The sequence below is a fragment of the Fringilla coelebs genome (genome assembly GCF_963513975.1).
Source record: "Fringilla coelebs genome assembly, chromosome: 4".
In the NCBI taxonomy this organism is placed as follows: domain Eukaryota; kingdom Metazoa; phylum Chordata; class Aves; order Passeriformes; family Fringillidae; genus Fringilla; species Fringilla coelebs.
In genome coordinates, this window is record NC_140032.1 from 48,792,751 (window position 1) to 48,915,406 (window position 122,656).

General features: G+C 38.3%; 4 protein-coding genes across 4 annotated transcripts; all 4 read left to right on the forward strand.

Annotated features, from left to right (window-relative positions):
- Nucleotides 1-39,833: 39,833 nt before the first annotated feature.
- On the forward strand, nucleotides 39,834-46,195 carry LOC311153277 (radial spoke head protein 4 homolog A-like; the record flags this gene model as incomplete). Its single annotated transcript, XM_084204971.1, has 6 exons — nucleotides 39,834-40,066; nucleotides 40,518-40,752; nucleotides 42,362-43,111; nucleotides 44,302-44,437; nucleotides 45,269-45,386; nucleotides 45,976-46,195. The coding sequence occupies 6 exons, from the start codon at nucleotides 39,834-39,836 to the stop codon at nucleotides 46,193-46,195; spliced, it is 1,692 nt and encodes a 563-aa protein (XP_084061097.1).
- Nucleotides 46,196-47,389: 1,194 nt separating this feature from the next.
- On the forward strand, nucleotides 47,390-83,793 carry CENPE (centromere protein E; the record flags this gene model as incomplete). Its single annotated transcript, XM_084204017.1, has 45 exons — nucleotides 47,390-47,445; nucleotides 47,636-47,724; nucleotides 48,565-48,654; nucleotides 48,733-48,851; nucleotides 49,956-50,075; nucleotides 50,973-51,054; nucleotides 51,242-51,309; nucleotides 51,391-51,462; nucleotides 52,965-53,016; nucleotides 53,836-53,923; nucleotides 54,101-54,227; nucleotides 54,880-54,999; nucleotides 56,053-56,211; nucleotides 56,561-56,705; nucleotides 57,599-57,693; nucleotides 58,008-58,064; nucleotides 58,145-58,312; nucleotides 60,301-60,375; nucleotides 60,625-60,723; nucleotides 61,088-61,222; nucleotides 61,819-61,996; nucleotides 62,460-62,614; nucleotides 64,084-64,398; nucleotides 65,204-65,515; nucleotides 65,664-65,822; nucleotides 66,292-66,501; nucleotides 67,061-67,354; nucleotides 67,468-67,626; nucleotides 68,409-68,639; nucleotides 69,166-69,375; nucleotides 70,230-70,517; nucleotides 70,631-70,789; nucleotides 71,572-71,802; nucleotides 74,124-74,324; nucleotides 74,401-74,547; nucleotides 75,739-75,951; nucleotides 77,130-77,336; nucleotides 77,840-78,049; nucleotides 79,127-79,348; nucleotides 79,963-80,166; nucleotides 80,747-80,859; nucleotides 81,377-81,474; nucleotides 82,042-82,201; nucleotides 82,618-82,880; nucleotides 83,696-83,793. The coding sequence occupies 45 exons, from the start codon at nucleotides 47,390-47,392 to the stop codon at nucleotides 83,791-83,793; spliced, it is 7,053 nt and encodes a 2,350-aa protein (XP_084060143.1).
- Nucleotides 83,794-86,503: 2,710 nt separating this feature from the next.
- BDH2 (3-hydroxybutyrate dehydrogenase 2) lies at nucleotides 86,504-97,957 on the forward strand. The gene is made up of 10 exons (XM_084204726.1): nucleotides 86,504-86,537; nucleotides 87,942-88,022; nucleotides 89,526-89,604; nucleotides 91,523-91,619; nucleotides 92,144-92,252; nucleotides 93,418-93,478; nucleotides 94,143-94,256; nucleotides 94,781-94,839; nucleotides 95,546-95,638; nucleotides 96,881-97,957. Exons 2-10 carry the CDS (start codon nucleotides 87,951-87,953, stop codon nucleotides 96,932-96,934), a joined length of 738 nt encoding a protein of 245 aa, XP_084060852.1. The 5' UTR covers nucleotides 86,504-86,537; nucleotides 87,942-87,950; the 3' UTR covers nucleotides 96,935-97,957.
- Nucleotides 97,958-102,615: 4,658 nt separating this feature from the next.
- LOC311152892 (sodium/hydrogen exchanger 9B2-like) lies at nucleotides 102,616-117,160 on the forward strand (the record flags this gene model as incomplete). Its single annotated transcript, XM_084204328.1, has 11 exons — nucleotides 102,616-102,705; nucleotides 103,849-104,032; nucleotides 105,370-105,540; nucleotides 108,218-108,360; nucleotides 110,104-110,231; nucleotides 111,133-111,308; nucleotides 111,832-111,938; nucleotides 113,075-113,224; nucleotides 115,554-115,662; nucleotides 115,844-115,980; nucleotides 116,921-117,160. 11 exons carry the CDS (start codon nucleotides 102,616-102,618, stop codon nucleotides 117,158-117,160), a joined length of 1,635 nt encoding a protein of 544 aa, XP_084060454.1.
- Nucleotides 117,161-122,656: the final 5,496 nt, after the last annotated feature.

The following is a 122,656-nucleotide window of genomic DNA, read 5'->3' on the forward strand; positions in this document are numbered from 1 at the left end:
ACATTTTCTGAGCAACTCAGGGACTGAAATGGATGAATCATGGGCACAAAGGAAAAAAAGCTAACAAAAGTATCACTGAAAATTATTCTTGGACAGGTATCTTACAAAATGCATACACCCCATCATTACAAGAACAAGAAGTACAGGAATCGCTCACTTCCCTTGTGTACCAAGAGTTATTCGTTGACACCTTGTATGTCTGGGACATACTACTCTTTCTAACAAGCATCACAGAAAGTAATATTCAGCTATTCCCTTGCTATGGCTGGTGTTCACTATTGAGGCTGGGGCATCATTTCACAGCTGAACAAAACCCAAAGAAGTTATCGTTAGAGAATATTATGTAGCAGAAAACCTTACAATTGCAATGCAACTGAAAGAAAGGGAAAAAACCACAGTGATCAATTCACAAACCAGCTTAGAGAAGAAGAAAATATCTCCAAGGAATCAGAGACTTAGATTTTGTCATGCTTAAAGAGAGCTTCAACTCAACTACTAGCTAAAAGTGTGTGACTGTGTAGGCATTTGGGCACGTAGCTGGCTTCCCTGAGACACAATCAAGTAGCTCAATTGCTCACCAGATTATCATTGTCCTTCTTCCCCTTGCAACCAAAATGTTTTCATCTTGGTAAATTTGGGGCAGAATTTAAGAACAAATTCTAAAAGCCTTTCCCCTTAGGAACTGGTGAAACTTAATTAATCTTTCATAAAAATGACCCACCTCAGGCATATGCAGAAGTCACAGAGGCTTCCAACCAGAAACTTCAGTGGTACCCATTAAAAGTTTTAGCAAAACTTTCATTTTAGCAAGTAAAGTACTTTCCCATAATATTTGATTAAAGTAGCACAGGGAACATCAGGCCTCATAGGTCTGCATTACTTTCACAGACATCTGTAAGTTTAAGCATGCAAGATGACAGACCAAGAAATCTGACACCACAACGCCTGTAGGTGAGATGGAGTGCTACAAACCACTCTTATTACCAACTTGTTAACCCTCTGCTCTTCATCAGTCCCCCTGCAAAATTATTACTCTGTGGGAAAGAGTACATAGTCAGGCTCCATAGGAACAAGAAGTACTACAGTGTCATCTTCAATGCATTAAAGATGACCACCGCTGGGTTTCCTTTAGACACTTTTAAAAAGTGTCCAAATTTTTCATCTGATAGCTCTTCTAGAAAAAAAAAGTTATTTCTTACAACATGTTTTACAATATTTTCCCTACCATCTTTTAAAGAATTAGAATTAACAGAAAAGACTTATTTTTTCTGTCATATGACATTTCTCAGAAAAGCACAGATCTTCCTTGGCTTTTGCATTTGGTCTACTACATTACACCTTGTATTTATACAGACATTCACAGGGGTTTTCTTAAAAAAATGAAATTTCATTTTCAATAATGTATTCTTTTCTCCTTCATTCATGAACAACTTTTAGTTTTCTTCTTGTTTTTTAATTCCACTTTTCTCCTCATATGTTTGTAAAGATCCTTGCTCTCTCTAGTTTCTTTGTCCAATACTCAATTACTGTGTTTATGTTTGCGTGCCTGTACCAAGTAAAAGAAAGGTAGAGAAAAATGGAGCAGGAAATATTTTGCGCACTGATCTGGGGCTTGACCTTCTGCTAGGGCACAAATCATAGCAGTCTCCAAAATGCACAGGAATAGGTGACAAACACCATTGCAGTAACATAAAGCAGTGCTCCCTAAACAGTGAACCAAACACTGATGCTCTCCCCATCCTTATGCACTTAAACTTTGTAGCGCATTCAGTTTTGCAGTGCTGTCAGTACAAAGTCTCAGACAAATCTGCTGTTGTACAGAATCTTTTGGGGGAAATGAAGCTAACTCTTACCCTTAAATGTTTAAGAACTTTTGTGGAATAGAACAAGTCAGAATGCCCTGCAAACATATTATGCCAATTATTTAATTTTATTTCTAAAAAAACCCTAGGTTTCATTTCAATCTCTATATAAAATGCACACACGTGTAATTGGTGGTTTTCTAAAAGTAAAGAATGATGCTTCTGCAAATTCAGAAATAAACTATGCACACTGATGAGGGAGTTTTATAGTCAAACATGTCACAGATTATTAGATTTGCCATTAAGCTATTCTCATTATTTTGCCACAGGTGAAGAAGACAGTAGTTAGGTTTACTCACTGAGATGTCTTTTATTTTTAATGTGATAGATTTTAAACTCTCATTGATTGTTGCTGAAGTATCATTCAGAAGTCAGCACTGAACTTGGAAGTGCATTCTGCTGCTCAATTACTGCCACTGGAAAACTTCCCATCTTTAGATATTTACCTTAACATCAGCTCAACACAACTTGTAGCAACAGAAAGCTTTGCATGAATCCCTAATCTCATTAATTCATTGGCTAATGCTCCAGGAAACACCACCATTGTAAAAAGCAATAACAAAACCAGCAGTGTCCAGGTCAGTTATCCTATTGCGATAAAGAAACTTAGACTAAGTAAACTGTTGGACCACACTGAGCAATGCAGAGGCACAACCGTATCAAGCAGAGTATGAAGCAAAAGAGCACACACCCTGAAAATCCTAAAAGAAAATGGGAACACCCTTGAGACTAAGAACTCTAGCTGAACAGTCCTTTCCCATCAGTGTATTCCCATTTTTACTAGCAGTATTTGCTTTTCACCTAGCCAGTAGAGTGCCTGTCTTCAAAGACTCCATAGATTAAAAAGAGACTGAACTTATCCTCACTATAAGCTGGACAGTAAAATAAGGCATTTGGCACCCAAAGGCTGATTCAGATGATCTCAGCAGGTCTCTCATATGGTTCTCCTCAATGGTGGGAACTTACTTCTTTAAAAAAACCTCCACTGTCCACATTACTTGAAGTCTACCCTATACTCACATCTGAGTATCATAAAAAGACACAGAGAAAGCTTACACAGTACCTGAGCTATGTACAAAGGGATATCTGTACAGCAACATCCATTAAATCCATATAGGAAGAATGCAACTTCTTCCTATGGGAACTGAAATATTCCAAATTGGGAAAGCACAAATAAGGTTTGTTGTCTATTTTTCACACCTAAGAGAGAAAGAGCAGATGCTTTAAGTTTGCTAATCATTCAATTTTTAAGAGGATTTGTGTGTCACTCATCAAGCTGGCCTAGACACATGAGAAAAAAGATGGTCAGGAAAAAGAAGAAAAGAGATGTTGAAGAAAACAGTGTGTGAGAGACAGGAAGGACTGGCATGTACAGAAGGCAATATTTTCTAAGGGCCATCACTCTGTTGTTTTCCATTCATGCTATAAGTTGTACCTATTTTAACTTATTTAGGTAACTGCATTATGACTGTCAAAGAATTACACTAATAAAATGTGGGGTTTCTTTAATGGTTTTTTCATTATGCACTTTTGTTTCATGTGAACCAAAATACACAAGAAAAGTGCTTTGAGTGTAACAAGAAAATTCTTCCTTTCAAGTCAATTCAAGGTGTGTATATGTGAAGGAGAGCAGGAATTGAGTCTGAGTAGAAAGACCAATTAAAGACATAATAATACTGTAAAGAAGATAGAAGGACAGGTCCCCAGTAGATGCAGGAGCCAATTCTAGCTACTAATTCCACTGCTAAGCCAAATCATTGCTGCAAAACAAGTAGCTGATTTCATAGGCAGTAACAAAGACTTCAAGACAGCTTTGGTCAGACACGCTATAAAGGGAAAGAAATTGCACAGGTAAGGAATCTTACCCCTAACAAGGATCTGTCTGTATTTGCTCCTTTAGAAGCCAGGAAAACTATTCTTGTTGAAACACACACTTCTGCTGAGTCAGGTGTTAAAGCACACCTTAATGTTACTCAGTAAGGACACAAAAAATGAAGTGCTACATATCACAAACTTAAACTGTCCTTTATGTCCGGTCTTCAGGCTTTCCTATGGCAATATACAGCTTTGTGCTTAGTTATATATGCAACAAATGCACTTGGTATATCTTTCCACATGAAAGTCATTGAACAACTGCATTGAGAAACAGGCAAATACACACAAACATAAGAAGCACTAGAGAAATCCTAGAAAAATCAGCTACCTGCAGATTCCCAGATGACATTCCAATACTGAGAAAATATCAGAAGCAGTTTTGAAGCAGAAATGAAAAGTCAGAATTTCTGATCTGATGTCAATGTTTTCTATGAATTAACTGGCTGCCTCTCTGTAATAGAAAAGTAATTTGTTTATAATAAATATTTTAAAAGAAAGCTATTCATGTCTCATGGTTACTGAGGGGGGAAGTGAGAATATAAATAATCTTTCTAGCAACTGCAACAAATTCAACGTAGTCTATAGAGGCTTTTTTAATTTTTTTTTTTTAAGGTTCACATGACGGTTTTATGACCTTCTCCTTGCCTGGATGAATACACAGTCCAGTTTGCAAAAGGAGATTAATTTTTTTTTTCCCAAACAGCCTGTAAACAAGAATCTATTTACTCTTCCATATGTTCTTCTTATCTAGCTTCCAGCTATAAGAACAAATGAAGAGTATTTGTGAAATCATTCATTTAAAAATGACAACTTCTTATACTTCCAAAATCAGAGAAAAACAACCATTACCTAGTCCACAAAAATCTGAACACCAGAAACTCCTAAACACAGGCAAAATACTAAATTGTTTTGCATTTTTTCTCTCCCTGCATTCACTTTTTTTGCTTAAATTGAAAGTGGATCTTGAGCCAGCAAAAATGAAGATGATTCTTTCTCCACTGACTTTCTGTCAAAACCACTAACCAACCAAAACATATTCGGAAGTTTAATTTTGTAAAGTTTACTTTGCTATTCCATTTATACCAAGAAGACTTACATGGCATTATCTGGGAAAAAAAAAATGGAGCAGCTGACTGGCATAATGTATATGACACATTCAGTAGCAATAATGATTCTTTTACAAAACAAGTTTATCATATTTCAAGTACTATCTCTCATGCTTTTAGAATTTTACTCCATTTTCCCCCCATATGTCAGAGATTCCATATCACTGTTTTAAAAGTTCAGATTTTCTATCAGTTTCAACTTCTTGTTGATTCAAACATTCTGGTAATGGTAAACAGACTGGTAGCATAATGAGGAGTTCAAAGTATCACTGTGATAGTACGAAAAGATGTAAGGCTGATGTGAGAGCAGTATCTTGGCAGTTTTGACTCTGAATGTAGAGCAAATGCATGAAACAGGACCCATAGTAAATAACTGCAGTCACAACAGAGCAGGAATTCTGTAAAATCATAGCTATGCTGAAGAGGGAGAAAATACCTTGACTTAAAAGAAAGCACGAGCTGAATCCTACTGAATGAACAGCATCCAAGATAAGAGAGGCTGCGAGGACACAAAGGAATTTCTATTCAATTCTCAGCTTGAGGAACAATTTCAGCAAACAATTCACCATATTTTTGTGAAAAAGTATTTCCCTGTCTCCCCAGAGAATGTGTGGGCGTGTGTCTAACCAAGTGTCCGTACCACCATACAGTAGGACAGTAATGACTCCTGATGCCCATTTCCAGACTTGTTATACAGAATACTCCTGTGTGATGATTAAAGGTGATGCAAATGAATAAGATGCAGTGCAAGAGATCCTATAAGATCCAGATAACATTTTTTCCAAAGAAACTGAAAGAGAAGTTCTCAAATACTGCCACAGGAGTAACTGACAAACTTTTCTATAAAGTAATTTTGTCACCAAATAAAAATACTTGAGAAGAGTTACAAGCAACCTCCACAACAGTAGTAGCTACAGGACAAGAAATAAAAATGGTAACTCCCAACCAAGAAATAACTTGTGCCATTCACACCATATGGTTACCTTGCAATTAAGCATCCATATTGCCAAAAAAAAAAAGGGGGGGGGGGGGGGGCAGGGGGCAGTTCTGTCTCTAGGTATTATAGTTGCTGGCAGGAAGATTTGTGAAGGTATCTTCCAAAACAGCAGTACTAGAGAACTGACCAAAAAAAAAAAAAAACAACACCAACCCATAATCAATTGAGCAGGATTTATTCACCAAAGAGAAGACTGAATCATTGCTGAAAGATTAGTTCCATTAATGAGGAGGCAAGGGAACACAGATAAGAATAAAAACCATGGAGCAGCAAACAAGGTTAAGATAGTTCAAATAGCTCTGTTGCCCAAGGTCCAATAAATAATTACCAAGTCACTGTTCCTGTCAAACTGGGATAGCCACTGTCTGAATCTTCTCATAGTTACATTCAAAGTCACATTAAGTACCAAGGATTTTCTTTCTCCAGATTTTTCTCCAGGTAAGAAACACATCTTTCAAACAGGAGAGACAGAACAAGTGATCTTTCATACCTAAATCTGGTGTTTGCCATAGTCATTCAATTGAGTGCACTTTTTTCCTGCATAGTTATTAAAAATGTCCCCTCTATATATTTGTTGTATCATCTTTAAACATGGATTTCTACTTCAAAGGTTACTTCCCTCTTGTTCACTTTGGTAGGCTTTTATGCACTAACCACTGAAAAAGAAGACTATGAAGTAAAAAAGAATTCTGGTAAGTCAGTTCACTGCATGAGTAGTAACTAGAGCTGATACTGTCCTCAGACTCACTGGCTACATATTTATTCTTCATAACCTACTTGCTTTTGAAAACCAAAAGCTGGACTATTTTTTAAAACCAGTTAATCATCTGCTGGAAAACCCTGTTGGTGTGCCAGCCCTATACATAACCCCATATACGTAAAGTGAGACAGAGTGAAATTTTCCAGAGTAGAAATTCATTTTCATTTAGTTGAAATGTGCATCTCTGAGTTAAGTCTGCAGTTTGAAAACATAGCTGTTTAGTCTGACTGCCCGTTCTTGTAAAAAGCCTGTGCTTGGAGAAATTGCTTCAGCCAAAGGACAGAGATAAGGGGGGGCAGACACAGAGACTGCTATGAGAGCAGGTCAACCTGGCAGGTTTTCTGATATAGAAGAATTAGCAGCAAATGTCATGCAAAATCGGTAAAAATTAGTATGTATGAACCTATTGTGAAATTGCATGCCTATGTATTTGAGAGGGGGATGAAAAAGGATCTGGAGTTCCCAGAGGTAGGCATGTCTTTTAAGGAGAGCAATCTCCACATGCATGCATCCAGCGCTGTAATAAACATACCAGCTTTACAACTTTCACAAAATTGTGGAGTTTGTTTGCTTCTGCAAATCAAAAGCCCTGTCTGGTTTGTTCCCAGATGTCTCTATTCAGCATGTAGACTCCATAGGGCTTATACCCCTCAAGAACATAGTATGAAGAAAAGACAGCAGGTTTGGAGCACAGGCAAGACTACAGTGAAATCAAGAACTACCAACCAGGAGCTGGCAGGGCAGAAATGGGTAAAAGAGATGAGGAAATGGGACTGGAATGAAGATCACTGGTGAATGGCACCATATGAGTGCAAAGGTACATCACAAATAACATAAGGAAACTGCAGGAGGAGTTGACCAGGACAGCCAGAGTAGCTGAGCACTGCCAGGACATGCAGGGCAAAAGTTCCTTGAGCTCTTGCTCATCACAAATGGCAAGATGCCATTTGTGTTGCCAAGCACCGGGGCTTTGCAGTGCCTTGAGTTACTGCAGCAATCTGCCTCTGACACCACGAACCAGGCATGGAACTCAGGTGGGGTTGCTCCCTTCCAGCACTGCAGCCCCTGTCAGCACTGTGCTGATACTGCAGCGGCAGACAGAACATCGTAACATCACAACATACACATCTTCATACACCACTTGGCTTCACAAATACCACCTGATCTACCTTTCCTTGGAAAACTGTTTGTAAGCTGGTGACACTCCTGTCTTCCTTTGAAGAAACCTATTTTGATGTATTCAAGCACTGAATTCAGCCTGTGCCCTTGTCTCAGGTTATGTTTTTCTTTACAAAATCTCAGTAGCTACTTTACTAGGTTTGTTCCATGTCATAGCACAATCTGCCTACATTTTTCTTGTCTGCTTCACAGCTTAGTTTCTTAGAGAGCTAAACAAAAGTTGTCTTCCCTCCTATGACCTGATAGAACTATTTACATTGCAGACAGACTATCTACATTACATGCTCAAGGAATTGATGTTGGTATATTCCTATTCTGAATGAATACAGACACTTTTAGCAGAGACAGATATTCAGCAATTTGTCTGCAAAAAGATTCTAAGACAGAAAAACAGTAAAGAAATTACTTTCTATATCCCCTGAATAATGCACAGGGGAAAAAAATGCTACAAAGCATCTCCATGAAAATAATTTCCATAATTTTAAAGTCACTTTTCAGGAAAAACACATTTTCATTGACAAAAAGAGTATCAAGTCCTGTCTTGCCCTTGTTCTAGAAATCCCTTGCACCAAAAAATGGAACAAATGCATTACCTCGACAAAAATTTATCCAGGATACACCATCTTTCAGCAGTAAAAAGGCAGAATTTAGTTGCAATGCTTTTATAATTTAAATGGTGAAGAAATCAGAACCTCCACTAGGTTGGTAAAAGAGATAAAGCTTGAAATATTTAAGTCAATGTGAAGTCAAAAAATGAAGTCTGCCTGTAGGCTCATCATAGCACAGCACAAGGGCTAAAGGGTTGTCAAAAAATCTGCTTAGACAGAAACTGCACTGACAAAATTATTTTGCGCTTTCACCAGTTGTTGCATCAAGTCTTTCAGACACCAGAGCAGAGGGTAATTGCAAAAGTGAAAACAGCAGAAACCCCCTCTCAATGGACTACAGAAAAGATCAAAATATGATAAAATTTCACATGGAATAATTGAATATAGCAAAAAATAATGAACTGAAAATAAAAATGCACCTAATGTGAGGTGCCCCATAGTAGCATACTCCAAAGAATGGGATTAGTTCTTGTCTGCATTCTGCAATATTAAAAAGTCCTTCCGCAAGTGATGCTCATCAAAACAGAAGCTATCTTCAATAAACACAAAGACTCCTCCTGATTATAAAAATATCATTGCTTCACCCTCAGAAATAACAAAGAAGTAGCTCTGCAAACACAGCTGTTTCAGAATTCTGTGAGCGTCCAAGAATTCTGGCCTCCAAGAAATGCATATATCTAAAGTTTGCAAGATACTTGGTACAAGAACATAAACATACTGCAACTTCTTATTTTTACACCAGAGAATAATGCACTATTCTCCAGCAAATTTCCACTTATAACCAAATCATCATAATGAAAATTCTCTTCTCACACACAGCAATGGATGGACTTCATGATCTTAGGGAACTCCTCCAACTTAAATTTTTCTATGATTCTATATAAATTTTAAATCAAAACCTCCTGATCGTTCTATTCCATTGATTCTAAAGAGATGAAAAGGGTTCTATTTTACTATTCCCAACACAATTATGTAATATAGTCTAAAATCAATAAGCACTTTGAAAAGAGACACTATCATCTCACTCTCTTATCCCCAGAAGCCTCTTCTGTGTAGACACAGTTTTATATTAGCATTAAAGTGGGGAAGGAAAACTTAACTTAAATACACTGTTGTTAATAAAGAATAAAACTACTGTCTCCTGAATATGAGCTCCTTTCCTTATCAAGGGAGTTTTTAAGATTTCCACTAAATTAGATTAGTTGAATTAAGATATTACCGTTCTCTCTTCTTCCTGATTAACTGTGGTAAGATTTTAATTACTTTGTTTGAACAGCCATCATTTTCTTTTCATACACTGCCTTTGAAAATCATTCAGCACAGTTGCCTATGAACAATTTAAACCTAACCTCCAGTCTATTATTTTTAAGTTTACCATTTTAAAAAAACTCACCTTTAATCCTTATGATTCATTTACTGTCAAGTTGAGTTATATTACTCAAAAATATAATTTCTAGCTTTGATGAATTAGTGTCTAAAGGCTGAATTGGTGCATTTATATTCAAAACCAGTTCAGGAAAAATTTTCTTATCCAACCACAATAAACCTGTTGCTATTACACTATCCCAAATGTATAGCCTGCCTCTTAGATTTATGAAGTTCTTCTCTATTCCCACTTTCTTACTTGCTCCATCTTTCTTAGTTTTTACAGATGCAAATAGAACAAAAAGCTGAAAATGAGAAGTGAACTCACTACAATTTCTTATGAAGGACTCCTTGCCGATGTTCATAAGTGGCTGCTGGGAAGTTACTGTGATACCCAGGTAGGTTTCAACCAGTACACCATGTTCTATGCTGGTGAAGTAACCTGAAGATTAAAATTAAAATGGAAGGTGGAAGTGCAAGAAAAATCAAAGAAAGGGGAAAAGGCTTTTTTTATTAATGTCATAGCATATGTTACTGTTGAGACAGCCACCATACAGGCAGCATCTTCATACCATTTCAGAAAGCTAAAACCCATACAGAGTAACACCAGACCACTGCAGAAGGCTGCAAGCATCTGCCCTTCTGGTTCTTCAGCCCAGCCTTTTATACCCCTCATGTCCATGCACTGCACCTGTGTGCCTCTGTTCCCTTCGGTGATGGGTCAGTGCCCCTGGGCACTCCATGGCTCGTTGCTGTCAGTGCTGCTCACCTGCTTCTCACAGCTGCAGCCCATTGGGGATGAGGCTGGCCACAGCCCCACCCCCACCAACTGTGTGAACCTACATATTAAGGTAATTATTAATAAATATTAATAATTATTAATACATAGTAATACAATTCTACTCAATGGATTTGAGAAGTGAGCAGGCTCTGTATTTATTTTAAAAGTCTGTAGGTCACATGCCTTCTGTTTGGATCCACATACAGGCACTAATTCAAGCTTCTGTTTATAAAGACAGTTTATCTCCTTTCCTTGTATTTATACTCATTTAAAAGAGTTATTTTCACAGATTAAATCTATTGCCAATGGGAAGCAATGCTGCCTGTACTACTAGCAACTCTCCTGTTGCCCAGTTAGGCAGCAACAATAAATCACATAACACAATTCTACTCATAATTACTAAGCTTTAGCAGGGAAAGTTAATAGACAAGGTAAAATCTGTGCTGCTTTGAGTACAGCTGCTTTGAGTACAGCTAAGCTGCTGTACTTTCTATCAGTCCAACATCTGTCCTTATTCAGTGAAAAAGCTAGAAGAACAATATAGAAACTAGAAGAACAACAATAGCTCAGGGTAAAATTTGACATAAACCAGCAAGTAGTCCTTAAGACACAATGCTTTATTTTAAACAGGACTTCAAATTTCAGTACTAGTGACCAGATTCTTGGCTTCCAAGGATTTGACTAACAGGGCTGCAAACAATGGAACAATCATCAGCTTTTGTGTTCTAGCACCTGCTCCTTGTAGACCAGGTGACAAACAAAGGGTCTACTCCTTCACAAGTATGTTGGACAAGGGTCAATTAGAACAAGATGACCCTGGATATCATCACCTGCGCTGCCAAACTAAGAATTAATTACAATTCTTCATCTGTTTTGAACTCAAGAAAAGTAGAATGCTCATAGGTCTCTCATTTAGTGACTTTAACCCGAGCCCTTTTTTTCATTGTAATGGGTGAAAATGAGAAATGGGATTCCCTTTGGCTTCATCTGGAGTGCTGCAAGTAAACCCTCCTTAGATATTTTGTAAATCTGCAGTATGACCAGTCCTGTACTCTCCTGTAAATTAGCAGTAATTAAGCAATTACACTGATACTAGAGGCTGACATGTCACTGAGGCTGTAACTCAGTGCCTGCTATCACGAAGACATTATTCAATAGTTACAGATTCAGGCAGAGAATATTATGCCAGTGACTCACATCCTGCAGATTTATGCCTAATGACAAAGATCATACAGTTTTAAAGACTTTATTTAAAGACTCATCACAAAATATCCACTTATTTGCCATAAGACGTAGAAATTCATTTAGCAATAGTAATTTTGTCCTTTTTTCCTCCCCACAGAAAAATTTGCATTCAAACACTCCATCACATCTTGAATTGGAATGGATAGTTGTTCTTCATGCACAATAAAAGAACTATGGTATTTTAAATGTATGGCTGAGCTGTCAGCCCTCTCTCCAGCCTTCCTGAAAGAAAAGCACCTTGATAGACAAGCACAAAACTTTCCCTGAACACAATATCACTCAAACTACCTCAAAGAAAAAACTGTATGCATACAATATCAATAACCATGAGAAGAAAAGGAAATTTAACCTTTCCTGAGACAGCAGAAACAAAAAAGTTTCTTGAGCATCATTCCTTGCTCCACTCCCCAAACCCAAGTTGAGGGACTTCTAACCTTAATGAAAAAAAATGCACAGTTCCCTTGCTTTCTTCAAAAGAGGTCAAGTGCATTCTTTCAAGTTTTCATGCTGGGACATATACTTGCTAAAGCTTTTTCTTCAGGAGTAAAGAAGAATTAATGGACAAACAGATTCAGGAAGAGGCCAACAGAGAAGCAGCTGGCTGTAATCTATGCCCTTGCACATGATGACATGCTGGTACATTCAGTTAAGGATTTAGATCGAGGCTGTCTTTATCTAAAACAAAGGCAAAATTCCTACTACAGAATGCTTATTGTGAGGAATTGTAGCATTTATTTCATTTTAATTTTATGTTCTTCTAAATCACCTGCCATTTATAAAAGGCCTCAAATTGTCAGCATTATATTACAACAATAATAAAGTGATTTATTGCTGACCTGTTATCTTTGAAGTTCCAGAAAGTCAAGAAGACCTGAAAAATTGATTTTATGACATCCATTTCCCTTATGTGAGAACAGATCCGACTTGTCTGATTTATTGATTCTTTTTTCCAGCAAACTAATCATCTAACTTATCCATTCATATATCAGTTCATGACTGTTTCACATTACTACCCACATAAGAGGAAAAAGTCTATTAAGAAATAATAAGAAAAATAATTTAAAATGTGCATTGCACAAACCACAAAACTGTTTAGTTGAAGTGGAAACTGAGTAAGAATAGAATAAATTAAAGAAGAAAAAAAACCCCAGGAATTTATTTATATAAGCAAAACCCAGAAAATCAGATTTGAACTCTAAATCAAAATGAAAAATCTGAATTATATCTATGTTGATATAAAGTTTAACTACAGAATCTTAGATATTTAAATGGTAACTCAATACCACACAATTTCAACCACAGCTTGTTGCTGTTGAGATTGAGCAGTTCATTTTACACAGCAGCATAAGGAAAACTACATGAGTTGAGTTTACAAGGGTTTTTCCAAGTGAGTAGTGACAATTTGTCAATCTTTTTGATAAGTAACTCTTCATAGGTTACATTTAGTGCATTTGAGAAAAGTCTACATGACTAAAGTTCATATGGTTTAAAAATCTAGAGTTATAGGAGCAACAGGTCTAGACTAAAATTTTTTTTTCAATTTTCATTCATGCATTCATCTGATAAATTTTCCAAATGTTCATTACTTAGCTCAAAGAAATTCCTCCTTACTCTCATAAACTCTGTTTCAAAGCTTCACTTGTGACAATCATTACTTTGCTAGCTTTGCATGTACGGCAAGGTACCCTGCACAATCATATTTTCCAGGATTTTAGTTGCCTTGTTACCCAGATGGACCTTTTCAACAGCAGAATGTTACAGTTTGCCCAAATTTTTAATTACTCTGAAACTGTTAATTGAATCATTGAATGCCCAGGCATTTCACAGAGCCAGGCTCCATTTTCACCATCATATTCTATCAATCTTTTTAATAATCTCTTCTATCTGGATTACTTTTTTCCATTTTGCCATTTCCTCTGTCATCGTACTTTACCCTCACATCACTGTGATTTTTCACCCTATCATCAGTACTGGTAATACCACTGTCATTTAAAACATTACAGGAATAAAAGTTACTCCTCACTCCCCCACTGAGACTGCTGCTTATTTTCCATTGTTAATTACCCTATGATATTTCAAAAAAAATTTAATGAGGATGACAGTCATGATTAGGCCTTACCATATAAAGGAGTTGTCTAGAACTTTATCACAACTTAATTTTACACTTTATAACCAACTGAAAGGGATAATTAGCTCATCATGCAGGGAAACATTGGTCAGCAGTGTTCAAGGAAAGTAAACAGCAGGAAAGCAAGCTTCAGCTGTCATCGCAAACCATGAAACCTGACATTATACATTATGCTTTTCACTCTTTTAGTGCAGATTCCTTTTGTAAGCTATTACCCTTTTCCTACATTAATGAATTTCTGCATTAATTGTCAGATAGCAATATCATGCTGTTTGTGTCTTAAAACTTAAGTTCATATAGAGACACACATCTCAAAGGAATATTAAGTTTGCTGATGACACTAAATTGGGAGGGACTGCTGACTGTCTCAAGGGAGGAGAGACCCTTCAGAGAGACCTTGACAAATTATAGAGATGGACAAATCAGCAAGTGTAGGAAGCTTAAAAAGGGGCAAATGTCAGATTCTGCATGTGGGACAGGGCAACCCTGGTGGTGTCTATAGGCTGAGGAATGAAAGGCTGGGGAGCAGTGCCACAGAAAGGGACCTGGCAGGCCTGGCTGATGGCAAGCTGAACATGAGCCATTGTTCCCTGCCAGCCAGGAGGACAAAGCATGTCCGGGGGGGAATCAGGCCCAGCATCAACAGTGGGGCAAGAGAGGGGGAGACTGTCCCTCTCTGCTCTGCACTGGAGCCTCACCTTAAGCACTGTGTGCAGTTTTGGGCTCCACAACATAAAAAAATATACTAAACTATTAGAGAGCCTACAAAGAAGGGCCACTAGGAGGGTGAAGAGTCTGAAGGGGAAGCCATATGAGGAGCAGCTGAGGTCACTTGACTTGTTCAGCCTGGAGAAAACTGAGGGGAAACAGGGGCAGACTGTCTTTTCAGTCTTGTGACCAGTGACAGGACCCGAGGGAATTGCCTGAAGCTGTGTCTGGGGAGTTTTAGGTCGCATATCAGGAAAAAGTCCTTTACCCAGGGAGTGGTTGGGCACTGAACAGGCTTCCCAGAAAAGTAGGCACAGCATAGCCTGTCCAAGTTCAAGATGCATTTGGACAATGTTCTCAAGCACATGGTGTGACTCTTGAGGTGTCCTGTGCAGAGCCAGGGGCTGGACTCAATGATCCTCATGGGTCCCTTCCAACACTGCATATTCTGTGTTTCTGTGGTGAGTTGCACTGGAGCCATTGTCCACTTTCTTTTCGAAAGCAATGTCCATGCTAATTTTATATGCAAAACTACATTCTGACTTTTCTGTAAGAAAAAAAATCAGTTGAAGAGAAAAGCGTGTCCAGTAAGTAATATGTAATTAGCCCAAACACAGCCAATGTCTCTGCTAAAAGGTTGTGGTAATATACATCAGATATTGCTTCATTGCTTTTCATTAAAACATTACTTCCACTGTAGTGTTTACCTATATTCAATATGTAGAAATAAACATAGGCCAAGTTACTAGAACATATAATTGACAGAATGATTGCTTCAATCATTAGTTTAGTTCACAGACCCCATAGCTCCAGGCCAGAAGTTCCTTCTCATTACACGTCTGTGCTCATAACAATTCAGAAAACATTTACCCCTACTACACTTCCACAGGAAATATTAGTTTACACTACATTAACAAAATTTGTAGCAAGTGAGTTTATTACCATAGATTCAGACAGGAATTAGAAAACTATCTATCTTGCAACATTTCCCATAAAATAATATTCTGCAATGCAGAAGAGAAGGGCTCTTCACCTTTAGTTACTAGTCCATGGGATTAAGTTGCTACCTGCTTTTTCTGTTGGCCTGTCCACACAGCATAATCTACAGACAGAAAATAAAATATTCGTCTTCTGTCAAACAAAGTCACACAAAGCACCTGTCAGCATTCAGCTATACAGTTAGTGTGCAGCAACATAGGCTTCAGAAGCTTTTCTGGTAACCATTTAGACAGTCTTTGAGGTACTGTGATGGACATGTTGGCAATCCAGAAATTGATGCATTTGTGCTTTCTCTTTACATACAGCTTTACTTGTATTGACATCAATTACCCATTCCAGGAAATGCAGGCTAAGACCACTGCAATGAATCTATCATCTGTCAGGTATTTTTTCACTCTGGCAAGCAACTGACAACACTTCATATAAATCCAGGTTTATCGTATAAAGTGCGCTGGTCACTGAAGAAAAACCCTGAACTGCAATTTAAATTTTTCCTATACTCTTGGACTCTTGACTACTCATCTTCAGTTGCTGCTTCATGCCATGGGTGGTTTTCAACAGTTTTTCACCTAGTATTTTGTGAGGAACAGAGGGAGTTGGCAACACTAAGTGCTGAAGAAGCAGCAAGCCTAAGGCCAGACCCTGTGCTTTGTCTGTAAGATGATATGAAAGATCTTCAGCAACAGGATTTGAAAAGTGACCATCAGTCTACTACACAAAGGCAGGGATGGACAGGGTTTCATTCCAAGAAATAGGGCTTGTGGAAAACAATCTATCCTTTTATCTTGCCAACAAATAATCAGAGATGAAAGGGAAGTGACAAAAAAAGCATTAATTCTTCTTTTGCTTACTTAATCTCCTTCAGTCTACTGATCAGCTTCTGTATATTCTTTATGAAGAACTTGGATCTACTCCAGGTTAAAAGAGACTAAAGGCATATGAAGTGAATACAAACCAGGTAATTTCATTCAGAACTAACCAAAGGAAGAGACAAAAAGCCTTAAAAGTACTGACCATTACAAAAAAACAGCTTCAGTTTTCAATGATTTAGTGGATTTGATATCAAGGCAGCCTGTGATGGACCCAGAAGCTAATGGGACTTTGAGAAAGAAAAGTGAATCCATTGTCTAGGTGGGACACAAGTCCAGGTTTTAGACTTCTAATGACTTCTTTTTTGCCTTTGAACAAGTAATTTCAGATTTTACCCAGGAGTCACTGCAATATTTAAAAGCAAGAATTCAAACAGAAACTTGAAATGCTTTAGAGTGTCACTATAGGACACGAAAGAACACAAGTGCACACCGCTGTTCTCAAGGTGAAGAGAAAAAGGGAAGTTTATTTTCTGACTTCAACATTTATAGTTTTCCAAAAGTGACAGTGGATTGGAGGGTGACAGTGCCACCTCTCCAATGACACTGGACAAACTAACAGTCCATCAAATTTCTCCTCTCCATAAAAGAATGCAAAACAATGAGTTATTTACAGAAGTGTGTGAGAAAGTTCTCCACAAAAAAGTCAACATCAGAAGGCTTAGAATCTTAAAAAGTCAAGGCAACATTAGAGGACTAAAGAAAGCTGAGACTTCCCAGCCAGTGTCCAAAATAAAAGCATTTTATCTGCTATCTGTGAACAGAGGAGGACTGAATATGACTACTGTGTAATTCAAATTTCAGCTTAAGGTTTTTCCAGTACCACATGGCCTGGAGCATTGTTACTCTTATCTTTTGGTTAGGTATGAGAAATTAATGACTGAAGTAAAAGACTCTGAATCTTATTCCATGTTCCCCAACAGTACTAAGACAGATCCTCATCTTTAATTATTATAAGGAATATATATGTCTATATCCCTGTATATTTTTATAAAAGGAATTATTTCTTAAGGAAAAAAAGGCAACAAAGTAAGCATTTCAGGGAAGAAGAGAAGTGGCAGGTGCTACATATAAAATAATGAAGTTTTCCCTTCAAAGATCTAAATTCTACATTCATATATATGCAATTTGGGAAATGACAGCATTCAACAGAACACATCAATTTAGGTAATGACCTCTTAAAATAATGTTACAGATGTAAGATTGCTGCAGCTATTTGGAAGAATAGCCATCCAAAGACCAAAGTGTGCCTTTAGGACTCAGGAGATCTTCCTATAATTCCCTCTTTAGTCAGAGCTCTCTCTAAACAGATTCGTAAAATTATTTAGTAAATCTGAATTAATGGAATGAAGGCATTTAAAAACATCTCAGCTTCAGTGTCTCATTTTTTCAGCACTCTGTCATCTTAGCATTCTCCTATTTCACCAGTGCTGGGAGGGAATAAACATATCAGAGAGTGAAAAGTGTTCATATCATTGTGAACACATTATTTTATGTATAATAATAGGAATAGGCATTACATGTAATTTGGAATCTTATACATGTTCCAATGCAGAGGAAATAGCAAGTAGAGCCTTACTATGAAACACTGTAAACAGACAAATTGCAATATGGTTCTCTATTAAAGAATTCCCAGTGCCAGATGCTGTTCCTGCCATTATTTATGCACAGCTATAACTCTAAGAACATAAGTAGTCCATTGACTGATTTATGACTCCAAAAAGCGTTTCCACAATCAAACCCAAACTATTTGATGACAGGCAATAAGTGGATTACCACCCAGACAGGGAAAAATAATTTCTGAATCATTTCTAAACTGAAGCACATTAATAAAATTCCCTTTAAAACATTTTCATTTTGATTTCCCAAGAGACTACACCTATGCACCCAGATTTTGATTTAACAGCAGTCTCCCAAATGCAATCATGGAATTCTCTAGCATAGAGGCTAATTATCCAAAATACTGCTAACTGTGACTTTTATTCTATGCTAGTCAAAATGATTTCTAATTAATTCGTACTGCCCTAGAACTTGTCTGCACACAAGCAACGAAGGAAGATACCATGTGGCACCAATGAGTATAAAAGGAGAACTACAGCACCCCCAGCTGTTCATCCATAGACGAGCTCTGCTCCTCAGGACACAATGCTGCATGGGGACTGGTCCTCTGACACTTTGTTTACACCAATAACACCTTTATCCTCCATAACTGATGCTCAGATATCAAAGCCTAACAAATCTCATAATGAGGAAAGAGGCTAGGAGTTCTATTATAAGACTCTTTACTGCTCTATTTATACTCATCAAGAATGATGCAATCCCTAATTTTCAGACCAAGCTTTTTCAGTAAGATTATTATAAAACTAACATATGTTCACATCATATAAACGATGGTCAGTCAATTTTCATAACTTTTTTAATGCATAGATGTTTTAGCACTTGTCACAGGGAACTGTAGTACTGTATTGGTTCTGTAATGCTTCAGAGACAACTCAAGAAATTCTATAACACAGTTATCTAATAGCATCCATGTACAGATGCTTCAGGTTAGTTTATGTCATCAAGAACAAGGTTTTGAATTTAAGCCAATTCAACTGGTCTTCCCACAGCTTTTCATCACCAACCCCATAGGCCTCCCTTTCTCTACATTTTCAAAATGCAGTTTACACAAAGCTGTAACTCAGCCTATCACATTCAGCCATTTCCTTGCTTTCCTTCCGGTCTTTCAAGTCAGGATTTTATCCTAAATAATTCAAAATACATGATTTCTCTTTTTTTAGTTCCAGTGAAGACAACTACTCTAAAAATACAACCTCCAGACTTCCATCTTCAAGAGCAATACTTATAAAAAACAAGCTCACTCAACTCCTGTTGCAAGATGAAACCAATTTGTGTATGTGACTACCCACTGAAAATTTTTTCACTTATATTTCATACTTTTCATGTAGACCATTATTCTGTTGTTTTTATAGTATTTACTTCTCAAATTACCTCTTTTCAATTAAAAAAATTTACTGAAATATAAGGAACCAGGGATGGAGAGCCATCACACATCTCCTACTACTTCAAGGGCGCATTTTTGTAAAAAATAAGAGAACAATTACATGTAAATAGCTTACTTCAGAGCTGTTAAGTGCCTTGACAACATAAACACACCAGGCCTTCCTCTTCCTATGTTTTCTCTCTCCCTGTTTTGCAATTTTAATCTACAGACAGCTACAGAACCATATCAATGCACAGTGTGCTCACTGCAGTGAGGCTGCAGAGGTCAGAGAGGAGCTTAGAACTGTGACTTCAGGACTCTCAGATGATTCAGGACAAACCTTCCTGGAGTTCATTCTCATGGCTTCTGCTGCACCATGAGCTACATATCTCAGTGAACCCAGTCTCTGCTTTACTGGGACCAATTAAGCACAATTTTGTGCTTATCAAACCTTGCCTGTGGCTAACAGCCCCTCAGATTCCTTAGCAGCATGCTTAAATCAATGAAAACATTGCCATATGCAGAGCACAGAATTTTAGGGCACTCAGCAGAGGGAGTGGAGTTAGGAATTGGGCTCTACATCTGAGAGAAATTTAGTGTGGAAAACTCTGCAACTGACTTAGGATCTGTTGATAAAAGACTAGAAAGTCATGGAGAGACCGTTCTCTTTTCAACCTCAAGTTACAAAAATCTTTGTGCATTTAAGTAGCAGCAACTTAAATGTTGCTATGTTTTAATATGTTAAAATAATTACACCCAAAAGTATCAAATGTACAGTATCTTGATAAGACAGCAAGTTTACCACATGAAAGATATTCACAATAATTTTTCCAAAGAATGTTCTTGAAAACATTTTAAATCAAATATATTTTCAGATGAAAAGTGTCAGAAAGCAAAACTGAGCAGAAAGGCTATAAAAGACTAGCAAAATTAAGTTCTAACAAGTAGAGCCAGTGGAATCTCATTATTTATTTCACAATTTTTACCACATTTTTGAGCTTTCTAGTAGGGAAACAGAAACCACTATCAGATCAGGACATTTCAGAGAGCTCCTTGTTTAATTCAGAACTGATTTCTACTACTTGTAATTTTTCCACCCAAAGATCTCAGCAGCATATACATTTCTGGAAATACTGAGTTCTCAATTTGCCTCCCCCTCTTCCAGGCAGGCAGAAAGCCATGAGCTTCAGTAATCAGTTACATGTAATGACCTTGCTGCATTTAAAATTCACTCCTTGCAATTAACCCTAATAAACCTTGCATTCCAGTAAGATCAAACTGTGGTTAGCTCCAATTTCTCTTATCCAACCTTCCCTAGTATGAACATCCAGAAACATTTAAAATTCTATCCTAGCTCACTAACCAAGTGAGGAATAAGTTATACAAGGCCACAAAAACTGTAACTGAAAAGTAATTCAGTACTAACACTGCCAAGTAATCGCTTAGAAAGACCAACACAAAACTTCCACCTTGTTTTATCCATAGACAAACACAAATAAACACACCAAATAGAAACTATTTTAGCTGCCTGCTGGTACACCACAGTCAATAATATACCACTATGCACAACATTCAATACATACTCTGGAGCAACCAATGCCAAACTCCATCCAAGCATTTGGCATAATCTGACTGCTGTTGATCAAGCTGAACTGAGACTTAAAAAAATGTGAGAGAAAAGCCTGTTTGTTTTTAAGCACTTAATTTTCTTTGCATATTTATTAAAGTCAAGATGTGTTAGGTAGTCATTCAAACATGAAAATGAAATATGCAAGAAAACCTGAGCAGCAGAGTAGGCGCACTCTGTTTTGACATGCCCCTGTCTTAGGAGGCATCTTGCTGAGGAATACAAGTTGCTTTTATTTAGTTCAAAGCTTGATAAATCTGGTAAATAAGTGATGCAATTCCCATTTCTTACACAAAGTAAAACTAAATTGAAAAAAATCAGAGGTCAAATTTCTGTATTAGTTTTATGTTCATGCTTCAAAGCATAATACAACCTGAAGCTGACAGTGCTTATCTGACCTACTTATAATGTGTCCAGGGGAGCATAGAAAAATACATTATTATATTGGTTTTTCAAAATGTGTTAAATACCTACCTACTCTGAATAACGTAACTTCATGTGGCATTTTAACTGCTGGAAAACTGTTCTCCTGTCCTCTCCCTCCATACTGCAAGGGACTTCACAAAGACAAGGTGAAGGAAAAGATACTAACTTTCCATGAGTCTGGATCAAAGCTTACTAAACTTTCAGAGTCTTTTGCTACAAACTCCACAGCGATATCTTTAGAAAACCAAAAAACAGCATTAAAGCCATCTTCCTAAGTCACCGATAGTCAAACACAACAGCACTGGTGAAACAAAGAAAACAGTAAATCAGACTCTGTGGCTGAGAAGAAATGTCGTCTTAACACGAATTCTAGCGTCATTATAGTGCAAGGGATTTTATATCTCCAGGGCCTCATACCTCCTTGAAGTTTCTTCACAACACAGTTCCTCTATGCGCTGCCTGTCGCTGGTCCTTGCAGCAGTCATCTGACTCCTCTTCCTCACAGCCAACATATCCATCTCGCTTCACAGTGCGGCCAACAAATGCCATCTCTCTTCTCAGCACAGCCAACAAACACCATCTCTCTTCACAACTAGCTAGCAAACTTATTGGATACGGGTATGGCTTGTTAAGAGCCGGGCCTGTTTCTAATCTTTAGTAATTGGCTCTGCAGCAACTCCTGAGGTGTGAGATTACCTGCTGCACTATTTTCTTACATTCCATCTCCCCACAAAGAAACACCTGAGTTTAACACCACTTTGGCACAACTACTGACATCTCTTATTCTTTGCTTTCAGCAGCATGCAACATGGTAAAGAACCAGAACCTGAGTCAAGGATACTGACAAAATGCTGTCACACCAATCACATTTTGGCAGGTCTTCACACCCTTTATCACCTTAGCCCAAATTCTTGGCACCATTTCTCACAGGCTCTTTTATTTTACACTTCCCAGCTTGTCTACTACTATTAAAAAGAATCATCACAGCTACATGCTCCAGCTGAAGGTCTCATTGAAATCTATTTGCTTTAAATCACTATGAATTCATTAATAGCAGGGATGAGAAAGCAACTTGTATGTAATCACCAGTACTGACTGTATCGTGCAACACTTCCACATTCCAAGGCAAGATGACACCACTAATATGACTTAGTAACATTTTTACGTTGTGTAGAGTCCAAAATCACACAGCTATGAGAAAGCAGCAAAGTAACACTTTTTTTTCCTAAGCTACATGTATAGAGAAGAAAGAACTAATAAATTCAAAAGGCTCTAGTCTACAGACAAAAATAAGAAAAAACACCACCAAAACTGTTGTGTCTGTATGTGTTCTTTTGATAAAATTAATCTCTAAACGTGAAGATTTTATCAAATATCCCACCAGCTTTACACAAGATTTGGCAATTGCAGAGCTTGAAAGCTGCAGCAGATAAAAAAATATCAGCATTATTTTGTACTTTATTCCTCTTCTGAGAAAACTCAGTTTTTATATTCCTTGCCTGCAATCTACCAAAACCCATGAAGTCCCTTCAGGAGACTCTTCTTGGGAAACAAAACATTCTTTTTCAGAGTAGTAGAGTACTTTGGTGGTGGGGCAGGGAAGAAACTGGATAACAAGTGAGTTATTTTGAAGTTTTTTATTCCTAAGTTCTAGTCAAAACTAGGTTCCAATTTGCTAGCAATAGGACATTTAGGATACCTTTTCCTTTCCTTTCCTCCTCCCCAAGACACCATGTGGCTAGTTTTCTCCAAGCTTCCAAGTCCTCAGCTGAGTGTCTATGCTATGCCAAGTAAACTGCACATACACATTTTATGCAGCTCAAAAACAGTGAGGTGACCTATCTTCCCCATTCTCCAGGAAAAAAATAAATACTATGCATAGTGCATAATGGCTATCAAGTAAAATTTCCCTACAGCATTTCTATCTCAACACAAGAAACAATAAAAACAACAATCAAGGATTGACTATGACTCCTGGTAACACAGGAAATATGTTACCATAGGCTTTATTTGGATAGGTAGACTAGCAACCAAGTATTTTTTACATTTTTACCTCATCTGTCCTTTTGAAGAATACAGAGTTTCAGCAAAAAGACTAGTTTATTTCCAAAAGGGAAGGAAGGAGTAAAAGCCACACAGACAAAATGAGACAGTCACTAGAGAATGACCTTATTAGGCCTAGCATTCTTTATGACCCCACTAGAGAAACACCCAAACCCGGTATTCATGGTGGCACACTATCTGTTCATTGCAGCATGCTGCTTCAGTGGAATTATTACCATGCTTAAATTTGAGTGAGGGGATGCCTGACTGATCTCTCCCAAGCTGACATTCTATGTGCTTTCTGGACAGCTCTGCTCACATTCAGCCACAATTGTGCTACGTGTAGCTGTGTGGGTGTAGCTTTCAACCATAGCCTGGGTTGTTAGCTCAGGCTCAGAGCCACACTCATGGAAGGATATTGTTTTGGACACCTTGAAGGGCACATGGGGTGAGATTGTATCTGCAGGCAAATAACACCACAGGCAGAGTATTATGTTAGATTAAGACCAGAGAGCTGGCAGATCTAAACTCTAGTTTTCATACATCTTGCCCCACAGGCAAAACTGCACATACATCTAGAGTTTTAGATGTAAAGCCTTCCATAAACGTCTTGGAAAGCTACCTGTCACTCCTAGGACAAAACTCATGACGGTCTTAGCTTTCTTGCTGGAAATACTAATCAATCCTAGGGCTATAAATTATATTTTTTTAAATTGCTGTCTATCAGGTACTGCTCAGTGCTGCTCTGTGCTATCAGAATTGCAGCCCTACCCTATGAAGAACATTACAACAGAGATACACAACCATATGTATCTCATATTCAACGAGAGCAGCCAGAAGGATGATAACCTTATGAGTCCCTGTTTGACTAAACAATCACCATGATCCACCACACTAAAAAACTGCTTATGTATTTTAGAGCAAATTTGAACTTGGAAGCATATATTACATCAATTTCTCTGAATTATGGAGACAACGTAATGCACACAAGAAAAAATTTGGCATCGGAAAAAAAATCAAGAGGTTTAATTTAGCAAACATTTTTAAATCATACAACAATCAATCAAGATAATTAAGGACCTAAAGGACTGCATTAGGGAATCTCAGGAAAAATTTAATAATTAGTTTCTTTCAGCTGGTATTCTAAGAAATCCAGTGTGCTCATAAAGAATGTCAGGATCCATACTATTATCTAAAAAAAAAAAAGGGGGCTAAGAATTAGAGTGTGCACAGAAAGAATTTAAACTATAGGTGTAAAAAAAACCACAGCAGTCACCTGATGCTGCTAGTGCCATTTCTCAGTGAGACTTTCAGGTAAATGTCCCACACATGCAGAGAACTGAGCAAGGCAGTTCAAAATTTTTGTACAAACCCAGGCAGTAACTGTGCTTTTTCCTGCCACTGAAGTCCTCTGCAAAGCCTCATGGGGAAAAGTATGAAAGAAAACAGAAGATACATTAAATAGATTTTTTTAATTATAGGGAGAGGGTGCTTTCTTCTATATTGATCTTCTGTCAGTTTTCTTTTATTCTACACCAATTTAGATTCAGAATCAGTTCCTAGCCCTGGCAGAGCTGACTACAAGGGAGACATATTAAATTCACTGCTAAGATTCGTAGGCACAGATGGGGCCTGGCATTTTAAAAGCAAAAGAGAAACTTAGTGTATTCAAGTGCAAAGGCTTCAGGACAAGCTTCGACTTCAGTTTACACCCCAAACATCCATGAAAGATGCAGCAAAAGCCTTCTCTCCTCCCCAGCAGAATTAGGGCTCTAAATTATACTGGGAGACTATAACCAACACAGCTAAGGACAGAAAATAATCACATCATTCAAACTCAAACCAATTGAAAATATTAGAAGGCAGATATTATCTAACCAGAGGACAGCTGTGGACCGAAGAAAGAAAGACTAGGATGGAATCACCAAATGAATTCTCACATCATAATGGTACAAATAAATAACATCTGGCCACCCACATCTGATTTCTGTGGAAGAAAAACATTTTCCTTCCAAATACTTTCCCCAGAAAGAACAGTGGTCATATCTCTTTTAATGTTTCTTTTATGTTCTGTGACAGCATTAGATATTTGTACAGACAAACCAAGGATCCTCAGTATTGGATTAAGGGATTACGTGCAGCGGGTTTTGCAACCATTTTCATTTTCTCACTCCTATCATAGCAGAATTTGCCAAGCTGAAGTGGGCTGGAGGCAAGTTCAATTTCCATCTCTGCTCAGGGGAGTGATTAAATTTAGCTGATGCTGAGAAAAAGAAATTCAGTGTGAGGGACACGGCAAGACTTGACTTGCAAGCCTGTGAGACAGGATTAGTACCACAAGCAAAGCAGAGCTACTAAAATACCAGCAGAAAATATGGGGACTTACACTTAAAAATGGCATGGCAAAGTAGGAAGGAAATCAAAATTTAATTTAAAAAAAAAAAAAAAGCAAACCCCAAACACTATCAGCCCAGGACTTAAGCACATTAAACTCAATTCTGTATTTCAGCACCAAAGAGCATTCCAGTAAAATTTTAGTTTCATGAGAATCCTCTTTAATTTTGGGACAGTCTGGAATACAATTTGAAGTCTGGATTGTGTGGCTAATATGCATCTTTTAACAGAACTGAAATGGAAACCCAAGGGATTTCCACTAGTGTTTGGAGCTGATTCAAATTTTATAGCATTTATTTATTTATTCCTGGCAATAAGACATTAAATAGCTGCCTCTGTTAGGAAGAGCTATTCAAACATTTGCTTGTAGCAAACTGGAATAACCTTTCCTATAAACTGAAACTTTCCCACCAACTGAAACAGCAGGCATCTCTGCCATCAGGGAGATCAATGAACACTTCAAAATTAACCGTTGCTCAAAAAGGAAAATTTCTACTCATACAGCCAATTGAGCATCTTATTTTGGAGTTACATATTAGTCCAATTCCTTTTTTTTTTTTGTAACTTAGATTCAACTGAGAGCACCACCTCGTTGAGACTGACCAAAAAACGTATTGACCCAGCACAACTAGGTTCAAAAATTTTCACTATTTTTACTATTTAGAAACAGCATGGTGTCATCTTAAGAACATAACGTTATCCCTCTTGTCAGAATGAAGGATTAGAATGTATTTTCCAAGACTGAAGCAAACTCTGGAAAGAAAGAATTTTTTTTTTTTTTAAACCCTGCTTTTCTTCAAGAAGGAAAACACAAAGGTATTTTGGAATTCTCTTAGCTTTTTCTTTTCTATGAAAACAAGCAGATCCTCTGGAGCTGACGCCTGTTAACTTGAGTAAAAGCTAAGGAATAAAAACAGGTCCAAAATTATTCAATTCAATTTTCATTAACTGTTGATTTTGAAACAGTTCAGAACTTCTCCATTTTGAATTAGGAAATAATATAATAATAAAAATATTATGTAATATATAACTGTGTTTTAATTAAGCTGAACTACTTATAACAACTATGTCAGATACCAGCATATTAATACCAACAAAATAACCCTGTTCATCACAAACTGCACAGAACCATTTCTATTTAAAATCAGATCAATTTGATGAACTACCATCCACAATATGTGTGTGGATTTGTGTGTGCTTTAAAGAAGGATCAAATCCACAACTAATTTACTAGTTTACTGGTTTAATAATTTTAATAGTAAAACTGTATTACTGCATGGCCCACCTGCCCTAAGCACTGTTACATTTTGTCTTTTCATTTATTCTTTTCAGCAAATTCACTTGGTCTGGGAAAAACCAATTAGCAGAGAAAAGAGTTTCAGTTTAGCTGCACCTTCCAGATGGTTAATGTTAATATCAGCATATTGATACTATCTGCTCTTCACTTAAAACTCAAGAATTCAGCTTGAAGATGCTTGAAACATTGACCATCAATTAACCATAAATCAATTCTTGCTACCATTCTGAGAATCTTGCACTAAAGATTAAAGCCATCTCACCTGAAACTAACAGACAAGTAACAGAAATTATATATATCAAATATAAAAACTCTTCTACAACAGGAGCTGAGTATATTAGAGTATCTGTAGTCTAAGTCACATTAAGTATTCCTGCCATAATTGCAGAATCTCAATGCAAGAAAATGCTCCACGCTAACACAGGTGCCAGCTGGTCCAGCACCTGTTGTAAAAATGAATTCCTACCTTCTACAGGCAAGATGTGGGCTGGTGTTTCCATCTGCATGCACATTACCACCAAAAAATAAAGCAAATACACCTGCAATCACAAGACAAAACTACTTAATGACAAAAGGATAACAGCTCCTTGATTTTGCATACAGAGTCACCTGAGAAATAATGTTTGTTCTTGCAGCTCCCCAAAAGCTACAGAGTTTTCCTAACTGCCCTCTATACAAAGTTCAGAACTACATCTCTAAAGAAATTTCTCTAATTTCTGCAATTCATCTTGTTGGAAAAGAATAAAATATTTTAATAAGGAATTCTTTAGTTACAAACAGCACCATCAGTCAGATCTTTCGTTCCTTATTTTGTCTCACTGGTGTCTCATTAGACAGCATCTAGATTATATGCCATAAATATATAAATCCCAAGTAATATAAGGAAATCTCCTTCCACTTTTCCCAGCAGGTTGAGCGAACTGTCCACTGGTGAGGGTTTTACAGCATAAACATTTGTGACATCAAACCAGACAGTGAGCAAATGCTGCCCTGGTGCATGATATTTACAAAAAGATAAAGGACAGAAAACATTCATTCAGTTTCAGATTTGCTTTCAAGTTCCAAAACTCATTCAGTCACAGTAGATTCAGCCCACACTTTTAAATCTAGAACTAGAGCTAATCTTCTACAAGGCTTCACTCTCTTGGGATTCAAAGCTCCCACAAAAATAAGGCACACGAATTGCTAGCCCAGCTACTCCTTCACATTAAGCAAATAGGCAGTGCCCAATTCCAGAGAGGCACAAAATGATTACAATGAAGTCAAGGGAGGGAACTGTATGGGCAAACATTCTAATTGCTTAAAAATCTAGACTAAATAAAAACTAAACTAAAGGCTGACATAAAATCCATCACAAGTAAACATTTTCACACATAGCTATTCCCTGTTATATTTACTCCTGTGTACATTAAATGAAGATTTAGTACTCCCAAGCAGCTGATTTGTGGGGTTTTAGTTTTGGGAAGCAAATAATTTATTTACTATTCATTTGTTAAAATATTTTCCACTCTTTCCCTAAAGGTATTAGCAGAAAAATCTTTCAAGATTGTCCTTTCAAAGGCCCTTCTTCATAGATGAGATGTAAATGCTCCATTAGGACAAGTATTTGATACACAGAAACTAATGAGCTATTATTTAACTTCATCCTAAGTGTCAGAAGCCTAAAGCAAAAAGCCTTAATTAAGATGATGTGTGCCCCAAGTCTTCTCCCAGGAAACAGGTGAATCACAGCAGATTCCCTTCACTGCCAGATACATGCACAGAATTATCTGAACACATCTGTTATCAATATATGAATGGCATGACATCTCCTGCTGTTAATTCAGATTGATTACTTGTTAAACACATTTAATTGAGGCAGAAGGGAGCTTAACTGATGTTCACATAAATATATTTAAAATAACAGAGAAAAAGTGCTTGTGGCATTTAAAGAGAGATTGAAGGACTGTTTGAACATCAGATCTTACACATGAAATAACCATAAGAAAACTAATGTTTCCTTTTTATCTTTTACTCTTGTGTACCTACTGATTTAACAGATTTCAAGGTTTGAATAATATAAACTAGACACGGTAGACCCTTTATTGTTTCTGACAAGAAATAAATTATATTCCTTCATCAAGCAATGACTGCTTCTAAACCCTATTCCTTCACTCTAAAGGCTGCTTACAGAAACAGATGCATTACTAGACAAAACTTATGCTCCTGAAAATACATTACATCTAACTAGAGAAATGTTTTCAGTAACTTTTGCGTCCTGTGTTCATCGTCCTTCTATTAAATCTCAGAACCAGATGGGATCTAGATGGTTGAAACTGAAAGACTGCAAACATTCAGTGAGAGTCAAACCAGGTCTTTTTCAATTTTTTGAAAGGCATGATTTTGCCTTGATCCCTCTGGGAAACCTACCAGAAAAGTCTCAGCTTCCTCTCTGGTTAACTGTTGTTTATGCAGAAAGCTCTGATTCAGGAAATCCCTTTTAGGAACACAGCTACTGTCACTGCAACCCCAACCTCTCTCAGCAATGTCACCTCTACAAGTAAAAGAACTATTGCCTTTATCTGCTGACTTTTAGGCATAGTGTCTCAATGTCTTCGGAATATTATTAGTCAAATCTGTTTGCCTTTCCTGAGACTTAATCAACTTGTTGATTAGTAAAAACATCCATCACTTTGCCATTTTAGTCTTATCTGCTCATCTCAAATCATTCCTGATCCTTCACTTTAGAATTAAAATAGGTCAAGAAAGTGGGAAGGGAAAAAGATAGCAAGACAGTATTAAGAATATGACAGATAACACAGGAGATTTTCATCTACCAAAGGGATTCAGTTTTATGGATTGCAAGAGAGCTGTTCTGATTCAAACCTGTTGAAAATAGCCTTCTAAGTACAATTGTATCCATTCAGAAATTACTATGACTATTTCTCTTCCTCTCCCTATCTCTGTCCAAAATAAAATGTATAAATGAATTTCAGTTACAAATGGGGCTTATTTAAATACAGTGTCTTCAAACAGTGACACATTTAGTGGTTTTTTGCTAAAAAATGCCCTTTTCCCCATAATTCAGGCAGTAACTTATGCATAACTAAAATAGAATGAAAATAAGTAAGCTTTCTGAATGATGTTTCTGTTAACACTGGACCAAAAATCTCAAATCAGGGCAAAAAGTAATTTATGACCTTATTGCAGGAAGAGATGAGAGAGGACAAACTCCATAAGAGAGTAACCGAGTTCCCCCTAGCAGGAAATTAATAATTTAACTTCCATTCCTCTCCCCACACACCTCAGGTGAATAGAGCTCATAGACAACAAGTTATGAGCTCTCAGACTCGCTCAAGGGCAAGACCCACAGTCAGGAAGAGGAGATGGAATGGAAGATAGTTGTTGGTAAATGAATTTATAGCACATGCATAGAGGAAATGAACAGCCTATCAGCTGCAGATGGAATATACACCTAGGTCAAAAGAGGCAGCTTTCAAGAAATACCTAGGACCACAAAGGAAAAGAGGAGCAGGTAAGGCTTGGGAAAGAAACACAACTTCTAGAAAAGATCCAGTGTAGCTTCAGAAACTACACTGTTTCCCAAAAATAAGATACATGGCAATTTTGCCATTACTGTGCCTTGATTCTTTTTGTATTTGGATTTCTGTGATTCTCATAACACAGCCAGAAACCTGTAAAAATGTTAGGATTGAGAGATATAAAATTCAAAGTACTAATACTAGTATTTAGAAGCATTTTTCCCCCGTTTTTGTTGTGCTACAGCATTAAGCAAATGAAGAGAAAGGCAACATGAACTATACAATTTAAAACTGGACCTGATTTTTTTTAAGCAAAATGTCATAATAATCCAATTTTATTACTGCTTAGTTATCAAATGCTAACTTTCTGATCACAAAATTATTTCATGCAGAGATTGAAAGGCTGATTAAGAATACATGGCAAGAATTGCTCAATATACAGCGATCAATACAAAATCTATACCTCATTCAAATAAATTTCAAACTCTGGATTGCATATTAAAAGAAGCTTTGAGTCTCTAAGCTCTCAGGCTGAAGACGTGCCTTTTAAAAACAGGTCAAGCATTCACAAACCTGGTAATGAAACCACTTGGACACTATTTTCATCCCCACAGAAAAAAGAATATTAATACAATGAATCTTCCGGTGCTGGGTAAAATAATTCAGCGTCATATGGTGCATAATTAAACCTGTTAACTCAGAATTCCAGAGCCATTATATTCTTTTGAATACAAATAACAAAGTGTCTAAACCTATTCACAAAGGTTTTGATGCTTGTCTCAAAGCAGCAGATAAAGCAGCACCTCACAACACTCAGTAGTATTTATTAATAATTATCTCAACCCCAAGCACCAATTGCCATGAGCTGTCAAGAAGAGTGGAAACGCAACACAGGTAGCAGGCATGTTGAGACTGCTGCAACTTTTCCTGTTATGATTTGTTTTCATCTGTAAATACCTTATAAGTAAGAGGCTTAGCTTCCTTCTTTTAAACTCAAAGCATCATTCTTATTGCTTTGCACTCATCTGTGCAAAAAGTTGGGGTTTTTTTTTCAATGCATGAGTTTCAGATGTCCTTCTGTGAAATATCATAAATGAAAAAAAAACAATGCAGATTCCTTTCAGACAAGATTTTTGAGCCATAGTTATGTCTCTGAGATAACTAAATAAATCTACAAGGCAGTTTGGCCCTCTGAATGAAATCATGGTCATTTGAAGAAACAAACCACTACTTGCACCTAAATTCCTCACAGAAAAGTGTAAGCTCTATTGGGAATTATTTTATTGCCTGGACTTTTTGCTCCCCGTGTTTTCTCCTTACAGTTATGACTGTATCCTGGAAAACCACTGCTGGTTGTCAAGTATTAGCACTCTGGAATCTCATAAGAAATCACTCACACCAGTAGTCCAAGGTCATGGTTTTGCTTTATCAAAGATGAAAAGAATACTAAGCTAGGAAATATTAATAAGCTTTGACTATTAGGCTAGGAAAAGGATAGCAGAATTTTTTAGTGTACCCAAGTCCCCTCTGACAGATCCACTTCCCTTATTTAGATGAAAGAAATATGGTTTGAATCTCAGCCTGAAGGGAGCTGAATTCAGGTCTCTCCCCTAGTGAGCTCTACCCAGGCAAACATAAAGGGCTTGTGCCCCAGCACCTGTTCTTCAGAAAACAAGCCCTACTCCTTTCTTTGGACAGTAAAGGAAAAGGCAGAAAGTTGCCTTCTCCTTCAGTAGAAGATCAATAAATTTGGAGTCTGAAAAAGATAATCATGATCCCTTTCTGTTACAGGAAAGGTGACTAAAGTCTAATTTATAACATATGATGACAGAATTTCCCAATCATTCACTTAAGCAATCCTTGCTCAATGCATGGATTGTAATGTCTTTTTGAATTCCAAACATTTTACCCCATGCATGTTTATTCCAAGCATCAAAGAGTTCTCAGTCTCACTCCAGACAGCTATAAGTGAAATGTCATAGCCCCAAAGTTTTACATACTAAAGGGCACATTTTCCAATGCTCTTACATTTTTCTTACCTAGAAACAATGTTTTTTCATATTTTGACAAAGAAATGAAAAAAAAAAATTATGGTTAGTATGAATGCTTTAAACACTTATTAACACTGGCAGCTAAAGAAACTGTTTTCATCAACAAAGCATAGATGGAAACAAGTTTCAAATGCAGGTAAGCAAGATACTGTTTAGAATGGTTCTATAAATATTTTGCAAGAAAGAGACTTATTGAATCTGCAGTACTATCTAAATTCACACTGTATTTTCTGTGGAAAACATATTTATATGTAAAAAAGGATGGAAAGACAAGACATGGCAAAGTTGTTAATATAAAGTAAGAAGAAACATCTCTGAGACACTTCATAGGTACTCCTGTTTACTTCCCCTAAATATAGTACTTTGCTGATGCAAATTTTTGCTTTGTTTATCTTGTGCTTTTCATAGAGGAGAAAAAGGACATGGTGACTAAACAACTAACTGAAAATAAAAGCTCTACCCAACATAATAAAAAGGAAAACAAAGAAGAAAACAAAAGCGGTTCTCAAGTGAGCATGTTTGTTACTAGGAGAAGATTGTTTACAGGAAGTTCTACAAGTCTGGAAAAAAAAATGGGACAAAATTGTCTGCAACAATGGATACTGATCAGAGACATCAAATTTACAATGAAAGAGTGTTTGAATTTGTAAAAATTATTTCCAGATAAAATGACTGATCTCATGGCATTTCATGAAAGCTCAAGGATAAGGATGGAATTCTATTTAAAGGAAATCAGAGTCAACTTTATACACCTACTTCCCCATTACACTTTGAGTATTATTTCCAATTAAGAATGCAATTGCATTATTAACTCAGTAAATACAATTTAAACACACTATTTTGAGTGTACTGCTATCCTCAAACACGTCCATTATTACACATCACACAGTCAAAACACCATAATATAGGACAACTTGATTGGGAATTGTTGAAAAGCAACATGGCCTGAAAAGTTGAATTTTTTGAAGTCATATTCAGTAGCATGAATTTCATGACAGGACTGCAATATGAAAATGGATTTTTGAGTAGAATGTCATATTCATGGAGTCTAACATGGCAAGCTCCTCCTACAAAGAATTGGGTTGAACTTACACACATGACTAATGCTAGGGAAATACTTCAACCTCTTCTATATATCCCTAACTTCCACAAAACCCCATAGCCATTTATTTCCAGTTTCTAATGGAAACAATTCCATCTACACTTCTGAATGACTTTGGTTTTAGAATATTTATTTTATAATTATTTGAGAAATAGCAAAGAATATGCCTCTCTCTTCCTAACTATTTGAAAGCAGAAAGTGTCAGGTTCTCTATTTCCACACAATTTAGATAGTTTTTGGTAAATTACTGCTGAATCATTATACCCTGTTCTACACCACTGCTGAAGACTAGAGGGCTTACTATAGTGGGGGGGAAAGGGGGGGCAGGGAAATGAAAGAATCCATTCTCTCTACAATGAAAGTGCTGTGACACACACAGCTAGGGAAAACCAAAATAAGGAATGAAGCTTTTAATCATTTTGAAGTACTTGCACTTGCTCAGCTTCTTGTAAGAATAAAATCTTTATACATAATAACTGTAAATTGAACACAGTATCTAATAAATATAAAAGATGACTCAGAAATTCAGCAAAAGTTCCAGATCTGCAAAGCAAAAAGTGAACCTCCCTTCCCGTAATGACAATAAATCATTGCTCCATTTTAACCATTATTTAATTGACTCTTCATTGAAACAAAATCACCAAAGATTTCCACAATGAACAAAGCCTCCCATCCCCTAACCCATGCCCCCAAAAAGGAGAAATTCACAGGCACAGCAAGGGGAAAACAAGCCTGCTAAGGTTTCATAGGCCTTTGAGCAAAAGGGGTTATTTGAATCTAATTCCACCGCACTACTGCTGCCTGGTGCCACTGCTGCAGCAAAGATTCTAAACTGCCATAGTCTGGTTTTGCACTATTGCAGCTCAGTGATCTTTAGGATCTATACACAGTTGGTTCCTCAGAGCAGTATCCTCAACATGCACCACAGGCTGAGTTGATGAGAACAGTGCTGCAACACACAATTATACATAGTCAGAACTTTCTGAGGGAAGACCCCATCCCACCAAGACTTTCAGATTTCTCTGCATACCAGCTGACAAAACCATGTAGCAGAAGCTGAGCTGGCCCTATGTAGATCCAAAACAGGCCCATTTGAACCCTGTATCGCATCTGTAACATGCTAGCAAGATTCACTCCGCCTTTCTTCCCATCCCAGGAAGTGTCACACAATTCCAAAATTTGCAGTTGTGACCTAAGAGACTGGTAGGAAATGGACAGCTCTGAGCACCAGCACAAAGCACCTCGGCTGGCAGCGGTTAAACACAGCATTTACTTAATATTTTGATGCACAACTGCCACACCCTCTTTGCCAAAAACTTCAGCTTTCTCCTCTTAAGTATCAAAACCCAAATGCTCTGATAGTACCAGCAGGTAAGAAATGATACATCAATGAAAATTATTATAAATTAGACATACAGCATTCCATGAGGCACTAATCATGCTGTCCCATGCAATTTTTAGCCAGTTATACAGTGACCAAAGCCAGAGAAATGCCATCACCTTCAACAATAGAAATCACATACCCAAAGACATGACATTCCAGAGTCTAAAAAACTATCAGCTTCAATTTCCTGAACTTCTCCTAACAAAAAATCCTCACCATGTTGCTCTAATAGCATAGTTTGAACAGAAGTTTACTTTACAACAAAGCTTTAGAACTCAGATTACCAGGTGACAAAAAAATTTTTACCCCTCGAAACTTTACTGGTCCATGCCAATGCTGCTGCCACTGCAGCACCACCTGTAATTCGTGGTGATTTTCTGAACTCAGGGAATGTAAAACACAGAATTGGCACATCAGGATGCAAAGTCACACTCTGCATTAACCACAGGAACTCTCCACCATAAGTCAGAATTAAACCAGTTTGTCTCCCAGCATATATCCTCGGCTATGTTGAAACATGAAAATGAAATGACAAAGGACCTAATCTCACTTTCACAGAAGTCAACAGCAGAGCTCCTGCTGACTTCAATAAGAGCAAAAGCCAGCACTAGATCTCCAAAAATCATTATTATTTCCTTCAGAGCACCAAATGCATTTCCTATCAGTCCCGTGCAGAAGGATGATGGTCTCTCAGTTTTCCAATAATATTGAAAAGCTCTCAAATAGAAAAGCATCTCAGACTGCCAGTGCTAATTTAATGCCCATGACCACCTGAGGAATACAGTTTGACTTCAGCATACAGCCCAAAGAAAATGAAAGAATCAATCCCCCTATGAGAGAAGAAAGACGCGTGCCTACAGTAATGACTCAGTGAAAACTTCAGAGCCAACAGAAAAAAGTCTGCCATATTTTAAGGAGAACTTGTATGAGTATCTCTTCCTCTCTGCACCATAAACAGTTAAGATTCAGGGAGTAATACTTACTTTTATATATACAAGAACTTCCTTAGATATTTAGCAGGAAATTACTAGTAGAAGTGACATACAAAGAACTTTGACTCAATGGAAAACTATGAAAAAGAGATTAAAAATTATGTAGTTAGTAGACTTTTAACAAGGACTAACAAAGGTAGCAAGACAAAATCTGTACTTTTCAAGTACCTTTCCTCTTGAAGTCATTTGGAAGCAGTCAGAAAAAGCATAAGAATTTAATCCATAAACACAGTGTAAAGGAAAAGCTGAAGATAATCTTCAGACCCTCCAGAACTGGAGTCTTGACCACAGCACACAGTTTGAAACCCATGCCATAGGAAATCCAACGAGAACCTACTAATTATGCCCTCGTCTTAAGAGAGCTGCCAGCACACCTGCTACTACTTGATGGAACAAGCTCTGAGGAGAAAGCAACAGCAGCTGTTTCCTATTATATAAGCTGGAATTAAGTTAAATTTGCCTTGTCTGCTACACAGGAGAGACCAGCTCACCTCATTAGCTACAGGTGCTACTTACTAGTCTGGAGATGAAGGCATCCTTCTAGGAAGACACACATGGGACCTGAATCTGGGCTTTCCAATTCGATACTTGTTTGCAAAGAAATCAATAGAGCATAGAAGGATTATCAGCTGAAAAGGAAAGCTTTCTTCACATTGCCTGTTATTCCCTTCCCAGTGCAAAATTCACATGTTCAAAATTCACAAATGAACCTGTATAGAGATGCAACAGCTGTCCAGTTCTATGTGCAACATTTTTTGGATCTCCATTTCAAAGCCAGTAACAGGTAGTTCAGTTAAAGAAAAAAAAAAAAAAAAGCTACTGAAAAGCAGAATTTATTCCACTGGACAAGAAACAATGGCTACCCAGCCACGGCAGAGACATTACAAACCTCCTTTGGAAAGGGAAAACATTAATACTTTAGTTACTGTTCTGCTAATTAACCCATGCTACTGACAATGATCAGAGTATGATTATGCTGCAGTATTGCACATATCCATTTCCTGCTTTTCTCTATCAACAAAAGACCATCATAGCACCTTGGTGAAACATCCTTCCACACTGATGAGTTACTTGTCCTGAGCCCTTGCGCATTTCACGTGTCATAACTTAAACAACTGCAATATAGGTGCCCCCAGTTTTCTTTCTTTGCTAAATAAAATTGAAAAGACAAAGCACTTGCCCTTTCTTGAGCAGCTACTTCACTCAAGACACAAGCAGAAAAGTAATGTAGTTCGTACAGTTTTAACAGAATTGAATTACTAAAGAAGTTTTCCCTCCAAATATGAGATATGGAAATCAAATAAAAAGGAATCCACAAGTAATTTGCAAGTACTGTATCGCCCTCTGCAGTCAATGAGCAAGTTCTGCAAAATGAGCCTCGGCACATTCCTTGCAAAGATCAATTCAAAAACCTCTACAAGAAGAAACCCAGCAGGACTAACTATTTTTATCATGTCTTACTTGTTGGAATCATAGGAACACAACGCAGAAACTTTTTAGTTCTTGATATAAATGATCCACCTGTTAAGGACATGGGACAGTGTGTTCTGCTGCTCCTTCACAATAGGTCAGGTTCCTCAATGATACTTCTTGGAATGTGACAGAAGTTTGCCATAGCTATTTCATTTTTTTTTTCTGGTTGCTTCTAATAAATAATATTAGAAATAATATTGTTTATTTCCAAAATAAATAATATCTATAATAAACCATACTTTTAAAAAGTTACATCAGCTGATCCATCAATGACAGAAAAGTGTATTTTACACTTCAGGTATTGCACTATTTTATTTGACACAACTTGTAACTTTCACAGGTCATTCAGCTGAGATTTTTACAGCACAGTATTGGTTTCACCCTGGCTGGATGCCAGGGGCCCCCCAAAGGTGACTTTCTATCACTCCCTCTTTTGAACTGGAGAGGGGAGAAGAAACATAACAGGTCAAGATAAGAGCAGAAAGATCTGTCACGGGCAAAACAGAGTTGCCATGGAGAAACAGACCGAATCCTTTACCAATGAAATCAAAGCAGGATAATGGGAAATAACACCAATTCTTAAACAATGTAGTGTTTGAATGCTGTTGCAAACGAAAGTTAACTCACATTATGGCCACCTGTTACCTTAATTCTTCATTTTCTTGACGTGTGACAGGACTCAAGGAAATAGCATGAAGCTGAGTCGGGGAGGTTTAGATCAGATACCAAGAAAAGGTTTTCCACCCAGAGAGTGGTTGGTTTTCCACCCAGAGAGTGGTTGGACACTGGAACAACTTCCCAGGGGAAGCGGTTACAGCACTGAACCTGTCTGAGATCACAAAGCATTTGGACAATGCTCTGGGGCATGTGGGGTGGACCTTGGGGTGTCCTGAGCAGGGCCAGGAGTTGGACTAAGTGATCCTCATGGGCCACTTCCAACTCAGCAGATTCTATAATTCTCTTATTAACACTGATTATGCTTTCTAACCAAGCACCTTCATTCCTACTTAACTTATAACTGCTTGGAGATTTTTCCCGTTGGATCCAGGAATAGAAATTTTTTTCTCTTTTAAAAGAAAAACCTTTGTACTTTATGAACAGCGTATCACCACTAAAACACACAAGAAAGCAATGAAGGCAAACTAACAACCTTGCAAAACACGATTAAACTTTTGAAGAACCCCTCTTTTGCTCTCAGCAGACAGCTGAAAGACTCGTACCACAAGCGTTCAAGGGAAAGCATTGACAGCATTTCGTGGCTTCACAGAACAGGACTGGTTTGGGTTGGAAGGGACATTAGCCATCACCTACTTCTCACCTGATGCTATTAGCAGGGACACCACTCGCTAGACCAGGTTGCTCAGAACCCCGTACAGACCAGGCTCAAACACCTCCCTGACACCATCACCCCGCGGGTCGCTCTGAAAGTAACGAAGAATGGCTCACAAGCCCTCCGGAAAGGGGCGCGGCAGCTGGGGCGGGTCGCTGGGCTGCCCTCCCTGCCCGCGGCCGCGTTCCCCCGGTGACGCCCCGCCCGCCGCCGCCGTTGCTGCTGAGGGGCCGCGCGGAGTCCCCGGGCCGGGCTGAGCCGAGCCGGGCCGGGCCGGGCCGGGCCGCACCCCGGGCCCCCAGCGAGCCCCCGCCCAGGCCGGCCCGCGGGAAGGGCCGCAGCGAGCCCGCCTGTGCCCCGGACACAGCCCCCGCACTGCTCACCCGGCCCACACTGCTCAGCCAGCCCTCCTGAGCCCCAGACGTCGGAACCGGGACCGGCTCCCTGGGATTAGCGGGAGATAAGGCGAGGGTCTGAGCAGCCACGAGGGCTGAGCAGAAGCATCTCTGAGCCGCACCAGGACCCGCGCCGAGCGCAGGACCGCAGGGGACGTGCCGGCCGCCCCGTGCAGCAGGACAAGCACGGTGCCCGCCACAGAGCCCCGTTCTGCACCTCGGCCACCCGGGGCCAGCAGCGCAAGCCGCTGAGCGGCTGCAGGTGCCACCGCCAGACATCAGCCAGAGACGCGCCGGGACGAGGCTCCCAGGGCACCGGGGCCGCGGCACAGCATGGATCCGTCGCCAGAATCAGACCCTTCGCAGGAACCACAGAGTGCCTACCCGCAAGATGCCTATGAAGGTGGGCATGGCCCTTACCAGCCACACGAACCGGGTTATGGTCTTGACCAGCCCGCATACATCCCGTATGAGGATGAGATTCCCGATCCCCAAGCCCGGATGCTGGCAATCAAGAATGCAAAAGCCTATTTACTGAAGACCAGCACAAAATCTGGCCTGAACTTGTAAGTTTGAAAAAGGATCACAATCAAATAGGGTAGGAAGTATGAGTGGAGAGAAAGGTAAAAGGACAAAGGAAGGTACATAAAGAATGGGATCATGTTATACGTGCAATATTTCATCACTAGTGAAACTTGCATACTAGTGTACAACATCTTTTATAAGCAAAATAGAGAGTTCAAAAACAAGTTGATATGATTGAGACTAGGTTTAAATTCAGATTCAGCTCATAGACAGGAGGGGTATATACTAGAAATGGAGGAAGGGTATGCTCTTAAGTATAATCAGACTAGTTTTAACTCTAATTTGCCTCAAGGCTCCATGATCCCCTTTCTTCTAACTGTTCCAATGATTTCTCCAAAGATCCAGATGATTAGCCTTTACTTTTTTTACTAAAAGCATAATATGCTAAGACTTTTGTATAGTAAGCCAACAATATTTACATTTATATGACAGATATGATCATTTTGCTACTATACTAACAAAGATCCTGGATGAACAGCCCGAAAATACAGTAGATATAATTGAGACTATCAGCCAGGATGTGAAGTGGGCGCAGTTTCGGAAAAAAATGGACACCCTTCGAGACGAACATCTGATACCTCCAACATTTGAAGCTGCAGAAAAGTGTAAAGCTTTGTTTGTCAAGGAAGGCGGAGAAGAAGATCATGAAGAACTAGATGAAGAGATGGTGAGTTATTATTGGAATGAAACAGGTACCAAATACACCAAGGAAAGGGGTGGGCGGATGGTGAGAAGGGAAAGGAGGAAGTTGTGGTCTCTTCTGTACTGCTGACTCTCCTGACCATACAGATAATTGCAGTCACAGCAGCATGTATCCTCTTCACAGCTGAGCTCATCTCATGTCTAGTTCTGAAGAAAAAAACCATCTGGTTACTTAGTTGAGATTTTTCCTGATGTAAATCTAATATCCTGAGCTGTTGTAATCAGGGATGTTCTGGAGGTGATAAACAGAAAGTAAGGTTTGTAACATCTCCCATATGCCAGTTCAGCATGGAATATTGCATCCAAGTTCATTTTCTTTTTATAGAAGGGATGTTTCTTCACCTAAAGTGACCATAATTCTTCATATATTCTTCGACATACATTCTTCTTTGGGATATGTTCTTATTGACATATTCTTTTACAATAGTGTGCACAGCTGCTACTGTAAAATAGCAGAATGCAGAATTTTGTGATTCTTCCAGCTCCTGGTGCAGTTCTAGTCCATCCTTCTCCAACTGAAACAAAATATGGTTTTAATGGACAACTAATACAATTGAAAAGCCACTTCTTAAAACAGCATTTTTCATTATTCAGGTGCTTATATGCAGAAGCATTTGTACCCAAGGAAAAATGAGAAATCTTATAATGAGAAATAAAAGAATATAAATAAGAATTATAATAGCCAAGGGAAATCATTCAACAAGATGTTGATTTTCATATGAAGTTAACCAGTATATATTCAAATGAATTACCATTGCAGAGTACAAATACCAGCCACAGAAGAGATAGTCCTTCATCTTTTCCCTAGCCTGTTATGTATCTTACATTAACAGTATAAGATGCTGAAAATGGGAAAAAAGGTAGGGTATTTCAGAAAGGAATTCTGAATTTTTCATAATCCTATCAGTCTTGCTTTGTTATAAGAAACCTGTCAGATACAAAGAAATTCCATATGAAACTAGCACTAATTCTTCCAAATTCCCTACCCTGTCATGTCCAACTTCTAATAACTCTGTCTGTGTTATATGATCATCTGCCTCCCATAAAATAAGAGATGGATGATAGAGCAACTGGAAATACTTAATTATTGGTCTAGTTCTGCTTCTCCACTGAAGCCAGATGGAGTCTTACAATGGACTTTGATATGAGAGGGGGCAATAGTTCAAAAACTGCAGGGAGCTGTATGCCAAGCAACATTCACCCTAGAGAAATGTTGTTGCTCTGGTGCCTAAATATGTAAAATCTGTATTATCTATAACACAAGGCAACACAGGGTCACTGTTTGCAGGCATCAAAGGCCTCTTAGCTGACATGCCCTAGCACTGAATCCCTTGTAGATCTCGTGTAAGAATGCTGACTTTCCTTATTTTGCAGTAATTAGGAGTTTAAATTTTGAAATCCTGTGTTCTAAGAGCTGCCGTTCATCTTCTCTTCTTTACCCCTAAAAGACTTTTAATTTTTCTAAATGATAGTAAAAAAAGTAGTGAATGAATGTCTGCAAAGCACTTAGAGATGATGAGTGGCACTACAAGAAAGTGAAGTATAATTATCTAACTCAGAATCTTCTTTCCTAGGGAGAGCCTGCTCTACCAAATGTGATGGAAACAGCCTTTTATTTTGAGCAGGCTGGAATTGGCCTGAGCAAAGATGAATGCTATTACATACTCCTTGCTTTTAAAAACTTAATTAATGTTCAGCCAATCCAGACCTGTCGCTTCTGGGGCAAAATTTTGGGCCTGGAAATGAACTATATTATAGCTGAAGTACAGTTACGGGAAGGGGAAGAGGAGGAGGAGGAAAGAGAAGAGGAAGAAGAGGAAACTGCTGCAGAAGAAGAGAAAGAGATGGGTGAGGGTGAGGAAGAAGAGGAGAAGAAAGAAAAAGAACCTGAACCACCAAAGTCCACCTATAAACCCCCACCTGAGATCCCAAAAGAAGCAAATGGGACTGGGACAAATAAATATGTCTACTTTGTCTGTAACGAGCCAGGCAAACCCTGGGTGAAGTTGCCTCCAGTGACACCAGCCCAGATTGTCTGTGCCAGGCAAATCAAGAAGTTCTTCACAGGTCGCTTGGATGCTCCTGTTGTGAGCTTCCCTCCTTTTCCTGGAAATGAGGCCAATTACCTGCGCGCACAGATAGCGCGAATCTCAGCAGGAACCCACGTCTCTCCCACTGGATTTTACCAGTTTCCAGAGGATGAAGAAGAAGAAGAAGGAGGAGATACCTATGAAGAAAACCCTGAGTTTGAGCCTCCTCCTGTGGCTGAAATGGTGGACTCGCTCGCCATGTGGGCACACCATGTCAAGGGCATTCTAAAGCAGGTGTGTGCTAGCATAGCTCACATGGGCCTTGGATACCAGTCACACTGCAGTGCTTGTAGGGTAACAGAGTGTGAGCGACACTCCTCACCTGCACATGCAAACTAGTCACCAGAAATGGTAGTGGATTGAAAGAGTTTTACATAGAAAATACATTTTATATCATATATAATACCAAAATATCTTACACATAAAACATGTATTTTTATATGTTATATAATATGTAAATATCTTGCATGTATTTACATATACCATCTGTTTTTATGTGTGCATATATATATATTTAGGAACCCTCTAGGTTTAGTACTTTTTCCAGTGATGTATTCTTGAGATTGAAACCTATCTTTAAATAACAGTATGGAGCTAGGCCCTGATAGATAACAATCATTTCTTGCAATCTTCTGTATTAGGTTTTCTGCTTTGAGATCCTTATTTGATTAAAATGTTTTAAGTTCTCTTTTCTTGGGTAGGATGCTAAAACCCAGATAGCTTGGGTTTGTATGCTAAATGGAACTTAAGTGGTTAATTTGGTTTTCCTCTGGTTAATTTTTTTTTTAATACTTTCTGCTGTGAAACATTTGAATGAAAAAAACTTAAAAACATGTTCTAGCAGACTAGTGCTAGAAAGAGCTATTACTAATTTGGTTTTTATTGCTGGATGATTTGATGGCCAGTCTACCAATTCAAGAATGCCAGTGTAAAATAACAGCAAATTATAGGAAATAAGGTTTAAACTTACTACCAGCAAAACAATAGTTGTAAAAAATAAAATTAGTATGCATTAGAGTCTTAAGAAAGTTCTCTTATGATCCTCTGACTGGTAGCCAAATAACAAGGCAGATTTTAAAAAGAAGGAATAACTCCATAGTTTGCAGTAACTAGTAATCTAGCAACCAAACTGGCCAGGAACTGAAGAATACAAAAGGACAAAAAGCTGATGACAGAGGTGTAAGGTTATTCTCAAACAATAAGCAGGAATGAATGAGGGGAAGAATGAGAGGAAGAATGAGAGGAACATTTTGCCAAGAGGATACAATATTTTGTTAACAATATTCCAGTTATGGAATAAGTATTTTTCTTCACCCTATCCCTTAACTGCGTGTGAGTCTGAGCCAATTTTTTTAAACTAGTTTTAACTTGCATTCTTTCAATGATTGTTACATGTATTTATTACTTTTCCACATCAATTATAGGGTCGCTGTGTTTGGATTAATCCTGTCCAAAAATCAGAGGAAGAGGAAGAGGAAGATGAGGAGGAAGAGGAGGAGGAAGATGAGCACCAGGAAGAAACAGGACAACCCCTTCTTACTCTAATCTCTGAGGATGAAGGTATTCTTCATGGAATACAAAGTTTTTGATAGAGAGTCACTAGGAATGTTGTCATTTAGCAGTAAATATTCGAAGTTAAACTCTGACACTTCTTGGAGCAATATACTTTGTTTCTGTAGGGTAAACATGTTCTTTTCAAATCAATCAAAAGCAAAATGGTTAATAGTATTGACATTAAAACTGAAATAATCAGGTTTACTAGGTAACCATCTTGTTGAGATTAAAAGGAAAAAATAATTTAGACTTGTCATGTTATTGCAAGTTCAGAACAGCTTACTACATGAAATACACTCAGCTATTTTTATCTCATCTTTTTAGAAAAAAAAGAAAAATGTATGTTTATGTGTAAGTAAATAGAATAAGTAATATGTACATGCATGCACTAATGTATATTACTTGTATAAGAATTTAGATCTTTTAGCATATCACTGCAGCAAATCATGAGAATAAGGGAGCCTGAATAGCAAATTACATCAATATTTGATTATTTTTCTACTCTCCATTCTTTAATCAAGGTGAAATACAGCTATACAATTTATCTGTAAGTGATAAAAAGTCCTTGACAAAAGACCCAGGTGTGAGTGCTACTGGATTTTTTTTTGTATGTGGGGGGTCTATCAGCATTCCTGTGCTACCTACCCACACATGCAAACCACCTGCTGGAAAACAGTGCCTACACTTACTGTTTCTGACTTCTGGCTCTTTCTGTCATGCAACTTAACATAAACCTTGCTTGAATTCTGTGCAAGTACTGTAGCTCAGTCTTAAGTATTTTGTAGAGGCTCATCAAGTTCATTTATTCATAGACAGTGTGTGTTTGGCTGTCTCCAGGCATGAAAAACATCCCTGCTTGGACAGCTCAGGCTTCTACAAACCTGATCCCGGAATATTCTATTGCAATCCTGCAGTCTAACCGATGGCCTGGAGCTTATGCCTTTGCATCTGGCAGGTGAGAGTCCACCTGACATGGTTACAACACTGACTGTATGTGCTACACACAGGTGCCTCTCTAGTGCAGGCAGAGTTACTTTATTATTAATTCATTGACTGCATTCCAGCTATTCCAGAGACTGATGGAGAAGGCCACTTAAATATGCAAGAGTAAATAGGTATTTAAGATTGAAAACAACTAATCATTGGAAAGGCTGGCATAAAGTTAATGGATGTAAATGCTGAATTAGTATTTGAGCACAGTCCTTGATTTAAAACACATACTCTTGTGTTTGTGGGACTTTTTACAAAACCAGCCACATTCTGTGGTTCTGATGTTCGTTTGTTTCCACTGCACGTGGTTATTTTCTCCATGTAGATTTCCACTACACACTACTGCAGTGCAGTGGACACTTCATCATTTTAAATAGAAGATGTGTTAATAATCATTAGGGCAGTTAAAAAGAGGTGCCCTGTTTAAAATTCTTCTGCTAGAGGATATCTGCACCACAGTGACTTCTTGTGCAGCAGAGTAAGGATGGCTGACGGTCTCTCTGCTAATATTTTGCCAGGGGGTGAATTTGTGATCTTTCACTTCTGTTCCTCAGGAAATTTGAGAACATCTACTTTGGCTGGGGTCACAAATACAGTCCAGAAGGCCACATTCCTGCACTGCCCCCACCAGCAGAAGCAGAATTCCCCATTGGGCCAGGGATCACTGAGGCAGCAGACCCCACTGTGGAAGAGGAACTAGCTTTCAAGGCTGCACAGGAAGAAGCCTTAGCTGAAGCTGAGGAAGAGGAAGAAGAGGAAGGGGAGGATGATTAAAATATGGAAGAAAACAGATTGTTTTAAAAGTTTGAACATAAAAGGTGGTTTTGTAACATAGTAATTTTTTTGCTGACCTCAAAAGAAATGATTTTTGAGTGTGCCACCTTTTTTTTATTTCGGTAGGCTTTTCTTTGCAGCCATCTTCCTCTCCTTCCCCACCCCTAAACCTGTCCACACTGGCATGAAGGTATTTTCTGTTTGTTTGACTTAGCAAACATAGTCTGCTTCCTAAAATGCTGCTGCTTTGAACTAAGAACTACCACCCACAAGATGTTCGCGCTGTTTTTCTAGCCCTCACTTCAATACACAATGTATACATTTTACTTTAATAAACTTCTTTTAAAATCCCATGACAGTGTCGCTCTTATGTGTAAAAGCGTACTCTTCAGAGTCAGTGGGCAGTTTATTGAGGTACCGGGGGCTGAGTGCACGGCAGTGATACCACTCATCGTTGGCACCTCAAATTCTGCACTCAGTTTTGGGCCTCCCACTGCAAGAGACATGGAGATGCTCGAGCGCATCCAGAGAAGGGCAGCGGAGCTGGGGAAGGGTCTGGAGCACGAGTCCTGTGAGGAGCGGCTGAGGGAACTGGGGCTGTTTAGCCTGGAGGAGAGGAGGCTCGGGGGAGACCCTATCTCTGTATACAAGCGCCTGACGGCAGGGTGTAGCCGGGTTGGGGTTGGCCTCTTCCCCCAGTCACAAACGACAAGAGGAAGCAGCCTCAGGTTGCACCAGGAGAGGATCACATGGCATGTCGGGAAAACATCCTTAATGGAAAGGGCTCTCACCCTTGGAACGGCTGTCCAGGCAGACGGCGCAGTCACCGCGCCTGGGGCTGTTTAAAGGACCGGCAGATGCGGCTGTGAGGACGGCGTTCGGCTCCCCGGCCGCTGCCATCCGGGCGCTGCCGGCAGACGGGGGGGGAAGGTGTCGCGGGAGAGCTCGGGGGCTGCTCACCCGTCTGCTCCTGACCATGCTTCCCTCGGCCGCCCCCCCCACTCCTCCCCGCCAGCTCGTGCGAGTGGTGCGCTCCACGTACGGCGTGCGTCCCTCGCGGGCCAATAGGGAGCGGCTGCGGGCGCCGTTCAAACTTCGGCGGCGGTTGGGGCGGGTGCTCTTGGCCCCGTCCCTTGTCCCGGTCCCGCTGCTCCCGTCCCGGTCCCTGTGCCGCTGCTCCCGTCCCGAGCGGGCATGGCGGACGAGGGAGCCGTCACGGTCTGCGTGCGAGTGCGGCCGCTCATCGCCAGGTGAGCCGTCGGGCTGGCGGCAGGGGAGGCTCCCTCCGCAGCCCTGGGTGCCGCCGTGCCCCGCAGCTGGGGCAGGGAGGCGGACGGATGGATGCGGAGCGAGGGGCTGCGAGAGCCGGGGGAGGGGGTCGCGATAAGGGACCCGCGTTTTGGGAGCAGAGTAAAGGTAACACAGTGTCTATTCTTTTAGAGAAAATGCCTCAGATAAAGTGTCCCTGCACTGGAGAAGTGAGAACAATACTGTTTCCGACGTGAGTGGTACCAAAACATTTAGTTACGGTAAGAATGTGAAAGCAGTTGCTTTACTTAGATGCTTACGTGGAACTTTGCCACTGTTCTCTTGAACGTGTCGACTGTGGTGAATGCCCTGAGCTTCTTGAAATGTCCCCCAACCTTCCCAGCTTAGTAATTCCCAAGGAGGGTCATTGGGGCACACAGGGTTTCTGATGCAGGCAGCACTGGGATGTGCTTTTGAGGTCAGCTTCCTGATGGACCTTACTTTCTCTCTTCTGGTTCATGCCGTAGCGGCTTTGGAACACATTTTATTGATCTGAAATCCAGTTAGAAATGGACTAAACAAGGGCTAGTCCAGAGCATTTAGGGAGAAGGGTATGGGAGAACACAGTCCCAAAAGTGACTAGTGTGAATGTGGGGTCCTCATAACTGGCTCCCTTTTAGTCTTTTCTTACTGATTCACTTATTCATGTGAGCCACTACAAATAGTTTTCCCAAAATACAGATTCAGTAAAAGCATGTACCAGGCTAGGAGTTTAACAATTAACCTGTCTTGTCAGGCTTACCATTCTTGTAGATAAATGAGCCTAAATCTTTTAGGATTAAATGGGATGACTATTTAACTGTGTTCATTATTCTTAGGATTTTTTTTACTTGTCTATCATCTGTTCATTGTGTCTTTCTTGATTTTGTGTTTAATATTTATTTTAAAACTATATTTTAAAAGCTTGCATTAGTGGTGGTACAGTGATATCTATAATGCCGTTAACCTGCAGATGATTATGCAAACTTACTGGATTTGAAGTCTGCAATACTGAATGATAGCTTGTTTTGACTTGCAACATAGTGGATTCACATGCTTTTTGTTTTGTTTTTGTTTTTAAGATCGTGTCTTTCATTCAAGTGACAATACTCAGCAGCTCTATGATGGTGTAGCTGTTCCAATTATACAGTCAGCTGTGCGAGGCTACAATGGTAAGTTTTAAAACCGTGTTTAAAAAACTTTTGGAATGTATTTCAGAGATAGTTGGTAAAACTTAACTATCTTTCTAGGTACAATTTTTGCTTATGGACAGACTGCTTCAGGGAAGACTTACACAATGATGGGGAATGAAGATTCCGTGGGCATTATCCCTAAGGCAATTCAACATGTGTTCAAAATTATTTGTGAGGTGAGCAATTCAATTAATTTGAAGTGACTGAAAGGACTAGTAATATTTGTGATGGTTACATTAAAATTAATTTTAGTATCAAGAAGAAATTAACTTATATTGGACTTATAAATGTTGCAGTTACTTTGCCAGCCTGGCAAAGATGAGCCAGGCTCATCTTTTGTTTTCAAACAAAAAGCTAATGGGACTCTATTGGTTAAAATCAAATCAGAACAAAACTGAGGAGGGTTCTGAGACACAGGGAGTCAAAAAATTAACTTTGAGTAGAACCTTAACCTTCCAAATATGTTAAACTGATTAAAAATGAAAATAAGTACTCACTTATTGATGTAGTAGATAAGATAATGCAAAGCTTTGTGGTTTTTCTGCCAATTTAAAGGTCTAAAAAATTTAATAATTAAAGATTTTTTTTTGTGGGAAGAATATGACACTCTATTTACTTATTTCAGGCTTACAAAAGAATTGCTAATTGCTCAATATTAATAAAAGTAAGGAGAAAGTGTACATTTAAACAGTGATTTCCAAAACACGATTTGCAGAATGCTTGGCTCTGCCTAGAGGGTTTCAGGTAGTTGTTACCAGTGAACTGAAATGGTCGCTGCTCCTTTAAGGAGGTGCTAAGTACCCTTAGAGGGTTTATAGAAGTAACTAAAGGCAAGAAAATTTTTCTGGAGTCCATTGAGTGGCCTTTCTTCATCCCAACATTCTCTACCAAGGAGGCAGGGGAAAAAGCAGCAGCAAAGTAAATCCAAGCAAGCCAAGAGAGAAGACAGGGTACACAGAGAGGAAAGAGCCTAAGCAGGAGGAAATGGGTTATGGAAATGGCATTTAAGTAGGAGAACTATGCTTCTGTTGGGCAGTTATCTTAATGTAATAACCTTAGAAGTGGTATACCATTAATGCAGCTGGAAAGAGGTGGGATAGAAGAAAAATTATTCTGTATTGCTTTATGCTAATGTACAGCAAGGATGAAGGGAAAGAAATCTGTGGAACAATATCCAAACTTTTATCTTCAATTTGAGAATATTTGTTTTAAAACATGTCCGTCAGTTAGTCTGTTATTTGTTTGATTTTTTTTTTTTTTTTTTTCCCTTTCAACATTAGATTCCAGATAGAGAATTCCTGCTAAGGGTTTCGTACATGGAAATCTACAATGAAACAATTACAGATTTGCTTTGTGATAATAGGAAAAAGAAGCCTCTGGGAATTCGTGAGGATGTTAATGTAAGTGGATGTTATGTATTAGTACTGTATCTGCTTGGAGTAAAAGAAGTTGGGAGAAAAAGCCTTCAGAAGCGCCCAGTGGAAAACTTTTCTGGGACATTCTGCTGGTAATTGTATCTTCAGCATTAGCAGAAGGACACTTGATGTAGTAGAATAACAGCAGTGACTTTGGGTTTGCTATTGCTAATTCGTCTTTGTAAATCTTTATAAAAGTAGACCTAATCATTAAGGTTTCCAGGATGATATATTTTATATAACTTTGACAGTAAAACCTCAAGAATTGTTTAAAGTTCTATGTGTTTCAAGTTTCTGACAGATATACAGAGTTACTTTAATATCATCTTTGTATCATCTAGCAAGTGGTATACTGCTGTGATCATAGAATAACCATGAGACTAGAACTATTCAGTAAGATGATTAATATAGAAAAAGAAATCTGTATTAACATCATTTTCAGTTTCTTTATAATGTAAGGTTTTGTAGGAAATAAAAATTGTTGGTTTGGGTTTTGGGGTGTTTTTTTCCTTTGGTTCCCTTAAATGGTCGTGGTTTTGGAAGATAGGAAGAAGGAAATTTATCAGTTGTATAACTCTGTCCTTATAAGAGTTACTGAGAAATATACTCCTAAATTCCCTCAGAAAATGTCAAGAAGGGTATTTAATACAGCCCCTTCTGTTTTTAGGAAGCTTTCTAAATCTTCTTGATTCTTGTGCCCTTAGGCAACAATTGCCTTTGACGATTTTGGTCAAAGTCTAAACTTTACCCATCCCATGTGTTTAGAACAAAAAGACATTCAGATGTTGAATGAATACCATAGTAATTGCTGGTAATGTTAACTTTATGTATTGAAGTGTGTTTTGGAGTTCAGTAAAATTTATTACTGTGTTTATTCTGTAGAGGAATACATATGTAGAAGATCTGATTGAAGAAGTGGTGGTTGCCCCAGAACAAGTTATGGAATGGATCAGAAAAGGAGAAAGTAAGTATTTAGACAATGTCAGCTTATAGCTTAGAAAAGTGTTGGTTAATCAGGTATGTTTAGAACCATGGGGTATCCCTTTGGCTTTATATTCATAAACCAATATTTTTCAGAGAATTTTAAAATTGTGCTTTTTGTCTGTTTGTCAGATTATAAGCAGACGTATTCTAATGTTGCTTTTTGACAGGAAATCGTCATTATGGAGAAACAAAAATGAATGAACACAGCAGCCGTTCTCACACTATCTTCAGAATGGTAAAAACTCTTTCATTACTGGGAGTGGTTTTATTGTTTTCAAAGAAACAAAAACTTCAATGCACTTCATTGCTTTTCTAGATCATTGAAAGCAGAGAACGAAGTGACCCTGCAAATGCAAACTGTGATGGAGCAGTCATGGTTTCCCACTTGGTAAATGTCTTTTTAATACCTTCTTGGAGTACAGGTTAACTAGAGAATTTGCTGTCACTGCTTGTTTGAGAGACTACTGGTACTGCATAATGACTTACAAGGGCTCTTTGTCATTAACTCTGACAGATGTTAAGTATAGAGGGAGACTCCTGTGGCATTATCTAGAGCAGATATTCCCACCAGAGGGAGTTCTATGTGAGAATTACTCATGCTGGATTGGAGAGTGTTATGTGTTATGACCTTCTAGGAGCATAAGGGACTTTGTCAGTGTGTTCTTGCATTTTGCTAAATAAATCTTCCCTCCAGTTGTTTCTGACCACTGACAAGTCCAGTGAAATAACCTGTAAAATGGGTAACCTTAAGACTTCCCTTACGTTCTTTTAACAAGAACTAAATTTGAGGATATGGCCTACATCTGCAATGGCCAAAAGATTCTTTTTTTTTTTTTTTTTCAGAAGGAACCCCTCTAAGCATCTCTTTGGTGGATTACTGGTATATGAAATACCACAAACAGGGGGGAGTACCACTGGACATCTCTAGGGAAATGTTAAGGTTTCAGAAGCCTTTTCTACAGCCTTTTCTTGATTCTCAGAAAATTATCTGAAACAACCGCAGGAATGGAACCAATGTGAAACTATTTGAGCCTGCTAAAATCTGATGAGCACTCTTACTCAGAGTTGGAAATAGCAATAAGTTAATCACATGCATTGTGGAATGAGCTTTCTGTTCTGGCTTCATGTGAAAAAGCTCTGGGGTCTGAGTATAAACACTGCTCATGCAGTATCTCAGCAAACTAATACCTACTTTTTGTGCTTACCATAAATTAGGGTATCCACTCTTCCTGCTCCACCCCCTTCTGCCCCATTTCAGTTCCAACTGACTTTAGAGTAAAAGGGGTGAGGGGAGAGGGATTGACCCTCTTGGTCTGTTGCTGTTTGGTGGAGTTAGTACAGGATTTTACTCCTCTGAAGCAAAAATTAATTAAAGTGAGGGCTACTTGCTCATTATGGGATGCCATAATGTTCTAGTTGGATTTTAACCGGATTCAGAGTGAGGCTTTTCCTCTGGTAGTTCATTTATTTTCCTTATCTCCATAATGATAGGCAAGGAGAGACATACAGCCAGCCCAGGACAGGACACTAGATCATCTCACCTAGGCTCTTTCCCATGAAAAATTCCTACAGCTGGATTAGTAGTTAACACTTCGGTACTGAGAAACTGTTTATCTTTTTGTGACTGAGGGTAGAGGTTGTTGCACTGTGAGTTTGAAACACTATTTGGGGTGGAATAATAGAGTTCACACAAACTTACTCCACACCGTCGTGTACCTTTGAAAGTATTTGTTGTGTGTAGTAGCTATCCAGTAATGACAGACCCTTTACTTTTTTTACTTTTTTTTTTTTTAAGCTTAACTTTTATTAAGTTCTTAGCAGAGATTCAGAATTAATTGAGGACTTAAACTGCCTCAGAACTAACCTGTGAAATATTTAATGCATTTGCAGAACTTGGTAGATCTGGCAGGCAGTGAAAGAGCTAGTCAAACAGGATCTGAAGGTGAGTGTTAAATGAGGCTCCACTGACAACAACTTCTGTTAATTAACCCCTATGAGAAACTATGATAGAAAGGAAATTATTTGGCTCATGTGCTATTGTGTTATTTATTGCTTATAAATAAGGCTTTTCCCCTTGGTAAGAGAGGGTGTACTCAGGAAAATACCGTAAATGCTGTGAACTGCAAACAATTAAGTAGTAATAGGCCTTTTCTAGAATTGCAGGCCGAGCAACAGTACTGCACTGAACTAATACAATGGGGATGACTCAGTGAAGATGCACCTGTAATAACAAAATCACAAGAAGCTTTTTAGGGACCTGTGTGTCAAAGTCAAGAGGGAATAGATGGCTCACTCTTTATTTCAGAGGAAGCTCATCTGTTAACAGTGACAGCATGAAGCTGCACAAAAGTGCCTTCATCAGAAAAAAGTGATCTGAGAGGGACACAAGTAATAGTCCGTCTTAAAAAGAGTGACTAACCTAAAACTTGTATCTAAGACAGGTTTGTTATATGTGTAAATATGGGCATTTGCAAAATTTAAACAGGAAGCAAAATTATAGTTCTTATGGCCTCAGATGCTTACTATCTAAAGGTTCTAAATGTTTATTTTTGGTTACTGTTTTATTTCAATGCATTTTGGCTATCATAAAGGATTGGGTACTGCCTGCTACGGGGTCAATAGTGCATAGTGGCACTTAAGGTTAACTCTTGGACAATCAATCCCTCTGAGCATAACATAGCACAAAAGCTTGACAGGTTGAAAATGTATCTTAGAATTGTTATAAATTTAAAATAGTAATAATAAAATGTGTGGTACCTAGGTGTTCGACTGAAAGAAGGCTGCAATATAAATCGGAGCTTGTTCATTCTGGGTCAAGTTATCAAAAAACTTTGTGATGACCCTTCTGGGTAAGCAATTGTTTGTACACCTGTTATAAGGCACTGCTAAACTAAGAAATTAAAATCCTTTCTTTATAATCTTATGTAAGTAACTGTTTCACATAACCTATTACCTCTAGAAAATGTATTTACCATGTTTATGCAGAAATCTAACTTTTTTTCTTGTTGTTGCCTCTTTTTTATTAGCTTCATAAATTACAGAGACAGCAAGCTGACTCGAATTCTGCAGAACTCCCTTGGAGGAAATGCTAAAACAGTTATTATTTGTACAATTACTCCTGTTTCTTTTGATGAGACACTCAGCACTCTTCAGGTAAAGCTTTTCACCTCTTCTCCAGCACTAGTTATTGTAGATGGGTTTGAGAAGTGAAAATGTAATCTGCTGGATCTTTAATGACTTGGATCTTCTGAAGCGCTTCTGTAAACTCAGAATTTTAAATACTTTTTTGTACACAGTATCTTTTCCTAATCATCTTGGGCTAGGTTGTCTACGTAGAGCTTTTTGGAAGTTGGAACAAAGCTCCTTCTCTCACTTTGCAGGCAGGAGATAACCATTCTTATCTCATTTGCCTTTTCCAAACCTAGTTAGAGAAGTCTTTGCTAGCACAAGATGTTAGGCACTACAGGAATTAAACTGTTAATAAACAGTATATATTCCTTAGGTAGGATTGTCTCCCTTTTTGATGATCTTCAGAGCTTTTTATTAAATAAAAAAATAACTTGGGATACTCTGACTTAAGTGTAATGCTTCATGTTTTAGGTATTATTATTAAGAAAGGAAAACTTCACCTTTTCAAAGCTTAGCATAAAATTAAAAATAAGCTAATTCAAATATTTTTGTCCCATTATATGTTGCTCTTTATCTAATAAACTCTCCCTTTAATTTTGTTGGGAAATACGGGACAAAATAAGTCTTTTTAGATATTTGTTCTTCAACTATTACCCATGAAAGACTGTTCTTCCAGTTTGCCAATACAGCCAAAGGAATGAAGAATACACCAAAAGTCAATGAAGTTCTTGATGATGATGCCCTCCTGAAGAGATACCGCAAAGAAATTCTGGATTTGAAAAAGCAGCTGGAGGAAGTATGTAATAAACTCAAATAAATCAATCCTTAGTACTGATAGCTATTGGAGACCAGCTGTTTTAAACCAAAAGCAGTTAAATTTGGAGGGGTAGGTGAACTCTTTAAAGTGGTATTTGCCATTTTTATTGAGAGAATAAAAATTGAATAGGTGATGGATAGTCTAGAAAAACTAATGATAGTCAACATCTGTGTGCAGGCTAAGGCTGAATGAGATCAACTGAAAGAATTGTTAATTGTTTACACCTAATTAGTAGGTTAACATAATTAAGAAATAGAAATTTGTGATGCCTTATAGCACACTTTAACTGATCAAAAGAAACAACTCACATAATTAATTAATCTAAGAAGTGACTGAATGTCTGTAAAGACACTTTCATATTATTTCCTCCCTTACTGATGTCTAACTGCACTTTGAGTTGCAGGAAGTTGCAACTGCATGAATATCACTGGCAAAATTTAGGTCATGTATAGGTGAAAGTTGCATTTAGAAAATGAACAATAATAACTTCTCACCAAACAATGTAGCTCTGATGTTTGTTCTTCTCTAAAAATCCATGGAGCTGTGGAAGAATCTTGAAAGTCTTGTTAGACCACAGATAATAAAACATAAGGCACAGGAAAATAAAAATGCTGAATGAACTGTTCTAGTGCATTAAATCAAAGAATGCACATTTTTGCAAATTATAAATATCATTAGAGAAAATTTTTAGAAAAATTATTTCTTATTTTAGATGATAATGAATTTGCAACATGAACTTGGGAGTATGTTGTGTATCTTCTGTGATAGCAGTAGTGAGTTATATTTGGGAGAATGCTCTTTTTATACCCAGAAAAATCTGAGGCTGTATCTTTTCTGGGAATTTTGACCACTTGTAAATACTAAGTCTGCAGTCAAACTGTCATTTTCTGTCTTAAGGATTAAAGATTTCTCTTCCAGACTTTAAGGAGTGTATGTGTGTAGTTGTTTTTAAGTATCAACAATTGTGTATCTACTGTAGGAGTTGTTTCTGCTCTTAAAATGTCAGTATGATTACTATTCTCTTTCTGGAAGGTGTCTTCAAAAACTCAGATTCATGCAATGGAAAAGGACCAACTGGCCCAGCTGTTGGAAGAAAAAAATTCCCTTCAAAAAGTACAGGAGGACAGAATACGAAACTTAACTGAGATGCTGGTGACTTCCGCTTCCTTTGCGTCAAAAGAGAATGTTAAAGTAAGCACCTGTTCAGATCTTTCCTGATAACTCTGAAATACTTTGCAAAAGATAACATTACATACATAGGTTTATATTGATGATGAAGAGTAAGTATGATGGGAAATTTCCACTTTTTTTCATATTTTTAAAGGGCTAAATTTTAAATTAACTTCTGTTAATTCAGTGTTGTTTTGTGGTGAACATACTGCAGGGACTTTTTTGCTTTCCAGCTAATTTTGAGAAAACTGCAAAATACTGTCTAGTTAGCTGGTGATACAGGTACTGATACAGAGCTAGCCTGAGGCAACATTTACTCTCTGCCTAGTGGTTTGGTTTTATCCCTTTTTCTGTAAATACTTTTTTTAAGGCCAAGAGAAGAAGAAGAGTTACTTGGGCTCCTGGTAAAATAAACCAGGGAAACGTGAGCTTTTTTCAAGACTTTGAGAATGCAATGCCGACTGAATCAAAAAAAATGAAGTTGTCTCTGCCAGCATTACCAGATATGGAGGACTGTAAGTAACTAGATGGTCTTTGAGGTCCTTTCCAACTCACACCATTCTATTTCATTTTTTCTGATATTCCCAATAAATAACTTTGCAAGCATTGCATTACATTTCCCAAAGGGAATAAGTTGATCACTTTTCAATGAAAAGTGCTTCTACTACCCCAACTTCACTTGATATTGAGCTTTTAATTCTTCAAAGTAAAGGGGAGAGCTGTGAAGTAAAGGGCGGGGTCTACGAACACTTGCCATGCAGCCTTCCCACACCCCCTCATTTTTTGGGCAAGTGTTCTTTAACACAGACTATCCATTTCAACCCATGTTCTCCTCCCAAAAATGGAGACGTGTAAAATCCCCAAATCATCACTCAAAAATCAGATTGAGACAGAGAAATTCAAGCATTCATAAGGAGTGAACTGAAAATTGGAGAAGAAATTTTCTAAGAAAGTTGAACTGAAGGCAGGAGGACAGTTTGGCAGTATTGTTGCTGAATTGCATCTTAAATCCTTATTACCTCTCCTGTCAAACACGTATTTGCTCATAGGTGGATTGTTCTGGGCTTTTTTTTCTATATGGGGGTGAGATGCTTTTTTTCCTTACATCTTCAGGTTATTGTTGAGTGGTTCTTTCCTTGACACTCAAACTTCTCTTAGTCTGTACTTAAGCATATATTCTGGATTTGATTTAGACTTCATGATAAGATGGTCAACCTAAATATACAGGTTGGACTTCAGTGGTGTTACCTTTCATAACAGAACAGCCTGAGAGTCAGAAGTCTTACTCAGTGTGCTGTGTTTTTGCCCTTGAATGATTGTTTCCAACGTGGTAAAACTATTTTATGAGAGTTTTTGATGCTCAGCTTAAAATCTACTGGTACTTTTGTTAATACATCTTTCTTTTCAGCTACCTTGGAGAATTCTGGGTATGACAGCCACTGCCTGATGGTTCCTGATCAAATTTCAGAAACAGAATGGATTGCTGGTCCTAACGTGAATTGGGTAACATCATAATCTCTTTTGACTTTCTGATACTGCACAAATGCATAACATGCTTCTCAGTAAGATCAGCCTTACTCTTCTGTAGAACACCAGTGTTCTGTGTCTGCAAAATTATTGAAACTGGTTAGAAAGTCTCTTGGAATCTCTGTGAAGCTGTGGTATGGTTCTGTGTTCCTGTGGGTTTGTGGCAAATGATCCAGTCAACTTTGGCCTTTAAACAGGATTAGCTGTGTGAAAAGACAAGCAACAAGGAATACAATACTCCACTTGCACGATCTTGTAGATCTGCTAACTGAGGGTGTTTCTTTTTCTAGACCCAGAAAGACTTTGAAGAATCTGTTCAACTCTGTGAAGCATTAGCGCTAGAAAAGGTAGGTCTGTTCTGAATTTTCTAGAAATAAGGCTGATATTCCAGCAACAGCTTCTAAGGTTTCTTGTGCCACTTCTTCAGGATAGTGCTGTAAAGAAGGTCAACATCCTGCAAGCTGACTTTGATGATCTAGTGCTGGAAAATGAGCAGTTGAAGTCAGAAATAAATGAACTGAAAGAGAAACTGAAGGAAAAAACAGAAATAGATGAATTTGAAGCACTGGAAAAGCAAACACAAAAAGATCATGAGGTAAGGTGCATTGAAATAGAGAAATATGAATTCTCTATGCCCAAATGCTTTCTGGAGTTTATTCAGTGTACATAGCCTTGAATGCTGATTCACAAACAGATGGTGTTAAAAGCTACATTCAGCCACAGAATGAATGAACCCAGGATTTAAACTGGATTTACTTAGAGCATAGAATTGAGACAAATTTTTGGAGAGTTGCATACTGACGCCTGGTTAAACATGTATTTATGTGTATATATGTATCTATATGTTATTTTTATAAATGTGATCTGAATTTCACTCTAGACTTCTGTGTGGCTGTTGTTTTGCTGCTGAAATACATTTTAGAACTGCTTTGAAATTCAAGTATGGTTGCTAAACCGTATTTCCTGTGTTTCTTGTTTTTAAACATCTTGTCTTAAATTCCAATATAGCTCATTTTGGTAATCCATGAGCTACATGAGCATTAACTTTTAACATTTAGCTTAGTCATGAAATTATTTTAAAATAATAGTAAAATCAAAACATTGTATTTTGTGCCAGAAGTCACAAAAAATGTGAACTTATCTACTGGATATAAGATATAGAATATAGGAATATAGAACTTAGAATATAGGAAATGCTGACTTTCAGTTCTCTTCACTCTTTGTGTGGTTACTGGAGATGTTCCTTGTTTATCCAAAGTTTATGCTCTGATTCTATAGTCTAAAATACTTACTACTTGCATTAGGGTCTACCTGCCTAAAGGCTGGACTGTGAAATAAGTTATGGCAAAAAGAACCCCAAACAAAACCAGTAACTTGAGGTCTTGAGACATGGGTGTATTGTTGCATTTCTTTCCTGATACCTTTGGTGGACATTACTTGGGCACATTAGTCTGTGTAGTATCTTCTGATCATGACACTAATGTTGAAGTTTGTTACATCCTTTTTCATTTTTATTTCAGGTTACAATTTAAGTGTCACTGCTTATTTGCATTGTGTTCCCTACAATGATTTATGGATCTTAAAGATATTTGTTGTATAAAATATTACCATTAAGCTTGTATTTTAGATTCTGTTTAGAAGACTGTTTGTATGCTGGACTGAATGTGCTATCTTCCTTCGCTAATGTTTAACAAATCCTAAGTTAGTTTTCCCTGCCAAGTTTTTGGGTATCTAATAACAGATGTAATGTCTAAAGTAGCTTCCATTGCAAGAATTGCTTTTTAAATTATTCATTTGCAGATATCTGAAGACAGTCCATAAAATGTAAGCATTTACTGATACCCATGTAGTAAATTACTTATAGCAGTACTGAAAGGTCACGTACTTCACGAAATACATTAAATTAAATATATCAGTTTATACAGGTAAACTACATAGGAATACTCACAAGAGGGTGCTTGTTTTAAAGCTTTTCACTAATATTAAATTTGCAGATTGCATTTTCTTACCTTTGCTTGTGACTATACACAAGTACTTGTAGATGAGTGCTTATTGTAAAACTTTTCTAACAAAGCCAAAAGAAAGAAATGAAAAAAGCTCCTATCTGGTCTTCTACTTGTGACTTCTTTCAAAGAATGCCACGGAATGTTCTTGGCTTGTTTTAGTTCCACTTTGGCAACTTCTCATTCCTGTCAGTGAATAGATTAAATCATAAATATCTGCAATGTGTCGTAAAAAGCTGCTTAATGTGACTGGAATTTTAAGTGTTGTATCTGTACAATTTCTGCATTAATTGCTTTGATCGCATTGCTCTTGCTTGTCAAACTACTGCAGATTAAACGGTGCTTGAATCCTTTCTAATTACTGGGGCACTAAAACACAGAGCTTTGCATCTCACATATCCACTTCGAAAGAATATGTAGCATCTTGCTTTGTAGCTTTTTAAGTAGATGTGCGAGTATATACTAATAAAAAAGAGAACACAAGATAGACCTGGCTTGTTTTCATGGTGTTGGCAACTAAAGCTACTAGTGTGGGCGCTTTCTAACATCCTCTGCAATTTTGCTTTAATTTGCTCCACAGATTCAACTAATGCATGAAAATACCAATTTAAAGAATCTACTTTCAAATGCTGAAGTGTCCAATGAGGAACTGAAGGTGAGCCTCTCCATGAATTTACATGTAGTAAGACTTCTATGAAATGTGCTTGGTTTGTTTAGCTTGAAATGCCATACCTGCTGAGGACAAGCTAGACATCATTGTGCTCGGGTTTATCTTACCAGCTATGAGGAGGATATGTCTTAGAACCATGAATGCTTTCCGTGTAGGTTTTGATAAATTCTGACCTGAAAAACCAAATTGAACATTCCAATCTTCTTTCCTCCTTTTTTCCCCTCCAACTTTTAGGCAGAAAAAAATTCCATACTGGAACAGCTGAAAGAGAAAGACAACAAAATAAAAAGATTACAGAATCGTGTGGAAGAGCTACAAAAAGTGGAAAAAAAGGTAAACTTGCACTGGTAAACTTGAGTTTTCTACTGGGTTGAGAGATTTGTTTTTCTTAGCTGGATTAAATTTATGTAAAACTTTGGTATGATGAACATCTGCTTCCCTACAGGTCTTGGGAAATTTTGTTTTCCAAAGTTTAAAATGTTAATTACTACATGTCATGCAGCAGTAGTCTGGGGAAGTCAAGCTATGAGAAATGCTGCTGTTTATCCTGTCTCTCAACCAACCTGCTATTCTTCCTCTTAAAGTAAACTTACTGAGTTTTCTAAGCCTGCACTTACATTTTAACCACGTTAAAATGAACACACTGACTTTATTATGACTCTATTGGTTTTGCTTCTTTGAGTGTTGTCTTTTTCAGGGAGATTGTGATAACCTAACTGAAGAAATTCAGCAGCTGAATAAATCCCTCTTAGACAGCGAAGCCGTAGCCTTGGATGCCAAAAAGGAATCTGCTTTTCTCAGAAGTGAAAATTTGGAGTTGAAGGAGAAGATGGCAAGTACTTGTTGAACTGCATTTATAGCTGCACCAAAGGCTGTTAAGGGCCTGTCTGCTTCCAGGCTTGTGAAAGAGGCCATCAGTGTGGTGGAACACTCATCATTAGCTTTCTCCAAATACTCTAAGTAATACTTTTATTATGCAATTTGTGAAAAATGGGTCTTCAGGAAGGAGATAAAAAAGAAAGTAAAGGCTTTTTCCATAGAGTTGGTGGTTAGTTTTAGGTTTACCAGGAGGGAGAGAGAGATCAAAGAAGCATTCTTTAGTGCATTATTAGGACATAAGACTTCAGACCTAATTTTACCAGAGAACAAAGGAGAATAAGAGATGTGGACTCAGAAGTGGGATGGAGCTTACTTTGAGCTTTCCAAGAGTAAAGACAAAGTAGTAGCAGCAGTTATGATCCTGAACTCTAAGGCATGTTTTGTTAGAGGACTCTGACAGTTGTTAAGTTGTGCCTTTGTCTGCCGTGTTTATCAAGGTCAAAGCTAGTCAGAGTGACAACAGAAAATGTACCAGATGCATTATTTAAAAGTCAAGTACATAGACTTTTACTCTGTGTGTGACTTGCATGTTGTATTGTTTTCCTGAAGAATGAACTCTTAAATAACCACAACCAAATGCAAAAGGATGTCCAGTTATATCAAAGCCAAATAGAAGCAGGAAAAGCCAGTTACCGAAAAATGCAAGCTGACTTGCAGAGAGAGCTGCAATCTTTATTTCAAGAAAACACAAGACTAACTTCACTGATGGAGGGTAAAGTTCCAAAAGGTACTGTTCCAGGTGGTGCCTTTTCCCTTTTTCCCTGCTCCCTCTCTCCTCCCTTTTCCCTGTAATGGTGGAAGGATGGGCAAGGCTTTGGCTCTGGTCTTCCTCAATATATGGAGACTGTGGTTAGTATAAAGCAACCAGAGTATCTGGTATTGCTGGCATGGAGTAACTACTTGAGAACTTCCTTGAACATTCTGGAAAATTGCAGCTTGCAAAATACTTTGTATTTTGCACAGCCAAGTTAATGAAGATTGGAGAGAATCTAAAATAAACTGGATATCAACCTAAGAAGTGCTGACAGAGTTCAGACGAGGAGCTTAGTCTTTTAATTGTTGGCAACAGTAAATTGTACTTTTTTGGGAATTACAACAATGACATCCAGAATGCATTAAAAATCTTCTGCTTAATTTAAAATATGCTTTTTTTCTTGCATTTGCTTATTAGCTTAAACTTCATTTTCTAGATTTGCTTTCTCATGTGGAGCTGGAAAAAAAGGCAGCTGACTTAAAAGGAGAACTAGAAAATGCTTTGAAAGAGAATGCACTTCTACAGAAACAAGTAAATGAGCTATCAGAATTTCAATTGCTACCAAATACAGTTGAGATGCAAAAGAAAGAGGTAAAAAAAAAAATTAACCTTTTTTCTTGGTTTTGTATGGTTCTTCACTGGTGAAGTACTAATGGAGGCTCACTAGATATGAAGCTTTAAAGCCAAAAGTTGTCATGAGTCCACCTGAGATTTTACAGTTAAGTTTGTTAAATTGTTGCTTCTCAGATATTTAATATTTGTACTGAGGAAAAGTTTGTTTAAATATGTTCAGTCACTGACTACTATAATTATGCAATATTTTCTAGTCCAGCCTTTGAATGTCTATTTGCTGTGGTCACCACTGACAACTGAATGTATAAGTTGAATGGCGTTTGATCCTGGGCACTATTTTAGAACGGATTTTTTTTTTTTTTTTTTTTTTTTTTTTTTTTGGTGTAACTGAGCAAAGAGAAAATGTCAAGATCTCTTAGCAGAAATTCTGCTTGAGAAGTTAGAGATGTACCTTGCAAATTCTGGAAAACTTGTTAGGAAACTTTTTTTAGTTCCTAGCAGGTAAGGGTTTAGTAGACTAAGTATGCTGTAAAGGTTTTAAAGGGTTTCTGTGCAAATACTTTCTAGCTTTCTTTGTTTTAAGAACCACTTGCTACTAAGTATGTACAGTGAAAATTATTCAGGGCAAGTAATCTACAAACTCATTAATGCTTTGCAAAATGTTCCAAATCTTCCAAGGATCTACTTCCACTAATCCACAAAATGTAATTAGATATTAACAACTTCATCTCTGTATTGATGCCTTAAGGTTTTAGTGCTTATATTTTTCAGATTCTGTACTGCATTAGTGTATAACTCTGAACTCTATATGAAGTGCTTGTTAGCTTTCTTCACATTTTGTTTAGACTGAACAATCCTCCTGGGCCTGGGAACGAAGGTCACACCATTTACCTCAGGCCCAGGAAAATATAAACAAAAGTGAATCAAGGAGGGGGGGAAAAGCAAAGTAGGGGAATGTGACTTTTACCTGAAGCTATAGTTGGACATTTAATATCTGATATGCAAAGAGACCAAACTTCTGTCTGAGAAAACTTGGGACTGTTGTCTATCTTGGGTGTAGCCTCTGCCAGGCTTTTGCACTGCCCAAGGTGTGTCCTTCAAAGGCCTTTAATAAATGGCTACTTCATTCTCTAACTCTGTCTTGCCTCTGTCCTAGGTAGCCAGTCCAAGGCATCAGTATCATCAAGAAAGTATTGATAAATGTAAAAATGCCAGTTAGGAGTCCAGCCTTAGCTCAAACATAGGGAATAGGAAGTATTGAAGAATATCTAAGAGTTAGAACACAGATTTCAGGACTTGGGAATCCTTCTCTTTTAAAGATTCTTTGCTGGACAGTTCCCTCCCAACAGAGCAAAATGCAATGTATTGAGTATGTTTGCCTGTACTTTATTTCCTACATCTTCACATGTACCTGGTTTTTATCCTGTAGTTCTGACAAATAGTGATCTAGAAACCACTGTATATTAATATTGTTTTTCTGTTGGCAGATTCTTGAAAAATGTGAAGAGTTACACTTATTAAAATTGGAAAATGAAAGGCTGCTTTCTGAAGTAGCTGATAATGAAAGGAGACTTAAACATATGTCTGAAGAAATTGAAAAATCAAAAGACAATCTCACAGATGTACAACTGAAATATACAAAGTCTGATGAGGAATATGTAGCACTTAAACAGCTCCATGAAGAAATAGAACAAAAATATATAGCTGCATCAGAAACCAATGAACAAATGAAGCTCCAAATAGAATGCCTATCTAAAGAAGCACAAGAGTCTAAAATAATTTTGGATGAAGTGAAATTAGAGGTTAGTGTCAGCTTGCTCCTTTTTACATATGAGACTTGAGGAATTAATACATCATGCTAAAAAAAAAAAGTAAAAACCGGTTTTGGATAAATACTCTGAAAGGTATAAATGACATGATCACTGGCTTCCTCTGGCATGAGTGGGTATTACTTACTCTGTGCCAGGAGTATATTGAAGGCTTAGTCAGCTCAATGGACTCTTTTTGTAGGAAAAGAAATATAATTGCTCTAAATTCTCCTGTAATTGACCTTTTAATCCTTCTTTTTCCATTCTTAAGGAATACCTTTGTGTAAGTTTTTTCTAGCAATGCTGCTCTCAGCTACTCTATATAAAGGCATAGAAACAAAGTTTCCTCATTGGAAACTGGAGACCTTCTAGAACATGAGTTTGTTCAAACCAAAGAGGATAGCAACAGAAATTGGCCACTGGCTAGAATGGAAAAATAAATATTAAAAATTTTTAAAGAAAGGGAAGTGAAGCATATATATTTTTGACAAAGCTTTGGGGACTGCTCTGGCCGTCATATTGCAACTATGGTTTTGATAATTCCTAAGCTATGCTACAGTTTGATGTGTATGTTTTAGTAAGATTTTTGCTGCTAAGGAGCCATCACAGGAAGGTTCCATAAACAAATGCTTATTTATTGTGGGCAAGAGTATAAGCAGTGACTTAGAGAAATTATGACCTTGCTAGCTAGCATCTTTCTTCCTTTCCAAGCTCGTAAAAGAAAGTGTGAGAATACGTACATATAATGGAGTTATGCATTACAATGAAAGTGTCTGTCTTTTTCCTTTGCAAACTAAAGCTCTCTAGCAAAATGAAACAACTGGAAGAGAAAGAAGCAGAGCAAAAACAACTTCTTGAGCTAAGAGAAAATCTTGTTCGGACTCAGCAGAAGTTGAACGAACTGGAACAATTAAAAGAGGAAGAAAGGATTAATGAAGTGAGATTGGAGGCCAAAGATTTGGAGCTGCAGGCAGTCTGGCAGCAGCTTACAGAATGTCAGGAAGAACTAAAAACTCTAACCCAGGAAAGAGATAACCTGAAGCAAAAAGAGGAGTTTCTCCAAGCTGAGAGAGAGCAACTCAGAGAGGATATAAAGGACACTGTTTCAATGGTAGGAGAAGGACTTTTAAACTATATTAAAATATTTAGGAGAGTATAGGAGTGGGAGTTTGTGGGGTTGTTTTTAATCAAGGAATGCTTACTAATATTACGAAATACATGTATTTTCTTTGTGGATTTTTCTCTCTTGTATTCTAAAGAACATCTTGGCACATGAAGATCTGAGAAATGCACAAAATTCTCTGAAGGAATCCCAGAAAACTGTCAAGAAGTTGGAAAAAAGTATTTCTGAAAAAGAATTTCAGATTCTGAGTGTTGAAGAGGCACTAGGGAAAACCATTAAAGACCTCCAAATACAGGTAAAACTTTATGCAACAATTAAAACAAGCCCAGTTAATGTTTCTAGTCTCTTCTGCTTGTCCTTAAAAACCTTCTGGGCTCTTGATAGCAAGTGGGCAGGAAAAGAGGCCTAATCCAAGTTTTGAAAAGCTACTGCTGTTTCTGTAGAGCTTTGAGGTGTATTGTATGGTCAAATTAACTGGCGTGCCCCATGGTTGTGGATTTGAGTGGTGGCATTGGATGGGAAGTGGAAGGGGAGATGAGGGTTACTTAAGTGTAGAAATGAGGCTCATTTATATTTAAAATAGAAATTTCATTATTTATAACAGTCCCAATGGGAAGTGTAACACATGATTGTCAATGGCAACTAAGATGCTAGCATATTACAGAAGCCTGTTAAATACTGTAGGAGAATGAATCAAACAAAACTTTAGCACTTAATTTTATTCTGAATTGATGAAAATGCTGTCTTTGCGTATTTTTTAATAGATCTCAGAAATGACAGAAGAATTGAAAATCATCACATCTGAGAGAGATCAGCTTGCTGAGGAAAAATCAGAAAGGAATAGCTGTAGAGAAAGTGATCAGCTTCAGGTGCAAAAGGAACAAATCATTCTCCTTACACAAGAGAACCGTTCATTGCAGGAGAAGCTGGACAGTTTGCTTTTGAGAAAGGAGGAGTTGGGGGAAGGAACTTTGGTAATTATGCTAAAGCTGTAACGGGAAGCTTGCTTATTTAAACTTGCACTTAAGTGAAATAGTTGCAAAGCACACTGCAGAAAAGGATCGTGGTCCTTGACTGCACCTCGTTAACTCCAAATTTATTATTATTTACTTGAGATATAAGCCACTCGTATTGTTTACATAAATAAATGTGTGTGTTTGTATATATATATATATGGACATCCAGTAGGAGAATGACTATAAATAAAATATTAACTTGATAGAGGATAGTAATGATCTGTACTGATCTGCACAGGAATGTTCAATAATTAAGTAGATGAAGCTCAAAACTGCTCATCTGAAAAGGGTGGATTGGGACTTTTAAAGCATAGGTAGAACTGACTTTTTTACTGCCATTGAAAGGGACATTGCACAAAACACTTCTTGTAATTGGATGTACTGATTACACTTCTCTGTGTGTGCTTTTATAGCAGCGCCTCTGATTGTTGTACATAATCAACCTGTCAAAGGTGTCAGATAAGTTTTTCCTAAAGCTGCATCCTGAATGTGTTTACTTGACTCTCTTACAAAATAGATACCACTAATTCAAGGACAATCTGTGGAGCAGGAGTTATTTCTTCTGAGAGAAGAGCTGAGCCAGGCACAAAAGAAATTGCATGAAATGGAGGAAGCAAAAGCCAGTGAATATCAAGGGGAATGTGAAAAAATGGAGAGAACAAATGTTATTCCAAAACCACTTGACTCCCAGGAAGTCAGCATCCAGACAGAAGGAGATGATGATGATGATGATTATTTTAAGTTGCAACTGGAAAATCTCCAGAATGAGAGAGACCAGCTAAAGGAAATGCTACAGGAGACCATTAGCAAGGTAATAAAAGTAGTTCTCCTCCCATAGGAGAACAGCTCTAGTAGATTGCTTAGATTTTGGAAGTGGGGGTCAGGTGTTAATGTGTTACTGTACTTTTTTAATTGTGTCCAAAGAACTCAGAGATGCAGGAGGAGTTGAGATGTACTCGTGAATCTCTTGGACAGCATCAGGAGAAGATTGTGGAGCTGAAAGGAAGTGTTTCAGAGAAAGAAAATCAGCTCTCGAAGGCACAAGAGGCATTGAAGGAAAAAACTGATGAGCTGCAGCAGAAGGTCAGAAGCAGTCTTGTCAAGAAAATTACAAGTTCTGCTGCGTTTGCTAGGCCATGTCTACTGCAGATTGAGTTTGTAGAGCTCCAGTAGATGTACTAAAGGAACCCAATATTTATAGCTAATTATGACTTGGTGCTGAATGAATATTATTTGGAATCAACAATGCACTTTAACCTCTCTCTATTTTCCGAGTTTTAAATGTTATGCATTCCAATAATGCAATTTAGCTATCTAATTCTGAAGATCTGTGAGCCACTTTAGGAGAGCTTAGGTCATACTTTAATTTATTACACTCTTATAAATTTGTTCTCTACCTTTTGTTTTCATGTCTGAAGCCAGTGTGGGTTGTAGGCTTCATTTATACCTCTCTGTAATGTCTCCTGTCTACAATGGATAGAGCAACTGAGGCGTTTTTATGATGTAGAATGTCTTGCATGTGTTCCCACGTTTTACTTTTGCCATCCACTGGGACAGAAGCACTGACATTTGATTGGCTTTTGGGCAAAACTGGGGTTTTTTTGGTTTTTTGGCTTCCTATAGCAGGAGACCACTGGGGGTATTCTCTTCGTTAAATCAATCCATTTCCAACCACCCGTATGTACAGGCTGTGCTTCTGCATGGTGACCCAATAACTCTCTTCAATCTAAACTTCACTGCTGGGGCAAGAAAACTTTAGGAACTTTAATGTTCCTGGTTGGTTTTTCTCCAAAGCATCAAGTTGTTTTTGCCCATGCAGGAGGTCATTACAAATACCAATACTGGTTTGGATTTGTTCTTTCCAGCTCGCTGAAGTCACTGAAAACCTGACTCGTGTCTCAGCTGAGTATGGCGACCTCGTGGCAGAAAAGCAACTAACTGAAAGGGCAATGAGTGAGCAGCTTGAGACAATCGCTTCACTTCACAAGGAGAAGGATGAGCTTCAGCAAATGGTAGAGACTTGTAGAGAAAGGGAAGAACACTTGTTAAAGGTTCAGAGGCAGTCAGAGAGTTTGAAAGACAGCCTAACAAGCCAGGTGAGGAGTTTTGGTGTTTAGTCACTATTATCTATTCTATTGTTTTGTAACTTCTGTGCCAAACTCTTGTTCCACCTAAATCCTGTTTAATTTTTAATTCTCAGAGGATCATTTTTGTCTTGACAAAGAAGCATGAACATGGGCAAAGTGTTATGTCCAAGTTTGTTTACTGATATTTAGCAATATCATCCTCAACTTGTCTCAGCCTTGTAACCCATTGGATTGGTCCAGTTTTAGAATGGATGTGTGTGAATTTGTCTGAGTGCCTATTGAATACAAAAATCAGTAATTGAACACACTTTCCACCTTTTTAAAAGACACTGTGTAGACAGCATGAACTTAACTGGGTTTTGAATCCTTGGTGCTTTTCATGCTCTCTGAATAACAGATTTGATTTGGAAGATGTTCTACTTTGGTTCTACTGGTTTGACGTTAGTAACACTGTAGGAGAGTCAATCAAACAAAACTTTGGCATTTAATTCTTTATTGAATTGATGAAAATGCTGTCTTTGCATATTTTTAATAGATCTCAGAAATGACAGAAGAATTGAAAATCATCACATCTGAGAGAGATCAGCTTGCTGAGGAAAAATCAGAAAGGGATAGCTGTAGAGAAAATGATCAGCTTCAGGTGCAAAAGGAACAAATCATTCTCCTTACACAAGAGAACCGTTCATTGCAGGAGAAGCTGGACAGTTTGCTTTTGAGAAAGGAGGAGTTGGAGGAAGGAACTTTGGTAATTACGCTAAAGCTGTAATGGGAAGCTTGCTTATTTGAACTTTTGCTTGAGTGAGAGAATTTGCAGAAGCTGTAGACCGTTAAAGAGCAAATTTATTATTTACTTGAGATATAACACCCCATATTTTTATGGATGGACATCTGGTACCAGAATGTGACAAATGTTTTTCTGTTAGTAAAATCTTTCCTTGATATAGGATGGTGATGTTCTGCATTGATCTGTGCATGGATAAGTCTTATAATCAAGTTAGCCTAAGCTAAAATTTGCTCATCTGTACAGAGTAATTCTGTTTTTTTAAAGCACAGGTAGAACTGACTCTGTCCTTTTCCAGTGGAAGGGACACTGCAAGCAACACTTTCTATAACTGTGTGTGTTGATTGTACGTCTGTGTTTGGGGGTGTGTGTGTGTATATATATTCACAAACAGAGGCACACATATATATAATGTAAACTTCAATAGAAAAGTAACATATTTGCATATATTTTAATACTAAAGAGGCTGTGGACCAATTTCAAGTAAATAATTTTCTGGGCCTAACTAGCATTTTATACTGTTGAGACTAGAAATAGAGATAAGGTCTCTAGTTTTGAGATGGGAGAGCTTGTGAAATACTGCTCCTGAAAACTTCTTTTAGAAGCTTTTGTTTCAAGTTTTATTATCACATGTCTCTTATTTCAAGAAACTTAAACTGAATATGGACTTTCTCAAATTTTAATACTCTAAAAAAAGTGCAAATCTGCCTAAAGCAGTGTTGCTGTGTGTTGTACATAATCAACCTGTCAAAGGTGTCAGATAAGTTTTTCCTAAAGCTGCATCCTGAATGTGTTTACTTGACTCTCTTACAAAATAGATACCACTAATTCAAGGACAATCTGTGGAGCAGGAGTTATTTCTTCTGAGAGAAGAGCTGAGCCAGGCACAAAAGAAATTGCATGAAATGGAGGAAGCAAAGGCCAGTGAATATCAAGGGGAATGTGAAAAAATGGGGAGAACAGATGTTATTCCAAAACCACTTGACTCCCAGGAAGTCAGCGTCCAGACAGAAGGAGATGATGCTGATGATTTTAAGTTGCAACTGGAAAATCTCCAGAATGAGAGAGACCAGCTAAGGGAAATGCTACAGGAGACCATTAGCAAGGTAATAAAAGCAGCTCTCTTCCCATAGGAGAAAAGCTCTAGTAGATTGCTTAGATTTTGGAAGTGGGGGTCAGGTGTTAATGTGTTACTGTACTTTTTTAATTGTGTCCAAAGAACTCAGAGATGCAGGAGGAGTTGAGATGTACTCGTGAATCTCTTGGACAGCATCAGGAGAAGATTGTGGAGCTGAAAGGAAGTGTTTCAGAGAAAGAAAATCAGCTCTCGAAGGCACAAGAGGCATTGAAGGAAAAAACTGATGAGCTGCAGCAGAAGGTCAGAAGCAGTCTTGTCAAGAAAATTACAAGTTCTGCTGCGTTTGCTAGGCCATGTCTACTGCAGATTGAGTTTGTAGAGCTCCAGTAGATGTACTAAAGGAACCCATTATTTATAGCTAATTATGACTTGGTGCTGAATGAATATTATTTGGAATCAACAATGCACTTTAACCTCTCTCTATTTTCCGAGTTTTAAGTGTTAGGCATTCCAATAATGCAATTTAGCTATCTAATTCTGAGGATCTGTGAGCCGCTTTAGGAGAGCTTAGGTCATACTTCAATTTATTACACTCTTATAAATTTGTTCTCTACCTTTTGTTTTCATGTCTGAAGCCAGTGTGGGTTGTAGGCTTCATTTATACCTCTCTGTAATGTCTCCTGTCTACAATGGATAGAGCAACTGAGGCGTTTTTATGATGTAGAATGTCTTGCATGTGTTCCCACGTTTTACTTTTGCCATCCACTGGGACAGAAGCACTGACATTTGATTGGCTTTTGGGCAAAACTGGGGTTTTTTTGGTTTTTTGGCTTCCTATAGCAGGAGACCACTGGGGGTATTCTCTTCGTTAAATCAATCCATTTCCAACCACCCGTATGTACAGACAGCGCTTCTGCATGGTGACCCAATAACTCTCTTCAATCTAAACTTCACTGCTGGGGCAAGAAAACTTTAGGAACTTTAATGTTCCTGGTTGGTTTTTCTCCAAAGCATCAAGTTGTTTTTGCCCATGCAGGAGGTCATTACAAGTACCAATACTGGTTTGGATTTGTTCTTTCCAGCTCGCTGAAGTCACTGAAAACCTGACTCGTGTCTCAGCTGAGTATGGCGACCTCGTGGCAGAAAAGCAACTAACTGAAAGGGCAATGAGTGAGCAGCTTGAGACAATCGCTTCACTTCACAAGGAGAAGGATGAGCTTCAGCACATGGTAGAGACTTGTAGAGAAAGGGAAGAACACTTGTTAAAGGTTCAGAGGCAGTCAGAGAGTTTGAAAGACAGCCTAACAAGCCAGGTGAGGAGTTTTGGTGTTTAGTCACTATTATCTATTCTATTGTTTTGTAACTTCTGTGCCAAACTCTTGTTCCACCTAAATCCTGTTTAATTTTTAATTCTCAGAGGATCATTTTTGTCTTGACAAAGAAGCATGAACATGGGCAAAGTGTTATGTCCAAGTTTGTTTACTGATATTTAGCAATATCATCCTCAACTTGTCTCAGCCTTGTAACCCATTGGATTGGTCCAGTTTTAGAATGGATGTGAATTTGTCTGAGTGCATACTGAATACAAAAATCAGTAATTGAACGCACTTTCCACCTTTTTAAAAGGCACTGTGTAGACAGCATGAACTTAACTGGGTTTTGAATCCTTGTTGCTTTGCATGCTCCTGAAGGTGCACAGGGCATTGAAGGAAAAAACTGATTAACTGCAGTAGAAGTTGTCAAGAAAGTTACAAGTTCTGCTGACTTTGGTAGTCCATGTCTACTGGTAACTTCAGTTTGTAGGGCTAGAGTAGATGTACTAAAGAAACCCATTATTTGTTTCTAAATATGTCTTGGTGCTGAATGAATGAATTTCATTTAGAATTTATGCACTTTAATCTTTCTCTATTTTCCGAGTTTTAAGTGTTATGCATTCCAGTAATGCAATTTAGCTATCTAATTCTGAAGATCTGTGAGCCACTTTAGGAGAGCTTAGGTCATACTTCAATTTATTACACTCTTATAAATTTGTTCTCTACCTTTTGTTTTCATGTCTGAAGCCAGTGTGGGTTGTAGGCTTCATTTATAACTCTCTGTAATGTCTCCTGTCTACAATGGATAGAGCAACTGAGGCGTTTTTATGATGTAGAATGTCTTGCATGTGTTCCCACGTTTTACTTTTGCCATCCACTGGGACAGAAGCACTGTGGCTTTTGGGCAAAATTGGTTTTTTTGGGCAAAATTGGTTTTTTTTGTTTTTTGGCTTCCTATAGCAGGAGACCACTGGGGGTATTCTCTTCGTTAAATCAATCCATTTCCAACCACCCGTACGTACAGGCTGTGCTTCTGCATGATGACCCAATAACTCTCTTCAATCTAAACTTCACTGCTGGGACAAGAAAACTTTAGGAACTTTAATGTTCCTGGTTGGTTTTTCTCCAAAGCATCAAGTAGTTTTTGCCCATGCAGGAGGTCATTACAAATACCAATACTGGTTTGGATTTGTTCTTTCCAGCTCGCTGAAGTCACTGAAAACCTGACTCGTGTCTCAGCTGAGTATGGCGACCTCGTGGCAGAAAAGCAACTAACTGAAAGGACAATGAGTGAGCAGCTTGAGACAATCGCTTCACTTCACAAGGAGAAGGATGAGCTTCAGCAAATGGTAGAGACTTGTAGAGAAAGGGAAGAACACTTGTTAAAGGTTCAGAGGCAGTCAGAGAGTTTGAAGGACAGCCTAACAAGCCAGGTGAGGAGTTTTGGTGTTTTGTTACGATTTTGTATTCTGATGTTTTATTACTCATATGCTAAACCTTTACACAAACTTCTTGATTTTTATTCTCAGCCCATCAGCTTTATGGTTGTTAAACATATATGTTCCATGGGCAAAGGATTTTGTCTATGTTTGTTTACTGATGTTTAGTATTAACATTGTCTACTGATCTCAGCCTTGTAACCTGTTGGTTTGGTCCAATTTTAGAATGAATGTAAATTTATCATATGTGTGCATTTTTAATATCATAATCAGTAACTGAACAAGTGTTCCACCTTTTTAAATGACACTGTGTAGACAGCATGAACTTAACTGGATTTTGAATCCTTGGTGCTTTGCACACTTTCTGAATACCGGACAATGACTGAAAGTCTTGCACTTGCTTCTGGCCTACTCATGCTTTTTGTAGTGTTTGCTTTGCAGCTTTTCACCTGTCAAATTGTTCCTTTGTAGATCGAAGAGTATAATTGAGCATTGCTTCAGTTTAGCAAATATTACTCTCCAGTAGAGGAAATATAAAGATATTGTCCATTTTATGTGCTCATCTTCTATTTACTTTAATTTTCTCGTGTTATAGACATATGTTGATTGCCTTTTCCTTTGACTCTGCTTGCTTTATAGAAAACCAAAGTTGACTGATGTAAACCTTTCAGGTGTCTTGCTGATCCTCTTCCTTGTAAATTTTTTTCTATGCTATTAGAGCAACAGAATTATTTTTAAACTTTTCTTTCTGCTAGTGTGAATTTTAGTAATTAAGAACTGTGATTTTTGTATTTGACACAGCTGATTTGAATACTTCATAGGGTGTATAAAGACCACAACCACCAAATTGTGATTTGCATTTTTCTCCACTGTTCATTGTAGATTCAACAGTTAACTGAGACATTAAATAGTGTCTCATGCGAGAAGGATCAGTTATTAGCTGAAAGAACTAGTCACTCTTTACAACTTAAAGAACAAATCTCATCAGTTAATCGTGAAAAAGATGAGCTACGAAAACTTCTTCTGGATGTCAGGTCTGAGCGGGACCAGCTCAAGACAGAATTGCAAAGAAATTCTGAGGTGGTGAGTGTTGCAATTTCATATCTGAGTTATGAATAACTTCTCTTAACTGCTACTTAAATATATGTTTTTATTTTAGTGTGTTGAAACAAAGGCAAAACTGGAAGAGGCTTTAGAACAACTGAAGCAGAGAAACCTGAACAATATGTCCATTCAGGTAAACCCAGTGGATATTGCAGAGCAGATGGCCTATGACAGCTTGACAGAAAAAACCTTGAAAATTAAGGTAAGCTTTTTTTCTGTTTTAAGGGTGCACATAGAAACTTAAGAACACTTGTCATGGACCATAAGCCTTTTGTGCAATATGTATAAAGTGGTTTGCATATCTTGCCAAGATGCTGCATACCATTGGTTCGGTTGATTTGTTGTTGTTCCGTGATTGCATATCAACTTAATGCTCACAGAACATCTCACTTGCTTTCATTACTGTCCAGCCACCCCAATGAAAATAACTAGTCATGTAGGGTCATAGAATCATTTAGGTTGGAAGAGACCTCTTATATACTTCAACCCTTAAACCAGCTCTGCCATGATCACTGCTAAACTGTGTAACTAAGTGCCAAATGTCTTTGGCATCTTTGAAATAGCTCCAGGGATGGTGATTCCACCACTTCCTTGGGCAGCCTGTTCCAGTACTTGACAGCCTTTTCAATTCAGAAATTTTTCCTAATAACAGTCTAAACCTCCCTTAGTGCAACTTATCACATGTTACTGGAGAAAAGAGGCTGACCCCCCCAAGAGGGCTACGCTCTCCTTTCAGGCAGTTGTAGAGTGGTAAGGTCTTCCCCGCAGTCTCATTTTCTCCAGGCTAAAACACCCCAGCTCCCTCACCCACTCCACAGGACTTGTGCTCCAGGCCCTTCCTCAGCTCCATTGCCCTTCTCTGGGCACTCCCCAGCACCACAATGTTCTTTTTGTGGTGAGTGACCCAGAACTGAACACAGGATTTGAGGTGTGGCTTTGCTAGTGCTGATCCATAGTCCTGCTGGCCACACTATTGCTGACACGAGCCAGGATGCCCTTGGCCACTGGGGCACATGCTGGCTCATGTTCTGCCAGCTGTTGACCAGCACTCCCAGGTCTTTTCCTGCTGGAAAGCTTTCCAGACACTATTCCCCCAGCCTGTAGCACTGCCTGGGGTGTGTGTTGTGACCTGGCAGTTCACCTGTTGAACCTCAAACAGAAGCACTTTGCCTTGATAATTATCTGGGTTTGTGCCTGGATTAGTGTTTTTGTCATATCCCCATGGCAAGTCAAAACTGAAGTCTTAATTATAATTAACTTCTTCTGTTGTAAAACCAGTACATACTGTAGGGGTTAGTCCTGGAGTCAGGTAATTTATTTTATGTTTCTGTTTATAGCTAATCACGCTTTTCCTTATTGTGAATGAATTAAAATTTGTTTCTCTTGCATTTAGGAGCTTCTTGAGAAATTTCCAAGCATGGGGAAGAGATATGAATGTCTCTCTACAGTGTCTCTTAAGCTAAAGAGTGAACTGAACAGTCAAAAAGCACTGATAGCTGTGATACTGCCTCAGCTTACACTGGAGCAGAGTAAACAAGTCAAAACACTTCAAACTAAAAATGAGGAAGTGAACACTCATCTCCAGAAGTTATTTACCAAATTGAAGGTACCAACTTATAATGCTTATATGTGGATGCTTCATATTGCTTGGAATTGGGTTTGGGGTTTTTTTAAATAAGCTCTCAATGGTAATAGCTAGGATTTTATATACTCTAGCTTTGGGTTTTGAGAATCCATACACTGGAGAAAATAAGTTGATAGTAATTGCTTTACAATCTCAGAAAACTGCAACTACTTAGTTATGCAAATCAAACTTAGTTTTTAACTGTAGTTCGGCTGCTTTGCACAGAATTATTTCATTAATATTATTCCATTTTAATTGGAAAATGAAATTTTCTTTCTGTACTCTATAAATGAAATAATAGATGACTATTTCTCTGTGGGGGAAAGAGACATGCAAGATGTCATGCTTACTCTGCAAAACTGCCCCAGTAGTTTGATTTTACAGCCTTCACCAGTTTGGAATGAGTTTCTCCATTGGGCTAAAATTATTAGCAAAAAGGTTAAGCGTAGTTGGGGAAGAATTCCTGTTAGCATATGCAGAAGTACAGTAAATTACAAGAGTGTTTTTCTGTTTCTTTATTTACCATGAAATATTATGGGCTGGGGTATTTAGTTCAAGCATGGAAACATGCACAGGCCTAGAGAGAGAGGCTGAGGTTCTTGGGAGTCAGTGATGTCTACAAATAACCATTAACTTGGAAGCTGAACTAATATTCTAAAGGTCCTCATTTTATAACTTAACACAGCTATTTTAGGTTTAATTTTTTCCCATAGTTGGCTTTTAACTTTCATGGTTAAAGATGTTTAAGATTCAACTAGCAAGCTCTGCTAGAATAAAGTTTTAAATAAGCATAGTGATATTATTCTCATCGATCATCTGCACCTTTCACAACTCCAAGAGAAAATAAATATAAAAAAGAAAACTTTACTTTGTTTTTCCAAGTTTAGATTTGTGGAAGAATGTCTAGAGCCTTTTAGACTTCTTGGCTTTTTTGAAGTCTACAGAAATAGCATACTGGAAAAGTGCTGTCTCAGCTAAAAGTTTTACACACCATTACTATAATGCACATGTGAACCTGATTCTCTTAGTCATGTTAGTTATCCTGGACATTTAGAGGCTCAGAGAGTAAATAGGTTGAATTATAAAATACTGTATTTTAGCTGGATGCAGGGTACCATTTTAAAACAGGCTCACTGATACATCCTGTGCTTCTGCAACAGCTTCTGTTCAGCTCTGTTTGCACAAAGAGAAGAGAATATCACACTACTGTTCACAAATATGAAATGGAATTGCTTGAGGAAAAGAGAAAACAAGATCACCTAGAGTCACAGATTCAATGTCTCAGGAAGATTAATTTGAAGCAGAATGAACTATCTCAAGAGTTAAATAGGTGTGAAGGGCTGCAGAGTTTCTACTTGGATGCAGAGGTAATATTTGGGAAAAAAAATATACAATAAAAACCCATTCCAAGGCATGGGGTCATGTGGTGGTGGGAATCTAATGGCATTGGGTTTGTCTGTTAAAACTTCTCTTAAGGGGGATGAAGGAATAGAGATATTTCTTTCTACTACTAGTTCTATAATAAGAAGGTTCAAAATTATTAGGTTAGAAAATAGTTGGTACTGTTATTTACTTATTTGCCCTCTACAATACATACTATCCAATACCAAGATGACTTGTTCTAAAACAATGGAATAAACTTTTGCTGATAAGCACTTTTTTCCCCCTTCTTCCACCTGCCCCAGGAGCATGGATTGTCTTCTCACTTTCCCAATAGGGTGTAATTTTTAAGTGTAGCAAAACTCCTTTTATATGATAATTAGATGCTAAAACAGACTTCCTGCTATACTGATAGCTGAGAGGACAGAAGGTCTATTTAGACATGTGATAATCAAACCAGTACTTAACTTTTAATTCCTTTTTTTTAAAGAGCATTCTCAAAGATGTATCAGAAATGGAAAATGAAATTCTCTGCATAGAAGCAGAGTTAGAACGGGAACAAAGTGCTAGAAAAGAAACAATAGAGTTCTGGGAAGCTTGTTCAGAAACTCGCTGGGATGCAGAGGAACTGAAAGAAGAACTAAAAAAAGATAATGAGAGACTCATGCAGGTCTTTAAATTCTGGACTCCTAAAGTGAAGGTAAAATTAAATGTTATAAAATCAGAAATGTATTTTGTGTAAGCACTCTGCAAATGCCTATGATTGAAAACAAAACACAAAAAAGGCTCTTGAATTATCATTCATTTATTATCAGCATTTACTCATGCTTTAACTGTAAGTCGTAGGAATACTTAAAAGATTTTTAAAGATTTGTTAAACTTGAAAACTTGCTTTCTAAAAGACTTTCTATGTAATAAATGGGAGTAGGGTTGTTTATTTGGAGTTTTATTAGTCTGAATTCTGGAAAATGTTGCTTTTCTTGCCAAACTTTATCAAAACTACTATAGCCATTTTTGAAACACAGTTAAATTTACATTTACACTCCTTTCTTTCTTAGGCTTACTGCTTGCCTCTTTTGGAACTCTTGACAGCATTTTTCAGTGTTTAGTGCATCATGAACAGCATTTCACAAGATTTCATCTTTCTGATTAAATCTTAAGTTTAGCCTATTTTTAAAAGTTTCTTCTGTAGAGTCAGTAGTTAGTCTTGACATTTTTGGGATTTTGCAGTATCGGCAAGGTTTTTGGAAGAATTTCTGGACCCTAATATTATGTGGATCAAAGCTTTTAACAAACAAACCAAAATCTAGTAAAACATTGTAATTTCCTGACAATTGTGAAGTTTTTATTTATCTGACATGTTAAACATGTGGGTTTCTAGAACAGTCCAATGTGTAGGTTTACTTTAGTCAGTGAATACAATCTAGTTAGAAAAATCTCTGAATAATTACGGTTTTCTGTGGCTGACTTTTTCAAGAAGTCTTCCCAATATAGTTCCTTTTGTTTCTCTAATATTAGAGTTTGAGTTAATGCAGAAATACTGGTAAACCTGCAATACACTATCATCTTCTCTTGTGCCCCTTCCTGCCTCCCTTTCTTCTGTAAATGAAACTGTTCTTTGAGTGATAATGATACTATTTCTGACACCAAGCATTGTCAAATGGGGCACTGAAACAAGAATTTGAAAATAATATAGGCTAAGGTACTTCCTGTTTCTTCACTTGCCATATTTCTAGTGGATTAAAAAATTATTCTGTGTGATGCTACTGATTTTCAGATACTCCTTGAACTTTCTTCAGAGCTGAATGCCAGAACTGCTGATTATAGTAAAAATGCTGATGTTGAATTAAAACAGAGAAAAGAGAAAAATGAAGAGTTGCTTCAGGATCTAAACACTCTAAAAGAAAAACTGGCCCCTGGTGGCTCTGCCAGTCTGGCATTAGAAGAAGAAAATTATAGACTTCATAATAAATTAAAGGCTGCAGAACAAGACAAAAAGGTACCAATACTTCCTTCTAAGGAAAGCTTCTTTGATGCTTGCTTTCTAAGGGAGAGTACTCCAAACTGAAAATAAGGATTGATGGCAACTGTAAATCTATGCTGCCACAATACAAATAGAGTGCACTTTATTTTAGTAGCTCTTTTATTTCCAAAGTGGAATTTTGAGCTCTTGCCTGTAACATGATTATTTTAATGGCTTGATTTCTGTACACAAATAGATGTTGAGTAAAGCTTTTATTTGCTTTTGAAGTATTGACTTTATTAGGGTGATACTCTTGATGCTTCCTGTAAGTATATGGTATTCACTATACATGAAGCTGGAGAAGAATTCTCTATTTAATCTCAAGAATTGAGAATTCATTTTCTCTCCTGTTTTTATGCCACAGTTACCCTTCTCCAAAGCACTTTTTCTTTTCTTAGACTTAAGTGTTCTAGACTATTAAAAGGTGACACAAAACAGTGACTTGGACATGAAGAGTTGCCATAGAGCCTGTAGAGTTGGATTTTTTTTGTGTAGTTTGGGATTTTGCTAGTTCTTGCTAAGAATGACCATGTACTTTACTGTCTTTTGACATAACTGCTCATAACTGATTGATTAATGTATCTCAATAGGCTATGGAAGTAAAAATTCAGAACTTAGAAAATGTAATAAATGAAGTCGGAGAAAGTGTCAAAGAGAAAGATGACAGGATAAGCAGGTTACAAGCACAGATAAGAATAAGAACAGAGACAAGTGAGCTCACCCAACTGCAAGCCAAACTGAAGGAGATGGATAATTGCCTCAAGACTGCCTTAACAGAGAAACAGAGTCTTCAGGTAAGAGCAAAATACTTCACTCTTCTCTTTCTCCTCCGATTAAAGACACAAAGCGTGCTTGACAACAGTTGTAGGTGAAACATAGCTCTCCAGTCAATGTATTTGTTCGGTATGGCATTCCTAGAGTAAATTCCACTTGCTTGTTTAGCAGCCAGTTTCCATTCTACCAGTGCAACCATCAGTGGCAACATTTAGAATCCAAAACAGAAACTAAATATGTCACTTGTATGTGATGCATACTTGAAATACTGAAATACTTGAAACATTTTAAAACTTTTAAACTGAAGCATGAGCTATTTACTTAATATTTACATGCTAATTTAGAATTTCCAGATTTATATCTGCACAGAAGTCAGCAAAACTTGCTAAAATATGGTTTCACATAATACAGCAGTGTAGGATACCAACTGCTACTATAGCGCCAGTTGGTAATGTGAGCCACCTTATAGAAAAATAATTTCCTTTTCCTGGTCTTGTCCTGCAAAATCTAGCAGATCATAGTAAAAGATACAAGATAAACATCCCTTAATTTCATTGCTCAGTAAAAAGCCCTTATTTGAACTAAATATTTTATTTTCAGGCAAAATTAGATAAAGGTGCTGAGCTGTACAAAGACGAAATTGATCATCTCAAAACACAATTGGTAAAATGTGATCTGGAAAGAATGAAACAATCCAACTCCTTTGAAGTGAAGTAAGTTCGAATTTTATCTTGCAATTCTCAACTACTTAATTCTTAGATTCTACGTCGCTCTTTTCCCACATAAGAAGAAGTAAGCATTTAGCTTGAGGTGTTGTAAGTTTTTACGGTTAGAGAAAGTAAAATCTCTAGGCAACTTGGGTTGCTTACACCAAGTTGGTGGGTATATAGGGTTGTTCCCTTATATACCCACCAAAATTTCTCAATCAGCTGTGTTCAGCCATAAATGAAATAACTGTTCTTACAAAAGAAGGCTAGGGGAAAGCAATAACTGAAAGCACTTTCTCTACTTCACTAGAGAGCAGGATACACCAAAAATAGTTAGTCCAAATTTTGGATGCACTTTATCCAAAATCTGACAACCAGGCTTATGTAGTTTTTCTTGTGTAACGTGTGTAGTGTATACTTGTCTTGTACTTGATAGCTCATTGGAATCCAACTGAAACCGGAATAACTATTAAACTGAGGTTTTCTGATTTTTATTTTTATTTCCCCTCCCTGCTTCATATAGACTTGCTAATTATAAAGCCCTTGCAGAACACCGAGAGCAACAGTTAACAAAGCTAAAAGAAGAACTGAGGAGAGCACACCAAGAGCAAGATGTTACTGGTAAATTCAAGATAAATAGAAGGGGCTCTTTCATGTTAAACACTGAGTTTGGAGGCTAAATATCTGAAGACCAGATCGAGATGCAGGCCTTGTACTCAGAGGGTATGAGGAGAACTGGGTGCATTGGAAGATGAGATGGAAAGTAGATTACATTAGCTGCATATGAACTGCATCAGAATCACAGCAGTTCTTGTGTTTTTCTCCAGGCACGTTTGCCCTTGTGGAGGGATAAGCTGCAGTGGTAGTAGCTCATGTTGCTACTTTCTCCTTGACCTATAAATACCTAGTTCTAATCAAAACTATGACATACCTGGAACAATAACTAGTTTGCCTCTAAATGGCCCAGTGAACAATCTGTCATGTTTCTTAATATCTCCCTGGCAGTCTGAATACTGGGAGGTGTATTTTGTGAAGAAAAAAGAGTAACTGTTGTAATGGCACTTGTAACCCAATGAAGTTTCAAATATAAGACCACAAGAAGGAATAGGCTAAAACATTGGTTTGGTATTGGTTTGGTTTTAAGCACTCTCCAAATAATGTACACACATGTATAAATCTGTTTTCTAGTGCTGAAAGAAGCAGATCCTCAGCAATCCCAAATACCCCTTACTTGTGGTGGTGGTAGTGGTATTGTGCAGAGCACACAAATACTTGTTCTAAAATCTGAACAAGCCAAGCTACAGAAAGAGAACTTGCAGCTGAAGAAACAAAATGACCTTCTACTGAGGTAAGTGGATCGCTGACTAGCACCATGTCAAATCCTTTGTTGTATTTGTGTACATCATAAGTGTTTTTTTCTGGGAGACCTATGGAAGTGAGTAACCATTAATTTTAGATTTCACATCATAAACTTTTATTTAAAGCTAATGTTTTATGGCTTAAAAAGCCATAAAGGCCTTTTGAACTTTAAATTGCTTCCTTTCTTATGAATCTTTTTAAATTATGAAAGATACTCTTGAATTGTACATTAGAAGAAATTTCAGTTTAAAAAGTCTTCTGAAACCAAGATACACAGCTATTGTACTGTCTTGTCTGTCATATGTCATCTGAAAATACAGGAACTCTCTGTTCTTCAGGAATTTTTTCTTAAAGAAATTGCTTTAAACTCTTCTTAATTGAATGCTGGGATTCTTTTCTTTGCAGTGATGAACTTCAACTGAAAGAGGAACTCAGGAAATGGAAAGAAAGAGCACTAAAATGGAGAGAACGATCCTCAAGAGAAACTACTCGAGAGACAATAACAAAGTCTCCTAAGAAAGCAGTGTCAAATTTCTTTAAAGAGCAAATGCCTTCACCCTGCAAGGAAACTGTTTCTCAGGAAACAGTGACTCAGGACCTACCAAAACCTCTGCCTCTGACTTGTCCAACAAATTTCTTTGATAATTCCAGCTTGGGTGTGCTTACAGGTATGTAACACAGTGGTGGTGTCCTATAAGATGTGAAGATACAAAATGTAAGGGATGGCCTGAGAGCTGAAACTTGCATGATAAGTTTTCCTGAATGGTTTGTCATATGACTGTTGAAAAGCTGGCCATTTGAGCTGTGAAGTTTCTGTATCCTCTACAGAATCAAAATACCAAAATGAATCCTTCACCTGCTGAAGAATATACAAACCTTTTTTTCCTTTTCTGCAGTGGAAGTGTTGATGAGTGACTTTTAGAAATGAATCAGCAAAATATTGTTATTAGATAGCTGGTGCTCTAGAATGTTTTGCTTTTTAACTTTACATTGGTTAAGCCCAGATTTCTAGTAAAACTATATGAAGTTAACTGCTGGTTAGCTTTTTTCTGAAGTTTTTCAAGATGGTTGACTTTAGTCTTTGATGTTGCATTTGCTCCTCTGCCTGGGTCCAGGTGCCATAATAGCTGTTTTGATAAGAACTTCTGTTCCTCAGCCTCACTTTAGATTTCTTATATCTGGCCTGCTGACTTTTAGTGACCTTCTGCCCTCATGCTTCTCACAGCTTTCAGAAGGCCCCAGCAGACATATTGAAGAGTAGCCAGTTTTTGAGGTATTAGTAGCAGGCTTCCAGAAAGAACATGACTCAATTATTGGTTTTGTGATGGCCTACTTGGTAACAGCACAGCTTTTCTCATAACACAAAGCTCCTCAGAGGGAAGCTTTCATAGCTGACATACAAAACACTGATCAAGATTAAATCACTGTATTCCTGCTGCTTGTCTAACTGAGAAAGGCTTTATTGTTCTTGTCTTCTGTACAGATACACGACCTGAGAGCACAGAGTCCACAGAACAACATCTTAGGCACTTGTTTGGGACTTCAGACAGAGATAAAGCCCCTGATTGCAGCACCCAGTAAAGATGCTCTGTTGTAAGCTGTCCTTACAGTGCCTACAGCCAGGATCTGCATATACAAAAGAAAATTGCTTCTGGTTAAAAACAATCAGCCTCTGCCATCTTTGCTGTCTTGGAGTTTCTGCTTCCCACAACTGGGAAATCTGAAATATGAGGACAAAAAGATGGAAAACCAGATGTTACCCCACAGCATGCTAATCTGCTGATGTTCTACTTTGGTGTTTTGATATGCACTTTTTCTGATGGCAAAGAGACGCCAATGTATTGAAGAAAAAAAAGGAAAAAAGAATGGATCACAAACTAATCTACTGTGAAACTTCTCAGTCTCAAACTTTTCCTAAAACAGCCCTTTTCTGGGGTGCTGATGTTTCTATCTTCAGAGTGCTGTTGACTTGGCAAGAAATATTCTTTTTGTTTCTTAGCGTGTGGTTTTTATACCATACTTTCTTTAGGCCAACAGAAATGGCATTTTCACCACAATCTTGACTTAACTGCATTTGCACCACAATCTTGACTTCTTTGGACACTGCAACCAAAGTTACTGATCTTGTGTTTGTAGAGCACACAATCAAGGGTTCCTCTTAAACTCCTTAAAAGTTTTTGCAGCTCAGCCAATTATGGTACTGTGAGTAACTTTGAATCTTGCATCATTTTTCAATATGCCTGTCTGAAGTTGTGTATTGGATTATTTTTAACCGGTAAGCAATGGATTTTGCACTCTTCTCTAGTGAAGGGAAAACAAACCAGATCATTGGGGCAAGATGGACTCTCTTATTAACCTACTTATCTGTGTTGAGACCTACATTTTGTATGTTTTATATAAGAAATTTTAACTTGACAATAAAATTGTGTTAAATATGTAAAAATGGTTTTGCTGTTCACTTGTGCTATGATCCAAGGATGCTGACCATAACATTCAGTGTCTAAATGTTACCAAATTACTGCCTTTTATACTGATTTCATCACTTCCATCATTATTATTCTTCTTGTCTCCATCCTCTATAACCTTCTGCAGCAATTACTTGTGCAGAAGTTCACTGGTGTCAGCTTTATTTAATTCTTGGTGTCTATCAGAAAATGGTTACGTTTAAAATATAGATCCTCCTCCCTTTCCTGCCCTCCACTGCCAACTAAAGAGGAATTGGGCGCTCAGAACCTGTGATCAACTCTATTAAGGATGAAATCATCATTGTGAGATGAGAAAGTCATATCTAAGGAAGACACCTGCATAAAAAGCATCATCCGTATTTTATAGGAATAAATCTCTGTGATGCTAGGTCCTGTCTGGGTCACCCAAACTGACAAGCGGGTGGCTACACTGACATGTTCCTGAGCATTCAGCAGTGACTGGAACTGGGGGAGTCACACAAGGATTATATACCTGATGATGGTACTTCTTTAGTCAAGAACCGACCTTCTATTTACTTTGAATGGGTGAAAACTGCCAACTACTGTACCTACTTAGAAGCTGCAAGGATTTATCTCAGTCTCTGGCCTGGAATGTGTTTTGGGAAGCTTTTAAAGGCATAATGAGCCAAGAATATACAATTTCTAAATACTGTTACAAGAGTTGGGGACTGCAATGTCTTCTTTCTGACTACAGGTTCTGACAGGGATAAATGCAAAGTGCTGGTGGGTCTGTGGTGGGTTTTGGTTTGTTTTGGTTTGGTTTTTTTTTGAGGTTGGTTGGAAGTTTTCTGGGTTGGTTTTGGAATTTTTTTTTGTTTGCTTTGTTGCTTTTTTTATTTCCCACTATGATGAACAAGATTTCCCTTGGCTACCAGCATTTTGGTGCTCTAATAAATGAATTAGACTGATTTTTTTTTTCTTGCAGAATTGGGAAAGAAGGTATATATATATATCTACCTCTTCTATATACAATTTCCATTGGTGGTTTTTTTGTTAATTATTACTTGCTTGGAACAACTGGGTTTGGTGATTTTTTTGGTGATTGAACTAAAAAAAAGCAGAAACTTATTGCAACAGGCGGCTGAATTCAGGTGGCAAAAGCTTAGGGGCAGAAGGATAAATGCTTTTAGTAAATTAAGTCATTACAGGTTTTGTTTACTGGGGAGCTGATTTAGAAAGCCTCAAAAGCTATCATAGTTTAGCAGAAAGTCAGGATAAACTGAAATTTTGTGTGTGTCCCAGTTTATCCACAGAAGTGGGTTTTCTGGGAACTAATTGATGTTTAGGCAGGACACCAAATTCCTTAATAATACTATCAGGTAGCTTTAAGTCTAGTGTGAGCTTATAGCTAAATTAGTTTGTCCTAGAATTTTTCAGTCTAATTATATTAATTCTGCTTTAACATATGCAAGTTAAACCACTAGAAACAAAAGATACATTTGTAAATTTCCAGTTTAACAACAAGAAAAAAAGTCACATAAATTTTGTCCTGGTTTGGAATTTGATAGTTTATATTGCAAAAGGACATTGCTTGGAAAAACAGGTTTGTGGCCTTTTGGTGGGAATCCTTCTGATCTCTTGAATTCCAATTATAAGAATCAGCTAATGCTGGTGGTACTTTTGTGTCCTTTCGTGTGCAGGAGAAAAATCACACTTTTTTAAAATCCGGAGTTTCACTAGATGGCAGCATCTCAATTTCTCAACAGGAAGTTACGTTTTTCTAGAGAAACTTAAAAGTTGGACTACAAATCCCAACAAGCACAGGGGGAAAAAAAAAACCATAGAACTTCCTTTTGTACAAGGGTCAGTAAATATAACAAAGCTGTTTGAGATCTCTTGGTGAGTCACTATATTAATATTGATTTGTAAATGCTTCATAGAGTCAGTATGGCAAATGTTCATAAAACCTGATTGTTGGATTAAAAAATGTATTTATAATGCATTTTGCTTCCCACATGTTAAGGTGATTTGGGGAAGTACTTGAACTGATCCAGGTGGCTTTTGGAAAGAAAAGAATTTTTCCATTATGTTGCTTCAGAAGTCTAATTTGTTGAATCTGTAGCCTTCAGGAAAACAGTTTTCCTGCAACTTTTGTCAGGAAAAACATCTAACAAAACAGAATTTCTGATCAAAATAAGAGACAAGAATAATTTATTCAAAAAGTAGGATAGTAAGTTTGACTCAGTAATCTGAGTCACAGCATGGCTTTGAGCATCTCTAGAGGACAGTGCTGGTTGCTAACTTAGGGAAGATTATGGCACCTTTCTTTTAATTTCCCAGTGAAGTACTTGGATTTATGTGTATATTTAAGGACTTTGTTCTTATGAAACCTTTCTACACCCACATCTACATAGACAAAGTTGCTTGGAGGATTATGAGAATGCAAGGAGTTTTGCTTATAAGGAACCCAATTAACAAATTCCAGATACTATGCTGTGACTAGAACACAGAGACCTCACTTTTTAGGAAGTTCTTTGAGACTTGGTATTTGTTTTCACTTGTTTGCCTGCATTTTTGCATGCTGTATTCTGTTAAATGTAACACAGCACTTTAACAGGCTGTATTTTGCCTTTTGGCTGCTCCATCCAGACGAAGGTAGCAGCACCTAGAGGTTCCCTGCTGCCCCAGACACACAGTGTTCCCTTAGAACCAGGGAACAAGTGGCAAGACTTGGGGCTTCATTTCCCCACACTTTTCTGCTTCACTGGGGCTGGGAGCCTGCTGTGCTGGGAGATTCCTACGACAGCTGAGGGCAGACACCAAGGCCAGGGCATTGTGTGGAATGCATTGCAGTCTAGGACATTGAAAAGTTTGTAGAGAAACAGAAGACAGACCTGCTTTCTGAGAACACCATGGATAGTGGAAACACTAGATTACGAATTATTGTACTGCTGCTTTTTTTTTTTTTTGGGGGGGGGGGTTGGTTGTTTTGTTTTGTTTTTGTGTTTTGCCTGTTTAAGAAAAAATAAAATCCAATTTCTGTTATAATGAAGCTTAACTTCTGAGCTCAAATGCCTTTTGACTTCTTGAGACCCTTTATGTACAACTGAAAAAAAAGAAAAAGATTGGGCAGCCCTGCTTTTCAGAACCCTGGAAAACTGAGGGTCGCACAGCACTCAGACAGGACAATTGTGATGGCAGAGGTGCACCCTGGATCGTGCCTAGTTTTGGGAATGTATCTGCATCTGATTCCTGGTGGTGGTGTTGGTTATCTTTGTTAAATTTCTGTGCCATCCTGTGCAGGTGAGCACCATGGGGCGGCTGGATGGGAAGATCATCCTGTTGTCTGCAGCAGCACAGGGCATTGGCCGAGCAGCTGCTATTGTAAGTTGGAAAATGTTCTGCTGGGCCTGGGTAAGGTCTCTCATTCTAGCTTGTCCAATGATACCTGCACCAAACCAGTTCTTGAATTAATAAACCATAAATGAGGCCAGAACTACCCAGTGAAAAAAATCAGGGAATAATGTAGCCACTATGCTGTATCATGCAGGCTTTGTGCTGTTTCAATTTATGAAATTCAACTCTGAGTGGAGATGTTAGACAAGGATAAGAACAAGATTTGAGGACAGCTGCATCTGCTTTTCTAACAATATATGGTTGGTACTGCCTGTACCTTTTATTCAGCATCTCTGTTGCTTTGTTCTGGGAGAAAATAAAGATGATAGAGGGAATATTTCCTGGTCTAAGGCTGGATACTGAGAGGATCCCCAACAGTAAAGCCAAGGTATCTTACCTATATTCATGACTGACATAACCAAGTTTACATGATACTAGCGCATTGTTCACAAGGAGCAACTGTAAGAAACCCTTTACAAATTTTGTTTGATTACTGTTAAACAGAATTTAAGGTATGTATTAACTTTCCAGTTAGCTTATAACTCCTTTTGACCAGTTCTTCTCCTGCTACTTCCCTTTTCTATGGCAAGTAAAAAAAAACAGTAGAGTTATTTTGTTATCTCTGTAATGTAATTACCAGCTCAGGAAAAGCTCCTGTAGCATTTTTGCCAAGCTGGTTAGTTTCTCATTAGTGTGGCTGAGAACACAGAAGACTACTGATCTTGGCTCTTACATCAATCACTCAGTCCAAGGAACAGGTAGTCCTCCTGATGGTTTCACTTTGTAAATACCCAACCAGCCATGGAAAGCCAGTACGTTTGATGTCATTATCCTCTTAAGCTCCACTTGGGACACCTATTTTGAAGATAGGGGGCTAGAGTCCAAGATGTCAGAATACTTTTGACAGACTTTACTTCATGAGCTGTTGATTTATGAGTAATCACAATAAAAAGAAAGAGGCTTTTGAGGAGTCTGTCAAGAATAAAGCAATGTCTCTGGTTAAGTATCAAAAATCATGCTGCTTTAATATTGTTCTATTCCAATTACTTGGAGACACAGGATTTTGTTAAAAAATCCTGGTTTATGACTTCTGCCTTTATCTGTCAAATTTCGTAACTTTAAATTTAAATCTAACAATAGATTTAAATTAGTTAGATTTAAATCTTAACAATACAGACAATTCTAGCCCTGTTGTTTACTAGTGCAGCTAATAAGGGCAATAATAATAGCCATTATGTCAGTCTGGTTACTGTTCTTATACTTTATTTATGGATTCCTTCCTTTAGGGAAAACATCTTAAATCTGTCTTATCACACAAAGTTAAATAGTTGTGTGCAACTCCCTGATATGCCCAGAATGAAAACTGAGAGATCAGCTGCCTTCAGCTTGGCTTGGCTTCTATTTCAAGCCAAAAACACCTGAAAAGAAAACAGATTTTATTTCTGGTATGACCTGGAATATCTAAATATAAACTGCTTCTGTGTTCTCCAGGCTTTTGCTAAAGAAGGAGCCAAAGTCATTGCTACAGACATCAATGAGTCTAAACTGCAAGAACTGGGGAAATATCCAGGTAAATGGCCCTACAGCAGGCATTGGTTCAGCTCTTGCAAGTTTTGTGTAGGCTGTCTGAGATACCTTTTGAGGATAGGAAAGCTTGAAAAAGGAAAAAAAGAAAATAGCCAAACTAGTTGTTTTGATGTTTGCATTGCTTTATGCTGTGGTGTGAAAGAATAGAGATTTGGCATGTAAAATACTGCAACATCAGCATATCAGAGTATTATTCCAGACATGTGGAATAACTCATTTTCTTGTGTCACAGAAGAAGTTGATGTTTGCTAGAACAGCACCCATTTCAGTTACCTTTTGGTTTCACTGGGCTAATTATCAGGTGCATCACTCTGGAAGGCATGGAGTGCTTTTTTCTCTGATCAAGAGAACATGCCACTACACAAAAAGGTAGACCTAGTGTCTTGTGTTTCCATGGTCCATACTTGGCTTGTCCTTTTAATGCATTGCTTACTGTGCTGTAGAATCCATATGTCTCCAGAAATTTAATTCTAGCAACACTAGATAGGCCTATTCTGTTGGTACAAATGTTCAGGCCTGAAGGTTGTTTTTGTACTGCCACCACAGGAACATGCTTCATTCAAGAAGCAGGTTTGCACAAATGTGTTTCTAATCACAAGTGGGACATTACATTTAAAAGTATCTTTTCAATATTGAAATAAAAATAAGACTTGGATATAGTTTACAGCTGACAATGCTTCTAACTTGATTTCAGAGAAGAAAGTGGATTTAAAGAATTCCTACTAAAATCTGACCGTAAAATACACAAAACCACAGCTTGCACATCTTTTTGCATGAATATCAGGCTCTGCCAACTGGAGCTCACAACAAGCAATCCCTTTGTAATTATTTGGGAACTTGAGGGCTTTTCATGTTCCTTCTGAGGGTATTTGGGAAAATGTTACATTTTTTTCCTCTGCTAGTATGCTCACAAGGAAAGAAATAATTTTCCATATACTCAGAGCCTTTAGACATATGATTTTCCATTTCCATCCTTTAGACATGTGATTAGTCAATCTCTAATTCATTAAGGCTTGGCACTTTGAGGTCTTTGAATTTTATCCAGGAGAAGTAATTCCAATGTGATGTTAATCACCAGCCTGTAGCCTGATCGAATAGGCAAATCTCTTCAAAAGTGTCTCTATTATTTAACTAAGACACAGAAAGCCTTCTCATGGGCTTGTTGCTTTGATTTCAAAAAAACCCAGGGTTTTATCCATTTCAAATCAAATTCTCCTTTGACAATACTCAGATGTTTCACAGACAGCTTTACAGTGTTTCATGGAATCATATCTGCTGGGTTAGACTTTGGGAGGCCATGTAGTTCCATCTAGGGCTCAAAGCGGCACTGGTTAGAGCAGGTTGCTCAGGGCTGTGTTTAATTAAGTTCTGAACATCTCTAAGGATGGAATTTCCTCTGCAGGACCCTGTTCCAGTATGACTGCCCTCATGATTTTAATAGTTTATGCAAAATTGTTTTTCCTTATTAATTAAATTATATAAAGCTGATTCATAATATCATCAGCTACACATGAGAATGTGGGATATAATGGCACTGTAAGACACATGTAACTAGTTTCAAGTGTTATTCTATGATAATGAGCATCAAAGTTCATTATGATTATATACGTTTTAGAATTCTTCGGTGTGAGACTATAGTAGAATTCAAATTTATTTGGAATGTTTTTATAGTAAATTAAGCTAGCTCATCTGCTTGTCATGCTGTATAACAATTAAAACAGTTAATTCTTTTAATTCTCTCCTGAAATTTTAAATAGCATGATATGCTGTCCCAGATTAACTGCTGCATTAACTTAATCATTGAGTGAACTGAATCCTAAGTGCTATCCTCAGCACATCAGAAAAATACTCAGCCTGATCCTCAATCAAATACATTGAAACAAATGCTGTGTTTTTTCTAGGCATTCAAATACGGGTTCTGGATGTCACCAAAAAGGAGCAGATAGAAAATCTGGCCAAGGAGATTGAAAAGATTGATGTCCTCTGTAACATTGCAGGGTAACCAGAAATCTCTTTGCTACTACTATTTTCCAGCTTTCCCTGTCCTCCAGAACTACTTTCTATTACTTCAATGCATTTTATTTGTTATGTTTCAATGGATTTTATACTCTTAATAGAAACCTCCACGTGTTTCCATCAAAACTGAACTTTTTTTGCACAGCCACATAACCCAGGCCAAGATAGAAGAGCTCTGGAACTTATGTTTTCTTCACTCTATGGGTACCCTGTACAAATGTCTTTGGTCCTTCTAGCACAACAGTGAACAAAGTGTGACGGTCTGCTAGTGCTTTTTGGGGTTTTTTTTTGTTCTTCTATTGCCAATCATTTTGTTGCACGTATTGAGTCTGCTTTGTATCCTTGATATTTACCAGAAGAAATACACTGCTGCTTGCATTCTTCAAAGGAGCTCTTATTCCCCTCTATTAAAGGTTGGAAAAGTTAATTGCTACAAAACAGTGGTGGAAAAAGGGCCACGGAAATGTAAGCCACAGACAGTAATCCACTTCATGCACTTATTCTAGATTTGTTCATCATGGAACCATTCTGGAGTGTGAGGAGCAAGACTGGGACTTCACGATGAACCTCAATGTTCGCAGCATGTACCTGATGATCAAGACATTCCTTCCCAAGGCAAGGCTTGGCTGCCCATGACTTTTAATCTCTGCTGCCTTGTTTAAAGTGTGACAGATCAGAGTTGTTGCCACTGTGGCAATGTACAAAATACAAGCGTGCCACTTTGGATAGGGGGGCCCTTAGATTACAGTGACCCTACTGTAAAACAATCTCTGCATTGCATAATATTTCAAGTAGACAATTTATCTAAAGGATATGGTAGAGAACATTTATTTGGGAAGTTGGCCTACGCAAACTAGCTAAAATACTTCAGACTTTATGCAGAGCAATGATGGAGTCATTGCAATACAATGCTAATGTAATTATACTACAGCATACAGCTGCACAATACCACTGCTACAAAGTATTTATTAATCATCTATATTAATATGAATTTTGTACAGCTCTGGAGACTATCTTGTGAAAAAATTCAGGGATGCTGATACTAACATGCTGATTAGAGCACAACAGCTCAATGAATGTAGCAGCTTGAAGAGGCTTCTTGGTTTTACATAATCACTAGATTTGGATCAACAAAACCTTGTGGACTGAATAAAGTGTTTGCATTCCCATAAATGCAAAAGCTGTCACCATGACTGGATGACAACTACTCTTTTCAGTATTGTTTCAATTCTTTCTGCTTGGTTGGTTTGGTTTTTAGTTTGTTTGGGGGTGGGTTTTTTCTTAGCTGAACTTAATTTTCAAAGTTTGAGGTTTTTTAAGAACTTCAGGCATATCAGATTTTAGAATACCTAAAAATGTCATAACTTAAAGAAAATTAGCTACAATTCATAGATGCTAGAGTTTTGTGCTTTAGTCTTCTCCAATACAAGAAGAGTTTGAGTGGGATCAGTGAGCTGCTGCATTGGTAGATGGTATGGGTAGATGTCTGTGTGGTGTAACTTACTGTCGTGACAGGGGGCAATGACTGTGAGGTGGCGAGCTAGGAAAAAATCCTTTCCTGGCATAGTTTTCAATCCTGACATGGCTCAGGGAATGAGTGAGAATTTCAGACTCTGCTTTACTGCTTCAGTCAATGGCACCTACCCATGCCAACTGGGCTTTGGTGCCCTGGGTATCAAGTGCATGTAGGGCTGTTCTGTGAGTTGCTGTGGGCTGTTTTGCTGAAGCTGCAGATGACAAAACAGTCTGCATTTGAGTGACATAAGTACTCTCTTTGTAGATGCTTAAACAGAAATCTGGAAATATTATAAATATGTCTTCTGTGGCATCCAGCATCAAAGGTCAGTAGCTTGCTAGAATTCCTTATATAAATCTTTAGGTTATGGATATATGATATAAATATTATGCAACTTTGAACTTAAAGGACATTCTAAAGTCAAAGCTATTTCTAAATCCTGTGGAGGGATCAGTTAGGAAAAAAAAAATGAACGCATTCAACTCAAACATAAATGCAAGAACACAGATGGAAAATTGTAGAAACTCAAAGATCCTTACCTCTTAGCTCTTTTAATGTTTTGTAGCATCCTTTTTACCAGTATGTATTAACTAAAAAGATATTACTACCAGTGATGTCTTGGTACATATGTTCTTCAGAGATATAATGAAGAAATTACAATTGCATAAGTGTTGTAACTATGCTTTCAAAAGAAGCCTGATCATGACTAACAGATGGATTTCTGCTGTTTCTAAATCTTTGCTGCTTGTTACATTTTCTAGACTAGTCCCCAGGCTTACACTATTGAAAGATTGTGTGCTTTCCTCTGGTGTATACCTGAGTAGAATTCTGGCAGTTGGCATTCCAGCTAACTGCCCTTATGGAGAGGCTACAGCTGCTACAAGAAATGCTGGAGTCCAGAAGCAGGTGCATACTGAACAATCTTGGCTCTTTGTTTTTTTCCTTTATAACTATGTTTCTGTGCTGCCTTGACACGGACCTTCTGTTAGGAGTTGTGAACAGGTGTGTCTATAGTACTTCAAAGGCAGCAGTTATTGGGCTAACAAAGGCTGTGGCTGCTGATTTCATTGAACAAGGCATCAGGTGCAACTGCATATGTCCTGGTAAGTGTTCTTACATTATCCTGTGATCTAGGAGCAGATGCTAGAAGGCCAGATTGAGTCTGACTTTTTTAACAAAGAATAGACTTGCAAGTGGTAACTGAAGTTACCAGCAGTCTACAAGAACAGAGCATGCTTGACAGGCTTAATATAAAGAAAGTTGTTATTCTGTAGTTAAACTGGATGTTTAGTCTGATTAACTTACTATCTGCACTTTATACATACATTACGCAGTAATTGAATGGTTTTTTTCAAAGATGCAGTCTCAGAAGTTAGAGGCAGGAAAGAGGCAGCTAACAGTCTGACCATTGTTTAACCATACAAAAAGTATTGAATCTAGTTCTCAAAACTCTTTCCTTCTATGGAAGTTTAAAATTCTGTGCTCTATTGGTGGCTTTGCAGTCTTTCTCCTGAATTATATTGCAAAGTTACACGTAGGTGTTAAGACATACAAATACAACAAATAAACTTTTGTTGTGATTGCTGATGCAGTTCATTTTTAACACTGAATTTAAAATTTTGCTTAGGAACTGTTGACACGCCATCTTTACAGGAAAGAATCCAAGCCCGGCCTAACCCAGAACAGGTGAGAAAGCAATTTATTAGCTTGGTCACATGCGTTTAACTCTCTTTTAAAAAAGAATATATAGCTGCACTTCTGCCCATATTCAAGAATGTCCTCAATTTCAGAGTACTGTGGATAACTTTACATTGCTGACTCCTTTGAAAGTATGGTCAGCTTGAACTCGAGACAGAAGCCTTACAGCCAGACCAGAACTGAAGCCTCAGAAAGATAATATTGGTTAGTGAATGCAGAAGGGCTGTCATCCATGGAAGCAACTCCAAGTGTTGGTTACAGTAACCAGTGCAAAAGCAGAGGACATTTCCTATTGTGGCATGTATCAGCCACAAGGAAGTACAAAAACAGTACAGACAGAGGATTTTGGCCTATGCATTTCCATATTATTTGGGATGCTTAACCATCCTTATTAGATAATGGCAAGTTCATATTTGAAGGACATGGGAATATCTACTACCAAAGGAAGGAAGGATTTTGTATTGCCTTTAGTCTAGAATCAGTGATTTAGCTGCTTTCAAAAAGTCTCTTAATTTTTTTCAACCCAAAATTCACATCCCTGTTGATTTTATGTTTTTCCAACTTTAATTCCCTACTTAGTGCCCTAAAAGAAGTTATGACTAGAAGCCTGTTTCCAATATTGCTTTGTAGATGTCAGTAGGTAAAAATAATTGGGTTTTTATTTTTGATGTACCAAATGCTCTTGCATATCTAGGCACTGATGGACTTTCTGGCCAGACAGAAGACTGGCAGGATGGCTACTGCAGAAGAAGTGGCCCATCTCTTTGTGTACTTGGCCTCTGATGAAGTAAGTATAGACAATAAAATGTCTTGTCACAGAATCCCATGCTACTTTGCTGCTTCACAGTAGAGAGGGTGTTTGTTTCAGGGCAATTTCCATTCTCTTTGATCTGGATTATTACAAAAATAAAAACCCAACTATGTTCTTTTACTGAGTTCATCCTGAAATACAAAAGGCATTCTGAATGTTGACAGTGATTGCAAGGCATTATGTATTTGGTGCCATGGCCTGGTGGTTGCATGTCACCTGAGCAAATTGACTGACCTCAGGTCATCCTGAATGGGGAACAAAATGAGCTTGTCAGCTTTACCCAACTTGCACCATAGCTAGGTCATGTTTTAAGGAGGTAGAATTAGTAGAGCTGCTGGAGATTTTAGCTAATGCTCAGGGGGAATCTGTCATCCCAGCATAAGGAAAACAACAGACCTGCTGTGGATGTTACACACCAGACTCCTGATGACCACTGCAAACAGCACCAACACGAATGAGCACACACCAACGTTATTTCAGCTGCTATAAATTCACTGAGACTAAAAACTGGACTGGATTTGTCTGGACATGTCCAGCAGTCCTAATGTCCATGTCAAAATACTTCAGTCAAAATAATTCAGTTCAGTTCAGTATTAACGTTGCTATCTATCAGAAGTCTGTTTCTCAATTTCATCTTGGTTTTAGTTTTTCCATAATGCTAATAATTTTTTCCAGTCTGCTCACAGGGTTTTCAATGGTGTGTAAACAGAATTCCATTTTTTCAATGTATTTAGCATGTTTCAGCAGTGACATAAGGAAGAATGTCAACAGCTGAGTTGCTTACCCCACTATCCACATAATCTAAGTTTTTAGTTGGGTGCCATTATAATTATTGGCTGATTATCTGACCTGGTCAGATTCTGCTCAGCTGAACAGACCTAATAACATCACAGTGTGAGATACTTGCTACTGCAGGTAAGATATCTAAAGTTTAGCTTTTCTAAATTTGTACACTCAGGATGCATTCTCATCTTAATGTCTCTAGTAATACTTTTGCCGCACTTCCTTGAATTAAATAAAAGGCTTCAATTTCTATGTTTGTTTCTATTTAGATATTATATTACTTAGGTATTTTTGTAAAACAAAAAAAAACTGTATAAAAAGAAAGTGTATAAAAAGTGTATAGAAAGAAAATAAGTAATTTAAAGAAAGTGTTTCCCTGTAATTAATAGCCATGAAACATTAATTGAAATAATTGTTTGTTTTATGTAATTTCAGTCTGCCTATGTGACTGGTAATGAACTAATTATCGATGGAGGATGGAGCTTGTGATTGACTCTACCTGCAAATGGAAGTTCATACTATGATGGGCAAAAAAATGAGGATGGTGTTTCTTGCAAAGATTGAGATCATGCATGTGATGTCTTTCCAAACAAATTTGCTGCTATCTCTACATTGATCTTACTGATTAACTTTTCCTTAAATAGAGAAACACGGGAGTAAAACATACTTCATGTGGCTTCACTTTATGGCAGCTCCAAAAACATGAAAGAACAGCAGTTTAATGTTTAAGATTTCAGGAGGCCAAAAATATTATTCAAGTTACAAAATCTGAGTTGTGTTTTAAGCAAAATCTGAGTGAAAGGAATTAACTATTATCTTTATTCTCATCTTACAAGGTATTTGGAAATTAAATACTCACAATTAGATTTTCATGTACAGAAACCGCTATGCAAGGGCAATACTCTAGGAGGTATGGATGGGGTATATGTGAGAGGAGTATTCTTAAATATATGGGTGGTTTTTTCATGAATATGCTTGACTCTAAGCACAAAAGCAAAAGGAGTGGATTTTACCACTCTAAATAGAGCCAATATACTTGTCTCCAAAATGATGTTCTAATATTGGACAAATTCTGTAAAATCTGTTGCTAGGTGCTACATTTTGGTGCTCTATGCCTTATCCTCGAGCACCAATATAGCTCACACTAAAGCACAGGCAAAATTCCTCTGCAAAGGACTGTTTCTACAAGAGTATGTGCTGATGTTTTTATTGTGATAGCACATGGTAACTTTGATTCATGAAATAGAAACCTATTATTGTCAAGTTTCATACTCTGGAAAAAAACATAGGTCCTGACCCAGAGATCTAAGGCAATGAATAACCTGACTTCACAAAGCATTTGTTTTGCTGACATACTGCTTAAAACCAACATGAATTACATGGTCTGACTGCCATGGTTACCTTTAACATAGCTCCATTTATCTAGTTCATAAATAAAACTCTATGTAATTTAATACATATCTTCATATATATTATATTCATATATATGTGAGGGAGGAATTAAGGACTAAATGCTAGTGAATATGATTCATCAGTAACCAAAGCACAGGAAAAATGTACAATATTGTCTGTGTGTTTCTGTAACAACTGCTGTGTTTATAAAATTATTGCTTAAACTTTTCAATATCAGCTGAAGCATGAATATAAATTACTTGATTTCAAAGATAATGAAATACATCTAGTAAAAATCTGGCTTCTTGATTGTATGTAAATGTAGATTTTCCAAATGAGAAAAATATTGTGAATGTTGGCTTCATTGGGCTCATTATGGGCTTAACGTTTACCTTTAATCATGGTTGGAGCATTCTGACCCTTGTAGTTTGTTTATGGGATTTTAGAGAATCTAATATTTTGATCAAGTGACCCTGGCAGCCAAGTAGGATCAAGCTGGGGCACAAATCCAAAGTTATGCAAAATGGCTCCAAAAATGCTCACTGACATAAATTCAAATATTAAAAACTGAGGCTAGGAAGACACCATTTCAATGGTTTTGGAGTTGAATATGTAGGCCAAAGTCCTTCTTTTGTAGTAGGTACAGAATGTTTACCTTGAAAAGAGAAAATTTCCCCACTGCAGTAACACAGGGAACATGTACTGTGTAATCTGAAAATATAATGAAGAATCTGAGAGAAAATTCATTATACTTACTGCACACTGACCATCATTACTTAACCTTTCTAAATTAGCTTAGAAGTGATTGTAGTATAGAGGTGCTGCTCAAAAATGGCTGCTGTTGTTGTTGTTGTCAAAGCACTTGTGCAAGAAAATAAGTACCACTTGCCTTTAAATTGCACTAAAAGGCACAAAGCGTTTTTTTAGTGGTAGGCCAAAAATCTGGTGGACCAGAGAAGTAAAAATCAGCAGAGCTTGCTGCCTCTTGCCTTATTAGCAGTGCTTTTCATGGAGGTGTTAACAATTGCAACTCTGAAATGTGTTCCACTGTCATGAGATTTTTCAGAAGACTTGCAGGAATTATTAAAGGAAAATGCTTCTTAATGCTCTTGTGACCTAATTCCCTGGTCTGATTTTAATAGAACGGGGTAATTCTCTTTGTTTTCCATCCACCCCAGTGATAACATAAAGAGGCTTTTTAACTTTTCAGATTCTAGGTCAAACTTTTCTCTTGTGGGGGAGGAGGAATAGACTTCCCTGATTCAGAGTCCTACTGGAAAATTTAATCTCATCAAAAAATGCTTTCATTTTCTCTTGGATTTGTAGTCAGCTTAATTCTATGTGATGATACCAGAAGCAAAGTAGCAACATGTGGCATTTGACTCTGCTTTCACATGGACTGAGTGCAACTTGCAAATTTAGGGTTGAGAAAAAGAGAAGGTCTGAGAGAACATCTCATTACCTCATGTGCACTTACAACTGAGGTGGATGAACTTGCTTTAAGAAGTTGAAATGCAGGGATGGGAAAAACATAAATATGCAAGTTGTGCTTGTTTTGGGGTGGTTTTGGGGATTGGTTGGTTGGGTTGTTTGGTTTTTTTTTTAATTCTCCTGCCTGCCGCAGTGCATTTTGTCCGTGTGCACCCAGAGCAGAATCCACAGCAGCTCCTTGCCCTTACCTTGAACCTCATCTCCATTTATCCAGTGCTATAGTCTGGGTTAAAGGATGGTGTCTAGCTTCCCCATGCATCTTCCCACAGCCATTGGAAAGGCAGCACAGAAAGCCTTTCTCGTGTGTAGCGGATGCAGTGAATCTCACGGGGGACTGGCTACGAAAGAGACAAAAATCTTCCTCCTGAGTTGCCCTGACGGGTATCCAGAGCCTTGGATGGGCTCAGGACTGGTCCCATCACCCTCACCGACCTGACAGCTCGGACCGCGGCCCGTCTCCTGCCGCCCTTCCCGCGGTGACCCGTTCAGTACGGCCTGTGGGCAGCCCTCGGGGCATCCCCAGCGGCAGCCGCTGGCCTGGCGGAGCTGTGCCTCCGGAGGAGGGCCTGTTGCACAGCAGCAGCGGGGGAGGAGCAGCCGGAGCCGAGCGGCGGGCTGTCCGCGCTCGGGGCCGCGCCGCGGAGGCTGCGGGCAGCGGCTGCGTGGCTGAGGGCCCGCCGTGCCGCAGGTGAGTCCCGTGAGCTCTGTCTGTGCCGCTCTGCTCTCCCCGCTGCCCCCATCGCCCGCAGCAGCGGGGTCACCGGCGTTGGGAGCCGAGAGCGGGCTTGGCGGGTCTACTTGTCGATAATGATGGCTTGGGTGTTTTAATTGTTGTCTACTCTGAGTGCCGGTTGCTGCGGTGGGGTTTGTGGTATTCCGTCTGCACGGCTTTCTGTACCTTGTGTGTGTAAAGCAAAGCGCTGAGAATCTCCGAGGCAGCAGAGCTCATGCTGTAGGCATGCATGTGCTGTCCCTGTCAGTCAGCTCTCCCTTACTACCCATTCAGGAACAAGAGGATCTAATGCAACCCTTTCTGCTTTCCAAACGAGAAAAGTGTATTTTATAGGGAGGTACTAAAATAGGTCTGCTACTGGCTGGTTTCCATGGGATAGGCCTTAACCCTGAAGTATAAATTCCTCTCAATGATTTCTCAATCGCTGATTTTTGTTGGCATAGAACCTGGAATTGAAAAACCAAAACAACCCCCTACCCTGCAAAAAAACCCAAAACCTGTGAGCTTCCCAAAGCCCATGCTGACAAAAATACAGTGTCTACTCACTTTGGTCCCATTGATTCAAAGGACAGTTCTTGGAAGTAGGTTCTTGATCCTGCCAACAGGGTGAAGATCTGCCACAAACCAGATAATGAAAGCACTGTCGGATTCGTCATTCACTCCCTGAAACCATTCCTGTTAAACAGAACAATTCAATATCACTGCTTAGTCCATCTTGCCTGTCCCACACACTGCTGGGGACAGCACTTTCAGGAGCTGAAGCTGTGGCGAGGTGCACTTGCCCCTCTCAGAAGTGTTAATTTATTAATTAACTTTTAGAAGTATTAATTAATTTTGTGTCAACAGCTACATGGCTGATCTGAGATGTTGCCTGTGGAAAGCTGGATGGAAGACTTTGTCCTTCTGTCCTTTGCTTGCACACAAACTAAGTGGAAAATTAAGTACATAAATCCACCCTGGGAAGGTGGACAGTAAAGGGAAGGAGGGAGACATTGGTAGGTTGCTGATACTTTCTGTTCCAGTTAGGAGGATTGGCATTTGTGGATTCCCAGTTCCAGTGAAAGGATGAAAAAAAAACAAATCAAAAGTATCATTGATGTCATTAAAAAAAACCCTAAAACCACCACTATTTGGTTCTGCAAGTACTAATGAAAAATACAGAAAAGTACTGAAAACTGAGTAAATAAACACTTTACCTTTAAATAGGAAAGGGAGAAAAAGCAAAACTATTAATTTACAACACACTGAAAGTGTTTGCCTATAGCTCTGTATTCTTCTGCTGTGCCTTGGTCATGCCTCAGGCCAGTTTCATATCAGAACAGCTCAAACAAAACCTCTCAGGTGTTAGAATGGCTTTTGTCTTTATGGTATCAGCCCTTCCCAAATATCAAATATTTCATTTTAAACTTGAGGCTTGATAATTGTGAGAATCAGCTTTGACTTACTTCCAACCATCTAGCAAGGAAGGAATTTCTTGGCTCAGGAGTTCTGTCTTAACTTCACTGGTGTTTTATATGGCCAGAGCAGTGTAAAAGACTTGAAAGAGATTTAGCTGATGGATAATATATGTTAGCCTTTTCTGTAAGAAAGAACACTGTCAAGCCTTGTTTCCAGATAGATGCCTGCCCCCCTTGATGGCTCACACTTGTTAAACTACAGTAAATACATGCACCAAAAAATATCTGACATACAAAACAGTGCACTGCCATATCTCTTGTTAGAATCTATGGGACAAGTAGTGGACCAGTTAGAGTAGAGCAAATAAAATGATAACAAATTACTTGGATCTTACTTCCCAGTCTGAGAAGTACCTCCATGGGATATAATCAGTAAAAAAAGAGCCATGTTTAATCAGCCTGCAAGCTGTGAAAAGTCCTGATCTTTATTCAAACAGGCATCTTCACTTCCTTAGATGCTCAGTCAATGTGTTTGTAACTGGTGGCATCTAGAGAAAACACATTGTTAAAATTCCTATGAAAATCAACCAGGATCAGTCAGGCTTAATTTAGGGGGAAAGTGTCCCCTCCTGAAGCTTTAGAAATCTCTTAGAGTTTTCTCTATAGAGAAACTATAGTTGTTCTAACGCCATTCAATGGTCACTTGCACTGATATGTACACAGGACTTGTGACACTTTCAGAGTGGTCCTAATGGTCCTGTTAAGTGGACAGCAAATAACCTTTAATATGTGCTGAAAGGAGGCACAAATAAATAAAGATTACAGCTGTGGTTTTAAGAAGGAATTAAGAGGTTAGCACAGATAATTGTGATTCTAAAACTCCTTTTTTTTTTTTTTTTGTGGGTTTTTACTGGGTTTTTTTGTGCTTGAATTTCTAAGCTTAATACTGTTCTTTGGTTAGTTTCTGTCTCTTGTTCTTAGGTACAGCATACAGAGGGACATAAAAACCGTTAAACTTGAAATTTTATGGGCTGAGAGGAGTTTCCCACATGGTCTGTGGGAAAAGACATCACTGAGAAGTCATCCATTTGGAAAACAGTGTTTATTTGCTTCTCTTTAACTTTTCCACCTTTATTTCTTTATTTAGGTTTGCAACAATGGTAGGGGAAGATGTAAATGACAATGAAGATTCTGAACCATCAGTATTTGTGAGAAATGGCATGATTCCCATGCATGAGCGAAGTGAGGTAATTAACTAGGGTCCCAAAGTGTTGTTCTAGTCAGAGAGAACCCTCCTTTTCCTTTTTTCCTTTTTTAAGACTAGAATTCTTAATGTAAAAGGCGCTTAAAAGTAAGCATGTAGTATTGAGTGTATCTCATATAGGTGTTTATATGGCACATGGTGATCACAGAATCATGGGGTAAACAAGTAACTCCATGCTGAAAGCTCATGAGGTTTGTGTTCTAGTCATGACTCTGAGTAAGGAATATATATATATAGAGAGAGAGGGAAGAGACAGAAGAATAACCAGAAATGTGGAACTATTACTGGAGAAGGGCCAAACCACATTATAAGCAGAATTCCATGTCTACAGTATGACAATATGCTGACAAGAATACTCATACAGGAAGGCAGATGATTAACTTGTCAAAAATAATGCTAAAATTAAGTGAGGCATACCCAAAAATGGTCAAAAAGTGCTTTGGTTATGAATATGGATAAGTAGATTTACCAGTATAAGAGAACAGCTTCAAGGGAATGACAGTTATAGTATTTCTCCATCTCTACTTTGACTTACCAGCTTCAGCCTTCCGGCAATGAATCATGTGAGTAAAGCTTGTGCTGGCCAGCTGTGCTCCATCTTTCATCTTTGTTTTGTTATTTTGGTTCAAGGCTTTGCAACAGTAGTTATTTAAGAGTTATATTAAAAGTACCATCTCACTGGAATTATGCTAATTATTAATTCTATTGTGAAATCCAGTCTGGAAGCAGAACCTTATCAAATTGTAGCAAATAATAATAAATGTTTAGTTGTGTACACAAGACAAGCTGAGCCTGGCCTGCTATTATTGTTTCTTCATCAAATATGCAAATATTGTTAATGCACAGGTGCTGTATCTCTTGGGACAGGAGCCCTGTCAGGTGCAGATAAAAAGGCAAATGTCCTGCAATATCTGACATGCAGTTCTTGGTGCCACGCAAAAAACGAACACAGGGTCAGAAATGCCAGAATTACATCAAAGCTGGGCATTCCTTTAGTAGTTGTTTGGTTAATGTGGTCCCTTGTAGCCAGTGGGGGTACAGTGCATCTCAGCTGACTTCAGGTGGTGCACACTACTTCCAACACGTACAGTGCCACTGCTGAGGGAATCTCCTTGTTTGCCTTCAGCAGGAACCAACAGCTGGTGCCAAAGGTACTGATGGGAATGCACAAACAGAAGAAACTGCTCTCTTATACCACTGCACTCAGCAACCTCCAGAGCCAGCAGCAGGGTCTTCAATACCTGCAAGAACATGGAGGCAAATATTTGCTTGTCCTCCTCAGGGTTTACTGGCCCAAACAGTGACAAATGGTAGGTAAGAGACACAGAGTGTAATTAAAATGAGAAATGGCAAAAGAAGTACTTGTTGCTCTGAATAGGATGATATCTGTTCACTATCCTTGAAAAAAATAAATGGAAATAGCTGTGTTTTACTTATCACACCATTGTTTGAATGTTTTAGCCAGAGGGGGGGAAAAAAAATTAAACAAATGTTTGAATGTACAGTTTTTATTTCTCCAGTTTCATATGTTTCTATGGTAGGTATGTTTTTGCACTGCAAACTATTTTTATCAGAAGCAAGACCTCCTAATTTTTATCTTGATAGTTTGTCCTTAGTACCACAGGCTTGCAAAGCCAAGAGTCCTCACTACAAGGCAAAGTGATCTGTTTTGTTTAGAATTTGTCCTAAACTGAAAACTCCAAAAGAGATGCCTGGCTAGGCAATTATTTGAGATTTTTCCTAACAAAAGACATTTCATGCATCTTTGCTTCCACAGCCGCTTGGAATTCTTAGGTTTTTGTATTTGGAAATCTACTGGTCTTCCTTTGTCCCCTGTCACTCTCAAGTAAGATTAAGAAAATTCCAGTTTGAAAATGCAGGACATTTATTCAACACATTTTTTTTCTTCTCCTTCAGTCTTCTGTTTTATATGTATGCATGCCTGTTCTCATTGGGCAACTGTTGGAACAGATTTGTGAACCTTGAAAGAGCATAATGTTTTCACATATTTTATAATATTTTCACACACTGTTCTCATAATATTTTTCAGGATTTTTCCCCCTCTGTATTATCCTGCTTTGATTGCTGTATCAAGGCAAATATTTGTACTCCAGATGTCTAGAAACATCATCCTCTTCAGAATTTTTTTCCCGGGGATAACAATGTATTGCACAAACACATTCAGCCAAAAAATTATGCTTCAATTATTTTAAAAATTAGACTGGAGCTGCATTCATCAGCTTGAAGATACAGCCAGGCTGTTCAACAGTAGATTTTACTGTGGTTCTGAAGTAGCTGAAGGAAGATAAGCAAATGCAAGATAAGTTAGTGAAAGTCTTTGCTTTAAGTTTGGAACCTGTGAAGTGCTTTTCATAGGAGACCAAGAATCACTAAATTAATTTTGATATTTACTGATGTTCCTGTTATCAATTTTAAAGTATTTCAGTACCTATAAAATCAGAACATCAGTTTAGGGACCATCAAAGAATAACTGCATTGTTATTGTTACATTAATATTTAAGGTAAGTAATTTCATTTCTAAAAGTTATAGCTAACTTTTTTCTTCAATAGCAAAACAGATGTGACCTAACAGCAAAATTGTTGCTGAGAGATGACTAAATGTTAATTACTTTTTGTTTTGTTCCAGTTGCATTTGTGGTTCTGGTTTGGGCTGTGGTTTGGTCCATAACTGGGGCTGAGTGTCTCCCAGGTGGAAATCTCTTTGGAATTCTGTTTCTTTATTTCTTTGCTGTCATCGGAGGTAAAATTTTTGGATTTATTAAAATACGAACACTACCCCCTCTCCCTGCTCTTCTGGGTAAGAGATCCTTCCTTCTTTTGTTCCTGCATATTTTGTGTTGTCAAGTAGTATCTGTATGGGTTAGATGTGTTTGGATTGAGAACAAATAAACTGTGTCACATTCAAAATCTCTAGCTTTTCCAAATGACTTTTTCTGGTCCTTTCTGAATTCCCAGACTGGCTCAGGTAAAATTAACCAAGGCTCTCTTTCTTAATTCTTTGTGGGTCAGAGAACTGTTTGCCTACAGACTCGAAGTTTATTGTCTTTCAGACCCTTCTGTCACAGTTACTTAAAATTTGGGTTTAATAATACCAAACAGGAATCTTAATCCAGACATCATTTTAGAGTAATCTCTTTGCAAAATTATTGCTGAGCTGTTTCTTTAGTATCTCACAAAATGAAAATGTTTCCCAAAGAAAACATTACAGCAATTCCCTGCGACTGGTAGTCCAAGGGATTTCTTTCTTCTCCTTCCTTTATCGGAAGATAATTGAAGCCTGAGAAAATAAATTCACAACAAGGAATAATTCTTCTGCAGAGAGTTATTCTGATTCAATCATAACTTTTTTTTTCACATTAATATCCTATTTTATCTTACATAGAAATGCAAAATAGAAATAGGAGATGAAAATAATGTTAATCCTGACGTATTTAGAATCTTTTCCGGTTTCTTTCCTAGAGGAGGTTTTATACTCACTTAGATGAGTACAATATTTTGAAGTGCTGTGATGTCAGTGAAGCTAGAAATGAAGCTCCAGGTTTTTCTCCCCAGCTGTATGCTGTCCCCTTGCTGTGTTTAGTGCATAAATGAGTAAAGCTGCTGACAGACAGTAAAACTCCTTGGCAGTGTGGGCCAGGTGTGGCTCTGTAGCCTGCACAGCAGGTGCTGTGCCTCACACAGGAGCTCCTCACACGGCTCTGTCCAGGCAGCCTGTGGGCTCTTGTGCTGCTCTTGTGCTGCTTAATTTCACCAGAGGAAAAAGATTCAAATGAGAGGGAGGGAGGTTTTGCATATGGCATGTATGCCTGCAATATGAACACGCAGGGAGTCTGCCCTTTCTAAGTAAACACCCCTCTTGAACAAATAAAAGTATTTCTGACCATTTGGGTTCTGCTGTTTGGGAGTTTTTTAATTACATCTGTATCTGAAAGTTATGAGTTGAGCATGAAACTGCTTGTCAGACAGGTAATACTGGACAACAGAAACTTCAGCATGACAGCACATGTCTCTTGGGTTGTTTAGGACAGAGTTCATTGTTCCAATCCCCAGTCTTTGAGGAAAACTGGAGAAATATATGACTCAGAAGACGAGGCAAACAATGGCTGTGAATATTCTGTTTTTACATTAAAAATACAAACCATGTGCTCTTGCATGCCTATAACCCACTTTTGCTAGGTCCAGTAGAGTGTGAGGTGGCTGGCTGAGTACTTAAGCACCTTATTGTGAGCCTCTCTCAGGAAAAAAAGGAGTGAAACTGGTACTGAAACAACCACATAATATATTTTAGGTGCATGTTGCAGAGAGGTTTCTGCAGCAGGAACCATGGAGCAAATCAATTATAAGATATCCTTTGAGGTGGAGATTTTTGCTTTGTTAAGTAGATTCCCAGATCAGGGTAGCTTCAGTGACTTGGACCTCATGCAAATGTTGCAAACAGCATGTGATCACAGTGCCAGCCTCATATAATTGTCATGAGGTACCACAAATTAATTATGATACTGGTTTTTTTCAGAGAGGTGGTGGAAAGAACAATGCCTGAAAGTTTAGTGTCCCAGGACAAATCAAGTTCACAGTCAAGGCTCACACTGAGCTGGGACCAACCTGAGCACAGTGATTTGTTTACTTTTTGGCTTTTTAGTTTCCTGTTTCTAAACATGACTAATATAAAATTATGCCACAAAAATGTATCTTTGAATCATCAGGACTCAGAATGAATCCTCTGTAGGCCCATATTTTAAGTCAACTTTTCCAGTACTTTTCCATATGCTTCCAGACCTGTGGCTTCAATAGCTTTGCAGGAAGTCTCTACTATTAGTAAAAATACTAGTATTTGTAAAATGTTGTGTCTTACAAGTAACTCAAATAGAGGATAAAACAAAGTTTCTGTTTTCCCTTCCCTTCTTTGTCCCCTATTTGTTTTGTGTAAGAGTCTCTGCCAGAGCACTTGAAAATGTTTAAATTAGTCCATGATGAGCTGGTTTAAATTATATTTCCTAGTGAATGTATTATGGTTCCTGTGTTACCTGCATTTCTTACACCTAAGAGGATTTTTAACAGTTCCCAACTTCTGAGATAAATACATAATATTAGATGATGTTCCTAGTTTTCTATTAAAACAAGCTAACAAGAAAAGAATCTCTAAGAATGCAGAGGTGTCTTTGCTTATGTTAAGTATGACCTGTACCTGGTAAACAAAGCTGAGTTCTTTTGACTCAGACTAAAGCTGTGTATTAGCATCCTGCTGATTTATTCACTGGTGACCTGCTGTGTTCTGAGACCACTTTCACTGCTTTAAATGTGTTTATCTCTTCTCATGCCTCAGTCCCATTGTTAAAACATGGCATTCGGAATACAAATTATTTCTTTTTATCTCATAAAAACATGATATGGTGTCTGTTTTTAAGAGTGCTATGCAAGCTTTTCTTGTGCAATAAAAAAATAATTTGACAGGAACTTATTTGTTTTGACTTAAGGGATGCTACTTGCTGGTTTCCTAATCCGAAATACCCCGTTCATCAGTGACTTTGTCCAGATAAACCTACGCTGGTCTGCAGCACTGAGGAACATTGCTCTTTCCATTATCTTGACCCGAGCAGGACTCGGCCTGGATCCAAAGGTATGGCACCAGCCATTTGTGTGTGGCAGACTATACAACAGCAATCAAAAAAAAAAAAAAGGAATAATTGGTTCTATTAAAAATATTGACCTGCTCAGTCTTGGAGCATCTGCAAATTAGATCATTACAGAAAGCGTAATTTCTGTTGTATAATTATATTATGTGTAAATATTGGCAGTTGGATTTGTACAGTAGGCAAGCAGTCAAAAAAAAATGAAGAAAACTGATTTTATGATTACTTTAATTTTGTGAATTTTGTGAGTAGAACGAATTGAGGCTATGTGCACCATCGTGGTCTGTCAGGAAGAGTTTACACTCCGTGTTAGTTTATACTGAAAATGTGAAGCAATGCAAGGGATCCCCAGTCCTTGAAAAAGAATGTTTTTGTGTGGCCAGAAATCCAAAAACCCCAACCAACCAAAAAAGTGTAAACCCTGTGGGACTTTTTTATACTTTTTTTTTTTAATCATTGCCATTTTAATGCAAATATGTTAATTGTAAAGATGAATCCTGCTGCACTACTGAAACAATGATTCTCATCACAGTGAAGCCCATAGCAGTCCCATGAACAAAAAAACAGCCTCTGTGCCCTGAGAAACATGATACTTCATAAATTGATGAAGGCAAGGTTTTGCTTATTCAAAATGAGCTGGCTGAAGTAAAGCTGTGCCTTACTGGCCCCTCCCTGTTGAAGGAACCACTCAGAGTTTATTAAAACTTAGATAAAGTATGGGTAGTTTAGAACATCTAAATTCATTTCTCTTAACCAAGAAAAACTACGAAGTTGCCAATGCTGCAGTTATTTAGGAAACTAAGGTTTTGTAAATATTGAAAAATACCTGTTTTCCTATATTATCATCACCCTCTTTTCCAAGATATTGAGGCTGGTATGAGCATGAACTATGTGTTGTTAGACATAGCTTCCATGCCCAGTTCTGTGAGACTGCATTTCTTTCTATTCATAACAACTTTTTTTGCTGAGGCAACCTCATTTTTGGACTCCCTTTTCTTCCATATGGTAAGAAAACTGTCACTTGGACTCTGTGTGTGGCAATGCTTTGATGCAGTTACAGTTGTTCCTCATGTAATTGAAACTGTGAAGACAAAGAAGTCAGTTTCTCTTCTCAGTCCTGATTATGCTGGGATGAACTGGACCTGTAAAAAATGGAACTCACTGATTTATTTTTTTTAATTTCATGTCAAAATTAGAGACCTGTCCTAGCAGGCTCACGTTTGTCACTGACTATTAAAGACAGCTGTTAGAAGCAAATATGCCAGTTTAGAAAAGTTTTTTTTTAAGTTGCTGAGCCAAAAGGACCTTAATCTCTGAACATCACGTGAGAGACAGCTGAAAGATGCTTGGCTCCTTGTGCCAAGTTGATATAGTTCTACAACTTTTCATGATTTGTTCATAGATTTTTGGGGCAATTTTGGGGGCTGCTCATGCAACTTCTGGGATTTTAGTAAAATCTTTTGTGGATGGAGCAAATGACAAGAAGCCAAACAGAACTTTCTGTTACTCTTCCTGTGACATTCAGGAACCTTATCAATCCTAGATTCACTACCAAACTTGAAATTTTGTATCCAAATCTGGTTGGGTTTGGGTTTATCTGTAGTTTAGGCCATGTCATGTCCTATAGTGCAGCCCAGACAGGATTCTTTAACAAGCCATATCAGATTGTAAATGTTTTTCCTCTCTGTAAAGCCAAGGGTTCTGACACTACTATGCCTGTATGATTGCAGGCTCTTAAGAAGCTCAAAGCTGTCTGTTTACGGCTTGCTTTCGGACCATGCCTCTCAGAAACAGGCACAGCTGCTGTCCTTGCCTACTTGTTCCTGCATTTGCCATGGCAATGGGGATTTATATTAGGGTAATGTATTGCCTTTTCTCATGTATGATAAAAGTGCCTGTTTCCAGGCTGCAGCTTGATGATCCAACTGTGGTTAGTTCTCTGTGCCAAGCAGAAACCTCAGTTCAGTGCCATTTGGGAAGCTGCCCTCAGCCCCTCTGGTCTTCTGCTTACCCTTTCTGTCTGGCTCTGTGGCTTATTTAAAGGTCATATTTTCAGGCTGCAGAGGAGTACTTGCATCATTACTCTTCTGTGTTTGTGAGCTGAGCACTTGAAGAAAGAAGGATGGTGCAATCCCTGAGTCTTGAACCACAACAAAGGGGGCTTTTAGGGACAGCAAATTATACCACAGTTTGGACAATCTTTATACTGGAATTCAGAACTTTCACACAAAGAAATACACATAGGACAGCCTTCCTGTCACAAGTCAAGGACAAGGATGTGGCATTGTACATTCTAGAGTAACATCCCTGACAAGAAGACCTTTTCCATCTAGTCCAATCTAAATTGGTGGACTTGGGCTAGACCCATTCACTAGAACAAAATGGGTGAACTCCTCCTCTGACACATGCTGAGTTTTATGAGAAGGAACTGGGCTGCTGAGTCATAAGCATGTCTAGACCAGGTTTCCAAATAGGACAATCCAGGCATCTATCAGAGAGCATAACTGGCCTGCAGTGGAGACTCCAGTTTTAGTCTGGGGAGCGTTTTACTTTTAATGTTACTGAGTTGGGCAGAAAGTAAGAGCTGATTGCAGATCTGCATAGAAATATCCCTCCTTGTAATTAGAGGGGAAAGGTTAGGCAAATACTTTACATAAAGGTCTACTTATTTATACTTCAAAAGAATTAAGGTCAGAACATTTTGAAGTTTTTTTAGTTCAATGCTTTCTTTTTGAGATGCTGAACCTGTGTATTTTCAGTTTTGTTCTAGGTGCAGTCTCCCCTGCTGTGGTGGTTCCCTCTATGCTGATTTTACAAGCTGGGGGATATGGGGTGGAGAAAGGTGTCCCAACTTTGCTAATGGCAGCTGGCAGCATCGATGACATTCTGGCTATCACAGGCTTCAACACTTGCCTTGGGATGGCTTTCTCTTCTGGTATGCTGGTTAATCTGTACATGATGAAATGCAGAACAGTGATATTTTGGAGAATGTGTGCGCTGTTATGGCTGACTGGTTTAATGGCATCTCGTTATAAAATTCATGTATAGCCTTAAATACTGAGATGGAAATTACCCATATTCAAATTTGGTGTAACATGGTCAGCTCTGAGTTATGGGTCACAATAACTTTCAGAGAACATTTTTCCCTGACTGCTCCCTTTGCTGCCAAGTCTGGGCCCTGCATGCCCAACATGATGCTTTAAAATTTCAGTGGGTTTGGCAATGTTCTTACAGTGGCTCTTTCTCTGACTTCTCTTGCGCGCTTTCTTGGTATGAGCTTTCAGAGAAAGAAAGTTGCACCATCCAGTTCCTTCAGGCCTATAGGTTCCCCCCTGAACTTCTTTGCTCCAAGTAATTTAAAGCAGACACTGTCCTGGAATCACCTCCTAGGTTTGGAGCATGGTTTGAATGAAGGTCTGTGTATAGCTTACTGAATGTGTTTTCCTTTTGCAAAATAGGTTCTACTCTGTACAATGTGCTCCGTGGAGTGCTGGAGGTCACTGTTGGCATAGCAGCTGGGGGAATTCTGGGAATGTTTATTCGATATTTCCCAAGCCATGATCAGGTAAAAACCTAGTTAAAAAAAATTACAATCAAGTGATTATTTGCTAAGGGATTAGTTATTAATTTCCAACTTCCTGTGAAGCTGGTTTTGGGGAAAGCTTTTTACAGTGCTAGCAGCTTCCAGATTGCAAACCTATCAAGTGAGGATGTGTTTTAAAAGTGATTACTTATTTACTGCGCCAATAATAATGTATGATCTCCTAGTCCTTCCTGATGGAAGTTTGGAACCTAGCTCACCATCCTGCTCTCATTGAAGGTAGTGGAAATAAAGGAAGGGTATGATACCCATTTCAGACAGTAAAATAATAATTTATTGGTTTGATGCAAGACACATATACTTCTTTAAGATGTATCCAGTAGGCCTAAGATTAAAAATTAACAATGCAGATGTATTAGAGGTTTTAAGTGATTGATCATATCATTAGTGTTCATTAGAATGTGTTACTTTCCACAAAAATTACATCTGTAGAAAGTGTTAGATGAATTTTCTATCAAGGGGTAATTAAATGAACAGAAAATTGTGGAAGAATGTGGATTCTGGACTACCAAAGTCGATATTCAGAGCATCTATTGCCCTCATTGGCATCAAATTTTGTTATTAAATAATGTAAGAAGTGTGATACAAGAGCTAGAGAGTTAGATAGACATGAGGAACAATGGCAGATAACTGTCTGCTGTGAGACTGAATGAAATAAAACTAGATTATTCCTGGCAAATGTTTGACTTGTCCTTAAAAACATCTGGTGGCAAAGATTTCACCTTTCCTTGGATAAGCTGTTGTAATACTTGACTACACAGGTAGAAAATTCTGCTATCACAGAGTTGAGGCAGAGCTGCTGGAACAGAGCATCATGTTCCTTGTGATAAAAATAGCCTAGTGGCAATAAGAACTTGAGGGGGAAGAGGGGGGAAAAATTACATTTTCAAAATTTGTATTCTTAGGAATTAGTGTCTGAAAAAAATCCTCAATCCAACTGAGCAGTTCAAGTCTCATTTGGAAGCTTTGATTCCTTCAGAATTATTAATTTTTAATTTTCTTTTCAAGTTCTCTCTTTCAAAATTAACAGGAGTAGTAACATTTTTCCCCCATTTCTGAAAGAAATTCACTTTTTTGTTTGTCTTTTTCCTTGGCTGCAGGCATCTTTGGCATGGAAGAGATCATATTTTATACTTGGACTGTCCATGTTTGCTGTTTTTGGCAGCATCTACTTTGGCTTCCCTGGATCAGGAGGGCTTTGCACATTAGTCTTAGCTTTTGTTGCAGGTGTGGGATGGTCTGATGAAAAGGTGAATGTTTACGTAAGAAGCATACCATATCCAAAGTCTGGTGAATGTACAGCCTGACAGGTGCTTGAATTTCTGTTGGGAGTGGTAATGGTATATTTGTGAAGCGTGAGAGGGTGTACAGATTGAAAAACAAACACAAACAAGCAAAAAAAAACCCCAAACCCCCATCAAACCAAGCAGCGTGTTGTACATTTGTTTTGGAAGTGTTTAGCATTTCCTGTGATAGAAAAGTTACCATGTATGTCAGTAGAGCAATATGTATGCCATTACAGAGCCTGGTGTACTGATTGAGAAATGCTCAGCTTTTCTTAGACATCTTAAGCCATATGAAGGAGACTTAGGCACTTGACAGTAGCAATCCAAGGCTTCACTTCCCAGCTCTGTGAGTGTCTGTACACAGTCACTTTATGTGAAGGTTACAAATGGGTGTCCAAGATGCAGCTGTAGACATGGCCTGAATACCCTGAGGGTTTGTTCTTGTGGTTTGGAGGGGGTGAAATGAAAAGCAGTGATTAGCTGTCCTCTCATCTTTCCCAAATCCCAGCCAGTGTAATTAGGATAACTTGGAGAGCAGGGTGCACACAATAAATGATGATGTAGGGCCATACAAAAACCATACAAAAGACTGCTTTTTAGTCAGTTTCTCTTAGGCCTAGCCTACTTCATCTTACTGCTGCCCCACTGCCTTTCTGTACCTCGCTATGTCTGACTGCCTCTTTTGCGTGATCCCATCTGCATTTAATGTTTTGAGGGCATCTTTCTCTCTGCAGTTATAGCTTTGTAGAAGGAGGGGAAGAAAAAGGAAAGGGGATTAGTAGTCCATGTTATTATCCCCATCTTGACCCTGACTTTACAAAGATACCAATGTTTGTTATAACAATGAAAAGGAACTAAGATTGTCCAATTTTAAAGGATGAAAAGCTCTTCTTGGGACTTAACTAGTTAAGGACATTACAACTGATAAAGCTCTCTACTGAAAAGCTTTTAAACCATTATAGAAGGAAGGACCTTAAAAGAGCATATGCAGTCTATAAAGGCTTAGTTTAAATTCTTTTAATCTGTGAATGAACTTCATGGCCTTAAGTATATTGATGTCAAATGCCTTAGCTCTTTTTTTTTCTCAGATGGAGGTACGTGTGTGTGTACTCAATATATTACCAAGGTCTTCCTGCTGAACTTCTCAAAGGCCACTGCCTTCCACTGTCATGGTGGAAGGTACTTGACAAACACTGTCTACAGAAAACAGTGAACATAGGACCTCTTCCTTGAACTGTCAAATGGGCAGTAAATAGGCTGAAATCCCTAAAGAGGGGATTTATGGGGGGCTCTTTTTTATTTTTTTAAATTCAATTTTATTTTGCCAGAACTGAAAAGGATGAAATAACAAGGAGAAATGAGGCAGAACATGTTTACACATATATATATATATATTTCCACCTCATTTTGTGTTACTGTAACCTACCATTCCTTGACAGAACAGCAAGAGGTGTTGCAGGATCAGTCCCAAAGAGAATACCAAGGATGGGACATGTCTAGGCCCTGGTTTGATTATTAAGTGACAGAGCACTGCACTTACATTTTCCACACACTCCTGCCTGAAGGTTCATTTGCTATTGTAGAACCCACTTAATTGAAAGACAACTGCTGTTTGATATGCTGTGTGTACCTTGTCATGTAAGTGGAAGATTCCTGTTTACCATGGCAGCAGTTGGTTTAGGAAAATTGTGTAAAGTTCAAACACGAGGAGAAAAGATGGTTTCGCCTTTATACACTATATTGCAGTGGAAAGTTCAGGACTTGTTCCTGCTATGTGATTTCAAATTTGCTCAGACTCTCTTTGCTCCTGCTCACATGGAGAGAGGCCTCTGACTGAGTGCAGCATGAACAGAGTTAGGTCGTGACAGAAACTTGGGAGAGTCAGACTCTGCTCAGCTACAAATGGAATAACATGTTTAGGCATGCAGTTCTCAAAGGCTCAGAAACTTCATGGCAAAGCTGTTGAAATCGACATCTTTCTAAATACTGAAAATCAACAATTCTTTATTTTCCTCCTTTTGTCTGCAAACTGCTCTGTTACTGTTCAAACACCAATGCCTTTTATTTATCCTCTCAAGACACCAAACATTTATTTACTAGGACAGCCAGACTCAGTCTGACCTTCAAAAGATGTGCAACTGATTTTGAATGTTTTAGTATTAGGTCAAAGAAAGAGGAGCAGTTATGGACAATCTTTATGAAACATTTTCACTTTGTCCTGTGATTACTTTTCTGTAGTGTCTGCTTTGCCAACTTTTTATGAATTGACAGATTCGTTTCATTTTTATTGCAGAGGGAAATAGAAAAAATTGTGGCAGTTGCATGGAATATCTTCCAGCCTTTTCTTTTTGGTTTAATTGGAGCAGAAGTATCCATTACATCTCTTAGGCCTGAAACTGTTGGTAAGATCATTTACAAATTATTATCATTCATTCATTATCCAGCTTTCATTACTGACTTCGAAAGAATCTCTTTAAAAAATTCTAAAACAATGCAGACTATGGCTGACCCCCAAAAAAAAAAAAATAAAAAAAACAGAGGCACCTATGCACAAAAGTACTGAGAAGTGTTTGTCTGTTGCAGGGCTCTGTGTTGCTATATTAGGCATTGCCCTAGTTGTGCGAGTCATAGCAACGTTCCTGATGGTGTCTTTTGCTGGGTTTAATTTCAAGGAGAAGGTATTTGTCTCACTGGCATGGATTCCCAAAGCCACTGTCCAGGTAAACAACCCAACATCACTTTCATTCCAGGCTAAATCTATTTTCTTTAGCAAAGCTCCCTAAGTAGTACAGCAGTAAGCAAGGAAAAGTTCAGGCTCAATGACAGCTGACTGTAGAATATTGACTGTTCATACTCTAAAACACACTAACTGCTTAAAAAGTGTGTGGAGAACCTTCTATGTGCAAGTGTTTTGCTTGCATCTTGGGTTTACTCTTTATAATGACAGTGAATTGTACATATACCACAGAATGGCTAACCACTTCTTAGCCATTGCTGATTATTGTGCCTTCACACAGAGATTCTGAGAACTCTCAAAGTTAAAAGCATTTCCCTCTTACACATGAAGTGTCTGCAAGGACAGTCACATCCGAACTCAGAATGTGTTTGTTTGTGATTATTTTGGTAAGGAGTAGTCTGAGAGCCATATTAACAGAGGTGCCTCAGGCTGGCTATGTTCCTGCTCCTTTATTTCAATGACTGTCATGTCATTTGGACTCTGCCTCAATAGCATGATTACTTGCAAAGTTAATAATCAAAACAGGCAAGGCTTATTCATGATCACTTTCAGCTGCCACTAGTTGACTATTGTCAGGATACATTGTCCAAGTGTGGCATTTTCACAACTGCAATCCTATTTGATTGGTCACACATTGTCCAGAAATGAGGATAAGATGGCAGCTAAGCAATGTTCTTCAAAGGAGGAAACCACACAGATAAACTCATTAGCTTAGGAAATTCCAAGCATAGTCAAGTGAAAATTGTTCTCATAGGTGTAATATAATGTTTACTTTACTATTTACAGCCTAAAACCTAAAACAGGTTGAATGTACTAAAAATGTCAAATTTATGTGAAATGTTGACTAACTATAGATTCCCTTTTTTCCTCATTCAGTGCTAAACATTACTTGCTCCATCTCAGCAATGTTTTCTTCCCTGCAGGCAGCAATAGGTTCTCTTGCCCTGGATACAGCAAGACAACATCAAGATGAGCAAAAGGAAAAGTATGGAATGGATGTACTGACAGTAGCTTTCTTGGCTATCTTGATCACTGCTCCAATTGGAGCCCTGGTTATTGGCTTGGCAGGGCCCAGACTTCTGCAGAAGGCTCAGACAAATAAGAAGGAGGATAAGGAAGGTGCAGAGGTTGGAGAAGATGCAGAGGCCTGTGAACCTTCGTAAGACAGACAACTGCAGCAGTCTGGTCCTTCAACCCTGACACTTTGGTTGTGTAAAGATGGCATGTCTAATCTTGCTGGAGGAACCTAAAACTATCAGTCACCCCTGCTATTTTTAAAGCAGCCCTTGTGGAGTTCTATAAAATATTTTTATGTGAAGATGGTGCCTTGAGATGAAATAGCTGAACATACAGTGAATAAGATGACCTGGCAGTGAGTCACTGAGAAGTTAGCAGTCAAGAGTTACTTGAAATGAGTGGGTGGTAAGGCCAAGGAGAGGGTCAGAATTGTTGAGGCATGGAGTGGAGTCATGAGGTAGAATATAAGCAAGAAAAATGGAGGCTAATGTGAATAACTTCTTGATGGTTGAAACTGGGCTGTGAGATGAGAAGTTACACAACTCAAAGAAAGCAACTTCAAAGTAAGGGGTTGCTGACATATAGTGAACAAGTCCTGCCATTGGTTGGTTGATGATTGGTGATTGATCGGTTGGCGATTCCCTCTCCTTCCTCAGTTGTGTTCCAAAACTTGCCTTTCCCTACTGCTGTTCTTCCTTGTGCCTTCAAGGAGTGTTGGCTCTGGTCATACAGCAAGTGGTACTTACGTGCTCAAAGAGACATTTGGGGCCCTCATAGACTGGTAATAAAGATGTTGGTGCCAGCAGTAAAAAAGGACAGAGCCTGAAAATGAGATGAGGGTTGTGGGATGGCTGTAAGGACTGCGGGAGGGTTGTATGGGATTGGGATGGCTGCTTCTTCACCTGTGTACCTCAGCCTTCACACAACATGATGTCAAGAGAGAGATGCTGTTCTACAGCCAGGAGTAACCTTTGTTGATCAAAATCCTGCTCTTGCATTTTAGGTTTGGTATCACTTGACAGATACCAGCAAATCTGTCTGGCTCCAAGTTAAGTTGTAGGTAACTCCATTCTGAGGCACAGGGTCAGTACAGTATCCCTCAGAAACTGGAAGTTACTTTGTTATTTTTTGAAAAGGCTATTAGATTGTGCCTGTACCTGAGGCACTAATCTGCACTCTCCTGCAGATTTCTACACTACAGCTCACTTAACCCATTTTACAGGATACTGTGTAGAATACATTTGATAATGTCTAAATTTTGGCATTAGTAAGAACGAATCATCTGTATTTTAGATTTTAAATTTTTAATATGCAAAACAAAAAATGTACAAAAATACTTTTAACTACTTAAATACTTCTAATGTTGACACTGTACTGTTTGCAGAGAGTCATATGCCATACAAATGAACTGTATATGTAGCTGTACATTAATGCCTGTGTATAAGCCTTACTCTCTAAGCAAAAAGAAAGCTTTCTAAGGAATTACTTAAATTTCATAGCCTGCAGTTCCAGCACAGTGAAAAAATACCAGGAAATTCTTTGGTAAGTTTTCTGTTAACAGTTGTCAGGTACATTGCATTTCTCTAACTGTGTACACTGCTGTTCTTTCTGCTTTCTTAGGAATTTACCATCTTTAGTTCAGTTCAAGTTCAGTGAAAGGAAGATGCTTTTAAACTGCACCCAATGGGTTTGAAGCTGGAACAATGGTTAAGGGTGCTGTGTTTGGTCATTATTTTGACATACCTGGCCTTTGGTGCCTGTTCTGCCTACTTCACGTGCACTTCTGATATCCCCCTGGCCCAGTCCTTTTCAGTATCTTTACTGATGATCTGGATAAGGGGATTGAGTGCACTCCCAGTAAATTCATGGACAACACCAAGTTGGGTGGCATTGTTGATCTGCTGGAGAGCAGGAAGTCTCTGCAGGGGATCTGGACTGGCTGGATCAATGGGCTGAGACCAACAGAATGAGGTTCAGCAAGGCCAGGTGCTGAGTCCTGCCCCTGGGTCACAGCAGCCCCAGGCAGTGCCACAGGCAGGGGACAGAGTGGCTGGGAGCTGCCCAGTGGAAAAGGACCTGGGGGTGCTGGTCAACAGTGGCTGAACATGAGCCAGGGTGTGCCCAGGGGGCCAGGAAGGCCAAGGGCATCCTGGTCTGTGTCAGCAGTGGTGTGGCCAGCAGGAGCAGGGCAGGGATTGTCCCCCTGTACTGGGCACTGGTGAGGCCACAGCTCAAGAGCTGTGTCCAGTTCTGGGCCTCACTGCAAGAAGGACATGGAGGGGCTGGAGCGTGTCCAGAGAAGGGCAGCGGAGTGGGGAAGGGTCCGGAGCACAAGTGCTGTGAGGAGTGGCTGAGGGAGCAGGGGGTGTTCAGCCTGGAGAAGAGGCAGCTCAGGGGGCACCTTACTGCTCTGCAACTCCCTGACAGGAGGGCGTAGCCAGGTGGGAGTTGGCCTCTTCTGGCATGCAGCCAGCGACAGGATGAGAGCACAGTCTCGTAAGCTTTACCAGGGGAGTTTTAAGTTGGACATTAGGAGGAATTTCTTCACAGAAAGGGTTGTTAAACAGTGGAATGGTCTGCCCAGGAAGGTGGTAGAATCATCTTCCTTGGAGGTGTTTAAGCAAAGCCTGGACACAGCACTGAAAGTCATGGTCTGGTTGACATGGTGGTCATAGGTTGGATTTAGTGATCTCAGAGGTCTTTTCCAACCTCATTGATTCTATCATTTTGTGAAATGCATGTAGTTTTAATGGGAGGTTAAGTAATTGGAAATTGTAATGTTGGTAAAACTAACTGACAAGATGAGGAAATACAGTGTTCAGTTCATCAATAACTGTCTACAAAATAGTTCTACTTGAGTAAAACTTACAGGAGTTCACTTTTTGTAAAGTTTTATAAAAAGTAGAATCCTCCCACAGGGATCACTATGCCAAATTCAGAATGTGTTCAATATCAGAAGTGTGATGATGTAAGGATTACAGCCCTTTAAATTTGGACACAACCTTAAGTACAAAAGCAAGCCTCTGATGAAGAGCTCTTGTTCGTGATAGCCTCTAATACCTCCTCCCCAGCAAAACAGCATCTCATAAATGGGATTTGCCTATTCCTTTAACCTCAGTGAGCTCTTGGTTATACATCAGATCACTTCCACAATTCTGAGTGCCTGAATAAACTATACCAATGAAAACTTGTCATCTTTTTTGTTAATCTAAGTGAGATTGAATAGGTTTTTCTTTCCCTGCCATTTTATGTCAGTATTTCTCATGAGACCCCTTTCCCCCAGCTTTTATTAAATCTTCAAAAAGTATCAAGTTGGAGCTATTACATAGACCTGCAGATCTAAAATTAAAAGCTTTAATGCTGTATAATGTTCCCTCTCCTTATCTTCCAGAAAGAAAGAAAACACTTGCATTTTTTTGTTAAATGGTATGTCAGGACTAAGAACTTAAGAGACTGGGTTTTTTAGTATCATGACAGTTTCAGCTGCTTTTGAATAGCAGCTAACTTTGAGAGATTAGATTTCAGTTTTTATCAGAGTATGGGTTGAAGCATGACATTAAAGACCACCTCCCTTTTAACAAAATGCCTTGAAAATCATTACTGAATATGGCATAAATTCAAGCCAATTAAATGATTATGCCATGGTATTCTCTTATTTGCAGGAAATAAAATAAGACCACAATGTGCAGTAACTGATAACCAGAGTCCCGCTGTCATGCAGACATAATCACAGGCATAGTGTGGGGGAAGTCTGAGCGTGCTGTTCCAGAAGGTTCACAAGAACCTCTGCAGCAGAAAGGTCTGACAGCAGAAAGTGTTCCCAGCAGCCAGCAGCTACAGCAGGCAGCATATGGGAAAAGACAGAAATTGTCTGTCTGCAAGCAGGGAGTCGAACAGGCCAGGGGATGTGATGAAGATGTGATTATAATCACTGCTTACTCTCTCTTTTTCAGCCAAACTGAGCTTTTTATGGAATTTAAACTGAAGTCTAAAATTAACTGTGAAGGAGTCATGGTGTAATACAACCACAAAATGGATGCTAGTTTCTGCATCTTGCTTTTTAAATAAAGAATGCAAAAGATCAAATTTGGGGTCAATTGCACTTCAGTTACATTTACTTTGTCTAGTAGTTGTCCCAAGTCAGACACCTTTCTCCAAACCTGTTTTACAAGTTTATTTGTATGCTATTATAACCATGTTCAAACTAATTATGAAAAGAAAGGAAAACATTGCTGTTCTTGTAGAGTAAATAGGTGTCACAAAATGCTGATTTGAATTTCCCCAGATTTTCCATCAACACTGATGACCTGGTCCTATGACCTGTGTTCCGGTTTTTATTGGTATTTAGGGCAAATTTATTCCTGTGTATGGAGCTTTCCAATTAGATTAGAAAAGTCAGGTAATTGGTTCAACTTCTCAGTTGCTGGTGAGATACAGAGCTGTACAGCACTTCAGCTTTTAGCTATCTAACTCTGTAGACTTTAGATAGAACAGATTAGTAAATTCTTTGAGATTTTCTATAGGAAGTTCTGTGGACATAAGACAGTATTACCTTGACAAATTTTGAAATCAAAGGAAATAATGATTTATCTTGTTTGAGATTCTCATTATATTATCTTGTGGAAATTATTAAAATGCCCTTTCTACAAAAGAACTGTGACTTGCTCTTGCAACACTATAGATTTGTTACATGCCCTTACAGATATAAGCACAAACAAAAAAACTGTCTCTGTTTATCCTATAGCCATGTCTGTAGATTGCTGTTAAACTATCTCATCAAAGAGCAAGTAGGGAGAAAAAAAAAATTCCTTAAGCTGTGTTAAAGATGGAATGAAGAGGTTAAACCTTACATTGTTCTTCTCTTCAAGGAGTTTTTTGGGAGAAACAAAACTGTTTGTGTTGCTGTATTACTCATTTAAACAAGGTTTGTCTTAATTTTACAGGTTTGGTTGTGATTTCAGAGGAAACCAAACTGTTTGAAGTATCCTGATAAAAGCTGGAAGCACATACAGGCCTATGTCTAGTATCTGCTACAGTAGACTGTGGTTTTTAAACCGTAAAAAAAATGTAAAAGACAGGGCTTTACATTTCAGAGTAATTTCTTCACACAACCCAGGAATTGGGGATTGGTATTCTACATACATCTGTAAGTGAAAACAGTATAAGACACTTACCTTTATATATTTTTCTCTGTTATAAATGTTTATATCCTAATACATTTATGGTTTGCTCATCCATTAAGGCAAGATCACCATGAAGCATTTAAACAATAAACATTATACCATGGTTTTGTTACACACTTAGTAAAAGCAGGCATTTAACACAAAGTCACATCCTAATCTGTCATCTTTTGCACTACAACTGTCACAAATGGAGGAGGAATGATCTACCTTAACTCTGCTGCTGCTGCAAGAGCCTTTTTGTGTGAAAACAGCTTTCTGACTCGCCTTCTGTTTCAGCACTGTGGTGATCAGCTTTGGCAAAAGCTCTGGGGCTTCCCACCTAACAATGGGTCAAATGAAATGCTGTTAAGGAATGGGTGAGATCTGTCATGGTACCATTGTCTAAAACTGTAGCATGGACCAAGTTTTTATTTTTATACTGATGGATACACTATTTCATGGGAGAATTAAGCACTTTAG

Bases quoted from the DNA above. Each gene is read 5' to 3' on its own strand.
- BDH2 (XM_084204726.1), top strand. From the start codon at position 87,951: ATGGGGCGGCTGGATGGGAAGATCATCCTGTTGTCTGCAGCAGCACAG. The intron at 92,253-93,417 runs GCAAGGCTTGGC...CTCTCTTTGTAG, and splicing joins TCAAGACATTCCTTCCCAAG to ATGCTTAAACAGAAATCTGG. The intron at 94,840-95,545 runs GTGAGAAAGCAA...TTGCATATCTAG, and splicing joins CCCGGCCTAACCCAGAACAG to GCACTGATGGACTTTCTGGC.